General features: G+C 40.5%; 2 protein-coding genes across 4 annotated transcripts; both read right to left on the bottom strand.

The window, feature by feature from the left end:
* Window positions 1-12,976: 12,976 nt before the first annotated feature.
* On the bottom strand, window positions 12,977-99,023 carry TPST2 (tyrosylprotein sulfotransferase 2). Of its 3 annotated transcripts, XM_063454629.1 has the most exons (8): window positions 82,409-82,450; window positions 62,664-62,721; window positions 54,655-54,784; window positions 51,765-52,672; window positions 20,523-20,721; window positions 20,006-20,056; window positions 19,085-19,126; window positions 12,977-14,163 (listed from the first exon to the last, which is right to left on the bottom strand). In XM_063454629.1, the coding sequence occupies exons 4-7, from the start codon at window positions 52,610-52,612 to the stop codon at window positions 19,097-19,099; spliced, it is 1,128 nt and encodes a 375-aa protein (XP_063310699.1). In that variant the 5' UTR covers window positions 52,613-52,672; window positions 54,655-54,784; window positions 62,664-62,721; window positions 82,409-82,450; the 3' UTR covers window positions 12,977-14,163; window positions 19,085-19,096. The 3 variants fall into 3 exon arrangements, with proteins under 3 accessions (XP_063310699.1, XP_063310697.1, XP_063310698.1); XM_063454627.1 differs by lacking the exons at window positions 54,655-54,784; window positions 82,409-82,450 and adding an exon at window positions 98,977-99,023; XM_063454628.1 differs by lacking the exons at window positions 54,655-54,784; window positions 82,409-82,450 and adding an exon at window positions 98,977-99,023 and having other exon boundaries at window positions 12,977-14,159.
* A 13,986-nt stretch (window positions 99,024-113,009) lies between these two features.
* Window positions 113,010-120,929, bottom strand: CRYBB1 (crystallin beta B1). The gene is made up of 6 exons (XM_063454626.1): window positions 120,896-120,929; window positions 120,376-120,537; window positions 118,395-118,513; window positions 116,161-116,293; window positions 113,987-114,129; window positions 113,010-113,358 (listed from the first exon to the last, which is right to left on the bottom strand). Exons 2-6 carry the CDS (start codon window positions 120,511-120,513, stop codon window positions 113,175-113,177), a joined length of 717 nt encoding a protein of 238 aa, XP_063310696.1. The 5' UTR covers window positions 120,514-120,537; window positions 120,896-120,929; the 3' UTR covers window positions 113,010-113,174.
* Between the last annotated feature and the right edge of the window lie 967 nt (window positions 120,930-121,896).

Below are 121,896 nucleotides of genomic sequence, written 5' to 3'. Positions count from 1 at the left end.
TGTGGAATCTTAGCTTATTGCAGCTTCTAGTGTGGAATGTTAGCTTAATGCAGCTTCTAGTGTGGAATCTTAGCTTAATGCAGTTTCTAGTGTGGAATGTTAGCTTAATGCAGCTTCTAGTGTGGAATCTTAGCTTATTGCAGCTTCTAGTGTGGAATCTTAGCTTATTGCAGCTTCTAGTGTGGAATCTTAGCTTAATGCAGCTTCTAGTGTGGAATCTTAGTTTATTGCAGCTTCTAGTGTGGAATCTTAGCTTACTGCAGCTTCTAGTGTGGAATCTTAGTTTATTGCAGCTTCTAGTGTGGAATCTTAGCTTACTGCAGCTTCTAGTGTGGAATCTTAGTTTATTGCAGCTTCTAGTGTGGAATCTTAGCTTAATGCAGCTTCTAGTGTGGAATCTTAGTTTATTGCAGCTTCTAGTGTGGAATCTTAGCTTAATGCAGCTTCTAGTGTGGAATGTTAGCTTACTGCAGCTTCTAGTGTGGAATCTTAGCTTACTGCAGCTTCTAGTGTGGAATCTTAGCTTACTGCAGCTTCTAGTGTGGAATCTTAGCTTAATGCAGCTTCTAGTGTGGAATGTTAGCTTAATGCAGCTTCTATTGTGGAATCTTAGTTTAATGCAGCTTCTATTGTGGAATCTTAGCTTAATGCAGCTTCTAGTGTGGAATCTTAGCTTAATGCAGCTTCTAGTGTGGAATCTTAGCTTACTGCAGCTTCTAGTGTGGAATCTTAGCTTATTGCAGCTTCTAGTGTGGAATGTTAGCTTAATGCAGCTTCTAGTGTGGAATCTTAGCTTAATGCAGCTTCTAGTGTGGAATTTTAGCGTAATGCAGCTTCTAGTGTGGAATCTTAGCTTAATGCAGCTTCTAGTGTGGAATGTTAGCTTAATGCAGCTTCTAGTGTGAAATCTTAGCTTAATGCAGCTTCTAGTGTGGAATGTTAGCTTAATGCAGCTTCTAGTGTGAAATCTTAGCTTAATGCAGCTTCTAGTGTGGAATGTTAGCTTAATGCAGCTTCTAGTGTGGAATCTTAGCTTAATGCAGCTTCTAGTGTGGAATCTTAGCTTATTGCAGCTTCTAGTGTGGAATCTTAGCTTAACCCCTTAAGGACACATGCCATGTGTGACATGTCATGATTCCCTTTTATTCCAGAAGTTTGGTCCTTAAGGGGTTAATGCAGCTTCTAGTGTGGAATGTTAGCTTAATGCAGCTTCTAGTGTGGAATGCTAGCTTATTGCAGCTTCTAGTGTGGAATCTTAGCTTAATGCAGCTTCTAGTGTTGAATCTTAGCCTAATGCAGCTTCTAGTGTGGAATGTTAGCTTAATGCAGCTTCTAGTGTGGAATGTTAGCTTAATGCAGCTTCTAGTGTGGAATCTTAGCTTATTGCAGCTTCTAGTGTGGAATCTTAGCTTATTGCAGCTTCTAGTGTGGAATCTTAGCTTATTGCAGCTTCTAGTGTGGAATCTTAGCCTAATGCAGCTTCTAGTGTGGAATGTTAGCTTAATGCAGCTTCTAGTGTGGAATTTTAGCTTATTGCAGCTTCTAGTGTGGAATGTTAGCTTAATGCAGCTTCTAGTGTGGAATCTTAGTTTATTGCAGCTTCTAGTGTGGAATCTTAGCTTATTGCAGCTTCTAGTGTGGAATCTTAGCTTATTGCAGCTTCTAGTGTGGAATCTTAGATTATTGCAGCTTCTAGTGTGGAATCTTAGCTTAATGCAGCTTCTAGTGTGGAATCTTAGTTTATTGCAGCTTCTAGTGTGGAATCTTAGCTTACTGCAGCTTCTAGTGTAGAATCTTAGTTTATTGCAGCTTCTAGTGTGGAATCTTAGCTTAATGCAGCTTCTAGTGTGGAATTTTAGCTTAATGCAGCTTCTAGTGTGGAATGTTAGCTTAATGCAGCTTCTAGTGTGGAATCTTAGCTTACTGCAGCTTCTAGTGTGGAATCTTAGCTTAATGCAGCTTCTAGTGTGGAATGTTAGCTTAATGCAGCTTCTATTGTGGAATCTTAGCTTAATGCAGCTTCTATTGTGGAATCTTAGCTTAATGCAGCTTCTAGTGTGGAATCTTAGCTTAATGCAGCTTCTAGTGTGGAATCTTAGCTTACTGCAGCTTCTAGTGTGGAATCTTAGCTTAATGCAGCTTCTAGTGTGGAATGTTAGCTTAATGCAGCTTCTAGTGTGGAATCTTAGCTTATTGCAGCTTCTAGTGTGGGATCTTAGCTGATTGCAGCTTCTAGTGTGGAATCTTAGCTTAATGCAGCTTCTAGTGTGGAATCTAAGCTTATTGCAGCTTCTAGTGTGGAATTTTAGCTTATTGCAGCTTCTAGTGTGGAATGTTAGCTTAATGCAGCTTCTAGTGTGGAATCTTAGCTTATTGCAGCTTCTAGTGTGGAATCTTAGCTTATTGCAGCTTCTAGTGTGGAATCTTAGCTTAATGCAGCTTCTAGTGTGGAATCTTAGTTTATTGCAGCTTCTAGTGTGGAATCTTAGCTTACTGCAGCTTCTAGTGTGGAATCTTAGTTTATTGCAGCTTCTAGTGTGGAATCTTAGCTTAATGCAGCTTCTAGTGTGGAATTTTAGCTTAATGCAGCTTCTAGAGTGGAATGTTAGCTTAATGCAGCTTCTAGTGTGGAATCTTAGCTTAATGCAGCTTCTAGTGTGGAATGTTAGCTTAATGCAGCTTCTAGTGTGGAATCTTAGCTTATTGCAGCTTCTAGTGTGGAATGTTAGCTTAATGCAGCTTCTAGTGTGGAATCTTAGCTTAATGCAGCTTCTAGTGTGGAATCTTAGCTTAATGCAGCTTCTAGTGTGAAATCTTAGCTTAATGCAGCTTCTAGTGTGGAATGTTAGCTTAATGCAGCTTCTAGTGTGGAATCTTAGCTTAATGCAGCTTCTAGTGTGGAATCTTAGCTTATTGCAGCTTCTAGTGTGGAATTTTAGCTTATTGCAGCTTCTAGTGTGGAATCTTAGCTTATTGCAGCTTCTAGTGTGGAATCTTAGCTTATTGCAGCTTCTAGTGGGGAATCTTAGCTTAATGCAGCTTCTAGTGTGGAATCTTAGTTTATTGCAGCTTCTAGTGTGAAATCTTAGCTTAATGCAGCTTCTAGTGTGGAATGTTAGCTTAACCCCTTAAGGACACATGACATGTGTGACATGTCATGATTCCCTTTTATTCCAGAAGTTTGGTCCTTAAGGGGTTAATGCAGCTTCTAGTGTGGAATCTTAGCTTAATGCAGCTTCTAGTGTGGAATCTTAGCTTATTGCAGCTTCTAGTGTGGAATCTTAGCTTATTGCAGCTTCTAGTGTGGAATGTTAGCTTAATGCAGCTTCTAGTGTGGAATCTTAGCTTAATGCAGCTTCTAGTGTGGAATCTTAGCTTATTGCAGCTTCTAGTGTGGAATTTTAGCTTATTGCAGCTTCTAGTGTGGAATCTTAGCTTATTGCAGCTTCTAGTGTGGAATCTTAGCTTATTGCAGCTTCTAGTGGGGAATCTTAGCTTAATGCAGCTTCTAGTGTGGAATCTTAGTTTATTGCAGCTTCTAGTGTGGAATCTTAGCTTACTGCAGCTTCTAGTGTGGAATCTTAGTTTATTGCAGCTTCTAGTGTGGAATCTTAGCTTACTGCAGCTTCTAGTGTGGAATCTTAGTTTATTGCAGCTTCTAGTGTGGAATCTTAGCTTAATGCAGCTTCTAGTGTGGAATCTTAGTTTATTGCAGCTTCTAGTGTGGAATCTTAGCTTAATGCCGCTTCTAGTGTGGAATCTTAGCTTAACCCCTTAAGGACACATGCCATGTGTGACATGTCATTATTCCCTTTTATTCCAGAAGTTTGGTCCTTAAGGGGTTAATGCAGCTTCTAGTGTGGAATGTTAGCTTAATGCAGCTTCTAGTGTGGAATGTTAGCTTAATGCAGCTTCTAGTGTGGAATCTTAGCTTAATGCAGCTTCTAGTGTGGAATCTTAGCTTAATGCAGCTTCTAGTGTGGAATCTTAGCTTAATGCAGCTTCTAGTGTGGAATCTTAGCTTACTGCAGCTTCTAGTGTGGAATCTTAGCTTAATGCAGCTTCTAGTGTGGAATGTTAGCTTAATGCAGCTTCTAGTGTGGAATCTTAGCTTATTGCAGCTTCTAGTGTGGGATCTTAGCTGATTGCAGCTTCTAGTGTGGAATCTTAGCTTAATGCAGCTTCTAGTGTGGAATCTTAGCTTATTGCAGCTTCTAGTGTGGAATTTTAGCTTATTGCAGCTTCTAGTGTGGAATGTTAGCTTAATGCAGCTTCTAGTGTGGAATCTTAGCTTATTGCAGCTTCTAGTGTGGAATCTTAGCTTATTGCAGCTTCTAGTGTGGAATCTTAGCTTAATGCAGCTTCTAGTGTGGAATCTTAGTTTATTGCAGCTTCTAGTGTGGAATCTTAGCTTACTGCAGCTTCTAGTGTGGAATCTTAGTTTATTGCAGCTTCTAGTGTGGAATCTTAGCTTAATGCAGCTTCTAGTGTGGAATTTTAGCTTAATGCAGCTTCTAGAGTGGAATGTTAGCTTAATGCAGCTTCTAGTGTGGAATCTTAGCTTAATGCAGCTTCTAGTGTGGAATGTTAGCTTAATGCAGCTTCTAGTGTGGAATCTTAGCTTATTGCAGCTTCTAGTGTGGAATGTTAGCTTAATGCAGCTTCTAGTGTGGAATCTTAGCTTAATGCAGCTTCTAGTGTGGAATGTTAGCTTAATGCAGCTTCTAGTGTGGAATCTTAGCTTATTGCAGCTTCTAGTGTGGAATGTTAGCTTAATGCAGCTTCTAGTGTGGAATCTTATCTTAATGCAGCTTCTAGTGTGGAATCTTAGCTTAATGCAGCTTCTAGTGTGAAATCTTAGCTTAATGCAGCTTCTAGTGTGGAATGTTAGCTTAATGCAGCTTCTAGTGTGGAATCTTAGCTTAATGCAGCTTCTAGTGTGGAATCTTAGCTTATTGCAGCTTCTAGTGTGGAATCTTAGCTTATTGCAGCTTCTAGTGTGGAATCTTAGCTTAATGCAGCTTCTAGTGTGGAATGTTAGCTTAATGCAGCTTCTAGTGTGGAATCTTAGCTTAATGCAGCTTCTAGTGTGGAATCTTAGCTTATTGCAGCTTCTAGTGTGGAATTTTAGCTTATTGCAGCTTCTAGTGTGGAATCTTAGCTTATTGCAGCTTCTAGTGTGGAATCTTAGCTTATTGCAGCTTCTAGTGTGGAATCTTAGCTTAATGCAGCTTCTAGTGTGGAATCTTAGTTTATTGCAGCTTCTAGTGTGGAATCTTAGCTTACTGCAGCTTCTAGTGTGGAATCTTAGTTTATTGCAGCTTCTAGTGTGGAATCTTAGCTTACTGCAGCTTCTAGTGTGGAATCTTAGTTTATTGCAGCTTCTAGTGTGGAATCTTAGCTTAATGCAGCTTCTAGTGTGGAATCTTAGTTTATTGCAGCTTCTAGTGTGGAATCTTAGCTTAATGCAGCTTCTAGTGTGGAATGTTAGCTTAATGCAGCTTCTAGTGTGGAATGTTAGCTTAATGCAGCTTCTAGTGTGGAATCTTAGCTTAATGCAGCTTCTAGTGTGGAATGTTAGCTTAATGCAGCTTCTATTGTGGAATCTTAGCTTAATGCAGCTTCTAGTGTGGAATTTTAGCTTAATGCAGCTTCTAGTGTGAAATCTTAGCTTAATGCAGCTTCTAGTGTGGAATGTTAGCTTAATGCAGCTTCTAGTGTGGAATCTTAGCTTAATGCAGCTTCTAGTGTGGAATCTTAGCTTATTGCAGCTTCTAGTGTGGAATCTTAGCTTAACCCCTTAAGGACACATGCCATGTGTGACATGTCATGATTCCCTTTTATTCCAGAAGTTTGGTCCTTAAGGGGTTAATGCAGCTTCTAGTGTGGAATGTTAGCATAATGCAGCTTCTAGTGTGGAATGTTAGCTTAATGCAGCTTCTAGTGTGGAATCTTAGCTTAATGCAGCTTCTAGTGTGGAATCTTAGCCTAATGCAGCTTCTAGTGTGGAATGTTAGCTTAATGCAGCTTCTAGTGTGGAATTTTAGCTTATTGCAGCTTCTAGTGTGAAATGTTAGCTTAATGCAGCTTCTAGTGTGGAATCTTAGCTTATTGCAGCTTCTAGTGTGGAATCTTAGCTTAACCCCTTAAGGACACATGCCATGTGTGACATGTCATGATTCCCTTTTATTCCAGAAGTTTGGTCCTTAAGGGGTTAATGCAGCTTCTAGTGTGGAATGTTAGCTTAATGCAGCTTCTAGTGTGGAATGTTAGCTTAATGCAGCTTCTAGTGTGGAATCTTAGCTTAATGCAGCTTCTAGTGTGGAATCTTAGCCTAATGCAGCTTCTAGTGTGGAATGTTAGCTTAATGCAGCTTCTAGTGTGGAATTTTAGCTTATTGCAGCTTCTAGTGTGAAATGTTAGCTTAATGCAGCTTCTAGTGTGGAATTTTAGCTTATTGCAGCTTCTAGTGTGGAATCTTAGCTTAATGCAGCTTCTAGTGTGGAATCTTAGCTTATTGCAGCTTCTAGTGTGGAATCTTAGCTTATTGCAGCTTCTAGTGTGGAATCTTAGCCTAATGCAGCTTCTAGTGTGGAATGTTAGCTTAATGCAGCTTCTAGTGTGGAATTTTAGCTTATTGCAGCTTCTAGTGTGGAATCTTAGCTTATTGCAGCTTCTAGTGTGGAATGTTAGCTTAATGCAGCTTCTAGTGTGGAATCTTAGCTTAATGCAGCTTCTAGTGTGGAATGTTAGCTTAATGCAGCTTCTAGTGTGGAATCTTAGTTTATTGCAGCTTCTAGTGTGGAATCTTAGCTTATTGCAGCTTCTAGTGTGGAATCTTAGCTTATTGCAGCTTCTAGTGTGGAATCTTAGCTTATTGCAGCTTCTAGTGTGGAATCTTAGCTTAATGCAGCTTCTAGTGTGGAATCTTAGCTTAATGCAGCTTCTAGTGTGGAATGTTAGCTTAATGCAGCTTCTAGTGTGGAATCTTAGCTTATTGCAGCTTCTAGTGTGGAATGTTAGCTTAATGCAGCTTCTAGTGTGGAATCTTAGCTTAATGCAGCTTCTAGTGTGGAATGTTAGCTTATTGCAGCTTCTAGTGTGGAATCTTAGTTTATTGCAGCTTCTAGTGTGGAATCTTAGCTTAATGCAGCTTCTAGTGTGGAATGTTAGCTTAATGCAGTTTCTAGTGTGGAATGTTAGCTTAATGCAGCTTCTAGTGTGGAATCTTAGCTTATTGCAGCTTCTAGTGTGGAATCTTAGCTTATTGCAGCTTCTAGTGTGGAATCTTAGCTTAATGCAGCTTCTAGTGTGGAATCTTAGTTTATTGCAGCTTCTAGTGTGGAATCTTAGCTTACTGCAGCTTCTAGTGTGGAATCTTAGCTTATTGCAGTGTTCTCTCGATCTTTCTCTTTTTTAAATTTTTTTAAAGTCAGTGTAGTCATGGGCCACCAAATGATAAAAGGGCAGGTTATGCAAAGTGCAGGAGACACGGTGCAATCCATGATGCAACAGCAAGAAACTTTCTAAAAAGGGGCGAGTATAGTAACATCTCTGGAATGGCACATTTACAAAGGATTTTAGGTGACCAGTGAGAAACATTGTAATTATTTATTTATTTATAAAATATTTTACCAGGATGGATACATTGAGATTTCTCTCGTTTTCAAGTATGTCCTGGGTCCACAAAACATTGCATTGTTATAATAGGATACAATATTACAAAAGTACAATATACAAACTAGAGAGAGAGTGCAGAAAATGGTACTTTATACACACACAAAGTGTACCGTCTTCTGCACTGTTTGCTTGTTTTTTTTCTCCTTCTCCCCCCCTCACACTGATCTTCAGATATATATTTACGACCCTCTGCAAAAATGGTGTCTATTTTTTTAACAAATCTGTGTCTTAGCTGCACTCATGTCACTTTAACCCCTTGTATCACAACTCATGTTTGAATTCTGTGTCGTCTTGCTCAGAAATGCTTCAGACTTGAGAAAGGGAGGTTCTCCCAAAAGCTTGTCATTAAAAAAAACAAACAAACGTGTTAGTCCAATAAAAAAGGTATTACAAGATACAAATTGTATCTGTTTTTTACATATATACATATAAATTTAATACATAACAGGTAATAAATATATTCAACCATGATGCGTGCATTCTGTGCTGAGGTATATTGCCATAGTTCTCTTAAAAGATTTTAGATTGAATGAAGATTTGACTGTGTCCCTGAGGTTATTCCATAATTGTGGTGCTCTGTAGGAAAAGGAGGATCGAGCCACTTTATTGTATTGTGGTAGACTAAATATCGTGCTAGTACTGGATCAGAGGTTATAGGAGGTGGGACCATCCGGGGAGAGCATTCTTCCTAGAAATGGTCTTATGCACAAAGCTGGAAAGATGAAAGGTGCATCGGGATTCTAGCTACAGCCAGTTTAGCTCTTTTAACATGTCACAGTGGTGGGTAAAGTTATTACATTCTAGTACAAAGCGGCAAAATGAATTATATAACGTATTAAGTTTATTAAGTAATGGTTCAGTCACTATATATATATATATATATATATATATATATATACACATATATATACACATTATTATTATTTCCTTTCTTTCTCTCTCTCTCCAATGTTTCTCACAGGTCACCTAAAATTATTTTTAAATTTGCCATTCTAGAGATTTAACTATATGTACAGTTGTGCTAAAATGTTTGCATACCCTTGGAGAATTGGTGATATATGTACCATTTTTAAAGAAAACATGAGTGAGCAGGCAAAACACATTTCTTTTGGGATTCATATTCAACTGTAGGCTATAACTGCAAAATCTCGTGGTCACTACTCTATCCTAATTCTCCTTGACCTGTCTGCGGCTTTTGACACTGTTGATCATCAACAGCTTCTTCTCATCCTCTGCAATATCGGTCTACAAGATATTGCTCTCTCCTGGTGCTCCTCCTACCTTTCCCAGCGCTCTTTCAGTGTTTCTTTCTCTGGTTCTGCTTCTTCTCCCCAACTCCTCTTTGTTGGTGTCCCCCAAGGTTTAGTCCTTGGTCCCCTACTGTTCACCATCTATACTGCCTAACTTGGTAAACTCATTAGCTCCTTTGGCTTCCAATATCATTTCTATGCAGATGACACACAAATATTTTTTTTTGCATGATCATTATGCCAGGGTATGCAAACACTTGCCATAAAAGCCCTCTAGCTATGTATAAACACACATGTGCCAGCATAAAATTATGCTATTCAAACTATTTGTAGCCAATGCCTTATCAGCTCTGAAATCTTAAAACTCTCACAGAGGACTTCTTTAGGTAAGTCCTACTATTGACACCCAGACCACTTCAGCTCATTTAAGTGGTCTGGGTGCAATGTCCCTGTCTCCATTAGTTATGCAATGTAAAACATTGCAGTTTTTGAGAAACAGCCTCTAGTTGCTGTCTCCCAGACAACCACTTGAGGCACTTTTTAATAGACTCTGAATCCCTTAAATGACCCTGGACTTCCTCATGCTCTGCTCAGCATCAATGCAATCCCCATAGAAAAATATTGATTTAATGCTTTCCTATTGGGAGGGTATAGTGCGCTCGCTGAACATTTGGTACGCCCCATCAGATGATGTTGGACGAAGCCAAATGCAGAGTGACATTGGTGCTGGGATCTGATAAGTAAATAAAGGTTTTTTTCCCTTAATGTGACTCGGGGGAGGAGGGGCGCAACATAGGGGGATACCAGAGGGCACTATAGTTTTAGGAATTCAGTTCTGTATTCTTAACACTATAGATTTATTTTAAACACACACATTTTGGTAGTTTATCAGAGATAGGAAGAGGAACTCTTATTCACTTATGTCAGTTTCTCCTACCAGAATTGGTTAGTTTTTCTCTTCTTTTTAGCCAATAGTATTAAATAGTATTTATGAAGCATGTTTAGAAAAGAAAACAATTGGGGTTTTACTGGTGACAGATATATGACGTGTTAAACAGAGAGTCCTTTATACCAGCCACAGAGCACCCAATCCTTTATACCAGCACAGAGCACAGGAGACACACCAACTGTCAATATTCTAAGTACTGGGCAATGCAGTGAAAAAAAACAAAATTGCTGGATAGTCATTCTTTAAATGTTGTATATGCTGTTCACTCTTCTCTTTATTGCTTATTTTAGCGGCAGTTTGCAAGTTTTCAACACATTTATTTTTTTCATTTTCAAAAATGACTACTCACCCACTTGATACCTTTTTACTTACTATAGCATTCCTCTCCAGCGGCTTGACATCTCACTCAATTACCTGCTCATTCCATTTACATTTTTACCACTTTGACCAAGGCTTGACAAATTTGGAATCTATGAGCCAGTATTTTTTTTTTACAAGAAAGTTAAATTTACGATTAATATGCAGTTTTAAAAGGGACACTATAGTCAAGAATTACTACAGATGCCAATAGCCTGTCCCTGTAGACTTTTCAATGTAAACACTGCATTTTCAAAAAAAGGCAGGGTTTAGATTGCTGCCTAGTAAGACCTTTATTGACAGTCACTCAGACGGCCACTGGAGAGTCCTGTGTCAGTGCATGCTGTGCATGGAGGCACTGAATGTTACCCATAGAGATCATGCACAATATCCTCCCAATGCTTTTCTATGGGAAAGCGTTGGTTTAACTCAGATAATAAAGATTAATGATCTCCGCTATGGGGACGGGACAAGCCGCGGCCAAACCGGCACGGCGTGGGAAAAAAGATTAGTAAAAACACCCTTGTGTGATAAGAGGGGGCAGGTACCTAAACAGACACACTCTCTGACAGACATACACACACACAGAGAGAGGCATACACACTGACACATTTTATCACACCCTAACAAATTAAAAATTTTAATTTTAATCCACCCAGCCTCCCTACCTTTGGAAGAGCTAAGTGCATATTTGCCTGGTGTTCAGTGGGGCTGCTCCCTCTTCCTGGATGCAAGGGTGCAGTAATCCAAATTTCTAGTCGCCATAGTGAGTTGGAGCCTGGGATTTGTTGAGCCCTGACTAAGACTTGTGCATAAATCGCTTTTTGTTCAGTTTTACGTAACAAATCGATTAGTAGTCCATGACATTAGTGCGCAAATTTGTTACCAAACTACTTTATACTCCTCCTCCCCTGTATTATGTGTGCATTCCATTGATAAGGAAGTCTTTCTGACATGTAGGGGCAGGGCTAAGGAGGCAGGCTTATGGTGCAGCTTTCTGCAAAAACATTTTTTATGGGCAAAAACTAGAACTGACTGAGCATGCAAAAAAATTGTTACAGATGCCAAAGTTTATCAAATGCATTAAAGTTGCACTGGTGCCCAGAGTGTCCCTTTAAAGCAACACTATAGATCAGGAAGGCAAACATGTATTCCTGACCTTATAGTGTTAAAAACACTATTTAGCCCCCCACTGTCCTCCTAAATATAGTAACATATTACTTTTATTCCAGTCTGCTGGCTCTGACTCTGATCTGCCTGCTTGGCATCATCAGAAGTGATTATCTCAGCTAATCACAATGCTTTCCCATAGGATTGGCTGTGAGTTTCAATTCTGATAATATCAAAGAGGTGGGCGGAGGGCAGAGTCAAGGGCATCCCTGGCCAATTAGCATCTCCTCCTAGAGATCCATTAAATCAATCCATCTCAATAAGGAAAGTTAAGTGTCTCCATGCACACTGTGCAGCACTGCCCCAGGAAGCACCTCTAGTAGTCATCTGAGGAATGGTTCCTGTAGGTGTCCCTAGGGAGCATAGTAAACACTGCCTTTTTTCTATGGCATCAGTCACACAGTAATGGTGTGACATTATGTACTGTGTTAATAGACTCAGGGCCGCCATCAGGGGGTGACAACCATGATGATTGTCGCGGGCCCGGCGGTCCTGGGTTCGCTCGTACTGCACTGGTATATGTATATATATATATATATATATATATATATATATATGCCTCTGTGAGGATATACTGACCTCCCTCTCTGGCACTCTTGCTAGCCGCGGCTGTAAAGCGTTGCTGTGCACGCACACACACATCATCAAAACACACACTGCATCCACCACACACAAACACACAGAGCATCCACTACACACACAAACACACAGAGCATCCATTACACACACAAACACAGAGCATCCACCACACACACATAAACACAGAGCATCCACCACACACACAAACACAGAGCATTCACCACACAAACACACACCATCCACTATACAAACACACACACCATCCACTACATAAACACACAAACACACATCATCCACTACACAAACACACATCATCCACTACACAAACACACACTGCATTCACTATGTACACACTAATCCCACTACACAAACTCTACATTTATTACAAACTCTGCATTCACTATACACACACAAACACTACATCCACTACAAAAAAACACACACACAGCATTCACTACACAAATACACACACACCATCCACAACACAAACACACACTCTGCATTCACTATACAAATGCACACACACCATCCACAATACACACTACATCCACTACACAAACACACACTCTGCATTCACTATACATACACACACTATTCACTACACAAACATACAATCTGCATCCACTATAAACACTGCATCCACTTTACACATTCTACAGCCACTCTACACACACACACACCAAATTCAGTACACACACACTTCATCCTTGTGGTAGACTCAGGATGGGCCTTGTGGGTGGCTCTGGGGGCAGGTCATGTGGGCGGACTCAGGGCAGTGTCCCGGGGGCCCAGACCTTGGGCTGCATCAGGGACCCCAAAATGTCTGGCGGCAGCCCTGAATAGACGCATAATGAAAAGGGTTTTACATATCTCAAAATAAATTTCCAAGCATGACATGGCTCCCAGATATGTTCTTGCATTGGCCCAGTTTTTTGTTTTTCTGAAAATTTAATTAGAACCCTGTAGACTTTTGTCTTCAAATCTAGAAATATTTATGAAGAGAGATTCATGCCCAGGATGGCACTTTATTAGAATGTTTAAAAGATATGAAGTAGAAGAAAACAGCATAATGGATGGATCATATATTAAAATTTTAAATAAAAATTTGCAAATGACAAAAATATAAATCAGGTTTAACACTTTCAAGGCAGAGGGTTTACAGAGCAAACCTAAATTTAGATATCTATATTAAGGACAAATCCAATGGACTGTTACAAAAGCCAGAATACTCTTTGTAAACAGCATGTAGAGAAATCTAACAAAAAACTTGCTAGTTATTGCCTTTCCTACCAAATCAGTTCATCAGTTTGGTCACATTGTAAAATTAGGGTAATGTTCTGTAAAATGTTACAGCCTATAATCAAAGGAGCAGCTTTAAGTTCCAGTGAACATCAATATCATTCAAAATTCGTACAATGCAGTCTTTAAAAATAGCTTTCACTGAGCATTGCTCATTAAGGAAAATGCACAATGAGAGTTTACATGTTCGGCTCCAAAACAGGCGAAACATACAGTAAGCAGTCAGCGGATGTCTGTCATTAAGTTAAAAAGTTTATTCTGTGGGGAAACCAGTTAGAATTTCCTTTGGTGATCATGTATAAATGCTAGTGTTTATCAGTTTTGTAAAAATGAATAAGTCACTCTTTGATCCACTGTTCTGAATCACATTGATGCATACACAATGAAAATGTATGAATCTTAAAGTGGACATTATTTTTAAAGCCCTTTGACTGCATTCTGTAACTTTTGCATCTTTTACGGAAGCAAAAGAAAGTATTTATTTTGCTTCCGTAGAAGATGCAAAAGTTACATTAAACATATAGCTTTTTGACCAAGCTCTTTGATAGAGAATTCCAGAAGGGTGAATAAGCATTAAATATTTTATTAAATTTGCTTAGGGGCAAGATCATTCAATACCGAATACAAAATGCTTGTAATTTGTTATAAAATACTTGGTCACAATCTGAGCTTAATAAGTAAAAAGATGAACTGACAATATCTTTTCCACAGTAAGTTCAAATGAATCAGAGGTCAGCATTTACTGGCAGATTTGAAAGATTCCAGCATACAAACAAGTGCAAATACATTCGCTCTGGACAGTCACAGTTTGGCAACGTTTGGCAAGCAATATGCTTGGATATCTTGTTTCCTTTGACAACTGCAAGGATTTTCTTCTTTCTTGTTAACAAAAGAAAAAAATAATTTATCACCTGGAAAATAAAAGAATAAATACATTTTAATAAATACTGCATTAGGCAAGACAAGCATTTGCATTACTCATATTAAAGAAATCAAAAAGTTTGAAGAAATATTTTAATACTGTGTACCAAGTAAAATAAAGCGAGTGGCTTTGAAATGTGAGAGCACATTTCCACATTCCATTTTATTACCTTTAAGGGGGCTGAGGGTGGGGAAGCAAACTAAATTGTGGTTTTAACACCATGGGGTCAGGAATACAGGTTTGTTTTTCTGACCCTATAGTGTTCCTTTAAAGGTATTCAATAGTGTTAGGCATACAGATTTGTATGCCTAACACTATAGTTGCCCTCTGGTCCCCCAACAGCTAATAAAAAAACAAAACAAAAAATAACTATTCACTTACCTGATTCCAGCGCAGAGGGATCAGCGTTCCACCTTCTCTGACTGGGGGGATCCAATGCACATACGCGGCAAGCACATTATGCCTTCCCATAGGAAAGCACTGAATTCTCAAAAACTGTAATGATTTACATTGCAGGACTAAGGGGGACAGAGACACTGCACCCAGACCACTTCAATGAGTTTAAGTGGTCTGGGTGCCTATAGTGTCCATTAAAGTCATGATTAAAGAAAACAAACAGAAAATAATAGTAGATTAAATTATGATCTGCTGAATACATGTAAAGATAATAGATCAAAAACAAAAAAAGTAAAAGTCCATTAAATTTTCCCTTTTCTCCATGTATGTTTGGATTCCAAACCAGATTCCTTTTATGTTGAGCACCCTCCAATATTGGGGTACTGTGGAGTAGTGGTGGACGCAACACAATATGGCCATATGGCGGAACTGAATCCCCATATTTGTTTGCTGAAATATGCGATTATAAGTAGCCTTGTAAAATTTAAAACTGTATTTTTGTATGTGTACTGTTGCTTAATCTGTAATTTGTATATATTTTAGTCTTTACATTAGTACCATAGCACACACCTTTTAATTATCATTTTTAAATATTTTGCTCATAAACTGTTTAGTCTTATGATACTCCTGAAGCTTTCGTTTAAAAAAGGCAAGGTCTTTATCTTTGTACTATGTGTGGTTTTGCTCAAAATGACAAAGTAGTTTAGCAGGTGCTAACAAACTGTTTGGCAATATTTTCTTGCAAAGTTAGCAATGATTAGAATTGATGATCTCAGCCAATCACAATGCTTTCAGAGATAGACAATTCTGATGAACTCAGCCAATGAGGAGGGGCCAGGGAGGAGCCAAACAACACCTTGGCCAATCCGCATCAATGCATCTCTATTGAGAAAGAGTCTAAAAGGCTTCAGAGTTTAAATTAAAATGCCTACAGGGACAGACTATACTCACCAAAACAACTACATCAAGCTATAGTTTTGGTGACTATAGTGGCCCTTAACTTGTGATTATTGCCCACAAGGCTATACCTGTTTATCAATACATGTATGGCTTCATTAACCAATTCCAGTTAATTTCTTGGCATTATGCCCCATGACATGTCAAGGAATAAGCCATTCCATGGACAAATTTATGTGGAATAAACTGGACTCCAGCTGAAGTGATAGAGGTAGTGCTTGGCCACGCTACAAGAGAGATAATGAGGCACACCAGGGAGGGGAGAGGACTACTAAGGAGGGATGGGAGACACACACTAAAGGACAGAGAGGGAGAGAGGGGAGGGGAGAGGACCACTAATGGACAGGGAAAGGATGGTAGAGGTACACTAAGGGACAGGGAAGGAAGGGGAAGGAAAGGGAGAGGAACACTAAATATTCTTGAATACAAAAAAAAAAAAATCTGATTGGCATGTATATTTTGTTCCTTTTTTCACAAAAAATAAATAAATATGGGTCGAATGGGTCTTATCTACTGTCACATTCTATGCTTCTATGACTCATCTGCTCACCATTTGTGAAATAAATTCATTCTGCAAAAATGTCTCTTAAAAATATGCCTGCGGGGGGCGGAGCTAGCTGCAGACCAGCACGGACGCATCGTGTAAAGCTCCGGGCCAAAGCAAGCAATATAACCGATCTACCGGCGTAGATTGGGCACCTAACTACCCCATACCTTGCCTACCGGTGGGGGAAGACAAGATGGGCAAGAAAAACAAAACCGAGGCCAGACAAACCCCCTTTCAGCCATGATATCTGCGAACTCCTGAGGAATTCACAGAAGGCCGCATAGGAGAAAATGGCGCTGGGGGAAACTGAGTACTCCGACTCCTCAGAGGACTTCTATCCAGACCTGGGGGAAGGCGCAGTGACAACCCACTCCAAAGGGCACACGACCAAAGCATCTCCGGCAGGAGAACCAGTTACTGCAGCTCTGCTAACAAAGATGTTTACAGAACTCAGGCAAGACCTAACTGCCGACAGGGCATCCTTCAAAGAGGCCATAGAAAGGGCCAACACACGTCTTACCTCTCTGGAGACCAGCGTGACTGCCCAGGACGGTCGACTAACTGCTCTGGAACAGAGGCTATCAGACCTCCACAAACAACAACTTGATACAGCGGATAAAGTGGAGGCTCTGGAAGACCATAGGCGGAGAAATTGCTTAAAACTCAGAGGGGTACCCGATGCCATTGGGCTGGCCAACCTCCCACACTACGTACGGCGCCTCATGGCAACGCTGCTGCAACCCAAACAAGCCAAACAGGTGAAAATAGACTGACTGTTCCGCCTGCCCAAGTCGGCAAACGCACCCCCAAACGCCTCAGCTGATCTCATTGTGAAATTCCAAACCCTCCAAGACAAGACCGCAGTTCTAGCGGCGTACAGAGGGAAACCCCCCCTAACATTTGAGGACTCTCAGTTAAAGCTGTTCCCGGATTTGACTAGGAGCACCCTGAGCTGGCGCAAAATACTAACACGAGCCTGCAACAGCTCAGATCCCACGATATCCAATACCGCTGCCACACCAAGGCTAGTTACATTCACCTTCCAAGGGACGGCATACCGGGCGAGAAGCCCACAGGAACTGGACTCTCACCTAGCCCAACTGGGCCTAACAACACCGCAAGCGGTATCTACGACCACCCTGACCCGGCTGGATCCAACTACAGTACGAGAGTTCGTACCTAGAGGGTCCCAGCGAGCAAACCCTGCAGGCGGCACAACGTGAGGGAGAAACACAGGCAGGTCGAGACTCCGCTATATAGGACGCCACAGATCCCGCCGTTACACTCAGTGACTATACTAACTATGTTCCACTCACTATATTGCTTGTTGGACACTATGTTAGCACTTAAATCTTTGTTCCCATGATCTTTTTCTTTTTTATTCTTATGATCACCCGTCCCCAACCAAGTTAGAGAGGGCCAAAGCACCACCCCATTCACGGGCTCCCTTCACCATGTTAGAGCTATGTGCAGAAGGACCCGCTTAAAGTGCTATTATAAGCTAGTAAAACTTACCTTAAATTTGGCTCCTGTACCACCAACCCCCCCACCCCTCCCTACCCAAGATTGCTCAGGTAACCTTATTCGGGGAAATCTTGGAGGGGGCCACACCCGTTCCCTGGAACCCATAAGTCTGTATAAGACAGACCAATTTGTTTTTAAGTGTACCTCGTATGGGTGCCAAGGGGACATACTAATGATGATATACTGTGTTGACTAACATGCTTTTAAAAAAAAACACTCAGCGGGACACCATGTCTCAGCCAGCGACAATGTTTTTGTTATTACTTGTGACCGTTAAGGGCGACAGCCCACATATTGTATTGTATTCTTTTTTTCACCTGCTAAGTGACCAAAAATAAAGAATAGAAAAAAAAAAAAAAATGCAAATTATGCACGACTTACTATTGCCCACTATCCAAGATTTTCCCAGAAAGACATTTAAAATTATTTTGAAATGGGACATTAATAATAAAAAAAACTAAAAAAAAAAAAAACCATTACAAGGAACTCCGGTGAATTCTTTAGGCAGAGACGTTCCAGGTGCAGAAGAGGCAAGCATCCAATAAAGCCAGATGTGTGTTCAGCTGATCCCCTGGAGTGAATTTACAGCAACAAAAGGCTGCAAGCTGTACGCACTGACCCAATAAGTCAGCCAAGCATTAACACAGCCTGTATTCCTAACACTAAAGCGTTGTCCTATTTGTGCTTTCAGATACCCCCTAAATCTAAATATAAGTTTTAAAAAAAAGTTTTACTTACCTTTCTTCCCCCAGAAGATGTCTGCCTCCTCCGACGTCACACCGATGATTATAAATGGAACAGAAAGCCTATTGGAGGTGAGCCGTGTGAGGCGCTTCCTTAGCTCCCAAAGAAGAAGTGTCTCTTAGTTCCCATAGAGGAAGCGCCATCATCACAGTAAAGAGCTGAACAGGTTAGATAAACTATTGAGTTTTGGCTACATGTATAACAGTTTTTAATGTTTGTAATTATACCAAATAGTGAAAGCAGCAATCCACAGACTACTCAACTGCCAAAATACTGAAAGCTTATATTCGTTGCCATCTCCACTGTCATGGCATGTAACAAGTTAGATAGCCATGATGGTCCCAAACAGCAATAAATAATGAGCACTATGCAAAACTGTTCATTCAGTATTATTGGAAAAGGCCAGGGGAGTCTTAAGGCAGACAGAGGTTAAATAAGAATAAAGATTTAGAGAAAAAAAATCAGTTACTTGAAGAAAGTGGTGTTTACTTGCTGTCATGTAAATAGCGTGCTAAAGTTTCGAAGAGGGCTGCCTGTCCACTCTAACAACATTTGGAAAATCATGCTGTCAATTTATTTGTAGCTTTATGACACTGACTTAATTTGTTATGGTACTTTGACGTATTTGAATATTATAATTCCAGGTAATACAAATGATAATTGGACAGAACAAATAATTGATATTGAAAGCAGAGTGTGAAAAATCATACCTGAATTAAAAGTCACCAGTGGGAAGAGTTATTCTGATTTATCTGAAAACACAAAATATAATCTGTAAATTATCATTGCCAATGCAAATTATATCTTAAAGCGGATCTGTTACTTTTTTTTTATTTCTTATAATCGTTTAAGTTTTTACTATGCATAATTTCCAAATTAGACATAAGGAAGGTACAACTTTTATATTGGCTGTTCTATGCGTGTCATTTCCTGAAGTGTCACAACACTGATCCTCATTGTTAACAGAAGGGGGAAGTTCTTTATAGAGACAGAGACATTTTAAATGAACACTCCACAAACATAAAGCAAGTCGGCTTTCTGAATTGCTTAATGTGTCATGATATTTATAAAAGTAATTTTTTAAAATAGAATTATATACTGCAATTCAAATTAGCATAATTGCAGAAACACCTCCTTGGTTGCCAGAGCTAACAGAAGTGGCAAGCACACTTTAGCAAATAATGCCTGCTTCTCCCCATTTCTGCAGCCTCTCTGAGTTGCCAGACTATCTTATTTAGAAGCTAAAAATGAGATGAAGCATCTGATTGGTCAAAAAAGGGGAGAACTTTCAAAGGTTACAAACAAGAGATATGGAGCTTTTTGGAAGCGGTTTTTAAATAGGCATGCATGTTTTCATTGAGGATATATCTACTAAATCGCAATTTTTTTGAATATTTGTTTCCTTTTTGGCAATAGAGTTTTTGTTTTAATAATTTTAGTATGTAGGGATGATGATTGAGTATTATCCCTTACAACACAGGATTATTTTAACATTTCAAATAATTTTCTGATTTGCCTTTCCAAGCATGTGTTCAACCCTAATCCTACTCTCCATGTCAACTCTACTGTATCTAAATGATCTACTAGTATCTAATTGTAAAACATTTTAATATTCAAGATAATGGATATACCTGAACATATCCTTTCAGACTGTTAGGCGTTTTAAAATCTCCCTTCATGATCTACAGAGAAAAACATGACAATCACATTAGGGAACATGCATGCTATTCACAAACGCATTGTGTACCATACTACGTAAAGAGTACTGATCTTTATTTATGTTGCTTCATTTACTGAACACTGTTTTTTAATAGCACATTTAATGACCTTCTTGTAAATTGCCAGCTTGGTTATAACTTTCCTCGTCCCATACAGGCATAATTTAAATACAAAAAAACTCTTCTAAAACAATGACATAATGACAGTCTTATTTATTTTATTTTCACTTACAAGTAACAGCACCCAAGTAAATGCAAGCAGGCTATACAATGCATCCTACCGGTAAATGGTAGCTGATGTAACAACTTTATTGTGATACACTTTTATCAATTACAAGATTTAGTAATCTGTGTGTATTCTAATCTAAATCACCAGACCAGGTTTGTGGCCTCTGCATTCAGATGACAGCAAATTAAAAAAAATACTCACTCTGTGTGTATTGTTGACCACCATAGCATCTGGACTGCCATATCTGGGGGGGTTTGCAAAAGGATCGTACCCAAGTCTAGCAAGCATGGGTGCAATGCGAGGCATGTCTTCTACTATGTCCACAGGAAGCTTTCCGACCCATTTTGACAAAGCCTCTAGATTCACAGGCTTCATTACTTGGTCAGTTGATTTCTCTGTTCTGCAATAAAAGAGTAACTTGTAAGTAAAAAAAAAACTATACAAGACAAAACAAGATAAAAAACAAGAAACAAAAAAAAAAACCTAGACAGATTAAACACAAAATACATACTTTGCATTATAATGCCTAGATTTCAGATAAAATAATGTTTTAAACAATGTTCACTTAAGAATGTCCATAGTAAATTAAGCTTAACAATGACATACCTTGAAATGGTAAACATATTTTGTGCACTTTAAACAGCACCTTTTGGAATTCTCACCTACACACAAATAGGAGAACTGAAAACTCCCCCTGATACCGGAGAAACTGACGGAAGCCAAGCACAGAGAGATGGACACAGGTTTCTTCAGGAAGGAAGAGATTCTTTATTGGATCACCGATCGGGACTCAGAGGGACTAGCGTCACCAAAATACAGCAAAGTCTGAGTACTGAATACATAGAGTACATTCCTTATATAGCACTGTAGCTCCTCCCACAATTAACTACACCCACACATACCCTTAACCTATTTAATAAATAGAGTCTAAACTCATCCATCCGGTCTAACCACGTGGCTCATCTGATACAAAGGAGAGGGACGCGTAATTCCAGTTCTTACATTCCTGCACCTGGTCAGTACAGTGATAACAGTATCTTAGCTACGTGTAATTAACTAACTGATACTACAAACACATATACATACATATGCCTTGTGGCAATCTTAGCCTGCTAAACTTGTATTTTACTGGAATTACATCACATTCCCCCCTTTGATGCCTCTGATATTTCACAATTACTTGAGGCATCACTTAACCTTGGTTTGCATATACCTCAGGTTACCATGAACCAGACCAGACTTATCTTATGATGTGAATCTTTTAACACTCATCTTCCTGCATTGGTTCTCCTTGATCTAGAGCCTTATACTTATATATCGCCATTATCTGTGCAGCAGCCTTCCTCTCTGCTATACTTCCTATCAGGCTTTGCACAGACCTAACTACTAAGGGTATAAGACACGGTAGGAGTAGACACAACAGTAAAATCAGTAGGACTCCACCTACCACTGCCTTAAGCCCTCCAAACCACTCATACCAGCTACCAAACCAACTACTTGGATTGTACCCTTTCCATACCTGAGTAGGCACATGCACTAGTTTAACCATATGGCTAGTAAGCTCAGCTATTGCTTGCCCTTCGTCATCTATTTGAAGACAGCAATTGCTCAGGTTAAACTTCCCACATACACCTCCCTCTACTGCCAAAAGGTAATCCAAGGCTAATCTATTTTGGTACACTGCTGTCCTCATCCTGGTATTATGCTTCGCTAGAAGATTGAGTGCTTGTGAGGTCTCATTAGTAATAATCTCAACCACCGCCTGTAATCTTATAATACGGTTGAGCATATAAATTGGGGTTCTATAACCAAAGGTACCATCTTCTGCCCACGTGGCTGGCCCATAATAATCTATGATACGCTGGGGAGGCCATTCATTATCTTCCCAGGTGCCTATCTCTAAGGGTCCCCTTTTCTTCCTATGATTCACATCATACACTTTAACACCTAAAGTCTCACCTGTTTCAATCGGTAACAAGAAGAAGGATGGTTTGAGCATACCCAACACACATGCCCCTTCCCAGTCCTGTGGCAACTCCGAATAGGCTTTCTTACCACAGATCCAGTACAAATTTGCTGGGGCTCTCCAGGTAGATGTGATGGATAAATCAAACCACACATCCTTTAAACTGGCATATCTAGCAAACGGGTTAGATGGTTCTGAGACATTTGAAGCCGACCACCAAGTTGTATTTTTAGTATCATCATCATAAGCTTTTTGCCCTAGACAAGTTAATTCTCCTACAGAAGTATTATACATTATTCCTTTCCTTGCTATGCAAACATAACCTATGATGGAGGTCTTTAATCTCCACTCAGATTTACCTCTAACACTCAAATGATAATCGGCTTGTGTAGATATTAGTTGGTCAACTGCCTCAGAACCGGACATTACCTCCTTTGCTTCCCAAGGCCATTGGTCTCCCATGTTAGTACCTCCACACACATAGCAGTTGGTAACATTAAGACTACCGGCAATACTTTCAGCTAGGTCAATGAACAGGTTTTTAGCGTTATGGGGGATCTTATTATCTATACTCATCTCTTCATAAAAGGAATGGTATACTTGATGAGTCTGGGAGGATACCGTATCAGTCTCTATTCCTATAAACAATAATGTCCCAGGATCTAAACCCGTCCCGTATATCTGAAACCCAAATAAATTTCCATACTTATCTAGGAACTTGTCGGGGTTATTAATAAGTATATGGACTGGGTTGCATTCCATAGACTTACAATAAGGGCTAGTCGGCAACTTAGTCACTATCATGTCTTTATCTACTGTCTGTCCCCAAGTCGCCCACCCCACACAAGACCAATATGGACAAAAGTTATAGTCTTTATTTGGGCATCTAGGACTCACATATTTATTTTTACTACTGGGACAAATATATTTATCATTAGACCCATACGTCCTCTCCCATCTAAGATCCCCACATACATTCCACGGTTTTCTACCACTTGATATCGCCTTACATGCATCAAATAGCAGAACACCCGAAGAATGTACGGATTCTAACACCGTCTTATTAATTAGGGTCCCCTGAGGATCTCCATTCCTGAGAGTCAACCAAATTGTACGAGGTTGATACTCTGGACTGAAGCACTTAGGTTCTCCTACTCCTAAATAGCACACACTATAGTCTATATTTAGGTATCTACATCTTGATACCTCTCCTTTACATTCGTATTGTGAATGCCAAATTAGGGTTTGGGAAATATGGTTACCTGTTCTCGTAGTCTTAATGCATACCTCACAGCTAGGAGTGTCGGTACCTCTACCTTCCTGAATATAAAAACACATATAAATAAACACAATCAAAAGCACATCTTTCGCCGTCATCCTCAGTCTTCGTCCGTGCGATGGAACCTCAGCTTCCAGGATGTGAGGGCTGCAGGGAATGGAGTTCTGCTCGTCTTCACAGGTGTCCCTTCGAGACTTTCCTGGCTTATACACTATGTGTTGGTAAGCGGACAGGCTTTATTATGGCCTTCTCACTCACACCTGTAACAATAAAATTTGTAATCCACAATAATTCCTCGTTACTCCGACTGAGTAGTGCGTTTCAACCGGATCTTGCAGGGATTCTCTGGATCTGCTGTAATTTGCCAAGAATCGACTGCTGCTGGTTTAACCCTGGAGTGATGTATCCACGGAGTTACTTCGGCTACTTTTATCGCTGTAGGGGTAGACAAAAGAACAACATAAGGACCTCTCCACTTGGGCCCTAACGGTACATTATTCCACTCTTTAATCCACACTTGGTCTCCTGGATGATAACTATGAACAGGGGGATAAATATTCACAGGTAATCTATCTTGTACCCATTTCTGTACCTCCTCCATAGTCTTACCCAACTCTACAACCTGCTGCCGGGTAATTCCTTCTCCCAACTGACTCAAGTCCCCCCTTAAGTTACCAAGTACGGGAGGTGGTCGCCCATACATGATTTCAAAAGGAGAGAGGCCCATCCTTCTGGTAGGGGTACTGCGGATTCGCAATAAAGCTATGGGTAAGAGAACGTTCCACTTAAGTTGGGTTTCCTGACACATTTTAGCCAACTGGTTCTTTATAGTTCTATTCATTCTCTCTACCTTACCAGAACTCTGGGGTCTATATGCAGTATGAAGCCTCCACTTTATACCAAGCATATGAGTCAGTTGTTGTAGGCACTGATGAACAAAAGCTGGACCATTGTCCGATCCTATAGAACAGGGTAGTCCATATCGGGGTATTATTTCTCGTAGCAGGAATCTTACAACTTCTCCTGCTTTCTCTGTACGAGTAGGACATGCTTCTACCCAGCCTGAATAGGTGCACACAATTACCAACAGGTAACGATGTCCACCCGATTTAGGCATTACTGTAAAGTCTATTTGTAGATCGGACATGGGGAGTCCCCCCATAAACTGGACTCCTGGTGGCTTTACTGGTCCTTGTCTTGCATTATTCTTAGCACACGTTACACATCTGCGTACAATGGCCTGAGTCAAGTTGGACAATCTTGGTATGTAGAAATGTTTCCTGAGAGATTCTTCAGTACTGTCTCTCCCAGAATGTGTCCCGTTGTGATAATTTTGGACAATTTCTACCGCTAGTGATGCTGGTATGACTATTCTTCCATCTTCTAGCTGATACCACTTGTTCTCCAAATACTTTCCCGGTTCAGTCTTTAACCACTCCTCTTCTTGAGCTGTATAAACTGGAGTCCATTGGGACAGTGGAGTTGGTATAAGAGCAGCTATATGCCCCACATACTCCTGTCTTCCTGATTCAGCAGCACGCTTAGCTGCACTATCTGCCATCCGATTTCCCTTGGTTACATCACCATCTCCTCTCAGATGCGCTCGACAATGTATGATACCGACTTCTTTCGGCTCCCACACTGCTTCCAATAGTTGTAGGATTTCAGCTGCGTACTTGATTTCTTTGCCTTCTGAATTCAGTAGTCCTCTTTCTTTATACAAAGCTCCGTGGGCATGAGTGGTTAAAAACGCATACTTAGAGTCCGTATAGATATTTACTCTTAAACCTTCAGCCAATTGTAACGCTCGTGTTAGTGCTATTAATTCTGCCTTTTGTGCTGATGTTCCTTTCGCCAGTGGCCGAGCTTCTATCACCTTGTCTATTGTTGTCACTGCATATCCTGCATAGCGGATCCCTTCTTTCACATAACTACTGCCGTCGGTGTAATATTGAACATCGGGGTTCTGGATGGGAAAATCACGAAGATCTGGTCTACTTGAAAATACTTCATCCATTACTTCCAAACAATCATGTTGACTTTCAGTAGGTTGCGGCAAAAGGGTAGCTGGATTTAAGGTGTTTACAGTCTCTAAATGCACTCTTGGGTTTTCACACAACATTGCTTGATACTTGGTCATACGGCTGTTACTAAACCAATGATTTCCTTTGTAATCCAACAACGTCTGTACTGCATGTGGGACTCGTACATAAAGTTCTTGACCCAGAGTGAGTTTATCGGCTTCAGCTACTAGCAGGGCGGCTGCAGCTACGGCTCTTAGACAAGGTGGAAGTCCGCTGGCCACTGCATCCAGTTGCTTAGACATGTAGGCAACAGGTCTTTGCCATGATCCCAAGTACTGTGTCAATACTCCCACAGCCATTCTTCTTTGCTCGTGTACATATAAGTAGAATGGTCGTGTGTGATCAGGTAGACCTAATGCTGGGGCACTCATCAAAGCCTTCTTCACATCTTCAAATGCCGTTTGCTGTTCTTGGGTCCATAAGAAGGGGTCGTGCTCTGTACCTTTGATGGCTGCGTACAGAGGTTTTGCCAGTATCGCATAGCTGGGAATCCATATCCTACAGAAGCCTGCTGCCCCCAAGAATTCTCGCACTTGTCTTCTATTCTTGGGTATTGGTATTTGGCAGACAGCTTCTTTTCTCTCTGGCCCCATAATCCTTTGACCTTCAGAGATATGGAATCCCAGATACTTGACAGTTGGCAAACACAACTGAGCCTTCTTCCTGGACACCTTGTATCCTGCCTTCCAGAGAATATGTAGTAGATCGTGCGTTGCTTGCTGACATTTTTCTTTTGTAACTGCTGCTATCAACAAGTCATCTACATATTGTAACAATACACATTCTCCTGGGATAGACTCGAAATCCAGTAGATCTTGACTTAGAGCTGAACCAAATAGGGTAGGTGAATTTTTAAACCCTTGGGGCAGTCTTGTCCAAGTCATTTGGCGTTTTGAGCCCGTTACAGCGTTCTCCCATTGGAAAGCGAAAATACATTGGCTTTCTGCGGCAATTCGGAGGCAAAAGAAGGCATCTTTGAGATCTAAGACTGTGAAGTAAGTAGCCCCGCCCGGAATTAAAGCAAGCAGGTTATATGGATTGGGTACAACTGGATGTATGCTAACAACCGCATCATTGACTGCTCTTAAGTCCTGTACAGGTCGATACTCATCTGTACCGGGCTTTTGAACAGGCAGCAATGGGGTGTTCCAGGGGGAAGTACAGAATTTTAGGATACCATACCGTATGAACTTATCCAGATAGGATTGGATGTTCTTCTTAGCCTTCTGCGGAATGTGATATTGTCTTAGGCTCACTGGATAAACCCCATGTTTCAGTTCAATTTTTATTGGTGGAATATTGCGGGCCAGTCCTGGTGGGTTGTTCTCTGCCCAAACTCCTGGTATGTTAAACAATGTCTCATCACTCCTAGGGTTTTGGCTAGTCAACACTGTATAAAGTCGCCACTCTTCTTCCTTTGGTACGGATAAAGTCATAATACCTGAAGGTCCATTAAACTTTAAGGATGTTGTTCCATTTGGTAGGAACGTAATCTGCGCTTGTAATTTTGATAGCATATCACGTCCCAGCAATTGGACTGGACATTCAGGCATATAAAGGAATTGGTGTTTTACTACGTGGCCTCCCAATGTACAGAGTCGACTTTTAAGAACCGGTTTTTCAGCACTTCTTCCAGTTGCTCCTATCACAGTAATAGTCCTTCCAGATGGAGGAGCAACTAGATTAGTCACCACTGAATGTTCAGCACCAGTGTCGATCATGAACGCACTCCTTTTCCCCCCTATTGATACATCGACCATAGGCTCCGCTCGACCAAGGGGGATGGAGCCCGGTCGGTATCAATAGTCCTCCATGACAGTGTCAGCCAATCCTACAAAGTCCCTACCTTCTCTATCGCGGGACCTTTGCGCTGCTGGAATATACCTGTCTTCCCTAACACTTCCTCTGTTCCCATTACTCCCTCTATAACCATTACTCCCTCCGGGGCCTCCTCTACCTCTCGCTCTACCTCTAAAGTTTCCGTAGCCTGCCCTGGGTTGGTCTCTCTCGTACTGCTCTCTTTGCGGACATTCGTTCCTCCAATGCCCTTCTTCCTTGCAATACGCGCATTGATCCCTACTCAAAGGCTCCCTACTCCATCTATTATTGCCTCTATCTGGGCCCCGTTTATCTACGCCTGCGATCGCTACCGCTAGCATATCAGCCTTTTTACGCATCTTGCGCTCTTCCTCTTTCTTACTTTCTGTATCCCTGTTCATATAGACCTTATTTGCTACCTCCATTAGTTGGGTGATGGACATACCTGCAAACCCTTCTAACTTTTGTAGCTTGCGCTTAATATCTCCGTATGCTTGGCTGACAAAGGCGGAGTTAACCATTCGGGAATTGTCTGCGTCTTCCGGATTAAAGGGGGTATACAAGCGGTATGCCTCCAATAATCGGTCATAAAAGACACTGGGCGCTTCATCGCTTTTCTGGATCACCTCAACTGTCTTCGACATGTTAATGGCTTTCTTTCCTCCGGCTTTCATGCCAGCAATTATAGCGTCTCTATAGGCTCTGAGTTGAACCATATCAGCACCATTTACGTTCCAATCGGGATCGGTGTTGGGATAGTGTGTCGCGGCCCATGCTGCTGGATTGGCTTGGTTCAAAGCACGGGCTCTATCCTCTAATGCTTTAATGGCTGCTTGATTTATTCTTGTCCTTTCCTCATTGTTAAATAAAGTCATTAGTAACTGCTGGCAATCAGCCCATGTCGGATTATGCGTCTGTACTATTGAGGTGAACAGATCAGTCATAGCTTGTGGTTTCTCAGTATACGAGGAATTATGGGTCTTCCAGTTTAAAAGATCGGTTGTGGTAAATGGGACATATACGAAGACTGGGTCAGCGTGTGCCATTTGACCTGCGGCATCGATATAAGCTGACCCGGGATTCAGACGAAGAGGCATCTGATAGTGCTTTAATTGTTGGGCACCAGTCAACTGTCGGGTTTGGATGGGGCTACGTAGAGAGGCGTCAGTCATGGGTTCCGGTCGGGGAGAGATAGGGTATGGGGATGTGGGAGGTCGGTTTTGGGAAAAGGTCGTAAATAAAACACTTCGAGCCGAGCTAGATGAAGCTTGACCGGAAGTCTGAAGTGGCGCCAAATCAGGATATTCGTTTCTAATGGGGGTGGATTCTGGTTCCGGAAGGGGAGATTTAGTACGAGGGGGGGTGGATCCTGTACTGGAGGAGGAAGCGGAAGTGGATGAGGGTAATGAGGGGAGGGGTGCAGGACTTCCTGCGTTTGCGTCACTTCTTCTTAACGGAAAGTAAGGGGGCGGCAAAGGGATCTCGGACTCAGGGGGCGTGTCCAAAATGGGCCTAACACCAGTCCTAGTGGACGAGCAAGTCCTAGCTACCATGAGGCGACACTGCTCCTCGTGGCATGTCTGGAGCCATTTTGGCGAGTCATTTACGGCCTGTCTCCAACAGTCAATATAAGGAAACTGGCCGTAAAGTTCAGGCCTACCCGATACAGCCACGTGTAAGCGCTGTACCAGAGTTGGATCCAAACTGCCACGTGGCGGCCATGCCGCAACCAAAGTAGGCCACTCCCTAGTACACAAAGTGACCAAACGTACAGGAGACATCTTTACCCCAAAATCACAAACTTTGAATCCCTTTTTAAAATTCTTAACCATACATCCTAAGGGATCCGGAATCGTTGACTGCGACGCACCCATACTTAACAATGGAACGTCGTCGACAACGAATACTATACACGCGTACTATTCAACAGTCACACCCGTTTCCTCTGGCAACAGCACCACGTGGTACGGTTACCAAGTGAAACGTACACAATAACAATAAACACTCAGGGAATTCCCGTACACACACAGCTGTTACACCAGTCACTATATAATCAATATTATGCCCTTTGGCGTAACTATACAGTCACCCACGCTATAATTCTCTATATACGAATTACCCGTCTATAACACACCCCAGTAACATCGTCTTTTACAAATAGCGGTTACAGTACGGTTAGCATAGGTCAAAGCACAAGTTAAGGTCACAATACAATTATTAGTGGTTATGGTGTTAAACATGCAATGGACGACAATGATTAGTACTTATTATATAATGTCAGTAAATATACAGGGTTATGGTACCGTGCACTATAATACAGCAACACACTATTAACACTCTCGCTAGACGGCTGAGCTCGCGCTATCTAACAAGATATACACTTTACTAAAACAATCGTTAACACATTTACAATTCCCAACTAAACTATTGGCCAGTACCTTGAATGGACTACCTAAAACTATATACACCCGTTTTGGTTAGCCACACTGCCCAATCACCACATATATAGCGAGCTAGAGAACCGAATTTACACAGGCGCCTCTTAGTCGCACTATCAAAAGTCTAGTGGGTTCCAAATTTACACGCCTTCCCACTTAGCCCAGATAGGATGAGAACTAGCGAACCGAATTTACACAGGCGCCGCTTAGTCTCCCGGTCCCTCCGACCTAGCGAACGTAATATACACCCTAGAACGCTAGTCTAGACAAGACACCGGTGTCCGGCTAGGGCTATTTACACCAGGACCCCGCCTGACTAACCAAATCAAACGGTCTGACTAAAGAGCGTTCGATCGAGCGGTGCGCCTTCGCTCCTTCCCTCCGACAGAGGGGGCAGATACACAGATTCAAAACCCCTTTGGGCCTACCGCACAATCGGTATACCCCTAGTGGGTCCTGCCGTCTAAAACAGCAGTTGTCTTACCTCCTCGTTCCTGAACCTGAGTTCACACTCATCGACGGGGACACCCCAGCACTTCTCACGTAGAGGCCGATGATCTCCTGGACAACAGACCAGTGGCGCCGAGACGAAGGGAGGTCCACGCAGAAGTTCAGGGGTGCAGCCGTAGAGAACGTGGGCAAAGATAGACCGTCTCACGCCTCTGCCTCTCAGCTACCGTTGAACGATGAGCTTCCCGGCCAATGCACCAAATGATACCGGAGAAACTGACGGAAGCCAAGCACAGAGAGATGGACACAGGTTTCTTCAGGAAGGAAGAGATTCTTTATTGGATCACCGATCGGGACTCAGAGGGACTAGCGTCACCAAAATACAGCAAAGTCTGAGTACTGAATACATAGAGTACATTCCTTATATAGCACTGTAGCTCCTCCCACAATTAACTACACCCACACATACCCTTAACCTATTTAATAAATAGAGTCTAAACTCATCCATCCGGTCTAACCACGTGGCTCATCTGATACAAAGGAGAGGGACGCGTAATTCCAGTTCTTACATTCCTGCACCTGGTCAGTACAGTGATAACAGTATCTTAGCTACGTGTAATTAACTAACTGATACTACAAACACATATACATACATATGCCTTGTGGCAATCTTAGCCTGCTAAACTTGTATTTTACTGGAATTACATCACACCCCCACCCCACAAATTAAATTCTAAAGTTGCATCTTTCACTAAAGGAAGTTTTTTTCTTTACTGATTAATGAAATGTGAGACTAGATTATAACTATACTTTTTCTCAAACTTCAATAGTAAAATTCAACCATGTACAATAATGCACACTCAAAAATGTGTTGCCAGCATATGGTATACAATGGAGTTTTCTTGTTATGTACTATGTTGAGTTTGCCATCTAGTGGGCAAAGAAAAATACTATGCATTGAGTTGGAACCTTTATTTTCATACAATCTGCTTTAACATTAGACATAAACATGCAAAATGTAGTCAGGGAAAAGCAATCAATTAGGTTGCACAACTGAATTCTTTCACCTGTTTAAGATGGATTTTCCTTTTGTATCAGCAACCCATACTACAAGATCAATATATTCAGGAAAATGTGTTTTGCTTTGTTATTTTAATCCCTTAAGGCTATTTTGTGACCAAGGCCTTTTTGGCAATACCACAATTTCACACTTTCTGATTAAGCACTATATATACGTATGTGTGTGGGTGTGTGTGTGTGTGTGTGTATATATTATATATATATATATATATACACATATACACACATACATACAAAGGCACGCACACACACAGACAATGTGTATAGCACATTTCCCCTCAGTTTTATATTTAATAATTTATGCCAGGGTAGTCAACCTTTTAACACCTACTGCCCACTTTTGTATATTTTTATATATATATATATATATATATATATATATATATATATATATATATATATATATATATATATATATATATATATATATATATAAATAAATAAAAAAGAAGATAACGTTAAAATAACATGTTTTTTTAGTTGTGAAGTTCCTGTATTTTATTTATAAAATATATTCCTGTATTTTATTTATAAAATTATAAAATATACATACATATTCTAAATAAAATACATGAACTTTACAACTGAAAAACATGTTATTCTAACATTTTCTTTAATAGAGACTAAATCTAAAATAAAGATTTAGCTTGAACAGTATAAAATAGTCACTTGTCAATGCATACCAATTTACAATCAGCTTTTCCAAAGTTTATTCTATCACCTACCACAATGAGACCTTGGTTTAAAGCAACACACTAGGCACCACAACCACTACAATGTGCAGTAGTGGCCAGGCCACTCTTGACACCATAACAACTACAGAAGGCTTATGTGGTTTGGATTCTTCCGTTAAGATGTAGAGGATTCTAGATGGAGTACTTATCACAGATTACCTATGAAAATACTAAATACTGCTCTTGCTGTAGGAAACAGTGAATACCTATCAATAACTGCAGCCGTCTGTACCCAGAAGCAGGAGTGATTCCTGAAAGGAATGAGACATCATATGGTATGTTACATTTTTGTACCCATACCAAATTACAATTTTAAATTCTCTTTTACTAAAATGAGCTAAACTAAGGTTAGTGCTATTTATATAATTTTTTCTCAGCTTTCAGAAAAAGTACTATTTAGGCACAATACAATCTGTGCATAAATTCCTTTGCAGGATACTGTAAAGATATTTTTAAACAAACAGACATGCATACGACTATTTTAATGCCTTTACTGGCTAAATATCGCAATTCCAAGCAGAGTACTGATTTCAGCAGAGGAGGGCTGGCTACTTTTGGCATGGGGGAGATTACAAATAATTATGTCAATCTAAAGGCTAAATCACTACACCATCCCACCCTCCTATCTATTTGAATTGTAAAGCAATGTTTTATTGAGCATTATTGGTAAATTACAGCAGTACATCTTGCGTTACATTCAGCAAATGTATACGTCATTTGTAATAATGACGTATCAAGAACATGGTTCTTGTTTTACATCTTTCACCTCTTTTTCTTTTTTTTTTACAAACTAATGCATACAGTTATATGGTAATTATCGGGCTGTTGATTCATACAATTTAAATCTAAAAAAAAACAAAAAAAACACCCTTAAACTTAGAACAACGCTCGATAAATCTCAGGTGCCAGGTCAACTAGGAATTTTGTCCTGGCGCTGTTTGTTGGTGTAATCATATGGTGGAGTACAAACTCTGCAAAGGTGGATGTTTGTCAGAAAATGTCAGTATAAATGAATGCGTCTTCTGTCAGAATAGCCGAATTGCTCTCAAAGAGCAATCACATGGCTTCCTATAGCTGGCTATGGATCTGCCAGCAGGGGGACTGTCTGAAATATTAGACAGTCCCCCTGCTGGTAGGTAGTGTAAAAAAAAATATATTAGACAAGTGTAAAATTAAATAAAAATTATTTTTATATATATATATATATAATATATATATATATATATATATATATATGTAACGTCATACGTAATGTATTTTAATATTAATATTAGTATATATATTAATATTAAAATACACTTAGAATGATGTTACATATACATAATATGTATATTTATATTATATATATATATATATATATATACACGTATAATTACAATACTAAATAAATAAAATAATTAAATAAAATATTGAAACAAAAATTTAAAATAAATTATATATTCATATGTAATTTCATTCTAACTGTATTTTGTTATTAATATATATATATATTGGTAACAAAATACACTTAGAATGACATTCTATATCTAACTATCTATCTATAAAATACAAATAACCGCAAAAAAAAAAAAAAAAAATATATATATATATATATATATATAAAAATACATATAATTACATAAAAGATTACATTAGTATACACGTAGAATTTAAATACCTATAAATGCATATATTTAAAATTCTACGTGTATATTTAAGTAATCTTTTAACATAATTATGTCATTGGATTAATTAAAATTTGATTGACATGCCTGACAACACAGAGAGAGTGTGCAGAGAATTTAATTCGCAAGCACGATATTTGACCCTGTAACTCTTCAAGACACCATAAAACCTGTACATAGGGGGTACTGTTTTACTCGGGTGACTTCGCTGAACTCAAATATTAGTGTTTAAAACTGGTAAATTGTATTACAACGATGATATTTTAAGTAAAAGTTACGTTTTTTGCATTTTTTACAAACAAACTGCACTTTTATGGACTATATTATTGTTGTAATATGTTTTACTGTTTTAAAACACTAATATTTGTGTTTAGTGAAGTCTCCCGAGAATAACAGTACCCCCCATGTACAGGTTTTATGGTGTTTTGGAAAGTTAGAGAGTCACATATAAGGCTTGCATTTCATTTTTTTGACATTGAAATTTGCCAGATTAGTTATGTTGCCTTTGAGACCGTATGGTAGCCCAGGAATAAGAAATACCCCCATGATGGCATACCATTTGCAAAAGTAGACAACCCAAGGTATTGCAAATGGGGTATGTCCAGTCATTTTTAGTAGCCACTTAGTCACAAACACTGGTCAAATATTAGTTTTTTGCTTTTTTCACACAAAAACCAAATATGAACGCTAACTTTGGCCAGTGTTTGTGACTAAGTGGCTACTAAAAAAGACTAAACATACCCCACGTTCAATACCTTGGGTTGTCTACTTTTTCAAATGGTATGCCATTATGGGGGTAAGTCTCATTCCTGGGCTACCACACCGTCTCAAAGGTAACATTACTAATCTGGCAAATATCAATTTGAAAATGGAACGTTCTATATTTGACCCTGTAACTTTCCAAAACACCATAAAACCTGTTAATGGGGGGGGGGGGGGGGGGGGGTACTGTTGTACTCGTGAGACATCACCGATTACAAATATGTGCATTTTTTTTTTGCAGTAAAACCTAACAGTATTATGACATTTACAGCTAAAATGTGAGGCGGAACTACAAATTTAAAAAATAAATAAAAATTTCACAGTTTTTTAAATTTTATTCATAATAAATAATGTTTCATACATAAATATTTGATATGAAATGAAAGCCCTGTTTCTCCTGAACAACATGATATATAATAAGTGTGGGTGCATTTAATATGAAAGAGGTGAATTACGGTTGAACAGACATATAGCGCAAATCCCAGTTTTTGTTTACGTTTTGTTTTGATCAGAACGTGTACTATTGACTCCGTCCTGAAGGGGTTAAATGCGTATGTACATTTGTGTGCAGTACTGGTGTTTGAGTGCAGGGTGTGTAAGTGTTAGTATATAATTTTAGAGTTGGAGTTCAGCGGTGTCTTTGTATGTCATGTTTTTGTTTGCAGGAGTGTGAGTGCATGTTTTGTTGGTGTTTGATTGCTGGGATGTCTGCACATACATAAACACATTATCAAAACAAAAAATACACATAGAAACACACTGACACGTACATACAGTCATATACCCACTGACACACACACTTGCAGATACACACACTGACATCTGTGTGTATCTGGCAGTGTGTATATATGCCAGTGTGTGTATGTGCCAATGTGTATATCTGTGTGTTAAGATGTGTACCCGAGTGTCAAAGTGCGTCACTGTGTGTATCTGCCAATGTGTATAGATGTGTGTACATACACACTTAGATACACACACTGACACTCAGATATACATATTGACACAACGCTATACACACACAGGCACACAGATACACACATTGGCATATATATATATATATATACACACACACTGACAAATCAATTGACACACAGATATACACACTAACACTCAGATTATACATATTGACACTCAGCTATACACACACATGTGCATACACCGACACACAGGTATACACACACACACTAACAGGTAGACACATACATACTCAGATACACTAAACCACAGATACACACATTAACACTCAGATACACATCTTGACACACAGCTATACACACTGGCACACAGGTACACATACACACTGACAGGTACACACACTGCCACATACACACACTAAGACGCACAAACTGACAGATACACTGACATACAGATAGAAACACTGGCACATACACACACAGATGCACACACTGGCACTTAGCGACACATGCACACCTTGACACACAGATACATAAACACACACACACACCCAGGTCATAATGTCTATATTTGCAGTCACCCTCTTGTAAGGTTACCTTTTATCTGCAGGAGGGTGACTTGCTTGAAGTGCTGCTACTGGGGGCTGAAATGCTGCTCTTCTCGTACGTACTCTCCCGTCCCGCTCAGTACGCTCTGTGCCTGGGAGGAAGTGACACGATGTCAGTTCCTCCCAGCATCACACACTACAGGGGCTCGGTTGCGGTCTTAAATGGCCGCAGCGCCTGACCGGGCCGCTGTACAGCTATACCAATCGGGTAGCCATGAGTACATGGGCCACCCTATGGGAAAAAATCGCTGGGGAACCCCAATTTTATTCTCCGAACATCAATTGGGAAATGCTGCCCTAGTGTATTAAAGTAAAACTCATAACCGTCTCTGTTGTAAGTAGTCAAATTATTTCTGAATGGGTCACAAACACTAATTTTCTGAAAACTGCTCCACATTCAAATTCTTATTGTTATAGGTATTCCTAACAGTATAGATTTCAAACTGAACTGCTGGGCTGATTCTATCCTAGTGTACTTGCTGTATTGTGGTGGAATCTCGGTAAAAATAAATTTAGTAGGCCGAGATTACCACGTGGCATGTGTACGTGCATATGCTGACGTATCGATCAGTTGGTTGCACGAGGCAAGATACGATCAGTAGTGTACGGAGCATGTGCAAGAATACAGGATGTAGTATTCCCCCTCCTCCATTGTGCTGGACAAGCCATGCGGTCAAGCAGGAAGTTAATTCTTATTTGTATTGATTGGTCAAGAGAATGTGCGGGTGGAGCTTAATATGGGAGGAGTTATGTGCCTATATAAGGAGCCTGCACTATTGTCCGGGGCTCAGAACTTGCTGTATTTTGGTGACGCTAGTCCCTCTGAGTCCCGATCGGTGATCCAATAAAGAATCTCTTCCTTCCTGAAGAAACCTGTGTCCATCTCTCTGTGCTTCGCTTCCGTCAGTTTCTCCGGTATCATTTGGTGCATTGGCCGGGAAGCTCATCGTTCAACGGTAGCTGAGAGGCAGAGGCGTGAGACGGTCTATCTTTGCCCACGTTCTCTACGGCTGCACCCCTGAACTTCTGCGTGGACCTCCCTTCGTCTCGGCGCCACTGGTCTGTTGTCCAGGAGATCATCGGCCTCTACGTGAGAAGTGCTGGGGTGTCCCCGTCGATGAGTGTGAACTCAGGTTCAGGAACGAGGAGGTAAGACAACTGCTGTTTTAGACGGCAGGACCCACTAGGGGTATACCGATTGTGCGGTAGGCCCAAAGGGGTTTGAATCTGTGTATCTGCCCCCTCTGTCGGAGGGAAGGAGCGAAGGCGCACCGCTCGATCGAACGCTCTTTAGTCAGACCGTTTGATTCTGTTAGTCAGGCGGGGCTCTGGTGTAAATAGCCCTAGCCGGACACCGGTGTCTTGTCTAGACTAGCGTTCTAGGGTGTATATTTTGTTCGCTAGGTCGGAGGGACCGGGAGACTAAGCGGCGTCTGTGTAAATTCGGTTCGCTAGCTCTCATCCTATCTGGGCTAAGTGGGAAGGCGTGTAAATTTGGAACCCACTAGACTTTTGATAGTGCGACTAAGAGGCGTCTGTGTAAATTCGGTCCTCTAGCTCGCTATATATGGTGATTGGGCAGTGTGGCTAACCAAAACGTATGTAGATTGTTTTTAGGTAGTCCATTCAAGGTACTGGCCAATAGTTTAGTTGGGAATTGTAAATGTGATAAAGATTGTTTAGTAAAGTGTATATCTTGTTAGATAGCGCGAGCTCAGCCGTCTAGCGAGAGTGTTAATAGTGTGTTGCTGTATTATAGTGCACGGTACCATAACCCTGTATATTTACTGACACTGTATATAAGTACTAATCATTGTTGTCCATTGCATGTTTAACACCATAACCACTAATAATTGTATTGTGACCTTAACTTGTGCTTTGACCTATGCTAACCGTACTGTAACCGCTATTTGTAAAAGACGATGTTACTGGGGTGTGTTATAGACGGGTAATTCGTATATAGAGAATTATAGCGTGGGTGACTGTATAGTTACGCCAAAGGGCATAATATTGATTATCTAGTGACTGGTGTAACAGCTGTGTGTGTACGGGAATTCCCTGAGTGTTTATTGTTATTGTGTACGTTTCACTTGGTAACCGTACCACGTGGTGCTGTTGCCAGAGGAAACGGGTGTGACTGTTGAATAGTACGTGTGCATAGTATTCGTTGTCGACGACGTTCCATTGTTAAGTATGGGTGCGTCGCAGTCAACGATCCCGGATCCCTTAGGTTGTATGGTGAAGAATTTTAAAAAGGGATTCAAAACTTGTGATTTTGGGGTTAAAATGTCTCCTGTACGTTTGGTCACTTTGTGTACTAGGGAGTGGCCTACTTTGGTTGCGGCATGGCCGCCACGTGGCAGTTTGGATCCAACTCTGGTACAGCGCTTACACGTGGCTGTATCGGGTAGGCCTGAACTTTACGGCCAGTTTCCTTATATTGATTGTTGGAGACAGGCCGTAAATGACTCGCCAAAATGGCTCCAGACATGCCACGAGGAGCAGTGTCGCCTCATGGTAGCTAGGACTTGTTCGTCCACTAGGACTGGTGTTAGGCCCATTTTGGACACGCCCCCTGAGTCCGAGATCCCTTTGCCGCCCCCTTACTTTCCGTTAAGAAGAAGTGACGCAAATGCAGGAAGTCCTGCAACCCTCCCCTCATTACCCCCATCCACTTCCGCTTCCTCCTCCAGTACAGGATCCACCCCCCCTCGTACTAAATCTCCCCTTCCGGAATCAGAACCAACCCCCATTAAAAACGAATATCCTGATTTGGCGCCACTTCAGACTTCCGGTCAAGCTTCATCTAGCTCGGCTCGAAGTGTTTTATTTACAACCTTTTCCCAAAACCAAGCTCCCACATCCCCATACCCTATTTCTCCCCGACTGGAACCTATGACAGACGCCCCTCCACGTAGCCCCATACAGACCCGACAGTTGACCGGTGCCCAACAATTAAAACACTATCAGATGCCTCTTCGTCTGAATCCTGGGTCAGCCTATATCGATGCCGCAGGTCAAATGGCACATGCTGACCCAGTCTTTGTATATGTCCCATTCACGACAACCGATCTCTTAAATTGGAAGACCCACAATTCCTCGTATACTGAGAAACCACAAGCTATGACTGATCTGTTCACCTCAATAGTACAGACACATAACCCGACATGGGCTGATTGCCAGCAGTTATTAATGACTTTATTCAACAATGAGGAAAGGACAAGAATTAATCAAGCAGCCATTAAAGCACTAGAGGATAAAGCCCGTACTTTAAACCAAGCCAATCCATCAGCATGGGCCGCAACACATTATCCCAACACCGATCCTGATTGGAATGTAAATGGTGCTGATATGGTTCAACTCAGAGCCTATAGAGACGCTATAATTGCTGGCATGAAAGCCGGAGGAAAGAAAGCTATTAACATGTCGAAGACAGTTGAGGTGATTCAGAAAAGTGATGAAGCGCCCAGTGTCTTTTATGACCGATTATTGGAGGCATACCGCTTGTATACCCCCTTTAATCCGGAAGACGCAGACAATTCCCGAATGGTGAACTCCGCCTTTGTCAGCCAAGCTTACGGAGATATTAAGCGCAAGCTACAAAAGTTAGAAGGGTTTGCAGGTATGTCAATCACCCAACTAATGGAGGTAGCGAATAAGGTTTATATGAATAGGGAAACAGAAAGTAAGAAAGAGGAAGAGCGCAAGATGCGTAAAAAGGCTGATATGCTAGCGGTAGCGATCGCAGGCGTAGATAGACGGGGCCCAGATAGAGGCGATAGTAGATGGAATGAGGAACCTCTAAGTAGAAATCAGTGCGCATACTGTAGGGAAGAAGGGCATTGGAGAAATGAGTGTCCTCGAAGAGAACAGTGTGAGAGAGACAGACCTAGGACAGGTTACGGAAACTTTAGAGGCAGAGCGAGAGGTAGAGGAGGCCCCGGAGGGAGTAATGGTAATAGAGGGAGTAATGGGAACAGAGGAAGTGTTAGGGAAGACAGGTATATTCCAGCAGCGCAAAGGTCCCGCGATATAGAAGGTAGGGACTTTGTAGGATTGGCTGACACGGTCATGGAGGACTATTGATACCGACCGGGCTCCATCCCCCTTGGTCAAGCGGAGCCTATGGTCGATGTATCAATAGGGGGAAAAAGGAGTGCGTTCATGATCGACACTGGTGCTGAACATTCAGTGGTGACTAATCTAGTTGCTCCTCCATCTGGAAGGACTATTACTGTGATAGGAGCAACTGGAAGAAGTGCTGAAAAACCGGTTCTTAAAAGTCGACTCTGTACATTGGGAGGCCACGTAGTAAAACATCAATTCCTTTATATGCCTGAATGTCCAGTCCAATTGCTGGGACGTGATATGCTATCAAAATTACAAGCGCAGATTACGTTCCTACCAAATGGAACAACATCCTTAAAGTTTAATGGACCTTCAGGTATCATGACATTATCCGTACCAAAGGAAGAAGAGTGGCGACTTTATACAGCGTTGACTAGCCAAAACCCTAGGAGTGATGAGACATTATTTAACATACCAGGAGTTTGGGCAGAGAACAACCCACCAGGACTGGCCCGCAATATTCCACCTATAAAAATTGAACTAAAACTTGGGGTTTATCCAGTGAGCCTAAGACAATATCACATCCCGCAGAAGGCTAAGAAGAACATCCAATCCTATCTGGATAAGTTCATACGGTATGGTATCCTAAAATTCTGTACTTCCCCCTGGAACACCCCATTGCTGCCTGTTCAAAAGCCCGGTACAGATGAGTATCGACCTGTGCAGGACTTGAGAGCAGTCAATGATGCGGTTGTTAGTATACATCCAGTTGTACCCAATCCATATAACCTGCTTGCTTTAATTCCGGGCGGGGCTACCTACTTTACAGTCTTAGACCTCAAAGATGCCTTCTTTTGCCTCCGAATTGCCGCAGAAAGTCAATGTATTTTCGCTTTCCAATGGGAGAACGCTGTAACGGGCTCAAAACGCCAAATGACTTGGACAAGACTGCCCCAAGGGTTTAAAAATTCACCTACCCTATTTGGTTCAGCCCTAAGTCAAGATCTACTGGATTTCGAGTCAATCCCAGGAGAGTGTGTATTGTTACAATATGTAGATGACTTGTTGATAGCAGCAGTTACAAAAGAAATCTGTCAGCAAGCAACGCACGATCTACTACACATTCTCTGGAAGGCAGGATACAAGGTGTCTAGAAAGAAGGCTCAGTTGTGTTTGCCAACTGTCAAATATCTGGGATTCCATATCTCTGAAGGTCAAAGAATTATGGGGCCAGAGAGAAAAGAAGCTGTCTGCCAAATACCAATACCCAAGAATAGAAGACAAGTGCGAGAATTCTTGGGGGCAGCAGGCTTCTGTAGGATATGGATTCCCAGCTATGCGATACTGGCAAAACCTCTGTACGCAGCTATCAAAGGTACAGAGCACGACCCCTTCTTATGGACCCAAGAACAGCAAACGGCATTTGAAGATGTGAAGAAGGCTTTGATGAGTGCCCCAGCATTAGGTCTACCTGATCACACACGACCATTCTACTTATATGTACACGAGCAAAGAAGAATGGCTGTGGGAGTATTGACACAGTACTTGGGATCATGGCAAAGACCTGTTGCCTACATGTCTAAGCAATTGGATGCAGTGGCCAGCGGACTTCCACCTTGTCTAAGAGCCGTAGCTGCAGCCGCCCTGCTAGTAGCTGAAGCCGATAAACTCACTCTGGGTCAAGAACTTTATGTACGAGTCCCACATGCAGTACAGACGTTGTTGGATTACAAAGGAAATCATTGGTTTAGTAACAGCCGTATGACTAAGTATCAAGCAATGTTGTGTGAAAACCCCAGAGTGCATTTAGAGACTGTAAACACCTTAAATCCAGCTACCCTTTTGCCACAACCTACTGAAAGTCAACATGATTGTTTGGAAGTAATGGATGAAGTATTCTCAAGTAGACCAGATCTTCGTGATTTTCCCATCCAGAACCCCGATGTTCAATATTATACCGACGGCAGTAGTTATGTGAAAGAAGGGATCCGCTATGCAGGATATGCAGTGACAACAATAGACAAGGTGATAGAAGCTCGGCCACTGGCGAAAGGAACATCAGCACAAAAGGCAGAATTGATAGCACTGACACGAGCGTTACAATTGGCTGAAGGTTTAAGAGTGAACATCTACACGGACTCCAAATATGCGTTTTTAACCACTCATGCCCACGGAGCTTTGTATAAAGAAAGAGGACTACTGAATTCAGAAGGCAAAGAAATCAAATACGCAGCTGAAATCCTACAACTATTGGAAGCAGTGTGGGAGCCGAAAGAAGTCGGTATCATACATTGTCGAGCGCATCTGAGAGGAGATGGTGATGTAACCAAGGGAAATCGGATGGCAGATAGTGCAGCCAAGCGTGCTGCTGAATCAGGAAGACAGGAGTATGTGGGGCATATAGCTGCTCTTATACCAACTCCACTGTCCCAATGGACTCCAGTTTATACAGCTCAAGAAGAGGAGTGGTTAAAGACTGAACCAGGAAAGTATTTGGAGAACAAGTGGGATCAGCTAGAAGATGGAAGAATAGTCATACCAGCATCACTAGCGGTAGAAATTGTCCAAAATTATCATAACGGGACACATTCTGGGAGAGACAGTACTGAAGAATCTCTCAGAAAACATTTCTACATACCAAGATTGTCCAACTTGACTCAGGCCATTGTACGAAGATGTGTAACGTGTGCTAAAAATAATGCAAGACAAGGACCAGTAAAGCCACCAGGAGTCCAGTTTATGGGGGGACTCCCCATGTCCGATCTACAAATTGACTTTACAGTGATGCCTAAATCGGGTGGACATCGTTACCTGCTGGTAATTGTGTGCACCTATTCAGGCTGGGTAGAAGCATGTCCTACTCGTACAGAGAAAGCAGGAGAAGTTGTGAGATTCCTGCTACGAGAAATAATACCCCGATATGGACTACCCTGTTCTATAGGATCGGACAATGGTCCAGCTTTTGTTCATCAGTGCCTACAACAACTGACTCATATGCTTGGTATAAAGTGGAGGCTTCATACTGCATATAGACCCCAGAGCTCTGGTAAGGTAGAGAGAATGAATAGAACTATTAAGAACCAGTTGGCTAAAATGTGTCAGGAAACCCAACTTAAGTGGAACGTTCTCTTACCCATAGCTCTATTGCGAATCCGCAGTACCCCTACCAGAAGGATGGGCCTCTCTCCTTTTGAAATCATGTATGGGCGACCACCTCCCGTACTTGGTAACTTAAGGGGGGATTTGAGTCAGTTGGGAGAAGGAATTACCCGGCAGCAGGTTGTAGAGTTGGGTAAGACTATGGAGGAGGTACAGAAATGGGTACAAGATAGATTACCTGTGAATATTTATCCCCCAGTTCATAGTTATCATCCAGGAGATCAAGTGTGGATTAAAGAGTGGAATAATGTACCGTTAGGGCCCAAATGGAGAGGTCCTTATGTTGTTCTTTTGTCTACCCCTACAGCGATAAAAGTAGCCGAAGTGACTCCGTGGATACATCACTCCAGGGTTAAACCAGCAGCAGTCGATTCTTGGCAAGTTACAGCAGATCCAGAGAATCCCTGCAAGATCCGGTTAAAACGCACTACTCAGTCGGAGTAACGAGGAACTATTGTGGATTACAAATTTTATTATTTTTGGGATTTGGTGCGTGAGTGAGAAGGCCATAATAAAGCCTGTCCGCCCACCGACGTATAGTTTATAAGCCAGGGAAAGTCTCGAAGGGACTCCTGTGAAGACGAGCAGAACTCCATTCCCTGCAGCCCTTACATCCTGGAAGCTGAGGTGCCTTCGCACGGACGAAGACTGAGGATGACGGCGAAAGATGTGTTTTTGATAGTGTTTATTTATGTGTGTTTTTATATTCAGGAAGGTAGAGGTACCGACACTCCTAGCTGTGAGGTATGCATTAAGACTACGAGAACAGGTAACCATATTTCCCAAACCCTAATTTGGCATTCACAATACGAGTGTAAAGGAGATGTATCGAGATGTAGATACCTAAATATAGATTATAGTGTGTGCCATTTAGGAGTAGGAGAACCTAGGTGCTTCAGTCCGGAGTATCAACCTCGTACAATTTGGTTGACTCTCAGGAATGGAGATCCTCAGGGGACCCTAATTAATAAAACGGTGTTAGAATCCGTACATTCTTCGGGTGTTCTGCTATTTGATGCGTGTAAAGCGATATCGAGTGGTAGAAAGCCGTGGAATGTATGTGGGGATCTTAGATGGGAGAGGACGTATGGGTCTAATGATAAATATATTTGTCCCAGTAGTAAAAATAAATATGTGAGTCCTAGATGCCCAAATAAAGACTATAACTTTTGCCCATATTGGTCTTGTGTGGGGTGGGCGACTTGGGGACAGACAGTAGACAAAGACATGATAGTGACTAAGTTGCCTACCAGTCCATATTGTAGGTCTATGGAATGTAATCCCATCCATATACTTATAAATAACCCCGATAAGTTCTTAGACAAATATGGCAATTTATTTGGGTTTCAAATATACGGGACGGGTTTAGATCCTGGGACAGTATTGTTTATAGGGATAGAGACTGATACGGTATCCTCCCAAACTCATCAAGTATACCATTCCTTTTATGAAGAGATGAGTATAGATAATAAGATCCCCCATAATGCTAAAAACCTGTTTATTGATTTAGCCGAAAGTATTGCCGGTAGTCTTAATGTTACCAACTGCTATGTGTGTGGAGGTACTAACATGGGAGACCAATGGCCTTGGGAAGCAAAGGAGGTAATGTCCGGTTCTGAGGCAGTTGACCAACTAATATCTACACAAGCCGATTATCATATGAGTGTTAGAGGTAAATCTGAGTGGAGATTAAAGACCTCCATCATAGGTTATGTTTGCATAGCAAGGAAAGGAATAATGTATAACACTTCTGTAGGAGAATTAACTTGTCTAGGGCAAAAAGCTTATGATGATGATACAAAGAATACAACTTGGTGGTCGGCTTCAAATGTCTCAGAACCATCTAACCCGTTTGCTAGATACGCCAATTTAAAGGATGTGTGGTTTGATTTATCCATCACATCTACCTGGAGAGCCCCAGCAAATTTGTACTGGATCTGTGGTAAGAAAGCCTATTCGGAGTTGCCACAGGACTGGGAAGGGGCATGTGTGTTTGGTATGCTCAAACCATCCTTCTTTTTGTTACCGATTGAAACAGGTGAGACTTTAGGTGTTAAAGTGTATGATGTGAATCATAGGAAGAAAAGGGGACCCATAGAGATAGGCGCCTGGGAAGATAATGAATGGCCTCCCCAGCGTATCATAGATTATTATGGGCCAGCCACGTGGGCTGAGGATGGTACCTTTGGTTATAGAACCCCTATTTATATGCTCAACCGTATTATAAGATTACAGGCGGTGGTTGAGATTATTACTAACGAGACATCACAAGCGCTCAATCTTCTAGCGAAGCATAACACCAGGATGAGGACAGCAGTCTACCAAAATAGATTAGCCTTGGATTACCTTTTGGCAGTAGAGGGAGGTGTATGTGGGAAGTTTAACCTGAGCAATTGCCGTCTTCAAATAGATGACGAAGGGCAAGCAATAGCTGAGCTTACTAGCCATTTGGTTAAACTAGCGCATGTGCCTACTCAGGTATGGAAAGGGTATAATCCAAGTAGTTGGTTTGGTAGCTGGTATGAGTGGTTTGGAGGGCTTAAGGCAGTGGTAGGTGGAGTCCTACTGATTTTAATGTTGTGTCTACTCCTGCCGTGTCTTATACCCTTAGTAGTTAGGTCTGTGCAAAGCCTGATAGAAAATATAGCAGAGAGGAAGGCTGCTGCACAGATAATGGCGATATATAAGTATAAGGCTCTAGATCAGGGAGAACCAATGCAGGAAGATGAGTGTTAAAAGGTTCACATCATAAGATAAGTCTGGTCTGGTTCAAGGTAACTTGCGGTGTATGCAAACCAAGGTTAAGTGATGCCTCAAGTAATTGTGAAATATCAAGAGGCATCAAAGGGGGAATGTGGTGGAATCTCGGTAAAAATAAATTTAGTAGGCCGAGATTACCACGTGGCATGTGTACGTGCATATGCTGACGTATCGATCAGTTGGTTGCACGAGGCAAGATACGATCAGTAGTGTACGGAGCATGTGCAAGAATACAGGATGTAGTATTCCCCCTCCTCCATTGTGCTGGACAAGCCATGCGGTCAAGCAGGAAGTTAATTCTTATTTGTATTGATTGGTCAAGAGAATGTGCGGGTGGAGCTTAATATGGGAGGAGTTATGTGCCTATATAAGGAGCCTGCACTATTGTCCGGGGCTCAGAACTTGCTGTATTTTGGTGACGCTAGTCCCTCTGAGTCCCGATCGGTGATCCAATAAAGAATCTCTTCCTTCCTGAAGAAACCTGTGTCCATCTCTCTGTGCTTCGCTTCCGTCAGTTTCTCCGGTATCAGTATTGCTGGCTATGATTTAGACAGAAGTGGGTGCTCACATGAGGGCATGCCAGTACACACAATTTAGCTCATCTACCCAAATTGCCATGTATGATTTTCATACCACAGTGTACAGCTTAAATTTTTACTTCTACCTTAAGCCAACTTTAATAATCAATCACATGTTTTGTGAATGACACTTCAATTTTAGGTAGCTCGTAATGTCTTGAATACATTCAACATTAGCATCTCATGAACAATCTATAGCAGGGGTAGGCAACCTTCGGCACTCCAGATGTTGTGGACTAGATCCCCCATAATGCGCTTACACCCATAATGCTGGCAAAGCATCAAGGGAGGTGTAGTCCACAACATCTGCAGTGTCGAAGATTGCCTATGCCTGATCTATAGTCTTATTGTAGCAATGATGGTGTAAATGTCTATATGCAGGATTGTTAACTTCTTTGCTTAAACATGGACAAATGTGTTTTATTTAAATGTGTTTTAAAGGCAAGGAATTTTTTTTTAAAAAAGCAACGCTTTTTAGCCTGCACGTCTAACACTGGATACATTTCTTTCTTACTGAAATTAAAATAACTATAGAATATGTTGCCTAACTGAACAGCCAAACAGCTCAGAGATCAACATTTTGAAAACAGGCAAAATGTGGTTTGAGAAAAACCGTATACTGTGCAGTATAAAACAATTGTTTTAAAATAAGTTTCTGTTTAAACATATTTGACATTTATAATGTGGTGAATGACATGTAGACTATGCACTATTATCAAATTAATTTGTTAATACTCTAAGTGGGTGCTCATGGGACATCAATGCTATGTTGCAATACTCCAGTAGAGTGCACTAGAGGACAACACATTTCTTACTGAAAGAAAGGTAAAGAGAATCTCCGAAGCAGTACTCCAATGGACCTCCAACAACAGTAATAGTCTAAGCATAATGATTGGGACTTCCAATTCATAGGCTAATCTTATTTAACATTCAACTATGCACACTAGGGATAGACTGATTATTGGTTCCGCCAATTATTAGAGCCGATAATCGATATCGGCATTGTAATTTATCGATAACTTCCCTCTGCCACACACACTGCCTTGCCCATCTGGAAAATCCATCTGCCAGCCATCAAGGCACCATGTTGTGCCCTCACATCACCCCTCTTTATATGGTGCTCAGCTGAAGGCAGGAATGTGAGACCGCAAATAATCTACTGTAGTGTTCTGGGCTGGCTGCCTGAAAGTGATAGGAGTGTGATTGCTGCCAGAAATCATACTCCCATTCGTAACAGCACTATACATGCTGGGTCTCAGTCATCCCAGCTTGTACTGGCTGTCAGAGTGTGATCTGTATGTGATTGACGCAAGCATGTTCAAATAATGCCAGACTTGTGTATAAATTGTGTTGCTTTTTCAAAACTTTTAAATGTACAGAATACCGCCACCGGTTATCAGGAATTGGCACAAAAGGTGACAGATAATCCATATCGGCTCTAAAAAAATGATATAGGTGGATCCCTATCTACACAGCATAGAGCGGCTCTATATTACTGCATAAATTAACTACTGAAAACTATTCCTTTGGTCTTTAAACAGTTGAACAAAACACAAACCAGTACAAAAAGTCTTGACTACTAAATATATAAAAAGAGGAGTAAATGAAGGACAGGTCATTATTCACAATACCTCTTGTTAACGGTACATATAAGTGTTTCTTGAATTACAATCAAGGAGTAATAAGAAAGAAAATTGTAGCACACAGGCAAACAAAAACTGTAAAACTGTATTAAATCGACAAGTGTGCCGGAACAAGGTGTATGTTTTACACATTATTGTATTTCACTTTTGTATTACATATTACTCGCTGGAACTGTAGATTATTATCATCACATTGGCAGAGGTGAAATAATATTAAAGTTATAATAATAATAAAATAATAATATTTAAAAAAAAAAAAAAGTTTGGCAACACTTTATTCCCTATTTAAAAGGTCCCTCTGAGTAACAAGCACTTCAGCTCATTTTAGTGGTTACGGTGCTATGACTTTAAACAATTTTGTTTGGTTTCCTTTCAAAGTTTTGTGAAGTTGTTACACACAATCTGGGGCTTTCCTATCTCCCAAAACCCGGCATTTGAACAATATGAAAGATTAATTTCAGCATTATCCAGTCAATCTTGGTCGATAGGATACGAATGTCATCCTAGACCCATTTACACCTCCTATCACGGTCTGCTCACACTAGAACAACTAGAAACCATGCAACCCTCATTCAAATACCCTGCAGTTTATCCTCCTCTACCAACATTCAGTGTGCACTCTGGAACGCCCATTCCATCTGTAGCAATATTAAATCAACAGCCATACACGACCTCTTTATCTCTAATCCCCTCACACTACTAGCATTCGCTGAGACCTGGCTTTCCCCCTCTGATACCGCTACACCAGCCTCTTCTATGTTTCGGTGGACTACAATTCTCCCACACTCCCAGACTCAAGGTGAAGGCATCCTTCTCTCCCCTCAATGTACCTTTCAACCTATCCTCCTTATCCCTGACCTATCCTTTGAACTTCACACAGTCTGCATATTTAAGCCCACTCCTTTAAGAATTGCCATAATCTATTGCCCCCCCTGGTCATTGGAGGCTATTCATTGAACACTTTTCTTCCTTTAGCCTCCTTCCCTAATACTTGGGAACTTTAACATCCCAATCAACAACCTCAACTGCCCTGATGCTGCACGTCTGCTCTCTGTTACCTCCTCCTTTGGCCACAGTGGTCTACTTCAGCAACTCATACAGCAGGAAACACTCTGGACATCATCTTCACCAATCTCTGTACTACCTCTAATCCCTCCAATGTTCCATTTCCTCTATCTGACCACCATCTGCTGACCTGACATCGGCATACCCCGTACCCAAATTTCACCACCCTCAACTCTCCAATCTCGCTGAAACCTCCAGTGCCTTGATCTCCAGCATTTCTCCACCAAACTCTCCTTTACCTATCTCAAATCTCACCTGCCCTAACTCTGCAACCTCACTCTACAACTCCACTCTCTCCTCTTAACTAGACATCATGGCACCTCCTACATTTAAACGCAGCAAGTGCTCCCAGTTACAACCCTGGCACACCAAGCTGACCGGATATCTAAAAAAATGTTCCAGAACTGCTGAACGATGTATCACTCTGCACCTGACTTTCTCCGCTATAAATTTATGCTGCGCTCCTACACTCTGGCTCTTTCCCATTTCACACTTTTAATACTCTCCTTCACCCCGTTGCCACCCTACCACCCAGTCCACCTCAAACTTTGCAACTCACTTCACTGAGAAGATTTCTACAATCCGTGATCTCAAACCTCTCTCCCTTCCCTTCCAATACATCACCCAACCCCACTCACTCCACTGCTCTATGCTTATTCACACCTACTGCAATGGAATAGGTTTCTGCTCTGCTTCGGTCCTCCTGCCCCACCACCTGTTCCCTCGATCCTATTCCCTCATATCTCATCCGCACTGTCTTTCTCTCTTACTCCCACTAAAATTTTCAATCTCTCCCTTTCCTCCAGCACATTTCCTTAACCCTTCAAGCATGCAACCATAACATCAATTCTGAAAAAGCCCAACCTTGACCCAAACTCCCCATCCAACTACCGCCCTATATCGCTACTGCCGTTTGCCTCCAAGATCCTTGAGAGAGTTGTGTATGCGAGATTGACAGACTTCCTCGAATCCAACTCTATGCTTGACCCGCTTCAGTCTGGATTCTGCGCTCGTCACTCCAACAATTTAATTGCTGCAAAATCTCGCGGCCATAACTCTATCCTAATTCTCCTTGATCTTTCTGCTGCCTTTGACACGGTTGATCATCATCAGCTTCTTCTCAATCTCCATAATCTCGGTCTACAAGATATTGCTCTCTCCAGGTGCTCCTCCTACCTCTCCCAGCGCTTTTTCAGTGTTTCTCTGGCTCTGCCTCTTCTACCCAACCCCTCTCTGTTGGCGTTCCCCAAGGTTGATCCCCTACTGTTCTCCGTCTATACTGCCTCCCTTGGTAATCTCCTCAGCTCCTTTGGCTTCCATTATCATTTATATGCAGATGACACGCAAATCTACCTGTCCTCTCCTGATCTCTCTCCGCCCATCTTGACTCGTGTTTCTGACTGCCTCTCCGCGATTTCCAACTGGGTGGCTGCTCACTTCCTTAAACTCAACCTGCCCAAAACAGAACTTCTGTTCTTTCCTCCCTCAGGTGTTGCTACTCCCGTGTCTGTCTCCCTCCAAGTCAACGGCGCCACCATAACCTCTACCTTGCAGGCTCGCTGCCTAGGTGTTCTTTTTGATTCCGACCTCTCCTTCACCCCTCATGTCCAGTCGATCACCAAATCCTGCTTCTTCCATCTCAAAAGCATAGCTTGCATCCGCCCCTATTTAACACCAGACGCAACTAAGGTGCTGGTCCATGGCGTTGTTCTTTCTCGCCTTGCCTACTGCAATCCCCTTCTCAGTGTTCTTACGTGTTCCCAGATTGCTCTGCTGCAATCTATAATGAATGCGGCGACAAGTCTCATTTTCCTGTCTGCCCGCACCATCCCCTCTGTCAGTCCCTACATTGGCTTCCAGTTAGATATAGGGCTCAATTTAAGATTCTGGTGCTTGCTTACAAGTCCCTTCATAATGCTGCTCCAGCCTACCTATCCTCCCTAATACACAAGTAGGTCCCGTTGAGGCCCCTGCGCCCTGCCGATGTCTATCCTATGTCCGTACTTCCACAGCTGATGCTCGCCTACAAGACTTCTCCAGGGCTGCACCTTTTATGTGGAACTCCATTCCCTTCTCCATTAGACTTTCACCCAGTCTCCACTCCTTTAAAAAAATCTTTAAAAACTCAATTCTTGAGGAAAGCATATCATTTAAAGGGACACTATAGTGTCAGGAAAACTGCTTGGTTTGCTGACACTATATAAATAACAAAATAATAATAATAATAAACACATGAATGATGGGCTTCAGAAAATGCAAGCAAGATAATCTGTTACCTTTACTTTTTCGATGTAATGGAAGGTTTACAAACTGGTACCATAATTCAAACAGAAAAAGAAACCACAGAGCAAACTTTCCTGCACCAATACTCACTTTGAAAGGGATACGCCACCAGGTTTTCCAATTAGTTCCTCATGATGCAGGACTGCTTCACTCCATGAAATGCCAAGGAAATCAATAATATCATGCATGGTTTGTTTAGGGTGCAGAACCAGCTGTTCATAGTAAACTGGAAGGCACTTTCGTTGCCCGATTTCTAGACACTGTGCATACATAATCTCTATTGCTTTGTTCCACTTGGTCAGACAATCTCTATAGCTGTTTAAATCAAATCCAGCTATAGTAATTTTTCTTGTGATCATGGAATGTACAGAGGCACGCCCGTCTCGTATCATTAAAAGAAACTTGGAGCTTGGAAACAGTTTTGAAAGGTAAACGGAAGATTTCAATGTAAAAGGGTCCTTGTTACATAGCAATTTTGCGGGCTCCCCATGTTTTGCTATTATTTCCAGTATAAAAGCCTGTACTGCAGCATCCATCACAAGGTCAGTCACACCAGCTTCATCAAGTCGCATTTTTTCACTGCCAGACTTCGACCAAGCCTGCCGCATTGCTAAAATCCGTGGAATAATACGGGTTTCTTCTCCACAACGTACATCTGGATGGGCATCTAGCATAGCTCTCATTAATGTTGTACCACTCCGTGGTACTCCACCAATAAATATTAAGGGCATGTCCTTGCTGTACCTGTACTCAACATTTTTTGAGTCTGTCATAACTAGTTCTTCATTTTCTGGTTTCATAACAGCACGCTTCATGAAGGCTTCATCAAGAATTTGCTGACATGCTAGCATTTGCTGGCCAAGGTGTAATGCTAAGGCAACAAAAATTATGAGGGAAAAGACCAACAGAATCTTCCTCACCGTGAACCGCATTCTCATTGGTCCACATGTGGTTCACAGGAAAGTGACTTTTAGTTTAATAGCGCTTCTACCTGCAAACTGTTGGGAAAAAAAGCAAGTTATAAACGTTTTTTGAAAAACTTGGTTAAGATCAAAAAAGGTTACATTAATATTGTCTGCATCAAAATCAACAAAAGAGAATACTTTTTTTTATTGTTATGACTGCTTCAAATATCATAAAAACAAAATGTTACAGAAAAAAACTAAATGTAGTTAAATTTTCGAATGTGGTACAGCCTCAATCGTCCAGAAGATCACATATATAGAGTAGAGGAGCTGGTGCTGCAAATATTTCATTTTCTATCTGCACTGCTCCTTTAAACCAACTATAATTGAGCCATAGCTTTATGATTGTTAGTCAGCCACTACATGTAGTATTGAAAAGATAATTTAAGATATTCAAATGATCAACAAATGTGTGCTAATTTAAAATCAGTTATGCTGAACATTTGACTATGTGCAAAAAAAAAAAATACACCTAAGATCCATGTCCATGCAAAAGTAGTCAACAGGAGCATAACAGTTAAAAGACACTTTAAGCATCAAAACTACTACATCTTAAAAGGACACTTTATAGTCACCAAAACATTTTTCTGTTTAAAGTAGTTTTGGTGTACAGATCATACCCCTGCAGTCTCACTGCTCAATTATCTGCCATTTAGGAGTTAAATCACTTTATTTATGCATACCTCCCTGCGTGTGACTTTCATAGCCTCCCAAAACACTTCCTGTAAAGAGTCATCTAATGTTTACACTTCCTTTATTGCAAATTCTGTTTCATTTATAATTTCTTATCTCCTGCTTTGTTAATAGCCTCCTGCATGTAATTAAAGTTAAAATTAAAGAGCAGGAGTTAAAAACATTTAAAGAAAGTAACAACTAATTGAAAAAAACAATTTTTTTTTCCAAACAAACTGTGTCAGTCACAGCTAGGTGAGGTGTAGCTAGGGCTGCATAAAAGGAAACCAAAGTGGTTTAACTCCTAAATGGCAGAGAATTGAGCAGTGAGACTTCAGGGCATGATCGATACACCAAAACAACTTCAGTAAAGGGCCACTGTAGTCACCAGAAAACCTACAGCTTAATGTGAGTTTAGTATATGCCTGCAGGCTTTTAATGTAAACACTGCCTTTCAGATAAAGCACTAAAGAACTTTAGCTAGAGATTTATGTAGATATTGGCACTTTTACAAATTAAAGGAATTTAGGAATACAAAGACAGGAACACTAAAGTGCATGGGAGGCAAGCACTGCGCGCAGATTAAGCTTTCCTCATATGAACGCATTGAATCAAAGCTTTCCTATGGAGTTTTGCTTGACTCTGGATGTCCTCATTAAAAGCCTGAGTACATCCAGCATTGTTTCACGGAGACAAATGGACTGATAGGACATACAAATCTTAAACCCTAGTTCAATGTGCACACATTTTTTTTTACTTGCTGTTCAACAGAATATAAAAATATCCTTGCTGTACATATATTGCATTTAGTTTCTCTGACTTAAAGACAGATCCTTAAATATTCTTGATGAGCCAAGAAAGATCACCAAGAGTGATTTGAGATACTCAGCCCCGTCTCACTTTAGCAAATACTAAAACCACTCATTGTTCATTTGCATGGAATGCATAACTAGCTCATTTGTGCATATATGCATATTCAAACAGGCAAGTAGTGATCATTCATATGATGTAAATGCAGCATAAACTTGAAGAATCAACAGTAGGTGTTTTGTTTAGAGCATTTGGTAATACTAACATGGTAAAATCACTGTACAAAACACCTTAGTAATTTTATCCTTGTGAATCTCCCTGTTATAGGGAAGAATGTCAACCTTCACTAGTAACACATCGTTTAAAAGAAAGGCTACAAAACAGTTTGGGGTAAACAGATAACTCAGATGTCAAAATAAATGACTTAATTCAAGAAGGCAAAACACAGTAGTGGCATTCAAATGCAAAAATAAAATTCCTCTGTTAACATTTATAATGTTTCTAATTAACAAAAACATTAGAAATATATTTACCTTTCTAAACTGTAATGGTCTGATTACCTACATGGAGCTCACACTGGTTTCTGTAGTGTCCAACCCATACAGTCTCAAGTATACCATTTTTAGATCATCAAAGAACCCGACAGAGTTATCCAACATTGAGCTGCAGGCCAAAAAAAATAAGGTTATAAGATTAATGGATCTGCATGAATACAACTAAATATTCTAGCCTGATGAGTGCAATGGAAAAGTGTAACACAAAAACAATCATTTTTGGTTGTGAGAAAACCCTATGCTGAAGCAGGTGGATTTAAGATATCAGACAAGTATTTAACATCCAAAAAGGTAACAGTTGCATATTGACACAAGATCAAATTACAAGAGATCATCAGATCTCTCTTGACTGATAGGGACACAAATTTCTCAGTATCTGAGCTGTAAACTGTAAAACTTGTGGCACACATGGCCACAATTAGCTCAATGCTTTACTCTGGGCATCAATACAACGTTAATGCATTTGATATGCATTGGCCTCATTAATACGAAGTATTTTATGCATGCTCAATTTTATATACCGTATATACACGAGTATAAGTCGACCCGAATATAAGCCAAGGCCCCTAATTTTACCACAAAAAACTGGGAAAACGTATTGACTCGAGTATAAGCCTAGGATTACGCAGTGCTGTTAAGGACGTTTTTGCCAATGACATACGGCAGGTTGCTTCCACACTGTCATTTTCTGAAGTTCTGCCTGTGCATAACACTCAGAACGACAGGCGGATGCGTGGACTTTAACTTGTGGCTTGGTGAATGGTGTTGGAACAAGGATTTGGCTTTATTTCTCATGGTGTACAGTTTTGGAATGGAAATAAACTGCAAAAAAAGATGGTTTGCATCTTTCTCAAAAGGGAACAAATGTTCTCAGTGAGCAGTTCAGAGGTCTTGCTAGGATGTATTTAAACTGGGGGGGTGGGGGGGCGCGCAAAAGGGTGTTAAAACATCAATTCAATTGCCCCCCAAAACAAGGACAGAAGGTGCCTGTAGCAAGTGTGTTAAGAAATGATAAGCTTAGAGTCATGTCTACAAATGCTCGCAGTTTAGGGAATAAGATCCATGAACTTGTGGCAATAATGGCAACTGATAGTGTAGATTTAGTCACTGTTACTGAGACATGGTATAATGAAAAAAATGACTGGGACATAGCAATACCAGGGTACTCTTTATATAGAAAAGACAGGGAAGGCAAGAAAGGGGGAGGGGTGGCCCTGTATGTGAAGGATAGCATAAAATCTAGCCTAATAAAGGTTGGTGAGACGAACATAGAGTCCATTTGGGTTACGTTAGAATTTGGTAATCACACAGTAACTCGTGTAGGTGTGATTTATAGGCCCCCAGGACAAATAGAAGAGTTAGATAATCTACTAGTTGAGGAAATAGCTAAAATGACAATGAAGGGGGAAGTTTTTATCATGGATGACTTTAATCTTCCTGATGTGAATTGGAAAACAAAAATAGCTGCTTGTGCCAGGAGCACACATATTCTAAACTCCCTACTTGGATTGTCTCTAAAACAAGTCATTGAGGAGCAAACTCGTAAAGAGGCCATAGTGTTAACAAGTGGAGATTTGGTATTAGATATTACTGTAGGTGAAAGTTTAGGATCCAGTGATCATCAGTCAGTGTGGTTTAATATAAGAACAGTGACTAACACCACACAAAAACAAATGTTTTAGACTTTAAAAAAAAAAAAAAAAAAAAGACTTTTTTTAAAATTAGAATATGTGTAAAGGAGTCATTATCAGACTGGAGCAATCTAAATGGAGTCCAAGAGAAAATGGTATTATTTAAAAGTTGCACTGCTGAAGGCAACAGAAAATTGCATTAGGCTTGTCAGTAAAAGCAAAAGATTCAAGAAGCCACTGTGGTACTCTGCAGATGTGGCCAAAATAGTAAAAAACTAAAAGTTAGGATTTTGGTAATTATAAAAAAACCCAGAGTGAGGAAGACAAAATTATCTATAAGATTAGGCAGAAAGAGGCTAAGCAAGTTATAAGAGCTTCCAAATCACACACAGAAGAGAAAATAGCACAGTCAGTAAAAAAGGGGGAAAAAGATTTTTTAGATACATAAATGAGAAAAGGAAAGTAAAACAAGGATTAGTTAGATTAAAAACAAAAGAAGGAAGGTATGCAGAAGAGGATAAAGGTCTAGCTGACTGCCTCAATGAATATTTTTGTTCAGTATTTACAGATGAAAATGAAGGAAATGGACCTCAGTTAGGAAAAAGGACAAATTAGTAATTTATTACATGTGAGTTTACAGAGGATGAGGTTCTATTTCAACTGTAAAAAGTAAAGACAAATAAGTCAATGGGACCTGATGGAATACACCCAGAGTTATTAAAAGAGCTTAGTGGTGTACTAGCAAAACCATTAACAGATTTATTTAACCAATCATTGTTAACAGGAGTAGTCCCAGAAAATTAGAAGTTAGGGAATGTTGTGCCCATTCACAAGAACGGTAGTAGGGAGGAGTCGGGCAACTATAGGCCAGTAAGCCTTACTTCAGTAGTGGGGAAAGTAATGGAAACCATGTTAAAGGATAGGATTGTTGAACATCTAAAAATACATGGGTTTACTTCAGGGAGATCATGCCAAACTAATCTTATTTTTTTGATTGGGTAACTAAAATAATAGATCAGGGTGGTGCAGTAGACATTGCTTACCTAGATTTCAGTAAGGCTTTTGATACTGTTGCACATAGAAGGCTTATCATAAAATGCAATCTTTAAGTTTGGAGTTCAATATTGTTGAATGTGTAAGGCAGTGGCTGAGTGACAGGCAACAGAGGATTGTAGTCAATGGAGAATATTCGAAGCTTGGGCTTGTCACCAGTGGGGTACCTCAGGGATCTGTACTTGGACCCATTCTCTTTAATATTTAAATATTTAATTAGTGATATTGCAGAAGGCCTTGATGGTAAGGAATGTCTTTTTGCTGATGATACTAAGATATGTGGCTGAGTTGATGTTCCAGAAGGGATAAGCCAAATGCCAAATGCCAAATGAATTAGGTAAACTAGAAAAATGGTCAGAGTTGTGGCAACTGACATTTAATGTGGATAAGTGCAAGATAATGCATCTTGGACGTAAAAACCCAAGGGCAGAGTACAGAATATTTGATAGAGTCCTAACCTCAACATCTGAGGAAAGGGATTTAGGGGTGATTATTTCTGATGACTTAAAGGTAGGCAGACAATGTAATAGAGCAGCAGGAAATGCTAGCAGAATGCTTGGTTGTATACGGAGAGGTATTAGCAGTAGAAAGAGGGAAGTGCTCATGCCATTGTACAGAACACTGGTGAGACCTCACTTAGAGTATTGTACACAGTACTGGAGACCGTATCTTCAGAAGGATATTGATACCTTAGAGAGAGTTCAGAGAAGGGCTAGTAAACTGGTTCATGGATTGCAGGATAAAACTTACCAGGAAAGGTAAAGGAACTTAACATGCATAGCTTGGAAGAAAGACGAGACAGGGGGGATATGATAGAAACATTTAAATACATAAAGGGAATCAACACAGTAAAGGAGGAGACCATATTTAAAAGAAGAAAAACTACCACAACAAGAGGACATAGTCTTAAATTAGAGGGACAAAGGTTTAAAAATAATATCAGGAAGTATTACTTTACTGAGAGGGTAGTGGATGCATGGAATAGCCTTCCAGCTGAAGTTGTAGAGGTTAACACAGTAAAGGAGTTTAAGCATGCGTGGGATAGGCATAAGCATATCCTAACTATAAGATAAGGCTACGGACTAATGAAAGTATTTAGAAAATTGGGCAGACTAGATGGGCCGAATGGTTCTTATCTGCCGTCACATTTTATGTTTCTGTGTGCATACAGGCATAAGGATGTCTTTCTAGCATGAGAGGGTGCAGCTGAGGAAAAAAAATCAAAAACAGATTTTTATATATGATGGTATATAATATAGCCAAAATATGCTACTAGTTAGTTACATGAGGCAAGTTCAATGTGATATTTGGTTGTTCCTATCAACAAAGGCAGAACATATCCAAAAACATCTGCTTTCAAGTTCATTCTTTCGTACACTGAGGGGAAGGGGTTTGGGCGGAGGAAAGAAAAAAAAAAAAAAAAAGCATGTCCATAGCAGAAAGCATCAGGAAAAATGACAGGGTGTGTTATCATTTACAGCAAGCATGTCAAACCTGCGGCCCACAATGAATATATTTGCGGCCTGCCTGGTCTGGGTCGGCTTTGTGCTGTGGCGGCGACCAGCCACAAGACTAGAAAGATATTTAATGTCTGAGTCTTGCCTTCCCTCCCACGCCCACAAGAGCGCAGAGTGCGTCTGTTGCAGAGGAGCGTCTGGCCTGCTTGCAGAGAAAAGCAGGGCTGGAACTGGAGGACGGGCGGCTCATCTAAAGGTAGGGAAAGAGGGGCTTAGATGACCTTCCTGTGTCGTTTGTTAAATTGGGGAGGGGGGCAGTATATTAATTTGGGAAGGGTCAGGGCCAGTGTATTAAATTGGGGGATGGAGTTGGCACTGTATTAATTTGGGGAGGTAGCAGGGCAGTGTATTAAATTGGGGGAGGGAAGGGACAGTGTATTAATTTGGGGAGGGATTGAGTAGGCACTGCACTGATTTGGGGGAGGGTGTCAGTATATTAAATTGGGGAAGGGGGAGCAGTGTATTAATTTGAGGGAGGCAGTAGGCCAGTGTATTAATTTGAGGGAGGGAGTGGGCACTGTATTAAATTGGGAAGGGAGAGCAGTGTAATTAATTTGAGGGAGGGGCCAGTGTATTAATTTGGGGGAGTGAGTGGGGCTGTGTATTAGAGTGGTGGGGGGTGCAATGTGTTAAATTGGGGGGAGATGGCCAGTGTATTAAATTGGGGGAGGGAGTCGGTCTGCGTATTAGAGTAGTGGGAGGGGGGGCAGTGGGCACTGTATTAATTTGGGGGAGGGAGAGGATACTGTATTAATTTGGGGGAGGGTGCTAGTGTATTAAATTGTGGAGGCAGAGCAGAGTATTAATTTGGGGGAGGGAGTGGGGCTGTGCATTAAATTAGAATGGTAGGAGTGTGTGTTAGAGTGGAGGGACAAGGGGCAGTGTATTAGATTGAGTGGAGGGGCAGTGTATTAGATTGGGTGGAGGGGGCAGTGTATTACATTGGGTGGAGGGGGCAGTGTATTACATTGGGTGGAGGGGGCAGTGTATTACATTGGGTGGAGGGGCAGTGTATTACATTGGGTGGAGGGGGCAGTGTATTACATTGGGTGGAGGGGGCAGTGTATTACATTGGGTGGAGGGGGCAGTGTATTACATTGGGTGGAGGGGGCAGTGTATTACATTGGGTGGAGGGGCAGTGTATTACATTGGGTGGAGGGGGCAGTGTATTACATTGGGTGGAGGGGGCAGTGTATTACATTGGATTTGGGGAAATGTATTGGATTTGTGGGCTGTGTAATAGAGTGGTGGGAGGGGCAGTGTTTTAAATTGAGAGGAGGGGCAGTGTATTAAATTGGGGAGGAATGGCAGTGTATTAAATTAGAATGGTGGGAGTGGGGGCAGAGTGATAAATTAGAGTGGATTCGGTTGAGTGGAGGGGCAGAGTATTAGATTGGATTTGGGGAAATGTATTGGATTTGTGGGCTGTGTAATAGTGGTGGGAGGGGCAGTGTGTTAAATTGGGGGGAGGAAAGGCAGTGTATTAAATTAGAATGGTGGGATTAGGGGCAGTGTGTTAAATTGGGTGGAGGGGGCAGTGTATTAGATTGGATTTGGGGAAATGTATTGAATTTGTGGGCAGTTTATTAGAATTGAGGGAGGGATCCGTGTATTAGATTGGGTCTGTATGGAAGCGATGAACGCTTCCCATAGAGATGCTGATTGGCCGCGCAGCTATTTCCCACACATGCACAATAGCATCCCAATGCTTTCCAATGGGAAAGCATTGGATTGGCTGAGATCATCAAGATTGATGATCTCAGCCAAAGTGAAGAACACTCATAGGACTTCAAAATCAACAAGATAAACGTCATTTGTTACCAAACTTTTCTAAAGATATCAAGGTAGTTGGACTGAAAAATTGGTTATATGCACATGCATGTCTCCTTCAAATACATTCACTATTTTGTTTAGGATGTCCTTATGCTCGTAGGGCTTCAAAGTAGTTAGTTAGGCAACTTATTTTTATTCTGTACTTTTCAAGATAAACACACGTTTTTCTGAAAACTGTTTTTTTATTTTTTTTGCGGCCCAGATAAACTTAAACCTTGTTTATTTGGCCCGTGTTAGCCTTTGAGTTTGACATGCTTGATTTACAGACATTGTTCACTTAGCATGATTTAAGTGTAACAGTGAAACAATCAAAATATCTAAACCAATTTAATTTTGTAAAAAGAAAAGTCACTATGAATCAGAAAAAGAAACAAACTTGAGGAAGCATTAAACATCAGACAAAAAAATGGCAAGTTTGCTTTCTTTTTGATGTCCTCGATCTATTCCTAGTTGAAGGGATACTCTAGGCACCAAAACAACTTTAGCATAATGAAATGGTTCTAATACACAGATCATTTCAGTGTGGGTCCACTGTTCAATTCTCTGCCATTTGGGAGTTAAATATTTTTTTTGCGTAACTCGTTTTCCTGGCACTATAGGGTCATTAGGTCCCCCCCCCACCCTCAGGGCCCCCCCTCACGCTGGGCTGAATGGGTTAAAACCCCTTCAGACACGTACCTTTCCCCAGTGCCAGGCTCCCTCTGTGCTGGGGAACTCTCCACCACCTGCCGATGTCAGATCCGAATGCGCATGTGCAGCAAGAGCCGCGCGCATTCAAACAGCCCATATGAAAGCATTACTCAATGCTTTCCTATGGACGTCTAGCGTCTTCTCACTGTGATTTTCACAATGAGAATCGCGGAAGCGCCTCTAGCGGCTGTCAGTGAGACAGCCACTAGAGGCTGGATTAACCCTCAGTGAAACATAGCAGTTTCTCTGAAACTGCTATCTTTTCAGCTGCAGGGTTAAAACTAGAGGGACCTGGCACCCAGACCACGTCATTGGGCTGAAGTGGTCTGGGTGCCTATAGTGGTCCTTTAAGAAGTCCGAGTCTCACCTCCCACACACTTTCTGAAAATACATTTTTGTTTTTTTAACTTCCCTTATTGTATAGTGGGAGATTATTGTACAGTGTTTAGATTTTAATTTTTATCTTCTGCCCTGTTAGTTGCGTGCTAGAGCCTCCTGTAAGTGATTTAATGAACACTACAGCATTGGGAATACCTAACCCTATAGTGCCCAGGTCCCTAATTAGATTGAGGACTCCCAATGTGTGTGTAAAATTATATTATAATATTTTATTATAATATAATATATTAAATAAGGTTTTACTCACCTTTTTCCCGCTACGAGACTCATTTGGTTGTGGTGCTGCTGCCCAATTCGCTTCCTGCATAGTCATCGTGGAGGTGCCACCTCCTCAGTGATCATACAATCCAATGCACCTCATAGAGGAGACTAGGGACAAGATGCTCGAAAGACAGTCACTAGAGATCTATTTAACCCTGCAATGTAAACTATGCAGTTTCTACAAAACTAAAATGTTTTACATTGCAGGGTTAAAACTACAGGGCCACAGCAAGCAGACCACTTCATTTAGAGGAAGTGGTCTTGGCGTATTTCATGGTCCTTTAACGTTCAAATGAATATAAACTTCTAAAGTATACACACTGTGCTGATCTGATTAAAAATTTAACTTTTTTTTTTTTTCATGGAGGGTGAGGCAGGGGAGGTGTAGCAGGAGCTCCATAAACAGAAACAAAAGTGATTTAGCTCAAAAATGGTAGAGAACGGACAAGTGAGACAGCACAAGATATCATCTGCATCCTTAAGTTGATTTCTTACACAGTGCCCTTTTGACTGTTATTGACAAGAAAATAATTATATCAGTTTAATTATCTAATGAGAATATCCTGTTTACCAAACCACATACACTTTGGATCCATAAACCTACCTATACATGGTAAGGTTATCTTAAGATGATATGGATTTTTGTTTCATAAACACTGCATCTGACAAAAAAAAAAAAAGGAAAATATAGTTATGCCATTATAACATCCTGTTATATCCAATGCCAATTTACATAGCTGTTCAATGTTGTTTACTCGAGTGACAATCTGGAACTAGTAGTTGAATCAATACTATAAAAAGCTAACACATATTATAAGGCAAATTTTTTCCACTTAATATGCAAGGATTGTCACAGGCAACTTTATAAAGTGCAATACATGCTAGTAAACAAGAGTTGTGCAATGGCAGAGAAAATATGAGTGACACAAACAAGAAGACTTAATAGCAATTGCTAAAACAAAACAGAAAATCCCTTGTAAACTATGTGCAATGCTTAAGCAAGTGAGATGTACACTCCAGTGTAGAGGGTGTGATCAACTTTTCTCATGAAGCTTAACCCCTTAAGGACTGAGCCAAATGTACACGTTGTGATCAAAACGTAAACAAAAACTGGAATTTGCGCTATATGTCTGTTCAGGCGTAATTCGCCTCTTTCATATTATGTGCACCCACACTTATTATACATCATTTTATTCAGGGGAAACAGGGCTTTCATTTAACAGCAAATATTTAGGTATGAAACGTAATTTAATATGAATAAAATATTTAAAAAATTGGGAAAAATAAGAATTAAAAACATTTTTTTTGTTCTACGTGACATTCTAACTGTGAATGTCATAATACTGTTTTCTTTTACTGCAATAAAATACACATTTGTATTCAGCGATGTCTCACGTGTAAAACAGTACCCCCTATGTACAGGTTTTATGGCGTTTTGAGAAGTTACAGGGTCAAATATAGCGTGTTACATTTTTCAGTTTTCACATTGAAATTCGCCAGATTGGTTACGTTGCCTATGAGACCGTATGGTAGCCCAGGAATAAGAATTACCCCCATGATGGCATACCATTTGCGAAAGTAAACAACCCAAGGTATTGCACATGGGGTGTGTCCAGTCCTTTTTTAGTAGCCACTTGGTCACAAACACTGGCCAAAGTTAGTGTTAATATTTGAAAATGCAAAAAACTAATTTGAATGCCAATTTTGGCCAGTGTTTGTGACTAAGTGGCTACTAAAAAAGACTGAACATACCCCATTTGCAATACCTTGGGTTGTCTACTATTGCAAATGGTATGTCATGATGGGGGTAATTTTCATTCCTGGGCTACCGTACAATCTCAAAGACATAACCAACCTGGCGAATTTCAATGTGAAAAAACTGAAATGCAAGCCTTATATTTGAATCAGTAACTTTTGAAAAAAACATAAACCCTGTACATGAGGGGTACTGTTGTACTCGGGAGACTTCGCTGAACACAAATATTAGTGTTTCAAAACAGTAAAACATATCACAACAGTTATATTGTCAGTGTAAGTGCCATTTGTGTGTGAAAAATGCAAAAAAATTCACTTTCACTGACGATATCATCGTTGTAATTTTACTGTTTTGAAACACTAATATTTGTATTCAGCGAAGTCTTCCGAGTAAAACAGTAACTCCCATGTACAGGTTTTATGGTGTTTTGGAAAGTTACAGGGTTAAATATAGTGCTAGCAAATTAAATTCCCTGGTCTTTTGGCCTACGTTGTCAGGCAGATCACGCTAATTGTAATTAATAAAATGACCTAATTATGTAAATTTTTTACATAAAATATATACGTAGAATTATGTATAGAATTTTTTTCAATTATTTTTATTTATATATAGGTATATATATATATATATATATATATAGTGATATATACGTATATACTTATGTATATAGATATACAGTGGGACCTCGGTTTGCAAACGCCTCGGTTAACATAATTTTCGGTTTACAAATGAAAATCCATTGAAAATAATGCCTCAGTTTACAATTTTTTCTTGCAATACAAAGCAAGTTTCCCCAGGATGCATTGCACTTGGGAGGTTTATAGCACCGCCCCCTGCATGCTGGAGTCTGTGGGTAGCACGTGGCGCCGAGTGTGGAGGTGTTGGGGCGACTTTTGCATCGAGTTTTGGAGCCATTCTGGAAATTGTTTGCAGTTGTTTTGGGACTTCTTGGTGCATTTCTCAAGCTGTGGAAAGGTAGTGAACTGAGCTTCGTCGTTTGCATGCCTTTTATTGTGTGTTCTGCATTGTGGGTTGGTTTCCATGCCAGCTCATTCTGACTTTTTTTTCTGACCTCCAGAACGGATTAATTGGTTTCCAATGCATTCCTATGGGAAACCGCATTTCGGTTTACAAATGTTTCGCAATAAGAAACGTCCTGGAGAACGCATTAAATTCGTAAACCGAGGTCCCACTGTATATATTATTTCGTTCTACATGTATTTTAATACCAATATATATTCATTTTAAAATACAGTTAGAACATAATTACACACATATTTCTAATTACTTTAGTTTTTTTTTTACATATTTATTATATATATATATATATATATATATATATAATGAGAATTATATATTTAATAAATATCATTGCACATGTACTTTGATATGAATATATATATATATAAATTTATATATATATATATATAAATATTATAATACACAGACAGTGTATGTATATTTATGTGTATGTGTATATATATATATATATATATATATATATACACACACACACACTTAGATCATATATATATATTTTTTTTTTACAGACAGCAGGGGGAGTACCTGTCATTACGGGCACTCCCACTGCTGGCAATGCCTTGGACGGCTATGCCGTTCATGTGATTGCGAGGACCTCGCGATCACATGGCACAGAGGGGCCAAAGAGGAAGCAGGGGGACTACCTGGGCTCCCAGTTGAGTCCCCGCACCGCGATCGCCGGCATGGGATTGCCGGCGACAGGGTAAGTACATAGGACGCCGGGGACGTTCTATGTTGTCCCCCGGCGTTAAGAGCCGGGTCCCCAAGGACGGCATAGAACGTCCCCCATCCTTAAGGGGTTAATAAAGGTATATCTACAAATGTGCAGTCTGAGATAATTATAGTTCTGTTATTACTAAAAACAAATATTAATGACATTGAACAACACTATAGAACTAGCTTTACTCCAACACTTTTATTTTTTAAAATGTGTTTGTTTTCAATGTATAGTGCTCTATTGGGACTGAGCCAAATGTACACGTTGTGATTAAAACAAAACGTAAACAAAACCTTGAATTTGCGCTATATGTCTGTTCAGGCGTAATTCATCTCTTTCATGTTATGTGCACCCACACTTATTATATATCATTTTATTCAGGGAAAACGGGGCTTTCATTTAACATCAAATATTTAGGTATGAAACATAATTTACTATGAATAAAATATTAACCCCCTGCACATAAGTGCAGATTACTCAATATGTGCAGTGTTTCAAGCTAAAACACTGCACATACATACTCCCTACCACAGAAGTGGTCATGCTGGTTGGAGTAACTCTTTATTTGTAAGAAAACACAAATAATTACATACAATGTACATTTTAATTAAGTTATATTTTGCTAGTTTTAATAATGGTATGTTTTAGTTTTATGGGGTTATTCGCTAAACACCAGATATTGTCCAAATGAACAAAATCCAGTAAAAATGACCGACTATGTGTCGCTCCTCCTGCCCCCATTATTTTACAACTGGGCAGTGATGGCTGCCCAAATGTTTTTTTTTAACCATGGTAGATGCCAGATATTTAACCCCTCGCAATGCAAAGGGTTTTTAACATTGCCCACTGGATACTACTTGCTGCCAGTGGGCCACATAGTTTAGATTGCTTTCAAAAAATGTTTTATATCCGGGCACAGATTTGCACATTCAATATGTATTTCAGCTCTAGTTTGGCTGAAATCTGAACCAAATTCAGGGTTTTTTGAATTTTGTGGATATTTATATATTTCGATTTTGCAGTCCGAATGGACGCAGACTTTAGTGAATTACCCTGTTAGAGAGGGTTTTATTTTAGTATACATTTTTAAGGCTTCCTAAATCTTTCACAATATACTAAAATTATTTTATACGTTCCTTTCGTTAGCATTTCTATAAAGTCACACACAAGGCAGGGGTTTTGCAAAATATTAAACCTCATTTTAGTTGAAATATTAGAAATTATTAAAAAGCATTTTAGAGCTCTCTCTACACTGACATATGGCTTTATTGTTGTTTGCACAAGTAAAGAATGGCAACCTATTGCACTGCTGGAACAAGCATCAGTACAATATGGTAATGCAAGTCTACTCTCAATAATGCCCAGGATTCCCTATCACAAGCACTTTGAAGTGACAACAGAAACCCTTGCAGAAAAAAGGGCTAATGCAGTAAACCTCCAGTCCTGAATACACCCTGGGATAGACACTAAGCATATGTTTAACAGAACAAGTATAAACAAATGCTGGCTACCAGCAATAGATGATGAGCCTTCAACACACTGCAACCTCAGGTACAGCTTCAGGTAAATAAAATGGCTCTATAACAAGTAGAGGCCAGTCCAAAACAGTCTGTTTCACCAGTCTCTGGTCACTTCTTGAGTCAGAATATGGCACACATGGATATGGTCGGCAGTTAAGCTAAGATCAGAGGACAAGAAGAATCCCATCAGACACACCCATCGCTGACGAAGAATCATCCCAGGTTTTGGGCTCTCAGCCTAGGTAAGTGGCTGTGTGAACCCATCTTTAGTGACAAAATGGCACAGGGCACCAGTGTGTCGGCTCAGGTTGCGTTCAGCTGGTAGATCAGCCGCCTTTCCCCTCCACAATGTGCACTAGGCACACTGTGTAGTTTGAGATACTCCTTAAATCAGCTGAGATTATGGACGGCAACCACTCCACTATGTACTAGTCAAGTCAAGGATTAGGCGGAATACCCACAGACTCTGAAAAAGTGCGTATAAGGCTATACATCATGAGAGCCAGATCCTGCCGCACATGCAGCATTCTAAAGTGTAACACTGCCGCATGTGCAGCATTCTAAAGTGTAACACTGCCGCAGGTGCAGCATTCTAAAGTGTAACACTGCCGCACGTGCAGCATTCTAAAGTGTAACACTGCCGCAAGTGCAGCCTTCTAAAGTGTAACACTGCCGCAAGTGCAGCCTTCTAAAGTGTAACACTGCCGCAAGTGCAGCCTTCTAAAGTGTAACACTGCCGCAAGTGCAGCCTTCTAAAGTGTAACACTGCCGCAAGTGCAGCCTTCTAAAGTGTAACACTGCCGCAAGTGCAGCCTTCTAAAGTGTAACACTGCCGCAAGTGCAGCCTTCTAAAGTGTAACACTGCCGCAAGTGCAGCCTTCTAAAGTGTAACACTGCCGCAAGTGCAGCCATCTAAAGTGTAACACTGCCGCAAGTGCAGCCTTCTAAAGTGTAACACTGCCGCAAGTGCAGCCTTCTAAAGTGTAACACTGCCGCAAGTGCAGCCTTCTAAAGTGTAACACTGCCGCAAGTGCAGCCTTCTAAAGTGTAACACTGCCTCACGTGCAGCATTCTAAAGTGTAACACTGCCGCACATGCAGCATTCTAAAGTGTAACACTGCCGCACGTGCAGCATTCTAAAGTGTAACACTGCCGCACGTGCAATATTTTAAAGTGGAACACTGCCGCACGTGCAGCATTCTAAAGTGTAACACTGCCGCACGTGCAGCATTCTAAAGTGTAACACTGCCGCACGTGCAATATTTTAAAGTGGAACACTGCCGCACGTGCAGCATTCTAAAGTGGAACACTGCCGCACGTGCAGCATTCTAAAGTGTAACACTGCCGCACGTGCAGCATTCTAAAGTGGAACACTGCCGCACGTGCAGCATTCTAAAGTGGAACACTGCCGCACGTGCAGCATTCTAAAGTGGAACACTGCGCATATTCCAGGCACCATGACCATTTAAACTCACTGAAGTGGTCATGGTGCCTGAAGTAATCCTTTAATTATATATTCTATTTAAACGATTGGTAATGTTAAAAAAAAAAAAAAGTTGCCAATGCTTCTGCATTGCAGTTATTTGACATACATCTAAACAGAACTGATCTAAGCACAATAGATACAATTTAGGACATACTGGCTGACTACTACAGTTTAAAGGAAAACTCCAAATATGTAAGCACTTCTTGCTATAAGGGCTTTTTGTGTTACGGGTGTATCCTCTTTTTTCATTCTTTAATAGAGATCGGTACTTTTGTAAATTAACCTTGTTAGAACCCAATGGGTCAGACAGCCAGTCCTGTTACTTCCATGGAGCTATACTCAAGACGCAGGCAATTACCCAGAGCATTGCCAAGACTTCTGAATTAACTGTATTTGTTATTAGACTGTCACAGCAAATCTGTGCTGGAAAAGAAGGGGACCTTTAGCAGTAGGTGCAGATATTATACACTGCCTGGCCAAAAAAAAAAGTCACACACTTGTACCGCCTTTAGCTTTGATTATAGCATGCATTCGCTGTGGCATTGCTTCGATAAGCTTCTGCAATGTCACAAGATTTATTTCTGCCCGGCTTTGCATTAATTTTTCACCAAGATCTTGTACTGATGATGGGAGAGTTGGACCACTGCGCAAAGCCTTCTCCAGCAAATCCCAAAGATTCTCAATGGGGTTAAGGTCTGGACTCTGTGGTAGCCAATCCATGTGAAAATGAAGACTCATGCTCCCTGAACAACTCTTTCACAATTTGAGCCCGATGAATCCTGGCATTGTCATCTTGGAATATGCACATGCCATCAGGGAAGAGAAAAATCCATTGATGGAATAACCGGGTCATTCAGTATATTCAGGTTGTCAGCTGACCTCATTCTTTGGGCACATAATGTTGCTGAACCTAGACCTGACCAACTGCATCAACCCCAGATCATACCAACGCCCCCACTGGCTTGTACAGTAGGCACTAGGCATGATGGGTGCATCACTTCATCGGCCTCTCTTCTTACTCTGATGCGCCCATCACTCTGTAACAGGGTAAATCCCCACTATTCTCCCAGTTTTTAATAATGCGTTGGACAGTTAATAACCCAATTTTAGTAGTTTCTGCAATCTCCTTAGATGTTTTCTCTGCTTGATGCATGGCTATGATTTGACCCGTCTCAAACAGACTGACACCTTTTCCACAACCACAGGATGTGTCTTTCGCCATGGGTGTTTAACCCCTTAAGGACCAAACTTCTGGAATAAAAGGGAATCATGACGTGTCAGACATGTCATGTGTCCTTAAGGGGTTAAGGAATGAGAAGCTACTCATTGCATCAGTTGGGGTTAAATAACTTGTTGCCAGCTGAAATATAATCGCTCATGCAGTAACTATCCAATATAGGCTCTTAGCTATTTGCTTAGTTAAATACTTTTTTTTGGCCAGGCCCTGTATATGCAGTTATTTCAAGCCAATAATTATTATATCCTTAACAGAAAACATGCAAAACAAACACATGAATATTTTCTTTGGGGATATATCTTTTTTCGTGGAGTGTTCCTTTAATCAGCATTTTTACTTCTCACTAGTAGAAGCCATTTGAGTATGAAAGTTATTAAAGTATTGTTGCTATACAGGAATATATACATTATCAGTTCAGTCCCTTATATCAAGACTCAGAGAAAATAAGAATAGTGGACATTTTGTGATTTTTATAATGATGGACATGATTTTAGCATTTAAAGCAATAATTCTAAATTATATAATAAGTAAGTGTTCCTGTTTTCCCTCAACCCATTCAAAACAGAAACCTTAGAATGAGTCTTCCTGCCAGTCAGGGGAGATAAGAGGTCTTCCAAGATCAGTCTGCATGTTTAAACAGCTCCCTTGAAGCAGTGTTTCAACTTACGACATACCCTTGTTCTCTCAAAAAGCAACCTGAAGCAAAATTGGGAGGATGTGATGTCATGTCCCTTTCACCTGGAGGTCAGTTTGCCATGGTAGAGAGCAATGGAATCTCAGTATCCTCGTCTATAACATCCACTACTGAATGAGTTTAGAGAGAATTAAATCAATGTCAAGGATGTGTGTCTATATATGTATTTGTGTGTTTATGTGAGTGATTGACTAGTTTAGTCTTAGAGAATGGCTTCAATTTGTGTCATATAATGGTTAATTGTGCATCATTTATATATTAAAAATATATTGTATAGATCTTTTGGCAATTTCCTAAGTTCTGCAGAAACTCGCAAGCCCTTTTATATAAACATACTTCAATTCTATATTTAGGGAAATAAATATTCATCACTGTGGGAAGAACAGCAACAAATGAGAGGCACTTTATGCACCATAACTACTACAGTTGGACGTTCTGTGTCACACTGTTTCCGACGGCCTAGGTCACCGTGGCTGAGTCGGTCACTCAGTATTTTGGAAGTCATATGTCAGCAGTGGTAATGGCAATTTCACCCAAATTTGAAAAACATTCTCAAGCAGTGACTTCTTTGAATCTCTGGAGTTCCAGTATTGCCTTATACCCCTCTCGGCAAGGCGCCTGTTTGATAGGAGAGGCAGTAGTATCGTATCAGACACTTACTACACTGCATCAGGCAGGTCAGAGACTAAAAAATAAAATATATTCTGAAGCTACACCCATTCAGCAATGACAGCTTTGTTAAACTATTTTAACTGTTTAGAGGAAAGAGGAAGCATTTTCCTATCTGTTTAGCAGCAACAGTCCTTTATGTATAAAAAATTCCCTTCCTCTAGCGCAGTAGTGACCGTTTTCACTGTCTATAAAACATTTTTATATAGTGTTTAAGAGAAGGAAGTATGACAAACAACTTGTTGCAAAACCCCAGCTGTGGTTTTCATTAAAGAGTGCATGACATTCATATTAATAAATGTATAAAAATTATCTTTACATTTTACTTGTGAACTCGTTAAATGTAAGTAAGCCACGGGATGAGAGATAGAGTGCCACGACCGTCTGATATGCTACATCACAATTTGTCAGCATTTTTTAAATCTGTTATTTCAGCAACACACATTGATACCAGGTATGGAAAATGTTGCATACAGTCCTTAATCACAGTACTGGCAATAAATACCCATACCAACACCTACAATGCTTTTAAAAAATTCCTCAAGTCAGTTCATCATATTTCTTCTCTACTAGAGCCCCTACGGTCAACTGTATGGAAGGTTAATATGAACTGAAAACTTTTTGGAGCCACAACAGCTCAACTCAAAAGCCACACAATCTCAAGTAGGGAGGACAAACTGCTCCAAGAAGCAAGAGAGTGGCATAATGCATGTTTCTCAAGAGCTTTATGTTTAATAGCCATACAACTGTGCAAGTGGATTAAAGAAGGAAAAAAAAAGTAAAACTTGTCTGTGGATAATACACTTTAGTTACCTCTAGGGAGAAGTCCGGCATAGATGCAGTATGTGAATATAATTCAACTAAGAATATCCTATTACTGGTAGGAGGAGGGAGAATTTATTAAATGTATAGACCCTAACTGAAAAATAGATCACAGTAGTAAGAAAAACTTTATGAAACCAGATTCAAAGCGACCCTGCCATTTTTCAGTTTTCTTTTTCTGTATGCCCCTTATATTTTGATGATTATATTCCCCTTCTTGCCCCTTGCCTTTATCTTTTCCTCCTTCTTCCAGATATCAGTATCTGGGTAGGCTATTTTCGTATCCTCTGCCCAAAATGTATGTTTGCCCTTCTGTTGGATTAGTTTGTCTAATGGATTGTGAGAATAGATTTGATTTGCAACTGAAATAGATCCTTGCTTAAGATCCATTGTCAAGTGGACATTGATACATAAGTCCCTACTCTCCTCATGCATTTTATGAAACCTAGACTGTTCAGTAATAAAGGGATTCAGACACAAGGAGCTATAGAAAACCAAATTAGATTAAAAAAAAATATCTGGTGAGGGAGACCCTTTAAAAGGACACTCTATTCACCAAAACAACTTTAGCTTAATGAAGCAATTTTGCTGCATATGTCATGCTCCTGTAGTCTCTCTGCTCAATTCTCTGCTAGTTAGCAGGTAAATCACAAACATGTATTCCTGACAGTATAGTTCCAATATCACTATTTGGGTCATGACCCTCCTGTCAGGAAAGTAAAAGTTGTAAAACTCACCTTTTTCCAACACCACGTGGGTTTGGTCGTGGCTGGCCCACACCCCACCTCCTTGGCTTAGGTCATCAAAATGGACGATCTCGGACAATTCAATGTTTACCCACAGAAAAGCATTGGGAAGCTATTGTGCATTCACAGCAAAACAGTGCAGCGTCAATCAGCATCTCTTCGTAGAAATGCACTGAATCAATGCATCTCTAGAAGGTACTTGTAGCGCCTCCATGTAGAGCTTGGAGACGCTGAACGTCAGTGCTGCAGACCCATTAAGCACCTCTAGTGGCAGTCTGATTGACTGCCACTAGAGGTATTCCAAGGCAGCAACGTAAACACTGCCTTTTCTTTGAATAGAATAATAGTGTTTACATTAAAAAGCCTACAGGAACATACTACACAAACCAGAACTACATTAAGCTGTAGTTCTGGTGAGAATAGTGTCCCTTTAACTACTAAATGGCAGAGAATTGAGCAGTGAGACTGTAAGTGCATGACCTACGCACCAAAACGGCTTCATTAATCTACAGTTGTTTTAGTGACTATAGTGTCCCTTTAAGTGTTCTCTAAAAAGGTACTTCTGCATAAAGCCATGAACAGTTCCTTCAGAGTTCTTCATGATTTGCTTTTAGAGTGGTTTTAGCTGAACAGTCATCTCCATGGGTAAGAATATATTTCTAAAGTCATCAAAAACCTCTCTTCAATGAGGCATGAATCCCTTGGGACAGGCATTCCAGGCTCCTAAAGTATTTCCCCTCCTTGAAATGCATTAGATATCCACTGCATGTCCATGCAGGCTACTTTTATAGAAGTGCCAATTTCAAGAGTAATCCCCTTAGTCAGCACCTATTGGCTGTCTGCATCACTTGTTCTAAATTGTAACTCAAAGTACATAGCTTTTACATATCTCAACTGGATAAAGAGAGACACTTTCATTTTAGGGATGTTAGTGGGTTGTGGCCAAGGGCTGTTCTGAGAAATTTTATGCGACTTACTAATAACCGTTTACACAACTACGATGTAATTTAGCACAAGAACTATGTATTTTATTTACATAGACTAATTTCCAAAACATATTTATTGAATTGGTTATTTTTTGCATTTATTTTTTCCCCAATATATATTTTTGTATTACTTTTTAGTTATACATACATTTGATAACAAGCAGAGAATTTATATCTGCATTAGTTTATCCACTAACTTTTTTTTTTTTTTTTTAACAATTTTGATCATCACAGTTTCAACAACATAAAACAAACAATCAATTACAAAGACAAACAAAAAAAAATAAAAAATAAAAAATGACATACAAATAAATATACCTAAATTCCCTGCGGAGGTGGGGGAGGGGAGTTTAACCAGTCACATTTGTACTTATATATGGAGCTTACCACCTAAAATCGTTGGAGGGTTTCTCAGACTTATAATTTCTCAACCTTTTTTAACCAGTTTTTAAATACCGGTACATCATATGATTGTCTAGTAATACCCATTTCCATCTTGATTTGGTAAATTATTTGAATTTTAACTTGATGCCAGCATGAAGCTGTAGTCATCTTCCAGCTTCTTGCAATCAACATTTTGGTGGCTGGACCAACATTTTTTTGAATATTTAATTGTAATAACAAAAGTCTAGAGTCGAATTTAAAATTGTTTGAAAGTAACATTTGAATTTTTGTGTGAATCATTTTCCCTAAAAGATGGATAGGTTGACAATCCCACCAGATGTGTAAAGCATCTCCAACATGTATGTGAAGCATCAGGAAAGATCCTGGACAACCTACTAGGAACCAAATACCATCTATTTAAAAGTTTAAAGTGTATATCTGATAGATTCAGACAATTAATATTTTTATTAACCAAATTCAACAATTTTTTCCATTCTTCACAACTGATGTTAAAGGATCACTATAGTGTCAGGAAAACAAAGAGGTTTTTCTGACACTTTGGTGCCCTGAGGGAGCCCCCACCCTCAGGGTCCCCCTCCCGTGGAGCTGAAGGGGGTTAAAACCCCTTCCGCAGCTTACCTTAATCCAGCGCTGGCGACCTCTCCTCCCACTCCGACGTCAGTGGAGCCAAATGCGCATGCGCGGCAAGTGCCGCGCGCGCATTCAAAGTGTCCATAGAAAAGCATTTCTCAATGCTTTCCTATGGACGCTCTGCGCGAAAGATGCAAAATTTGCATCCAGCGTTGCAGAGGCGCCTCTAGCGGCTGTCCGGAAGACAGTCCCGAGAACCTTGATTAACCTCAAATGTAAACAGTTTCTCTGAAGGGTTAAAACCAGAGGGACATTGCACCCAGACCACTTCATTGAGCTGAAGTGGTCTGGGTGACTATAGTGTCCCTTTAATATTCAGTTCTTGCTGCCATTTATTTATAACAGGTAGGATACATTTATCAGAATCTCCCTTAAAGGACCACTATAGTGCCAGGAAAACATACTTGTTTTCCTGGCAGGGTCCCACTCCCGTGGCGCTGAAGGGGGAGGAAGGGGTTAATCCCTTACCTTTTTTCCAGCGCCGGGCTCCCTCGGCGCTCCCTCGGCGCGCATTCAGCCAGTCTCCTAGGAAAGCATTATCAATGCTTTCCTATGGACGCTGGCGTCTTCTCACTGTGAAAATCATTGTGATCGCTGTGATATTGGCTCAGCCTCTGGCCAAGGCTTCCACTTCCAACACTTTGAGCAGTGAGCGTAGAGGGGGACAGAATACAGGATACTGGACTTTGGGATTAAAAAGTTAATGTACAGCTTACTCCTAAAGGTATGCCTTTGGCAGGGATCTCCTGGCACCAAACAATGTCATTCCTAATAAGTTGTTATGATAACCGGAGTGTGTATTTAAAAACCTTGAATTAACTGAACTTGCAGTTTAAAAATCAGCCTCCAGAATGTCACGATTACTTACCGCTTTTCCAGATCCCCTTCTGGGGAGGTGACTGACAAACACTCTTCCTTTTCAAGTGTTCGGTGTCTTCTTTTGACGCGACGCACATGCGTAGACATCATTAATCTGATGATGGGATATGTCTTATTTCCACAGCCCCTTATGTTTTAAAGCTTAGAGCGCTTTATGCTTTTGTCAGTGCCCTGTTGTAGTTCCTTACTGGTCCCTATTCTGTATACTCAGTGTTTTTATTGGATTCTGACTCTGCGTATTTTATGTCTACTCTGACTTGCTATCTTGACTCTGCTATTGCCTCACATTCTCCTGTCCTCTGGTTTCCTTGATTTTTGTCTATTTGCCAGCTATTCTATCTCAGCCACGTTAAGCCCGGCCACTCTAAGGTCCGTTAATATGTTCTATTTGATTTAGATAGTGTTACACTTTGCCTGCTGCGTTTTATACAGTATAATATGTATACAGAGGTAATGATTGGGAGATCAACATTTTTTGGACCATGGCCAAAATGATGTGTGCTGGCAGAACCATCTGGAACACACAAAGTCTGTGTCTGCACACAAAATCAGAACATCAAGCATGATGGTTGAGTCAGCAAAGCTAAAAGTAGATTACAAGAACTTGCTGAAACTTTTAGTCTGACTCTGTGCAAGCAATTATGACTGTATGCTCAGCAACTGTGACCAGAGCCAGTTATTGAGGCCTTACTGCAGATGCTAGAAGACTGGTGAAAAATGACACATTTTCTTAGATCACCATTAAACAGTGGGTTATGACTAACAAAACAAATATGATCAATGTCATTCTCCCTAGTGATGAATTTGCTGGCCAAAATGCTTTAAAAAAAACAAACAAACAAAAAAAAACACAAAAATGATATGCCATGGCTCATTATCGGCCCCTTAACCCCTTAACGCCGTTACGGCGTGCTATGCCGTCACGGGTTAAGTGGGCTTTAAAGCCGTTATGACGGCATAGCACGCCATAACGGCTTGCAGCCCCAGGAGGTAAGATTTACTTACCTCCGCCGCGATCCGCTTCGGGAGGACTGCCTCACAGCCCAGGCAGCCCTCCCACGGCAAATGAGGCCCCCGGGGGCCATGTGATCGCTCTCAAAGAGCGATCACATGGCCCCCTATAGCTGGCTGTGGATCTGCCAGCAGGGGGACTGTTTGAAATATCAGACAGTCCCCCTGCTGGTGGGAAGTATAAAAAATAAATAAAACACAAGTGTAAAAATAAATTAAATATATTTTTATATATATATAATATGTATATATATTATATATATATATATAATATATATACATATTATATATATGTAACGTCATACAGAGTGTATTTTAATATTAATATAAGTATATATATTAATATTAAAATACACTTAGAATGACGTTACATATATATAATATGTATATATATTATATATATAATAGATGTACATATATATATTATATATAAATACGTATAATTAAAATAATAAATAAAATAATAAAATAAATAAATAAAATATTGAAACAAAATTTAATATAAATTATATATGCATATGTAATTTCATTCTAACTGTATTTTGTTATTAATATATATATATATATCGGTAACAAAATACACTTAGAATGACATTCTATATATATCTATATATATATAAAATACAAATAACCGCAAATATATATATATAGATAAATACAATAATTACATAAAAGATTACATTAGTATACACGTAGAATTTAAATACCTATAAAAGCATATATATTAAAATTCTACATGTATATTTAAATAATCTTTTAACGTAATTATGTGATTTGATTAATTAAAATTTGATTGACATGCCTGACAACACAGGGAGAAAGTGCAGAGAATTTAATTCGCAAGCACTATATTTGACCCTGTAACTCTTCAAGACACCATAAAACCTGTACATAGGGGGTACTGTTTTACTCGGGAGACTTCGCTGAACTCAAATATTCGTGTTTCAAACTGGTAAATTGTATTACAACGATGATATTTTAAGTAAAATTGACGTTTTTTGCATTTTTTACAAGCGAACTGCACTTTTATGGTCTATATTATTGTTGTAATATGTTTTACTGTTTTAAAACACTAATATTTGTGTTTAGTGAAGTCTCCTGAGAATAACAGTACCCCCCATGTACAGGTTTTATGGTGTTTTGGAAAGTTAGAGAGTCAAATATAAGGCTTGCATTTCATTTTTTTCACATTGAAATTTGCCAGATTGGTTATGTTGCCTTTGAGAGCGTATGGTAGCCCAGGAATGAGAATTACCCCCATGATGGCATACCATTTGCAAAAGTAGACAACCCGAGGTATTGCAAGTGGGGTATGTCCAGTCTTTCTTAGTAGCCACTTAGTCACAAACACTGGCCAAATATTCGTTTTTTGCTTTTTTCACACAAAAACAAATATGAACGCTAACTTTGGCCAGTGTTTGTGACTAAGTGGCTACTAAAAAAGACTAAACATACCCCACTTTCAATACCTTGGCTTGTCTACTTTTTGAAATGGTATGCCATTATGGGGGTAATTCTCATTCCTGGGCTACCAAACCGTCTCAAAGGTAACATTACCAATCTGGCAAATTTCAATTTGAAAATGTAATGTTCTATATTTGACCCTGTAACTTTCCAAAACAACATAAAACCTGTTAATGGGGGGTACTGTTGTACTCGTGAGACATCGCTTATTACAAATATGTGCATTTTTTTTGCAGTAAAACCTAACAGTATTATGACATTCACAGTTAAAATGTCAGACGGAAATGCAAATTTTTAAAAAAATCTTATTTTCTCACATTTTTTTTACTTTTATTCATAATAAATGATGTTCCATATATGAATAGTTAATGATAGATTAAAGCCCTGTTTCTCCTGAACAAAATGATATATAATAAGTGTGGGTGCATATAATTTGAAAGAGGGGAACTACAGCTGAACAGACATATAGCGCAAATTCCAGTTTTTGTTTACGTTTTGTTTTGATCAGAACGTGCACTATTGACTCCGTCCTGAAGGGGTTAAAGACAAAAGGCAAACCTTACTCAGTCTAAATGTTTTGTCCTTGAAGACTTTTCAGAAAAAAAATAATTCAGGATGAAGTCTATAGTTATCACTGGGGGAACCAACAGGTCACACTTCACTCCTTTATTATTTCAACAAAAGAAATATAAGCCGCAGCTTCTGCATCATAAGTGATCATCTCTAACACAATCCAGTTGCAGTTCACACATTCCAAAAGCCAGGAAGCAACTGAACTTAATGAAGGTGAAGGATTTACCAGTGAAAATGACAGGTTCCGAGATATTTAACCCAAAAGAGAGCGATTATAAAAAAAAAAAAAAAAAAAAAAAAAAAAAACTTTCAAACAAGAAAGGTCCTGCATGCACACCATACTTATCTATGTACTTAAAATAAATAAATTTAAAAAAAAATAAACTTTTTTCTATTATAGACTGACCCTTAAAGTAGAACTTGATATTAATCATTACATTTTTAATAAGAGACAGTAGGCATTATAATCTTGTTGAATTGGTTATAGTGCCTGGAGCTCACTGGCATTGTCCTTCCATTAGGTTTTAGCTAATTTCTGAGCATTTTAACACTAAATAATGGTCATTGGCCACCCAAAACAAACAGTACAGCTAAGGCAGAGATTGTATGCTTAATTCTAGTCATACCAATTCATTTAAGCAACGGTCAAGTTTGTCATGAATCCCACTCACAGGCAGGCACATGATTTGCATTAGGCCAAAAATAATGAAAAAATAAATCCAATTAATCAAAACACCATCCACACCTACAAAAGCTGCCACCACCAAGGCGATTTATAAACAGGACACCTACGTTTATCCCAAACAAACTAAAAACTACCAAAACACAGTTCAGCAGAAATGCCTATAAAATTCACAGTACTTTTCTATAAGTCTCTTCGGTAACACAATTCTTATGCCAGATACATGCAGAATCTAATTAAGGAACATTTATTATGAACAAAAATAGTTACAATGAACAAAGTATAAAGGCTTGTGCTAATCTGGATGGCGTAAGGTAGCAGCGCACTATCATTTTAAAGTGAATTTCTCTGTGATTAAAGCACCTTGACACACTACGCCAGTGCTTTCCAAACTTCCCATGTTGTGACAGACTTTTCCGACATGCATCCTTTCACAACATGGTAAATCAGTTTTACTAGCAAACCTGAGTTTAAACTACTACTAACCCCTTATCAGAGATATGGACACAAATTGTAATAACGAAATAATAAACAGAATAATCAAAGGATTATGCTCACATTGAGCTACTTACGTTTTTTACAGGGTTTGAGGTTTGTGATGGTTATTTAATTCAGATTAAAAAATAAAAATACATGTAGGCCTATGTGTGAATGCTGGTGTGTATTTTTGCATTGTCACATGCACACAGTCCCACAGTCAGATGCACACAGTCCAAGGCACAGAGTCACACACACAATCATACAGACACAGTTACTGCAGACAGTCACAGGCAAACAGTCACACACACCACAGTCACAGGCAGACTCTCTCTCTTTCTCACTTACAGTCAGTATGGGCCGGAGGGGAGAGCAGGGGCACTGCAATCTCACTGGCACAAAACACACACAAGTGAGCTCATACTCAAGTTCTCCGACACAAACCGAAGCTCACACTGACCTACAGACAAGATTATCTATACTATGGAAAAAAAGATAGGGACTGCCTTCAACCAAAAAACAACAGGGTTCTAAACTGAGCTAGGATCAGCACAATCCACATGCCTATTATGTAAAAGAAAAAAAATGCTCAGGCACTCAGTGTTGAAGTGTAAGCAGGATATAATAGAACATCAAGTGCACAGCAGCATTTTGACTTGCACTCAGGTCAATGTCAGGCTTGACAAAGATTTGGGTGCAGGTCGAAACGTTGCTGTGCACTTGATGTTCCATTAAAGGGAAACTATAGTGCCATGAAATCAAACTTATTTTACTGGCAACATAGCTTCCCCCTTTGTCATGGCCCACCCCAGTGTCACTTAATTGGGTCCAGTGCCGATGTCCCTCGGCGCTGGCTCAGCTCTGTCCACTCTCCTCCCCACCGATGGCCATGCTCGCATTAAAGGGAGTTTTCCTGGCACTGCAGTGCCCCTTTCCCTTCCAGGAAATCAAACTTATTTTACTGGCACCATAGCTTTCCCCATTGTCATAGCCCACCTCGGCGCGGGATACCTAATGCACCATCGCGGCAATGGCTGCGCACGCGCATTAGACCTCCCGATAGGAAAGCATTATTCAATGCTTTCATATGGGAATTTTGGCGATGTTGGAGGTCGTCACATAGTGTGAGGTCGTCCAGCGTCGTATGACACACTTTTCGAGTTCTAAGAACGTGTTCTGATAGACAGCCACCAGAGGAGGACTTAACCCTGCAAGGTAATTATTGCAGTTTATAAAAACTGCAATAATTACAGTTGCAGGGTTAAGGGTAGTGGGAGTTGGCACCCAGACCACTCCAATGGGCAGAAGTGGTCTGGGTGCCTGGAGTGTCCCTTTAAGATTTATTCAATGCTTTCCTATGGGGATTCCAGTGAAGCTGGACTTCCTAATGCATAGCGTGAGGACGTCCAACGTCGTTTAGGTGACCAAAACACTAGACAGCCACTAGAGGAGGAGTTAACACAAGCAGGTAATTATAGCAGTTTATAAAAACTGCAATAATTACCACTCTAGGGCTAAGGGTGATGGTTATTTGCACCCAGACCACTTCAATGAGCTAAAGTGGTCTGGGTGACTACAGTGTTCCTTTAAATCCTGCCTAAACTTCAACACAGTGAGTGCCAGCACATTTTTTCTTTTACAAGTTTACTGTTATTGACACAAGCTCATTACACACAAGCTTAACGACACTCACAATATCTCACTGGCATGCATACATTCATTGGCACTCACTGCAAGCTGCTTAGAGAAAGAGAAAAAAAAAAAAAAAAATTTGGCATGGACAGGATTGTGTCAGAATGGAGACTGCAGCAGACATTCAAAGTGCACCAAGAGAAGGGCCTACTGAGGCAGATCCACCCATTGTACAGCGCTACGGAATCTGATGGCGCTATGTAAATAATAAAATAATACGAAGACTAGTCTGCCTCCCAGCCCCACTTCCTTCCTTGATCCCTTCACCTCATCTCCCCATGTACAGGGCATGGGGCAGAGGTAATGGACCCTGTGCCAGCAGGATGCCTGATGAAATTAGAACAGATGCAGTCAGTGTGGGTGCATCAGGCGCCACTATTGGGTATAATTATCACTATATAGTTGGTCCAGGCTTCTGGTGAGCCAGATGTACATGTATTTAAGGAGTGCATTGCTTCAAGTTAAGACAAATTGAGATTCCAAATGAGTTACCATAGTGGCTGACATCCTTATAGGTAAGACCTCCAACTTGTTTACTGTGCATAGCTGTGGGCGCCTTATCGCAACTATATGTCATGACACATGGCAACTAGCTGGCCTTCGACACCATTACAACTACAGGGTTACTGGCCCACTCAAGGCGACATAGTTAAGAGGCGCTACACATAGTTTGGAAAGCACTGCTATACGCAATTGGTGTATTGACCTAAGCCTTTTTCTTCAAGCTGTATTTCCAATGAAAAGTTGATTAGTTTTGCACTAAAAAAAAAGTTACATAATTACAGTGCATACAAAAAAAATAAGTTAAACAAATTTACAAATACAGATAAAATAAAACGGAAAATTAACAGAAATACTCACTTTACTAGCAAGGTACCAGTCCTTCTGTTTCAAGCTTTTGTTAATGAAGATGGAAATCTTCTACATATTTGATTTGGCGCTCAAAATGCATTACCCGGATCTCCTGAAAAGGGAAGGGGTGGGAAAGCAATATATTGATACAGAATGCAATATATTTAGGTATAGGTCTTTCTCTTTGTAACCAGGTCAGATCATTCATGTGAATCCAGACAATTAATTTGAGACCGAACAGGATATATTTTTGCACATACAAAATACCAAAAGTACATCTAAAATCCTCTCAAAACTAAGTTTAACTAAGTTTAAGGACCGGACTGTTTTGGAGATGTTGTACGTTAAGGGCCAGGGCTGTTTTAACACTTTTGTGGTGTTTGTGTTTACCTGTAATTTTCCTCTCTCTAATTTACTGTTCCCATAGAAATTATATATTGGTTTTTTTTCAGGACAAGAAGGGCTTTCTTTACAAACCATTATTTGTATCATGTCATATAATTTACTTTAATTTTTTTTATAAAATATGGTTAAAAATTAAGAGAGCTGCACCGGGATTGAGACAGGAGGAGGAGAGAACTGGATGACCAATCCCAGGCGCCAGGACAAAATTGTAGTTGCCATGGCGACCTGGCATTTATCAAGCCCTGTCATAGGCTCTGATCAATCATGCCATATCTACTGGGTATCACTACACGCATCATATTAGTTAACCTTAATTTGTAATGAAACAATGAATTCACACCACATTTACTGACAACATTTTTACAATAGATAATGAATGGTGCCCACTGGTCATAACAGTCACTGTGATTACCTGAAAGTGGACAAATGACACTCTTGGCCATCCTTTCCTGCCCAGGCTTTATCATTAGCCCAAGCAGCACAGATGGATGTAGGGGACCTTCATTTAACATTAAAACAATCAACTTAATGCTGAATGGAATGATGGTTCCAGGTTACTACAGACACTATAACCACATCAATAATTTTGAAATCTAAGAAACAAGAATGTGCTCTAAAGATCAGTCAGCTAGGACCATCCAGAGCAGAGATACAGGTGTTTTCATAAAAAAAATCTCAAAATTTGTCATGCACATGACAAATATAGCTGCCATGGTTAAACCAAGAAAACACAAAACAAAAAAAACAAAAAACAAACAGTGGTTGCAATATCAATACATAGATGTAATCACTCAAATAAGTAGGAACATTAAAACCCTATGTTAGATTACTTGGGATGGTTTAACCAAAATACAGTATTTGCTAGTCAGTTATGAACAGCAAGGGATTCAGGATAATTATGTGCATAATGTAAAGACTATCATATAGCTCCGCAGCAATAAAACTAAGTAATGTGTAGCATGTATACGACATGAAAGCATCAATTGTGGAGCTGGAGGAGCATGTGGTCTGCACCTCTGATGGGTGCAGGTCAAAGTAAACTCTCCTTCTGGCCTAATGCTAATTAAAAGAATTAAGAATGCTGCAACAGTAACCCAGTAGAGGCATTTTGACTCATTCACTGAGCTATCATATAGCTCCGCAGCAATAAAACTAAGTAATGTGTAGCATGTATACGACATGAAAGCATCAATTGTGGAGCTGGAGGAGCATGTGGTCTGCATCTCTGATGGGTGCAGATCAAAGTAAACTCTCCTTCTGGCCTAATGCTAATTAAAAGAATTAAGAATGCTGCAACAGTAACCCAGTAGAGGCATTTTGACTCATTCACTGAGCTCCAGAACTGAGATGGAGTATGCAGAGGAGCAGACCACACATGCCAAACCTCCAGTGCCACTTTAAGGACATAGTTCATCAAGCTTGTGGGACATCCAGCCTTGGTAACACAGGATTATGCTGGTGCACGTATTGTTGGAGATGAGCTTAGCCAACTTCATGTAAAGCAATTAAACCATACTTATGATAAGGTACATATTAATTTCTAAATAATATATTAGAAGTTAAAGTCATGAAAGCACACATTAAACCAAACTCCGAAAACGTGTAGGCTTAAAAACAGCCATGCAGACCTCATGAGAAGGGGAAACAAAACAAGAAGTTTGATGTGAAATGTGATGTGCTGCAGAAATACTTAGTTGTACTAATTACACAAACTAATACATATAATTGTAGGAAAAATGACTAGTGCCTTTTTAATTTAACTAACACAAAATAAAAGGGTAAGTAAACTATATTGTATCAAATGTGGGAGTTCATTAGCGGAGGAAGAAAAAAGATTGGTAACAAGTAGTTGTATGGGCTTTAGAGTGTTTTTTGTTGTTTAAAAAAAGAAAAAAAAATACTGAAAGCACTCAGCGGAATGCTTATAATATGATGTACCTGTGCTTTGTCTGTTATATGTTTTATTTATATATATATATATATATATATATATATATATATATATATATATATATATATATATATATATATATATATATATATATATATATATATATACAGGGAGTGCAGAATTATTAGGCAAGTTGTATTTTTGAGGATTAATTTTATTATTGAACAACAACCATGTTCTCAATGAACCCAAAAAACTCATTAATATCAAAGCTGAATATTTTTGGAAGTAGTTTTTAGTTTGTTTTTAGTTATAGCTATTTTAGGGGGATATCTGTGTGTGCAGGTGACTATTACTGTGCATAATTATTAGGCAACTTAACAAAAAAACAAATATATACCCATTTCAATTATTTATTTTTACCAGTGAAACCAATATAACATCTCAACATTCACAAATATACATTTCTGACATTCAAAAACATAACAAAAACAAATCAGTGACCAATATAGCCACCTTTCTTTGCAAGGACACTCAAAAGCCTGCCATCCATGGATTCTGTCAGTGTTTTGATCTGTTCACCATCAACATTGCGTGCAGCAGCAACCACAGCCTCCCAGACACTGTTCAGAGAGGTGTACTGTTTTCCCTCCTTGTAAATCTCACATTTGATGATGGACCACAGGTTCTCAATGGGGTTCAGATCAGGTGAACAAGGAGGCCATGTCATTAAATTTTCTTCTTTTATACCCTTTCTTGCCAGCCACGCTGTGGAGTACTTGGACGCGTGTGATGGAGCATTGTCCTGCATGAAAATCATGTTTTTCTTGAAGGATGCAGACTTCTTCCTGTACCACTGCTTGAAGAAGGTGTCTTCCAGAAACTGGGAGTTGAGCTTGACTCCATCCTCAACCCGAAAAGGCCCCACAAGCTCATCTTTGATGATACCAGCCCAAACCAGTACTCCACCTCCACCTTGCTGGCGTCTGAGTCGGACTGGAGCTCTCTGCCGTTTACCAATCCATCCATCGGGCCGATTAAGACTCACTCTCATTTCATCAGTCCATAAAACCTTAGAAAAATCAGTCTTGAGATATTTCTTGGCCCAGTCTTGACGTTTCAGCTTGTGTGTCTTGTTCAGTGGTGGTCATCTTTCAGCCTTTCTTACCTTGGCAATGTCTCTGTGTATTGCACACCTTGTGCTTTCGGGCACTCCAGTGATGTTGCAGCTCTGAAATATGGCCAAACTGGTGGCAAGTGGCATCTTGGCAGCTGCACGCTTGACTTTTCTCAGTTCATGGGCAGTTATTTTGCGCCTTGGTTTCTCCACACGCTTCTTGCGACCCTGTTGACTATTTTGAATGAAACGCTTGATTGTTCGATGATCACGCTTCAGAAGCTTTGCAATTTTAAGAGTGCTGCATCCCTCTGCAATATATCTCACTATTTTTAACTTTTCTGAGCCTGTCAAGTCCTTCTTTTGACCCATTTTGCCAAAGGAAAGGAGATTGCCTAATAATTATGCACACCTGATATAGGGTGTTGATGTCATTAGACCACACCCCTTCTCATTACAGAGATGCACATCACCTAATATGCTTAATTGGTAGTAGGCTTTCGAGCCTATACAGCTTGGAGTAAGAAACATGCATAAAGAGGATGATGTGGTCAAAATTCTCATTTGCCTAATAATTCTGCACGCAGTGTATATATATATATGAATATATATTTTTTCTTCTCTTCTCTAATGTTAATGGCTGCTGAAAATGAACAAGAACATACTAGACAACTTTCATCATGTGCTTTTAACCACAATAAAACAGAGGAAGTAACACAATGGAAACATACTCCGAACATGCTGCTGTTGCGTGTGCGCAATGTATGATTCATTCACTACGCTGCTAATTATGTCAACATTTATGAAAAACAAAACATAAACTGTAATTTTTTTTCTTGTACAATTTAAAAACAGTTTAGTTCATTGAGAAATGCATTAAAAACATTGACCTTCTTGTAAATCTAAGCAAAACACGATATTAAATTACACTTGCATCTAAACGAACATTAAGGAACATCAAATTTAATGGAATTTCACCTTTACTATGACAGATCTCCATTTTAAAAGGGACACTATAGGCACGCATACCACTTCATCTCAAGTTGCCTGGGTGAAATGCCCCTGTGCGTTTGTCCTTGAAATGTGTCCAACCGCCATGACCACTTCTGCTTTTTGAAGGAGCCTGGATGTGCAATATTTCAGCTTGAAACACTGCACATCCAGAGATATTTTTAATTGTGTGCTGGGTGCAAGTTGCACGCAGAGCATAGTTACAGGCAGCCGAATGTCAATTGTGTGCATAAATTACATCTGTCATCAGCACACACTACATGCTTGTGATAGACTTAACAGCTTCTCCCTTACAGGCAGAGTACCCCATCCTCTTTCCAAAACAGATGGAAGGCCTCACTCCTCCAAACCCCATTTGCAATTATTATTTTTTTAAATCCCCGTCGTTTAAGCCCCCCTCCCTTTCTTTCCTTTCCCCTCCCTCTGCCGGCTCAGAGCACTCGCATGCACTCTGAGGTAATTAATCTTCTTATTAACGGCTTCTTTATGAGAAGCCTTTGGGTTGGATCACAGAGCGATTCCAGTGACGTCAGATGGGATGCTACAAGCTTCGACCAGCAATGCATTAAGGCGAGTAAAACTTATTTTAAAGGCACACTGGGTGTTTTTGTATGGGGCACTGATAGAATAATGCCAATAGGGTATTAGTCTTTCAAACACAAAAAAGGGCTAGAGAAACCCTTTAAAGTTTGTCATCACCATTGCCAATTATATATGCAGTGCATTAAGGCATTTTTTGCACTTAAAGTGATTCTGTCACAAGAGGTTCACTTTGAAGAGTCATATTTACATATTTAATACAATTTTCAGAGTTCAGAAGCTATCTGGATGCATTATAAACCAACTTCTCCATTTGTTTTTCTAAGCCTGTAGCCTTCCTTACACATGTCCCTCTAGATCCATCTTGCTCTCTCCATCAGGTGCTGCACACTATCTTTACATATGCTACAACATCTTCTGCCGCCCTGAAGCCTTAACAAATATACATGCCCACCAAATACAACAACTTCTTCCTTTATAGATACTTGTTCTGACAGTCTCCATCTTCAAAACGAGGTGTGACATGGAGCAGTACTATTACTAGTGATGCTACTATGCGGATTGCCAAGAAAGTCAATGAAATCTATTGCATTTCACTAGTTTACTTAGTGATTGACATTCTTTGGGACCTTTTCTATTAGGAATATATTTGGAAGTCTCATTTTTACTCAATTGCAAAATGCACAATAAATATCATTTATCTTATATAAAAATTGAAAGACTGAGTCATTCTGCCACCTTATTAAAGTTACTGTTATTCTAATAGTGCAAAAGAAAGGAAATTCACTGGCAGGATGTTACTTGTGGTTCAAGTTCTGATGTCCTTGTACAGAAAAACAGCACTAACATTAAAACACGTTCAGCTAACAATTTGTTAACAAGGTGTCAACATTTACAAAGACCTTTTAACACTTACATTTTTTAACAAATATATGCTAATAGCCTATAACAGACCTAAAAAAGGAATAAGACTCAGATGAGCCTTATTTGGCCAAACGTGTGCATCGGGAGGATCCCTGTTAATTCCCAAACTCTAAATTATACAAGTTCAAGATTAAAATATCTAATATTTGGATCTTCTGACCAGTCAGTGGCGTTTGGGAATAGCTGATAATGGTTTTTGTCTGCTTAATATGGATACATTTCTTTTAAGCGACAGTGCAATTGTTATTAGGTACATTTAGTCAGTTTACTTTATGCAATATTTAGTACATACGTGCCCTTGAAGGCACAATAGGGAGAACTCCGGGTTCGTGTGTGTCAGGGTATTCTCACGTTTTTTTATTTTAGAAGTACACCAGGTATGGGCATCTCTGAGCTCTATTCTTTAGTCATTTATTCTTTGCATATACAACCGTTTGTGGTTTTGTTCCTAGATGGTGGGTTAGATGTGATTACGTATTTCAAAGTATCACATAGTAGTGGCAACTATATTAATGATAGTTGCAACATTCCAATTTAAACTTTATACTCTGTTCTAGAGAAGGCGGAATAAGAAAGGGGTGAGAAAGAAAAGAAGAAGAGAGAAAAAAAAAAAAGGAGGGTGAAGGAAGAAAAAAAAGTTTCCCCTTCCCCCGGTCTCCTGGCTCCCAAACAGGGTCAGATCCTGCTCCTGGCAAGATGGTCAATGCCATTCCCTTCCCCCGACCCAGTTGATGTATACGTATTGCGGGTGATCTTCGCATGCTACAGGTTGCACCCGCTGGTGTTGCCACCTATCTCCTATTCATTTCCTCAAGGAAAGATCCCCCACCCAGAGGCCAGCTAGTTACCATCAGCCATGTGTCATGACATATAGTTGTGCTAAGGTGCCCACAGCTATGCACAGTGGTCCGAGGGTGTGCACAGGGAAGCTGTGAGGGTTCCATGTCATACATTACCTTTACTTTCGCTATTTATTGCTGAAGGGTTGGAACATCCACCGTACGCCATCTAACAGGAATGGTTTGGAAAGGGTACAGGAGTCTGTGTAAAAGGTTTATTTTGACAGCGTTAATTCTGCCAAACCAAGAAACACAGAGGCCCATCCACCTCGTGACATCGGCCTGCAGTGTTAGAAGAAACGGGGTATAATTATCACTATTTAGCTGGTCCAGGCTTCTGGTGAGCCAGATGCACAGGTATTTAAGGAGTGCATTGCTTCAAGCTAAGACAAATTGAGATTCCAAATGAGTTACCATAGTGGCTGACATCCTGATAGTTAAGACCTCCAACTTGTTTACTGTGCATAGCTGTGGGCGCCTTAGCGCAACTATATGTCATGACACATGGCTGATGGCAACTAGCTGGCCTTCGGGTGGGGGATCTTTCCATGAGGAAATGGATTGTAAGTTAGAGAACTCTCTGTACTATGCAAAGGTAGATAAAGGTTGTTAAGGGGACACAGTGGGGCTCTAAATAAAGAACAGCATATCTTCTGCGTATTCGACCAGCTTGTGCTTCTCTCGACCAATGGTGAATCCTGAAATACCCCCAACCCGTCTGACTACCTCCAGAAACAACTCCAAAGTGAGGGCAAACAGAAGGGTGGAAAGGGGCACCCTTGCCTAGTTTAGTGCAATTTCAAGGAAGATTGGCCAGTAACTGGGATCTTTTGCTTCCTTGGATATCACAGCAATGGTTGCCATTAGTGTGTCACCAGCAAACCAAACTCCTTCCAACAAGGAATTCAGGCCAGACATCAACGTTGGTAAGAGGATATCTAGGAATGCTTTATAATATTTTATATGGAGACTGTCCGGTCCCGGCACTGTTTAGTTTCAAGACCTTCAAGGTGCCTTGTAGCTCCTCGAGCAACAGCGGGGCATCTAATTTCTCTACGGCCTCTGGTCACATGTTGGGTCAAGAACTCAGTGACCCTGCAAGATTGTCATGGAGTCTCATCAAGTGTACCGTTTGAGATTAGATTGTACAGAACTTTACAAGTTATGAAATTCGTCAATTAAATTCAGGCGTTAAGTCATGCGGCACGTCACGTCTTATTTTAGAGATATGGCACAGATCTCTCCTTCTCTCACCATGTCACGATAAAAATGCCAAAGGACAACAGTGATGATGATAATGTGGTTCGTAGTCAATGAGATGGAAGTGAGCGATGTCTTTGTTAGGTGTCCAGCCTAGGGCCATATTGAGAACATCCGCCACGACCAGTAAGCCCTCTCGGAACCTCTCCAAGGCTGCCAAAGCTTTTGTTCGTAAATAATGCAGTTTTGTATTATGGGCTTAAATGCACGCAAATATACAAGTATGGTAGGCAATCATGCCTTTGAGGAAAATATAGGATTCCAGTGGATACGCTTGTGCAGCCATGCAAAGAAATGGGATTGTGTGTGCAAACAGTATGGCAACCGCTACCTTTTTTGCAATACTATTGGAAACCTCGAGTCCCTCGGTAAGGAAGCCTCCGGCCCTCTAAAGTGTGTTTCTTGAAAAAAGCCCACAGGATGCCTGAAAGATGCACAAATCTATACACTTACAAATTACACCAGTACATGCCAGATTCAACACTGAAAAAAAATATTTCAGATTTAACAAAATTAGGGAACTATGCAAATGACTAGCACACAAGTCACTGGTAAATACAAAAAAATGCATTTAGAAAGCAGAAGCACATAAGCTAAATAAGCACTAAATGAGATCAGGCATTTCTTTTGTTAAGCCTGGAGTGTTTTCATTAAATGACTACACTAAAAATCATAGTCATTATTACATAGATATTGTACACAGAGTGTATCAGTATTGTTCCATTTTTGTCAAACCCGAGGGCCATAAACCATATACTATTTCCTTCAATGTATTGCTTGCTAAAGTGCTTTATGTGTCTGTACCCTGTCACACTTTTATAATTGGGGGCAGAAACACTTCCTTTGCAGCTTTGGAAGGCTGCAATCACTATGTATTCTCAATACAAAACTTCTGACTGGGGTATTCCCCAGGTAAAAAGGGAAGGATTTATAAATGCTGCAATAGAGTTCAATTAATGCTGTACATTTGCCAGGTATATTCTTTCAAGTAATAAAAACAGGTTTAACCGTTTACCAGACTACAATAAAATACATAATAGAGCAGGGCTCAAGAAATTCTAGGTGCTAGGTCGCCATCGCTACAACCTGGCACCTGGCTATATGTCAGCATGTGCAGCACTGACTACCTTCAGGACCCCCGAAGGAGGTGGCGATTTAGCAGTCATCTTTCTGATTTCTTGCTCTTCTCAATAACGCGCCCTGCTGTGAAGTTGGAAGGTGGGATATGACATCACTCTAGCCCAGGCATCACTAAATAGCATGTGAGGGAGCAGAGCAAGAGCAGAAAGAAGACAGGGAAATCCACTCCAGATCACCCAAGGTTAGTGCTCAGCTGCATGTATAATATCTCTAACACCTGTTTGAAAGTCAATTCAGTGTTTCATCCTGCCAGTACCCATAAAATCAATAATATCAAGTTTGATAATAAATTGTATTTCACAGCCCACACTAGGAAAAGCTAAGGTGGCTTTGTCACAGGTCTAATGTCTAACATGTCTTGTTGCAACTACTTATTTCTTAACTCACCTGTTGTACAACGCTGCATAATTTGGTGGCGCATTATGAATAATAATAGGAACCAGAGCATTTAATGCAAATAAACCTATTTTCTAACACCTCAGTCTCCTGTGATTCCTTTTTTCTATCCAATTTCCTCAACAAAACTCACACTGCAAAAATGACAACTGCACGTTTCCACAACCATCCAGTTGTGCACAGGGAGTTTCAGACCGTAAAATGCGATATTGTTCACGCTATTCAACACTTTTTTGGTTTCACAAAACAGGCTCCAAATAAGTCTGAATTTGGTCCAGATTTCAGCCAGACAGAAACCTGCTGGAAGGCTGACAGACAGGGGAATCAAGATTTACCCGTCAGAGAATTAGGGCGGCTGGCTTCCAAGAAAAGAGAGCTGGGTGTCAATATCTTTCCTGCCTTGAAATAGCACTTTGCAAAGAGCTATTTAAGGGAAGATGGATTCTTTTTCCTGCATTGCTTTTTAAATTTTTGACAGTTGTGTCATGAATTCTGTTTTTCTATTTAGCATTATGCAAGGTAGATAAAAAGATTTAGAGAAAAAAAATGTGTAGGTTTTCTTTTTTTACTTTACAGGTTTTATATTTATTGGGCCCCCCTCACTATTATTAAGGTGTGGAAGATGGCCATGATACCTGAATGTGGTTGGCACGTATTTGTGGTATTTTGCACTATGTGCAGCACCTATGTTCAGCATCTCCACGCTCTGCATGGAAATGCTGAAACCTCCCCATAGAGGGAGGAGATGCTGATTGGCGCATCTTTCCTATGGGAAAGCATTAGATTGGCTGTGGACTCAATTAGCTAGTGCAACATGTTTATATTCTTAACACTATACTGTTCCTTTAAATGTTCTCTCTGCAACTCCAAAAGATGCTCTTTTGCATAAAAAACACTTTCCTTACAACCTCCTCCCCCAAAAAAACTATTTGTAATACTGGAGTGTTTATATAACATTTTAAACACCCCTCACCCCAAAGGTGAGCTACCTTTTGATCAAAATATCTACATTTTTAAAGTGTTTACATTTACAATCACGTGCTAAACAGATATTATTGCTATGGCGCTGTATTGTGGGGCTACTCTTGCATTTCACTTTTACAGAAGACCCCTTTGTGTCAATTCATTTTTACACTGAATCTTTATATCCCACATTTATGAGAGATAACATTGCACAATATCAAATGACACATTAAAGGACCACTCTAGGCACCAAGACCACTTCAGCTTAATGAAGTGGTCTGGGTGCCAGGTCCTTCTAGGATTAACCCATTTTTTCATAAACATAGCAGTTTCAGAGAAACTGCTATGTTTGTGAATGGGTTAAGCCTTCCCCTATTTCCTCTAGTGGCTGTCTCACTGACAGCCGCTAGAGGCGCTTGCATGATTCTCACTGTGAAAATCACAGTGAGAGCACGCAAGCGTCCATAGGAAAGCATTATGAATGCTTTCCTATGTGACCGGCTGAATGCGCGCGCAGCTCGTGCCGCGCGTGCGCATTCAGCCGACGGGGAGGAGAAGAGGAGGATCAGAGAAGGAGAGCTCTCCGCCCACCGCTGGAAAAAGGTACGTTTTAAACACTTTCCCCTTTCCAGAGCCCGGCGGGAGTGGGTCCCTGAAGGTGGGGGCACCCTCAGGGCACTCTAGTGCCAGGAAAACGAGTATGTTTTCGGCACTAGAGTGGTCCTTTAAACATCAAGTACTGAATCACAATAATTTGCTGATGATCTTAATGATTTTCGTAGCAGACGCATTGAGGATGAAGAAACTAACTAGAAATAAGAAACAAGACAATTTGGTTGTAATGTAAAAAGAAAAATAACTTTAAAGTATTTTAATGTTTTAGCCTTTTAACTCTGTTTTTAAATGCAACTGACACCTTCTTACACTTGAAGTATACACCCTCTTAATTGGGATAAAAAGCTGTATATCAATTTAAAGCGACACTATAGTAACCAGAACCACAACAGCTGTTCTGGTGTCTCTAGCATATCACTGCAGGCTCAGCAATGTAAACAACTGACTTTTCATAGAAAAAACACTGTTTACATTGCTGCCTATGAACATCTATTGTGTCACTCAGTCACACAGCCCCTAGAAGTGCTATGTGCGCAGGACCGATGTTCAGCGTATCCAAGCTTTGCATGGCACACTCTGCACTCTTGCTCTGCGTGCTGCCGGGTGCCAGGAACCTCCCGTCTGCAGCTCCGCCAGGTGTGAGCTGCAGACTGTGCAGTATCTCGCGATCTATAGCCAATCAGAGGGTAGCTGCAGGTTACCACGGCAACTCTGACTTCTGGAGCTCACAAGATACAGCACAGTCTGCAGCTCACACCAGGCAGAGCTGCAGACTGGATAGACAGAGCACTGGGCTACCAGGGCATGTGACTTTTGTGGGGATATGTTGTATTTTAGGGGTTTGTAAAAATTTATGTTTTTTTCTGCTTAGAGTTAATTGAGTTAGCCCATTGTCTTTGTTAATTATATCACAGGGCTGAGGGGAGGGATTGTGTACACTGTATGGGAGTGTCTGAATGTAAACCTTTATTGGTTTGTCAATTCTGTGTGCTGTTCTCCACAAGGTCCACCTGGGCGTCTACCTTGTGGGGAAAAACTGTATAAGAAAACAAGCTGTTCAATAAAACGTCAGACCTTCTTACCCTCAACTCGCAGCCTCGTCTCGTGTTGTAGGGAACTGCTATAATCACATTGGGGATTGCTATACTCTGTATACTCCCCTGGGTTCTAATCACTAGAGCTTCTAAGAGCTGTTCCTGCTTCGCTCTCTGAAGGAAGAGAGGTTCACCGACTGGAGCCTTGTCGTAGGTCCAGGGTGGGTAGGAGACGGCGAGACCCCAACCAAGCTGCGATGGTTCATGGGGTCTGCAGTGAGTATGGTGTCTGGTGCGGTGCTGATGGTCCTTGGTAAGCACTAGGAGCATCGATTGATGGAGGGTCCGTCACACCCTCACTCTGTCACCAGTCACCCTCTCCCTCAGTCAAACTACATCCCTATCCCACACTATATTGTGTCCCCTACATCTATATCCTGCACGACACCATGTGCCATACACACACACTACATACCTACACCATGCTCCCCTACACACCCTGCATCCCTCCCTATCCGACACCCTGTTCCCTACACACACTACATAACCTACACACTACATACATATCCCGCACAACACCATGTTCCCTACACACACTACATCCCTATCCCACACCACGTTCCCTACACACACTACATACCAATCCTCCCCACACACACACTACATCCCTATCCTGCACCACACTGTGTTCCCTACACACACACTACATCCCTATCCTGTACCACACCGTGTTCCCTCCACACACTACATCCCTATCCTGCACCACACCGTGTTCCTTACACACACTACATCCCTGTCCTGCACCACACCGTGTTCCTTACACACACTACAACCCTATCCTGCACCACACTGTGTTCCCTAAACACACTACAACCCTATCCTGCACCACACCGTGTTCCCTAAACACACTACATAACCTACACACATACACACTACACCCCTTTCCCATACCTCACTATATTCCATACACACACTATATAACCTACACAAATACTCACTACATCCTTATCCCACCTTGCACTATGTTCCATACACACACTGCATAACCTACACACTACATAGCTATTTATTAAAGCCCTTTTTAAAGGGGCGCTCTATGCACCAGAGCCACTTGAAGTGGCTACTAAAAAAGACTGGATATACTCCATTTGCAATACCTTGGGTTGTCTACTATTGCAAATGGTATGCCATCATGGGGGGTTCTCTCATCCCTGGGCTACCATACGGTCTCAAAGGCAACGTAACCCAATCTGGCGAATTTAAATGTGAAAAAACTGAAAAATTTAGCATGCTATATTTGATCCTGTAACTTCCCAAAACACCATAAAACCTATACATAGGGAGTACTGTTTTGCACGTGACACATCTCAGAATACAAATGTGTATTTTATTGCAGTAAAAGCCAACAGTAGTATGACATTCACAGTTAAAATGTCATGCAGAACTAAAATAATAACTTTTCTTAATTTCTCACTTTTTTTATATTTTATTCATATTAAATTATGTTTCATAGCTAAATATTTGATGTTAAATTTGATGTTAAATGAAAGTTCTATTTCTCCTGAATAAAATTATATATAAGAAGTGTGGGTGCACTTAATATGAAAGAGGTGAATTACAGTTGTACAGACATGTACCGTATATACTCGAGTATAAGTCGAGTTTTTCAGCACATTTTTGTGCTGAAAAACCCCAACTCGACTTATACTCGAGTTAATGTCTGTATTATGGCAACTTACATAATACAGACCAGGACCGCCGGGCTGTTGGGGGGCTGGCAGAGAGCTCTTACTTACCTCTCCTGCAGCTCCTGTCAGCTCCCTTCTCTCTCCTCCGGTCCGGTCAGCTCCCCTGTCAGCTCCATTGTAAGTCTCGCGAGAGACTGCGATACTTACAGTGGAGCTGACCGGACCGGAGGTGAGAGAAGGGAGCTGACAGGAAAGGTAAGTTTCAGCTCTCTGCCAGCCCCCTCCTACACAGCCATCCACTGGACCACCAGGGAATGAGAGCTCCCCCCCCCTCCCTGGCCAGCTAACAAGCAGGGAGGGGGGACCAAAATAAAATGAAATAATAAAAAAAAATTAAAAATAATAAAATTAAAAAAAATACTAAAATATTTTTATTATTTAAATATTAAAAATAAAAAAATGATATATTAAAATAAAAAAATTAAAATAAAAATGCCCTCCCCCCACCCAGTTCACACACACTACACACACACCCTCATACAAACACACACACACTGCATTATATACACACACAGACTCACAAATACACACACACACACACAAACAAACACACTCATACACTCTGCATTCACACAAACACAGAATTTAATAGCCCCAAGTTTTACCCTCGACTTATCCACGAGGAATAGCATATTTCACAATTGTTGGTCACAAAACTGCACTCTACTTATACAAGAGTATATACGGTAGTCAAATTCCAAGTTTTGTTTACTTTTTTTTTTATCAAAACGTGTACATTTGGCTCAGTCCTAAAGGGGTTAATATTACTTTTATTCGCCACTAATATATAGCAGGACTTTGAAGGGTCCTTCTTGGGCATTAAAACTCAAGAAACTCACAACTATCCTAGAGTTCCCAGCTTGATATGAAAATAAGCACAGTCAGGCATCGTGTTTAAGATTCACACTGAATTTCTGCAGGTACCTTTAGCAATGGATACTGTTTTAAAACAAAAGCATTGGCTACGATCCAAAAGGAAACCTGACACAGACTGCATCACATGGCTCCGGTTCTGGTATGGAAGTTGATCTCTCTAAGAATACATAGGTGCCAAAAAGATTGTGGTGGGGCCAAGCGCTATATCACTCACTACAGTGCAAATTAAAATTAAAGGACCACTCTAGGCACCCAGACCACTTCAGCTTAATGAAGTGGTCTGGGTGCCAGGTCCAGCTAGGGTTAACCCATTTTTTTATAAACATAGCAGTTTCTGAGAAACTGCTATGTTTATAAATTGGTTAAGCCTTCCCCCTAATCCTCTAGTGGCTGTCTCATTGACAGCCGCTAGAGGCGCTTGCGTGATTCTCACTGTGAAAATCACAGTAAGAGCACGCAAGCGTCCATAGGAAAGCATTGTAAATGCTTTCCTATGCGACCAGCTGAATGCGCGCGCAGCTCTTGCCGCGCGTGCGCATTCAGCCGACGGGGCGGAGAGGAGGCGGAGAGCTCCCCGCCCAGCGCTGGAAAAAGGTAAGTTTTACCCCTTTTCCCCTTTCCAAAGCCGGGCGGGGCACCCTCAGGACACTCTAGTGCCAGGAAAACGAGTATGTTTTCCTGGCACTAGAGTGGTCCTTTAATTAAATAAATTGCTGTTAAGTATCACCTTCACATCTCAAGTATATTTAGGCACAATGCTATTTATTAACAACACTGTTGTCTTATATGTAACTTAAATATTTATAAAACTATTTATTACAATTTTTCCTATCCAACCAAAATTTTTGTTTCCATTAAATAATGTGCAATCTAGGTCTACTGAACGAAAAAATAAGTTTATAATTATTTTCCAGGACACCAAAAATACTCTCATTTTGGTGGTGTTTTCTTCCCAGACTGCTTGAAGGGGAATGGGTTAATGAAGTGAATTCAAAATTAACAAAACACATGCTTCCTCTGCAGCCCTATTGTTGAAAAAAAGTGTAATTTCTAAGTAAGCCACCTGTTTACATTCTAGTTTCCATGCCTACAGAGGCTGTCATTCATACAGCCAACAAGTACTTCAGATTAAAATAGGTTCACTTATTGAATCTATTTGAGATCGAGTGCCAGGCAATGAGCATGCATCAAATGCTTCTCTATGAGAGGCACTGCATCTTGTAGAGAAACATTATGATTGGTTGATCAGGACGAATGCCACACGCGTGCTCTACAGCTTCATTTGACTTAACAAAAGTAATTAGGATTAATAACGTCACCAAAGGATGATCGGCCTGAAGTGAGAAGACTGTCCCTTTGCTGGAAGGTAAGTTTCATTTCATTTTTATTTTTTTAAGGGTCAGCCAGCAATCTAAAACAAAACATGAACAAAACCATCTAATATATATATATATATATATATATTTTTTTTTTAAATCAAATAGAATGGGCAGGCTTGCATTGTAACGTATGAAAATGAAAACTAATATGAATAGCTTAACTTTTACTTTGGTACTGGACAGTGAAATAAACCCATATGTTTAAAGGGGGAGGATTTACTCAACGGTGTGGACCAGATGTAACCAGTATCATAAGATAACTCACCCAAGAGAAGCAGATATATTTCCCTCTTTCCCCCCAGACACCTGTTTTATCTTTACTTTTTAAATTGTTACCACATTATACATTCCTAAGGCATCTGCCAAACATGTACACTATATATATATATATATATATATATATATACACACACACACACACACACACGTTAGACCTTACCTAATGTCTGTGTGAGTTTCTATTTATCCTGTGAGATGTAAACAGAGATGAGGATAAACAGCCAGTCAGAGTCTGATGCTGTGTGTCCCTGGTCCCAATAAATAACAGACTGCCCGTACAGACAGACAGTCCATATCCCTCCTGTACCAGCATGGTATCCCCCATCTCTCCTGTACCAGCATGAAATCCCCCCATCCCTCCTGTGCCAGCATGGTATCCCCCAACCCTCCTGTGCCAGCATGGTATCCCCCAACCCTCCTGTGCCAGCATGGTATCCCCCAACCCTCCTGTGCCAGCATGGTATCCCCTATCCTTCCTGTGCCAGCATTGTATCGCCCATCCCTCCTGTGCCAGCATGGTAACCCCTATCCCTCCTGTACCAGCATTGTACCCCCCATCCCTCCTGTGCCAGCATGGTATCCCCTATCCTTCCTGTGCCAGCATTGTATCGCCCATCCCTCCTGTGCCAGCATGGTAACCCCTATCCCTCCTGTACCAGCATTGTACCCCCCATCCCTCCTGTGCCAGCATGGTATCCCCCATCCCTCCTGTACCAGCATGGTATCCCCCATCCCTCCTGTACCAGCATGGTATCCCCCATCCCTCCTGTGCCAGCATGGTATCCCCCACCCCTCCTGTGCCAGCTTGGTATCCCCCATCCCTTCTGTGCCAGCATGGTATCCCCCATCCCTCCTGTGCCAGCTTGGTATCCCCCATCCCTCCTGTGCCAGCATGGTATCCCCTGCCCTCTTTAGCACAGGAAGTGCCAGCTGACCCCTCTATAAGAGCACAGGGGGATCCCACTATGACACAGAGAGGCTGCTCTATCCAACAGCCCACTTCCCCCCATACACACAGTGATTTCGGGCAGCCCCTGGTACCACTAGCACAGCTCACAGCCTTCCCTGGATGGCCGTACTGTACCCGGTCACTCACCACTCGCCGTGTTCCTCCCACCACCTCCCGTGGTCCTGGAAAGGTACGAAGGACCTCACGCGCATAGACAGCAATACCCGACAAGCGAGACCAACACCGGCCGCGCGCACCTCATGCACGCGCGCGTCCCACACGCCTGTCTTGCGCGCGCCTGGGGCCGGTCCCGCCCACGCAATGTGCGGCCGCGCGCACTCAGATTCCTCCCTGTATCCGTGAACGCGCAGCCCGCGGTCACGGAGTGTGATCGCTCCCGCTAGTCTGGTACATGCACGGCGCGACCTCTGTCAGTGTTCTCCTTCATAACACTCCGGGAGAACCGCTGGCTGGCCACTGGCCACCATGAACAGCTAACTCAATGAAATTAACCGTAATGTGTTTATATAACTAGTGTATATATATATATATACACACACACTCTCTCTCATAGCATAAGAGGAAAATGGGAGAGCATTCAACCTTGTTTGCAGATTGAATCTCTTGGTCTAAAGTTTGCAGAACTACCGCAGACCATGTGTTATATCAGCCTCCCAGACCATAACTACCGCAGACCGTGTGTTATATCAGCCTCCCAGACCATAACTACCGCAGACCGTGTGTTATATCAGCCTCCCAGACCATAACTACCGCAGACCATGTGTTATATCAGCCTCCCAGACCATAACTGCCGCAGACCGTGTGTTATATCAGCCTCCCAGACCATAACTACCGCAGACCGTGTGTTATATCAGCCTCCCAGACCATAACTGCCGCAGACCATGTGTTATATCAGCCTCCCAGACCATAACTGCCGCAGACCATGTGTTATATCGGCCTCCCAGACCATAACTACCGCAGACCGTGTGTTATATCGGCCTCCCAGACCATAACTACCGCAGACCGTGTGTTATATCGGCCTCCCAGACCATAACTACCGCAGACCGTGTGTTATATCGGCCTCCCAGACAGGGCCGGTGCAAGGATTTCTGCCGCCCTAGGCATAGATCCATTTTGCCGCACCCTCATGTCACTCACTCACTGACAGACACACACTGGCAGATATACGGCATCACATAGGGCGCGCGAGGGAGGAGTGGGAAGCTGCAAGAACAGCCTCCCTCGCTGCCCACAATAGAGAAGCCTGCCTCCTGTCCCCCTCTCCTCCGCTCACCGGTATTTCTTTGCAGAGCAGGCTCCTGCCATCAAGGTAAGCAGGTGCCTGCTCTGCCTTACCTAGCAGAGCTTCGGTGGTGGCCAGATGGCCACCTCCTGGTTCTCCTGTGACAGGGATCCTCTGGGCGCCCCCACATTCGGGCTTCTGGAGGATCGGCCAGTCACTGGGGAGGGGGCGGCTCAAGAGCCGCTCGCCTAGCGCTGCGGTCCCAGACAGGGGGAGCCCACCAGAAAATATCCAGGTGGGCGCCCCCAGCAGGCCGGCACCCTAGGCGAATGCCTAGTTCACCTAACAGTGCTGCCGGCCCTGCTCCTAGACCATAACTATCACATACTGTGTGTTATATCAGCCTCCCAGACCATACCTACCGCAGACCGTGTGTTATATCGGCCTCCCAGACCATAACTACCGCAGACCGTGTGTTATATCGGCCTCCCAGACCATAACTACCGCAGACCGTGTGTTATATCGGCCTCCCAGACCATAACTACCGCAGACCGTGTGTTATATCGGCCTCTCAGACAGGGCCGGTGCAAGGATTTCTGCCGCCCTAGGCATAGATCCATTTTGCCGCACCCATATCTCACTCACTCACTGACAGACACACACTGGCAGATATACGGCATCACAGAGGGCGCGCGAGGGAGGAGTGGGAAGCTGCAAGAACAGCCTCCCTCGCTGCCCACAATAGAGAAGCCTGCCTCCTGTCCCCCTCTCCTCCGCTCACCGGTATTTCTTTGCAGAGCAGGCTCCTGCCATCAAGGTAAGCAGGTGCCTGCTCTGCCTTACCTAGCAGAGCTTCGGTGGTGGCCAGATGGCCACCTCCTGGTTCTCCTGTGACAGGGATCCTCTGGGCGCCCCCACATTCGGGCTTCTGGAGGATCGGCCAGTCACTGGGGAGGGGGCGGCTCAAGAGCCGCTCGCCTAGCGCTACGGTCCCAGACAGGGGGAGCCCACCAGAAAATATCCAGGTGGGCGCCCCCAGCAGGCCGGCACCCTAGGCGAATGCCTAGTTCGCCTAACAGTGCTGCTGGCCCTGCTCCTAGACCATAACTATCACATACTGTGTGTTATATCAGCCTCCCAGACCATTATCAGCGTCCCAGACCATAACTACCACATACTGGGTGTTATATCAGCTCGCTGGATCCTGGGCTCTATCCTCCACCCTGGATGTGATAAGACAAACAGTTTATGGCTTTTACAAACCTAGCTTACTGAATGAACCATGGGAGACAATTACACAACAAAAACATCCAATGTCCAACATATTAACCCCTTAAAGACTGAGCCAAATGTACACGTTGTGATCAAAACAAAACATAAACAAAAACTTGAATTTGTGCTATATGTCTGTTAATTTGCCTCTTTGATATAATGTGCACCCACACTCATTATATATCATTTTATTTAGGGGGGGGGGGGGGGGGGGCAGGGTTTTCATTTAACATCAAATATTTAGGTATGAAACATAATTTAATATGACTAAAATATAAAAAAAAATGGGAGAAAAGAATTTTACAAAAATGTTTAGTTCTACGTGACATTCTAACTGTGAATGTCATAATACTGTTTGCTTTTACTGCAATAAAATACACATATTTGTATTCAGCGATGTCTCACGTGTAAAACAGCAGCCCCTATGTACAGGTTTTATGGTGTTTTGGGAAGTTACAGAGTCAAATCTAGCATGTTACATTTTTCAGTTTTTTCACATTGAAATTCGCCAGATTGGTTACGTTGCGTTTGAGACCGTATGGTAGCCCAGGAATGAGAATAACCCCCATGATGGCATACCATTTGCAAAAGTAGACAACCCAAGGTTTTGCAAATGGGATATGTCCAGTCTTTTTTAGTAGCCACTTGGTCACAAACACTGCCCAAAGTTAGTGTTAATATTTGTAACTAATTTAAACACAAATTTTGGCCAGTGTTTGTGACTAAGTGGCTACTAAAAAAGACTGGACATACCCTATTTGCAATACCTTGGGTTGTCTACTTTTGCAAATGGTATGCCATCATGGGGGTAATTCTCATTCCTGGGCTACCATACGGTCTCAAAGGCAAATTTCAATGTGAAAAAAACTGAAACACAAACCTTATTTTTGACTAACTTTTGAAAACACCATAAAACCTGTACATGAGGGGTACTGTTATACTCGGGAGACATCGCTGAATGCAAATATTAGTTTTTTAAAACCATAAAACGTATCACAACAATTATATCGTCAGTGTAAGTGCCGTTTGTGTGTGAAAAATGCAAAAAGCAGTATTTTTACTGATGATATCATCGTTGTAATACATCTTACTGTTTTGAAACACTATTATTTGTGTTCAGCGAAGTCTCCAGAGTAAAATAGTACCACCCTTCTACAGGTTTTATGGTGTCTTGGAAAGTTACAGGGTTAAATATAGTGCTAGCAAATTCAATTCTCTGGACTTTCTGCATGGGTTATCAGACAGGTCCCGCAAATTGTAATTAATAAAATGTCTTAATTATGTAAAAAATATGTCATAAATATATATGTAGAATTAAAATATATATTTATATATATATGTATTTTAAAAAAAAATATTTTTATTTATATATAGTGATATATACATATATATTTATGTATATAGATATATATATTATTTCACTCTAAGTGTATTTTGATATCAATATATATATTAATATCAAAATACAGTTAGAACGACATAAACACACATATATATATATATATATATATATATATATATATACGGAGTCTGGCACTCTACCTTAAAAAAGTAATCCAAAAATAGCCTTGGTGCTGCAAAGCGTAGGTAAATAAGGTAAATAGTAGAAAGAGCACTCCAGAAGACTTTGTAAAGTAGATTTAATCGGTGATGAAAAAAATCGACGTTTCGACTCGCAGGTCTTTATCAAGATGTATATATATATATATATGAAATATTTATTTTTTTATAATTTTTTTATTTTTCATTTTTAACGTATTTATATATTTATTTATTTTATATTATATATATATAATATTTAATTTAATTAATACATTCTACGTGTATTTTTACGTGTATTTTGATATTAATATATATAATAATATATTAATATTAAAATACACTTAGACAGTGTAGCCAAATGGCCAATGATTTAGGTAAACTAGAAAAATGGTCAGAGTTGTGGCAACTGACATTTAATGTGGATAAGTGCAAGATAATGCATTTTGGATGTAAAAACCCAAGGGCAGTCCTAACCTCAACATCTGAGGAAAAGGATTTAGGGGTGATTATTTCTGATGACTTAAAGGTAGGCAGACAATGTAATAGAGCAGCAGGAAATGCTAGCAGAATGCTTGGTTGTATAGGGAGAGGCATTAGCAGTAGAAAGAGGGAAGTGCTCATGCCATTGTACAGAACACTGGTGAGACCTCACTTGGAGTATTGTACGCAGTACTGGAGACCGTATCTTCAGAAGGATATTGATACCTTAGAGAGAGTTCAGAGAAGGGCTACTAAACTGGTTCATGGATTGCAGGATAAAACTTACCAGGAAAGGTTAAAGGATCTTAACATGTATAGCTTGGAGGAAAGACGAGACGGGGGGATATGATAGAAACATTTAAATACATAAAGGGAATCAACACAGTAAAGGAGGAGACTATATTTAAAAGAAGAAAAACTACCACAACAAGAGGACATAGTCTTAAATTAGAGGGACAAAGGTTTAAAAATAATATCAGGAAGTATTACTTTACTGAGAGGGTAGTGGATGCATGGAATAGTCTTCCAGCTGAAGTGGTAGAGGTTAACACAGTAAAGGAGTTTAAGCATGCGTGGGATAGGCATAAGGCTATCCTAACTATAAGATAAGGCCAGGGACTAATGAAAGTATTTAGAAAATTGGGCAGACTAGATGGGCCGAATGGTTCTTATCTGCCGTCACATTCTATGTTTCTATATACCGTATTTTTCGCTCCATAAGAGTAAAAAGTAAGTGGAAATGTCTGTGCGTCTTATGAAGCGAATGTGAAGGTTTACTTACCTGACTTGTAGCACGGGCCGGCTTAACAGCGCGCACCGCGTTACAGGAACTTCAATTTCAGGTTCCGGTTTCCGGCGGGACTGAAAGGAAGTGCGCACTCAGTGCGCACTCAGTGTGCGCACTTCCTTTCAGTCCCGCCGGAAACCGGAACCTGAATTTGAAGTTCCTGTACCGCGGTGTTAAGCCGGCCCGGCCCACGCTACAAGACAGGTAACTAATTATGGGACACTATGGGACAAGGGGAGGGGGGACAATCTATAGGACAAGGGGAGGGGGACACTATGGGACAAGGGGAGGGGGGACACTATGGGACAAGGGGAGGGGGGGACACTATGGGACAAGGGGAGGGGGGACACTATGGGACAAGGGCAGGGGGGGACACTATGGGAGGGAAAGTGCACTATGGGACAAGGGGAGGGGGGAGAACACTACGAGAGGGGAGAGGGAAAAGACTATGGGATGAGGGGAGGGGGGAACACTATGGGATGAGGGGAGGGGGGGAACACTATAGGATGAGGGGAGGGGGGAACACTATGGGATGAGGGGAGGGAGGAACACTATGGGATGAGGGGTGGGGGAGAACACTATGGGATGAGGGGAGGGGGGGAAACACTATTAGATGAGGGGAGGGGGGAACACTATGGGGTGAGAACACTATTGGAGGAGGGGAGAACACTATTGGACAAGGGGATGGGGGGTTAAAGAACACTATGGGACAGGGGAGGAGGGGTTAAAGAACACTATGGGACAGGGGAGGAGGGGTTAAAGAACACTATGGGACAGGGGAGGAGGGGTTAAAGAACACTATGGGACAGGGGAGGAGGGGTTAAAAATCACTATGGGACAGGGGAGGGGGGGGTTAAAGATCATTATGGGATAGGAGAGGGGAGTGGGTGGTAAGGAACACTATGGGACAGGGGAGAAAAAAAATATTCTGAACAAACTGTCCCATAGTAAGAAACACTATGGGACAGTTTGTTCAGAATATTTTTTTTCTGTGTTTCCTCTTCTAAAAACTAGGTGCGTCTTATGGTGTGGTGCGTCTTATGGAGCGAAAAATACGGTATAAATATATATATATATATATATATATATATACATATATATATATATATATATATATATACTCAGATCATATGCATAATATAGATATATGATCTAAGGATATATCATTTTATTTTACACTGTGTTTTAACCAGCTCTCGGGATAATGTTAACGAAACCCTGGCAGGCATACAGGCCGCAATGACATCAATCTTGTCGTCCATAAGCAACATAAACCAGAGAATTGACAGGCTGGAAGCCCCCGAGCCGGCCATTGTGTCCCCAGATATTAATCTTACACCAACGGTAGAACATATTGCAGCACAGGGTAATGTTTCAGTTGCACATGTTCACAGAGTCCCATCACACACATTGTCACACCAGCACACATGGTACCTCCTAACATTAGGAAGGACATTTTAGAAGGGAAAGACGTCAACCTAATTTCCTTACTTATAGTGTCACAGGACTTGGTGGAAAACAAAACCTACACTTATGGGGACTTCTCGGTAGTATTGAAAGCAAGAGACCCAAGGTTGAGCAAAAGACTGTCCATACCTGAATTAGTTTTAGCTTTTTTATACAGAGACGTAGTATGCACCAATTTTCCCCAATGTAGAGAAGAACTAGACTTGTACATGCACAAGTTGGTAGATCGGGGGCACAAGTACGGTGGATATACGTTTTTCGCCTATCACAAGTCATTTTCAGCCAAAGCAGCGACAGCATTGGCTCAATTCAACATAAGAACAGATTGGAGCCACTTAGATACCGAACTGTTCTGCCGCCACTTTGCTATCATAGTCACCACCGTCTTGTGCTATTTGCTCTTCGAACTCCCACTCTACCAACTTGTGCCCAAACTAACCCAATTTACCGACTACCAGCTATGCCACCCCTAGTACCAGCAAATCTGAACAGAAAGGACTAAGAGACAAACTAGGGAGACCCATAGTCTTCCTAGGGAAGGCACAGATATGTAACAATTTCAACACAGGCGGCTGCAGTTTCAGCGCCTGCAGATTGTTGCATGTCTGCTCCATCTGCTACAGAGCTCACACAAGGACAATGTGCCCAAACCGCCTGTTCCCCAAAAAATGACTGGAGGAAGTAAAAGTTGACACACTAGCCTTCTACTTAAACACACACCCATCAAAAACACTTTCTGATCACGGGTTTCACGGAGGGGTTTCACACATGGCTGGTAGCACTACCAACAGGCATGGTAGAATGTAAAAATTTACAATCAGCCACCATTGACCCTACAACAGTAGACAATCTCTTACAAGCAGAAGTGGGAAATGGTTTCATGTTAGAGCCATTCGAACAACCACCATTTACTTGTTGGAGAACCAGCCCGACAGGAATAGGGAAATCTAACAATAAAATACGTTTAATCATCGACCTTTCAGCTCCTCATTCTATCACCACACCAAGTTTAAACTCACTCATACCATCTGAAGAATTCGTCAAGTGCAATCCTGACAACATAGCGGCTTGTGAAATTATAAACAAAGGCAGGTGTCACAGTTCTCACCTTGACATCCAGACAAGGTTGTCCCAGAAGTGCCCAAAAGGGGATTTGAACCTGGGTGCTATATGGTTCTAAGCCTGTGTTCCTGCCTCTGAGCCACAATACAGATCTTGTTTTCAGCCTGATGTTTATTCCTGCCTTATCTCCAGCACTGGGCGCTGGATGTTACCTGTGGCTGCTCCTATCAATCTCAGCCCACCTGAAGCAGATGCCTAATTAGACAGGTATAAGACACTGCCTCTCCCCGAGGGCAGTGTCAGTTCATTGACTCTGGTTCCTGTGTTAGTATTTGTGATTCCAGTTGGCTCCTGACCTTGGCTTTCTTACTGTGTATCCTGACTTCTGGCATTCTTTGACTTTGGCTTACCCTTGACCAGGCCCGTCGCTACCGGGCAGGCAAACCAAGCAATTGCTTGGGGCCCCGAGATGTCCTGGGGCCCCAAGCAGAGCCGGTGCTTCCTATAAGGCTGAAGATGCCTGAGCGCTCTATAGAGAGCCTCAGGTGGCTGCAGCACTCCTCTCTCGTCATCTCCCCTTCCCTGTAGCGTGGCCGAGCTCCTCTTCCTCCTGGCTGTCAGTGCTTACATTCAGTCTGGCCGGGAACAGGAAACTGAATCTCCTGTTACCGCGCGGTACCCGGCCAGACTGACAGCCAGGAGGAAGAGGAGCTCGGCCACCCTACAGGGAAGGGAAGGTGAGAAGAACATGGGGAGGTGGGGGGGGAGTAAAAAGAACATAGGGAGGTGGGGGGCGGGAGTAAAAAAACATAGGGGAGGAGTAAAAAAAATGGGGGGAGTAAAAAAGAAATGGGGAGGGGGAGTAAAAAAACATGGGGGGAGTAAAAAGAACATGGGGAGTAAGACAGACACGGGGAGGGGAGTAAGAAGGATGGGGGGAGTAAGAAGGACACAGGGGGGAGGGGAGAAAGAAGGACACAGGGAGGGGGAGAGGGGAGAAAGAAGGACACATGGAGGGGGGAGTGGGGAGTAAGAAGGACACAGGGGGGAGTAAGAAGGACATGGGGAGGGGGGAGTAAGAAGGACACGAGGAGGGGGAGTAAGAAGGACACAGGGGGAGGGGAGTAAGAAGGACACAGGGATGGGGAGGGGGATTAAGAAGGACACTGGGTGGAGTAAAAAGGACATGGGGCAGTTTTAGATCATTTGCACATGTTTGTGAGAACTGAAAAATGTTAATGTGAGTGTGTGTCTGTTAGTGTGTGTGTGTTTTAAGTATGTTGGATTTAGTTATTGTGCACTTTTTTAATGTATATTTGATTTTATGGTACAGTGCTGTTTTTTTTGCAAATGTTCAATTGTTGAAAATGTTCAAATTTTATGCACAGTATATGCAACAGCAGTATTTGCACTGTAAACAAATTTTTTATGCACAGTATATGCAACAGCAATATTTGCACTGTAAACCTTTTTTATTTATATAAAGAGTGGGTGTGCTTAAACTGTATGGCTATGCTGTGGTTTCTGTAGGCTTTGTGTGGGGGGGTGGGTTGGGGAGGCCTCCATGTCCATTTTGCTTGGAACCCCCAAATTCTTTCAAACTGCCCTGCCCTTGACGATTCTCCTGCATGTGTCCTTACCTGTACCGCGACTTGGAGCAATATCCTGGACAGCCCCCGTGCACAGACTCACAGGCCAGGTGAATTCTTACCTGACCACCTTGGCCTGTGTTTAATTGCAAGGGTGAGCATAAATCTCTGGCTACCGGACTTCCAACTAAGGTAAGCCGTGACAGCAGGTCATCTTCCTTAACCATTATAAGTCTGGTCAGGAGGCCCACGTGGTTGGCAGCCACAACATGTTTTTTCATAAATTGTATACACGTGCCAGGTCACCACAATACAGCAGCTGACGCACTGTCCCCTTCAAATTTGCAGGTTTTCCTTCAACTACACCCAACAGCAAAGGAACTACCACACGAAACACTATCATTCAAACACCTCATCCTGGACTAAAAATACTAATGGCACATGGGAGAACACTAGCACAATCCAAATCAGTGAACACGAGACGCTCATACAACCAAGCTCTAACATTTTTCAATAAATTCATCACAGAATATCAAATCACTAAGCCACTCAGTTTAGACACCATGGTGGCATTCCCCTCCTTTTGCCACCTCAACCTTAAACTCGCCGATAATACCATAAAACTTTTTTAACAGGGATACAGCATCATATAAGTAACACATATCCCAGTCACAAAACGCTGATAACACCATAAAACTTTATTAAACAGGGATACAGCATCATATAAGTAACACATATCCCAGTCATAAAACATTTATGTTGGCACACCCTATTAAAAATATACCAAGAGGCATTCAATAAGTAACACATATCCCAGTCATAAAACATTCATGTCGGCACACCCTATTAAAAATATTCCAAGAGGCATTCAACGCTTAGAAAACCCTAAACCTACCAAACGTCAAACCCATAGATGCCGAAAAATTCTGAGCACTATCCGACATGTTGGACACCAAACCATTCGAAACCCACCCAAACAATATGATCAAAACCGCAAAAAAAACTGACATTTTATGGGTTCTTGCGACCCAACGAACTCACCATAGGAAATATCAAAGATACGTCTATGTGCTATGCATTTCGCATCTAAACAAAATAGAAGATCACTATGCACTGTCATTACAACAATCCAAAACCAATCAAATGGATCCACCCCTCGACATTCAATTATACCCTACCAGTAACAAGTGGTGCCCTGTACTATTACTTAACAAGTTTATGTCATCCCTGACAGATCAACCAAAACAAGCTCTAACTTACACAGTCACCCGCTAACTACCTCCAAGTTTATCAAGTACATCATGTTATTGATCATAAGAATTGAGTGCGATCCCGCAGCATTCACCAGCCACTTGTTTCGCAAAGGGGCGGCGAAACTGGCCTATATAACCCCTGACTTACCTCAATACCTTGCTGAAGGTGCTTGGTTACCCCAATTTAAATTCACTTCTTGGTAGGCCCTCTTTATTTACAGGCCTACCCGTACGTTGGTTTTGGCACACCACAACCGAGTTAGCATAGTATACATTATGGTTATAGTTATAGTTCTACATTCACACGGCTTTCTTCTCTGACCACAAACATAGCTATATCTCAAAAATCCATTTAGGTTAAAAAATTAAAATAGTTATTAGAACATATATGTATATACACATATTTTATGATACAAAAGGTAAAGAGTCAATAAACAAAACAACAATTTTACATATAGATTCCTTTTTCTTACTTACTCAAAAAAACATAAATATATATATAATATACATAAATAAATAAATTCATTAATTAAAGGACCACTCTAGGCACCCAGACCACTTCAGCTTAATGAAGTGGTCTGGGTGCCAGGTCCAGCTAGGGTTAACCCATTTTTTAATAAACATAGCAGTTTCAGAGAATCACAGTGAGAGCACGCAAGCGTCCATAGGAAAGCATTGTAAATGTTTTCCTATGCGACCGGCTGAATGCGCGCGCAGCTCTTGCCGCGCATGCGCATTCAGCCGACGGGGCGGAACGGAGGAGGATCGGAGGCAGAGATCTCCCCGCCCAGCGCTGGAAAAAGGTACGTTTTACCCCTTTTCCCCTTTCCAGAGCCGGGCGGGAGGGGGACCCTGAGGGTGGGGGCACCCTCAGGGCACTATAGTGCCAGGAAAACGAGTATGTTTTCCTGGCACTAGAGTGGTCCTTTAAAGGGATATATAAAAAAGCTCCAGTATGGAGAAGATTTATTCTGCATTCTACCAACTGAGGAAGCCAGAACATGTAGGACTTTTTACTCAATAGGGTTTGTTTTTTTTTTAAAGCGATTTTATTATATTTAAAGGAACACAAAGGTCTTCCTCACCGTATAGTGTTAAAACCACAATTTAGGTGGTTTGCCCCCTTATTAATAGTGTCGTGGGGGTCCACCAGTGCTGGACCTGCCCCTGATATGCCTCCTTGCTGACATCATCAGAATTTATGATTTCAGCCAATCCAATGCTTTCCCATAGGGAAAGAATTGGATTGACTGAAATCGGCAAGGAGGCAAGACGAGAACAGGGCCGAACACCAGCTTGGCCAATCAGCACCTCATAGCGATGCAGTGAATGCATGTTTATGAAGAAAGTTTAGCGTATCCACACAGAGCGTGAAAAACACTTGAAAGGCAGTGTTTACATGAAAATGCCTGCAGGGAATGATTATACTCACCGATCAACTACATTAAAGAGGCACTATAGTCACCAGAACAACTACAGCTTAATATAGTTGTTCTGGTGATTATAATCATCCCCCTGCAGGCATTTTCATGCATATTCAGGGCAAATGCAGTTAACATTTCCCCCTAGGGACACCTCCAGTGGCCACTCCTCAGATGGCCACTGAAGATGCTTTCCGGGGCTGTAGCTCCACCCCATTGTGTATTGTTTTTTGGTAAATTTACTGTATTTTAAGTTGTAGGTTAAGGGGATCCCTCATGGGAGTGTTAAGCATACACCTTATTACCACTGTATATATTGTGTTTTGATGCTCTATAAATTTGTTGCTGGGGCCTGGGTGTTACTGAGAGACACTTTATTATCATATTTTTCAAATTTTCTTGTCTGCCATGGAGATCCAGGATGCTGCAATGTCCTTGGACATTTGTATGTTCACTGGTCAACTATGAGATCTTCATCTCACCTTGCACTCTACAATAGGGGATCCTGGGGAAAAAACATAGAGGTGTGGTTAGCTAGGGAAGTGTGAGATGGAGAAACCTATGTTGAAATTACAACATCTGGCCAGATGTGAGTATTTTGCAATTGGGTGGTAACAACATTGGTACATTTACTGTGGATCATCTAACAATTTGCATTTGTTGGTAGACATTTGTTGGTTTTTCACACAGTTTCTGGACATGAAGCTGGCGGGGTCCAACATAGTATCCTGGACAACATTGAGATACATGAAATCAAAGAAAGTAGGGCTGTGAATCAAAAGGAAGATTAAAAGACACCTATCCAGGGTAGATTTAAGTGCTGGGAGAAAAAGTCATGACCTGTGACAATTTCCAAGTTGACATTCCTGGACTTTGCAGACATGCTGGGATACATTTACACCACTAATCTATTCATTAATAATATCAAGAAAGTCTTTGATTCCATGCTGGTTCTGGAAATTAGTATTTTTGTGGTGCAAAGGTTGAGGCTTTGAGGTTATGGAGGTCCACGAGAACAAGGTGCAGTGGAAGCGCTCTGCACCAGCAAAAAATCTTCTAGCTTTAGTTATTTTGTTTATGTGAGATTTATATTGGTTTAGGCATATTTTCATTAAAAACTACAACCCATTTTTTACCTCAGAAATTGTTTTTATTTGCATCATAAAGTAAAGAACATCCAGTAAATGAGCAATGTACAATATTTGACAGAGTAGATTAAAAAATAGGGTGAGGTCAATTTGTAACATGGATTCCTGATAGATCTCTGTCAAACTGGGGTCATTCTGTATGTGTTCACATTGTGCTTGCAGTGGTAGGGATAAGGAAGCATCCCTTCTGATGCCATTGCTTGTCTCTAATACGACGGATGGACTGGATCTGTGGTTGGAAGGCACTCCATTCATTCCAGTGTTTGTAATCACAATTTTCAAATAGATATTGATATCCTCTGTATCCAGGGTACTGATATCCAACCCATCTGTAGAGAAGAGTGATAATATATATGTTATAGGGTATGCCTGTGTAAAGTTAACACAAGACACCTGACAATATTTTTGTTAACGGTATCTTCCTATAGGTTAGTACCAGTTCAGCTCTGTAATTTTTATGATGTATAAGCTTATTTGTTTGATATTACAGATGTTACAGATTTTATATTTTAAACATGGCTGCCATCAAGCGGGATAGGGAATTCTGCTGTAGTGCACTTTGACCCAACAGTCTAAGTTTCTGGAATTTTAATGCAACATTTCTGAGTAATTAATGGGAAGACAGGAGGCTGGACAGATACATGTTTTACCCCTCAAATGCCATTATTAAGTTGCTTAAAGTGGAATTTTCATTTGAATAATATGTGAAGGATCAGCTTCAGGTAGGTCTACAAATGTAATCTATGCATTTTGTTAGCAAAATCACCCGGAATTGTATTAGTTAAAGACAAAATGTTACATTAATGTATTATATTACTACATTTGTTGTGAATAATACAATATTGTAAGTTATGTTTCTGAATACAGTTATCAACACTTAGTTGAGCTTGCCTAGCCCTGAAGAAGGCAGTTGTGAAACACTTGGAAAGCGAAACAAGCTAGGTACAAATTACGTACGTTCCACTGGGGACTCTTACGCTTCCCACACGGTCACAGAATCCATAGGCCCACAGACTGGGCACGTCATCCTCAATGATTTCCATCTTGTTGCCCTTGAAGTCGGCGGATTCAAACAGGGTGATTTTATGTTCTTGGCTATCCTGAGGAGGCCAGACAACAGTAATAGATTAAAAAGGGATATTTGATAGGAATAATGAGGGACACATGATTAGTCTTCTAAGAATATCCTTGCATTTGACAATTAGTATATGGGACTTTCTTGCTTGCAAATTCCTGAATATTAGGTTTCTTATAACATAATGGTAATTTGATATTTAGATTAAATATAAAATTGAAACATTGTATCCCCTACCTTTGTTATTATTTTATTTTTTTTCTCACAGTGAATATCATCACCCTTCCGTGTCTGCATATATTTTCACAAAGGTAAAATTGTAACGTATTTAAGATAACTACATTTTGCATCAAGAAACTTTCTATTTTGTAAAATTTTCTTCTATACATAATTTTAACCACGGAAAAGCGTTAGGAATAAAACACACTTTTCAATAAAATAGTTTAGAATAAAACTACAAGAAGTCTCAGCTCCTGTTCTGGAAAAGGACAATTGATATTCACTAGGTTGATTTGAAATATAGCTTTAGTGTCCTAGCACAAGGGATTGGGCAACCTGATTTAAAAGGTTTGGATATCAGCCAGCATAACCCTGCAAAACAATAGCAGTCAGTGACATACTACCAGAATAAACTTGCTTTTTTTTTTTTGTTGCTAAATTGAACTAATCACATTACACCCTATTTTATCCTACTTTGCAGATGTTTGTTAATAAAAGAAGAGAGAGCTGCGTAGTTTCTAAGTTAAGAACACCCACAGAAAAATTATCAAATAATAATACATTATTATAAAGCTTCTGACCATGTAAAACTATCACTTAAAATATTGCAATGCGATTAATTCCTGAACTTGGCTTTAATGCAAGATTTACTCTGTATTCCTTCTCTAAGCCATTGTTTATATAGAGATTTATGCAAAACCACACATAAATAGTTTTAAGAGTGGAAAGTGACGTTGCCTGACTTTCGTATCTCACTTCAAGGCTAACGTACTGCAGTATTTAGTAGGTCCTGTTCTTGCGGCATGCTTGAAGGCCAAACTAATTAGACAACATAAATACTGTTAAAGCCATTGTAAAAACATTGGTAAGTGTAGAAATACATTCACTGCAATATTAGAAACCTGCAAGTTGTAATTCTACATAAATTCCAGATTATGCTAAAATTTTACTTTATACACAGTGTTAGTATGATAGTCTTAAAGGAACACTACAGGCTCCCAGACCATTTCATCTCATTTAAATAGTCTGGGTACACTGTCTCTGTCCCATAACCCTGCAATATAGCACCTTTTCAATACCCGATAGGAAAGCATTGAGTCACTGCAATCATATGGGGTATGCCTAATGCGTGTGTGTCACTCACAAAGCATGCGCATTAGGTTCCCACATCGGCTGATGTCGGAGGAGCCCAACCCAGGTTAGTGTCTACACGGTTATTTAACTCTTTCATGGCTGGGGGGCTATGGAGGCAGAGGGACACTTTAATGTTAGGAATACAGTTTGGTTTTCCTAACACTATAGTGTTATTTTAAGCAATCTTAGTGACTTAAAAGGAAACTCTTAGAGGCAAAACCCCTACATTTTAATGTAGTGGTTTATGGATGCTGTCCTTTATAATTAAGACATATTATCAGGAAGTATTACTTTACTGAGAGGGTAGTGGAGCCTTCTAGCTGAAGTGGTAGAGGTTGATATAGTGAGGGAGTTAAAGCATGCATGGGATTGGCATAAGGCTATCCTAGCTTTAAGATAAGGCCAGGGACTAATGAAAGTATTTAGAAAATTGAGCAGACTAGATGGGCTGAATGGTTCTTATCTGCCGTCACATTCCCTGTTTCTATCATAAACAACTTTTGACTCTGAACGTTGCAAAAGCTTCCCGTAGAGATGCATGGATTCAATGCATCACTAACCATTCCACTGTGGTATGTATTAAGAGTCATCAATATAGTATTATTACTTAATTGCAAAGGTATTGTGGTGTTAGGACATATCAATCAATAATAATCTGCTTTCCTTATCAGAATATTAGAAGAATAGAAGTTCTAGGTCTTACCATTCGGATGGGGCGTAGGGACATGAAGCAGTCGCTCCTATAGCTGCTAGACCAGGTATCCCAACGAGGATACTCGCCCTTCTCCAAGATAAACATCTCGCCACGGAAGTTGGACTGCTCATAAGCAACCCAGCTGAGAAGATGTTCACAGGTGGGTCACAAATCACATCATAAGGAGAGAAAGAGGATAGTGCGACAAACCAAAACATGAAGACAAACACATGCAAAAAATGAAAGTAATGAGAATTATTTCAGAATATTTCATAATGATAAAATATTTGAATAAATGCATGTATTCTTAAGGGGTATAGTCTAAAACATCTTGCAAAAGCTGAAGTTCTTATGACCGCAGCCTTTGTAAGCCCTTAACTTTTTTTTCGGAAGTGACTTTTAGTCTCTTCTTGGAGAACTGTCCAAATAGAGACTTCTTATAGAAGAATCTGTGCACAACCCCACAAGTCACTGTGCTCACAGGTTTTGTAAATGCGAGAATATTTTGTAGTAAGCACTCTCATATGCTTTTTCTCTTTGCACATTTTATTTTTAAGAATTTTAACAAATGGAATGCACATATAAAAAAAATAATTACCAAGGATGGTAAGAACCAGAATTCTTTGGGGGCTATTTTGGTAGGTAAGTGCACTCTATTAGAATGCACCTTCTACTTCCGTTGACTCAGAGAAGCTAACAGAAGTAGAAAGTGAATTTCTATTTCATATGTTTTTATTGTTAATTATAAAAGTGCTAATTTTACAATGAAATTGGCACATTTATAATATGGACTTTTAAAGGGATATTCCATAGCCATATAGCAATTCTGCAACCTGAAGAGCTCTAAGAGTGGAATATTTCTTTAATGTTTACATATCAAATACAGAATTACAAAGTTTTAGTTTAGATGATTAAGTAGGATGAAATTTAACAATGCTTATAATTAAAAGTGAGCCAGTTATAAAACAGCAGCTATGTTTATATAAAAACCAAAACAAAGCCTGTGTGCTCTGGTGTGTGCCCATGATTTGCTACTCCTTTTATTTATTTAGAATGCAGTAGTTCTATGCAAATAATTATTATAATGTGGACAGAAATAAAACAGTAAAAGCATTACATTAGAAAATCCCTATTATTATGTGAATGTAAATCTAATTAATAAGCCATGTGTTAATTGGAGCCCCTGGAGATGTTGAGATGTGGGTTTAAAGTAATAAGGATGTGGGAGTTACTACTATAAAATAGATACATTCATTAAATACTATAGGGACAAACAATGCCTGAGGCAGCACAGGGGAATACAACAGAATTCTGCTTCGGATTCAGGTAAAACAATTTAACTCTTCAATTTCTAGACAGAGTGGAACACAGTCTTCCTCTGGCAGTCAAAACACACAAAATCCATCCCCATTATGATTTAAATGTTTGTGTATTAAAATATATTTGTGACTAAGTTAAACATTTAGTAAAGTGTGAAGTTTGAAAACTTTCATGATCATGAAACACTTTCAGCCATGGAATTTGAGATAGCAATCTTAGCACCCCAGGACATACTTGAAAACGAGAGAAATCTCAATGTATCTTTCCTGGTAAAATATTTTATAAATAAAATATTTTATAAATAAATAAATTAATTGCTTATGCACCAGATGTTAATGTATATGTTTTATCATTCCATAGGCTTTAAAGGGACACTATAGCATAAGGGACACAAGCCTGTATTTCTAGCACTATTGCATCCTAATCCTGGATAAGTTTCAGGCCCTTCCTGTTTGCAATAAAATCCTATTTTACTTATCTTTTCTCCAATGCATAGTCTAATGCATAGTCTTCCTAATAGCCAAACTATAAATTCTGATATAAGATATGGTGCTAGTATGGAATTATGATATTTCTGTTACTAAATAATATAAAAATTATGTATACCATGTATTCTAGACTTAATTTATACCCTCCGTTCAGCTCAATTGTAAATACATGAGATTTGTACTTTTGTCATTGTCATTCTTGTTCTGAAGAAAATATGTCATCAGGACATAATCTGTCAATGACTCTTGGTGGCAATTCCTTGGTAGATAAGTTGAAGCTAAAACAAACAAATCTGTTCACCTCAATACTCTCTTTGACAAAAACGAATCAAGAATAAATTTGTCAACATCAAAATGCCACAACATGATTCTGGAAGACACAAACAAATTGTGACAAGCACAATGCAAACATTATATGGAAATTTCAGGACTTACGGTCCAGAGTCGACAATAACACTGCGTACTCTGTCAAAACCTCTCTCTCCAAGGTTTAAACACTCATTCAGAAGTTCTATGTGCCTTCCCTGGAAGTTCTCCTGCTCAAAGATTATGACCTAAAAAAGACAATATTAATATTTATTTTACTGAATATATATATATTTTCAAATAAAAAACTAAGTTGCCTTAAATAATAGCTCTTTTTACTCTGTTGTCAGTTTACAGTTAGGCTCCTCTCATATATGCTAAGGTTAAGGGCTATTATAGTTTAATTATTTAAGTATCTCTCGATTATGTTTACATTTTGGTATTCTAAGCAGTGAGTATTTTTTATCGATAACAGTCTACAAAGCTTTTAAAGTGATTCACTAAATTGGGAATTGTCATGAATTCATTAAGAAATTTCATATATTAATCAGAAATTGTCAAATTTCGAAAATAAAATCCAAGTCAGTTCTATTTCCAGATTTTTTTTTATTTAAAATTGGAAATTCCCTGGTCATTTCTTTTTTTTTTAGTTTAGTTAATAACCATGCAAGTTAATGACATATATCACATGGGAACAATCTTCAAAATGGCAGGGGTATAAAAAAAAAAAAAAAAAAACAATTGGTACCCACCTAATGTGGTCATTTTGGTTTAAATGTAGCAATTCCCCAACCTGCTACAGACAGGTACATTTTCAGTGAATAGCCCAACAGCATTTTATATATGGTATTAGCTATTCTGCTCCATAACATATTCATTTTGTCTAGCTTACCATCTTTTTTTTTTTTGTCTTTTTTTAAGTTGTTTGTTATAGAATATCAGGATGAAAATTGTGAGTCAATGAAATAACATATTTAATTTCTCAGAATAAATCTTTAAATCTTCTTTCCTATGTTCCATGCAAATATCTGTCTCAAACTGCTTTTATTTTATTTAAAATGCTGTTCTTAATTTGCGAGCTAAAAAGTGGAGCTAGACATTTAAACATATCAAATCAACATAAGTGTAGAAAATATGTCTTATTGCATATGGCTGTATATCAGATAAACAGAAAGGAAATTAATGTTAAGATTAATTGCCATGTGATCTTCATTACTTGACTCATTGTAATGTTGCTGTAATCTGTTACATCGTGTTGCCCTGACAATTATATCTATGATCTGAATTCTCGTTTCACAATCTGATCTGTTTGCAAGTTAAAGTAAAGGAAAAAAAATGAACGTTTAAAAAAATGCAAGCTTGTATCATGGTTTATCAAGGAAGTTCTTGTTTCTACTATGGCTGTCTAAAAGTCCACTGAAAGGCCTGTTTGCTTTAGCACTGCTGAAATATTATCCACAGTGTTTCTTCATTGATTTTATCTTTCAACAGCCAGTCATATCATCTGGGATCCTTTGCTTGACATTTGAAAGAAATGCCCAGATTATGAATGCATTACTGCTGGTTGTTTCTGTAGTATATACCTATTGCACGAACATATGCAATAATGTCATGTTACACATTAAAGTTAGATTTTTTTCTTCTTCTGATAACTGCCTTTTACTGTAGTATTTTACTTCATTAATAAAAGAATGACTGCAATTGTATTCAGTCAACTACCACTGCACAGTAATCAACTATCATCTGCATTTATAGCTGTAAGGATGCCATAATAGTTATATGCCTGTGTTGATGCTCAAATTTAAATCTCAAAGGGCCATTTTTAAAGTCTTTAATCACATACCGTGTATGTGTTTAAAGAAATAGAAGAGGAACATGCTGACATCTAACAGGGTGGTTATATTTGACTAAGAATGACTTCCAGGTTAATTTAAGTTTAATTATTCAATATTCTGTTAGAAGTATATTTCTCCTACACTTAAGAATAGTTAGAATGGACAACCATGCTGTTAAGACTAAGCTGTAAATGTTACCCTGCTTTGCCACCCGAAGGATAGAAAAAGATATATAAAGCGAGTGATAGAAGAGCAACCACTGCTGGCACACTTACCTTGAAGGATCCCACAACAGGTTCTTTCTTTGAAGGTTTTGTAACAGGAACAGGGACTGTTCCTGGGGTACCCTTTTCCTTGGCATCAGTGCCCTGGCTTGCAGCAGCAGCAGCAGCAGCTTTGGGTGTCTGAGACATTTTGTGTATTTAAATTCTTAAAATATCTAAATAAAATAAACGTCAAGTTAACATACACACGAAAATAAGCAAAAATAATATTAAATACTGTGTAATGATGCATGTCCATTAGACTATAAATGAAACTATGAATTTAATCATGATGTGTAGAACTTCTAATTGACTGCTGTGGTAAATTAACAACAAGTGTGTTGGTTTGATGTTTTAGATAAAATACAAACAAAATACTTAGTATGACCAAAATGTAATAAGAGGCCCTATTAAAAAATAAATATTGTCCTACTTCTTGGAAATGTATAGATATGAAATTTATGAAATCATGAATGCCTTATTTATTTCAATTACTACACATTTCAATGTATTTGCTACTTCCACTTCTTACCTGAGGAGCTGTGTCTTGCTGGAGCTACCAGGCTTGATGTTGAGGGTTCAGTGGGACTCAGAATTTATACTCTGGCAAGAGGAGACCCAGAATATTGGAGAACAATAGAACTCAAAGCTCATCAGTGTCTGCTTCGGAAGCCCATAGTCATCACATATTCCAATGTACTCAATCATCTGGAAACATCTCCCATTCACTGCAGCTGAACCAAGCACTTTACATTGTTGGTGAAACGTGTGCTAAACATGTAGAACCGAAAGCCCTGACATGATATTTTGGATCCTACAGAATATTAACTCTTTAAATGTGGTAATAAACTAAACATTATTGGGCCTATGCATTCAAGAAAAGGACAAGAATATCATAATTTTATCTCAATCTACACATTAAAAATGAATGGCACGAGCATTACCTGTTGTGTGAGAGAAGAATGGTCAACCTATTGGTTAGCCTTCCTGCATGTAGAGAATAGGATTATGGTTATTACTTAAACTCTTTTTTTTTATTCAAGAGCGGCTTATTGACGATAAACAAAGGCAGTGCATTATCATAGAGATCACTAGTAAATAAGTAAAAGAGATGCTTGATCGGATCGTATAAGCAATGTACAAGGAATATCTAATTAATTGAATGGTAGTGTAACAATTATGAAAGAGTTATGTACACTGTAAATATGAAATGCTGCAGTATCATTGTAACAGTTGGACCAGATCTGCAAAATTCTCAGTTGGAGATGGACAGAGAACATAATAGCTACGGACCCAATCAAACTAGTAACCCCTGGGAGTAGCAGATTTTGAATTTTTTTTTCGTTTTTGTCTTTTGTATATTCATGTGCAGGACTCAGAGTAGTGATAAAATATCACTATTAATCTGCTAAAGTATTAATAAAGCCTTTATATCCACTGCCTCAAAGTTCTGAAACAGTGTCTTCACTCCAAATCCTTGCCTCCACCAAATAAATAATGCTACCGGTAGACATTTATATCTCAAGACCATGG

The sequence above is a fragment of the Pelobates fuscus genome, chromosome 5 (assembly GCF_036172605.1).
Source record: "Pelobates fuscus isolate aPelFus1 chromosome 5, aPelFus1.pri, whole genome shotgun sequence".
In the NCBI taxonomy this organism is placed as follows: Eukaryota; Metazoa; Chordata; class Amphibia; order Anura; family Pelobatidae; genus Pelobates; species Pelobates fuscus.
This window is presented reverse-complemented; position numbering and strand designations above follow the sequence as displayed.

Excerpts from the sequence above, each read along its gene's own strand:
- TPST2 (XM_063454627.1), bottom strand. The coding sequence starts at position 52,612 with ATGAGAATGCGGTTCACGGTGAGGAAGATTCTGTTGGTCTTTTCCCTC. Across the intron at positions 20,057-20,522 it reads TGGTCAACAATACACACAGA|ATCATGAAGGGAGATTTTAA; the intron begins GTGAGTATTTTT and ends TTTTCTCTGTAG. Across the intron at positions 19,127-20,005 it reads GTCTGAAAGGATATGTTCAG|ATAAATCAGAATAACTCTTC; the intron begins GTATATCCATTA and ends TTGTGTTTTCAG.
- CRYBB1 (XM_063454626.1), bottom strand. The coding sequence starts at position 120,513 with ATGTCTCAGACACCCAAAGCTGCTGCTGCTGCTGCTGCAAGCCAGGGC. Across the intron at positions 118,514-120,375 it reads CTGTTGTGGGATCCTTCAAG|GTCATAATCTTTGAGCAGGA; the intron begins GTAAGTGTGCCA and ends TGTCTTTTTTAG. Across the intron at positions 114,130-116,160 it reads CCCTACGCCCCATCCGAATG|GATAGCCAAGAACATAAAAT; the intron begins GTAAGACCTAGA and ends TGGCCTCCTCAG.